The following is a 131,196-nucleotide window of genomic DNA, read 5'->3' on the forward strand; positions in this document are numbered from 1 at the left end:
AGCAGCAAATTTGCAGGCAAATTACAGAAAGATACACGAACTACAGAGTAGTGAAAATGGAGGACTTCAATTATCCTAATATAGTCTGGGATAGCTACAGTCTAAAGGGCAAAGAGGGGGAGGAATTCCTGAAATGCGTACAAGAGAACTTTCTTGAACACTGTTTCCAGCCCAACGAGGAAGGAAGCAGAGCTGGATCTAGTTCTGAGGAATGAAGTGGGGCAAATGGAGCATGTTTCAGTGGGGGAGCATTTGGGGAAGAGTGATCAGAACATCATCAGGTTAAAAATAGTTATGGAAAAGGACAAGTGTAAAAATATTTAACTAGAGGAGGGCTAACTTCAGTGAGTTGAAAAGGGATCTGGCCCAGGTGGATTGGAATCTAAAGTTGGTAGGCAAAACAGTATTTGAACAATGGGAGGGCTTCAAAGAGGCGATGATTTGAGTACAGAGTAGACACATTGCCATGAGGGGGAATTTAAGGTTAATAAGATAGTGGAAAACCAAGCTGAATATAGAAAGTACAGAGGAGACATAAAAGGGGAATAAGAGGGGCAAAGAGAGAGCATGAGACTAGATTGGCGGCTAACATAAAAGGGAGCCCAAAAGTCTTCGATAAACACATAAATAGTAAAAGGGTAGTCAAAGGAAGGCTGGGGCCGATTCGGGACCAATAACATCATCTTGTGGAGGCAGAGGTCAATGGCTGAGGTAATGTGGTAAACCACTGTTTGTATTCCACTGTGTACATGTCTGTACATGCCTCGGCTGACTCCGCCCACGAGTCCAGATATAAAGGTGACTGCTCCACAGTCCCTCTGTATTCTGGACTGGTCGACCACTCGAGGCACACCTTCATTCTCTTGTTAATAAAAGCCTGTTAGTTACTCGCTTAACCTCAGTCTTTTGAGTAATTGATAGCGCATCAATTTTATTAACAAGATTTCTTTATAATGGAGAAGATCCTCACACCAGCATGCCTGGACTTAGACCATCGAGAGGCGGACTCATCCACCAAGTTTACTCACTGGCTTAAGTGCTTTGAAAAATTCCTGATCGCCTCCGCTGCAATGGTCAAATTGGATGAGGACAAACTGGATGTCCTGATCTCCAAAGTGAACCACCGAGCATACTCGGTCATCCAGGATGCGACCTCGTACACGGCTGCTCTCAAGCTCCTCAAGGACCAGTACATGCGCCCAGTGAACGAGGTGTACGCCAGGCACCTCCTGGGGAGTTGTAAACAACAACCTGGGGAATCGACCAAGGAATACCTTCAGGCATTGCCTGTGCTTGGCCGGGCCTGTGGTTGTAAGGATGTAAAGGCCGCCGTGTACACAGAGGAACTTATCCGGGACGCTTTTGTAGTGGGCCACAGGTCCAATTACACCCGACAGCGACTGTTGGAGCAGAGTGACCTCGACCTCAAAAAGGCCTCTGAACTCGCACTATCATTGGACGCAGCCTACCGGGGCATGGATGCCTACTCCTCTGCACCGTGGACGCCGCGGGGAACGACAGCCTGGGACACGGTAGGACCGTCTCATAGCACCGTGCCACCCCAGCCACATCCAGCAACGGCCCAACTACCGCAGCAGTGTCCCAAGACCAGAAATGCTACTTCTGTGGCCAGACCAAACACCCCAGAGCGCGCTGCCCGGCGAAAAATGCGATCTGCTCGGGCTGCGGGAAGAAGGGACACTACGCCAGCATCTGCAGTGCCAAAGCCACCCCGAACCCCAGCAGCACCGCGTGTGGGCCGTGCGGGCCGCCATCTTGGGCCTCCCCAGCCATGTGCGAACCACCGGAACAGCAGCCATTTTGGACGCTTCCAGCCACATGGGGATCATGGACGCCACCATCTTGGATGCCAGCCGCCATCTTGGCCCCCAACACCGCCTCATCTGATACCCGCAACGACACACTGACCCCTACGCTGGCCTCCGTTACGGTCTACCAAGCGAGATCGCACCAACTGGCCCGGTCCACAATGGACATTAAGGTAAATGGTCATGAAACAACCTGCCTTTTTGACTCTGGGAGCACGGAGAGCTTCATCCACCCGGACATGGTGCAGAGTTGCTCTCTCCCAGTCCTGCCTGTGCACCAGCGGATTTCTATGGCCTCCGAGTCCCAGTCGGCGGACATCGGCGGCTACTGCGTGGTGACACTCTTAGTAGACAGGACTGTGTATGATAATTTTAAACTTCTGGTCCTACCCCACCTCTGCGCTGCCGTTCTACTGGGGTTAGATTTTCAGTGCCACCTTAAAAGTGTTACGATGGCGTACGGTGAACCCCTCCCCCCACTCACAGTCCGCAGCCAGCAGCTTCCAAATTGCCCGCTGTGCACCAGGTGCAACCTCTCCACACTCAGAGTCACCCCCCCCCCACTGTTTGCTAACCTCACCCCCGACTGTAAGCCCATCGCCACAAAGAGCAGACGATACAGTGCCGGGGACAGGGTTTTCATTAAAACCGAAGTGGAGCGGCTCCTGAAGGAGGGGATCATTGAGGGCAGCACCAGCCCCTGGCGAGCCCAGGTTGTGGTCATTAAGACCGGCGAGAAGCAGCGCCTGGTCATCGACTACAGCCAGACAATAAATCGCTACACCCTGCTGGACGCTTACCCACTCCCCCGCATAGCTGATATGGTCAACCAGATTGCGCAGTACCGCGTCTTCTCGACCATTGACCTGAAATCAGCGTACCACCAGCTCCCTATCCGCCCTGAGGACCGCCAGTATACTGCCTTTGAGGCAAACGGCTGCCTCTATCACTTCCTTAGGGTTCCCTTTGGCGTCACCAACGGGGTCTCCATCTTCCAAAGGGAGATGGACCGGATGGTCGATCAAAATGCGTTGCAGGTCACTTTCCCATATCTGGACAATGTGACCATCTGCGGCCATGACTTGCAGGACCATGACGCAAACCTCGAAAAATTCCTCTGCACCGCCCAACTCCTGAACCTGACGTATAACAAGGAGAAGTGCATATTCCGCACAACCCGCCTCACCATCCTTGGCTGTGTTGTGGAACACGGAGTCATCGGTCCCGACCCCGACCGGATGCGTCCCCTTATGGAACTCCCACTGCCCCACTGCCTCAAGGCCCTGAAGAGGTGCCTAGGGTTTTTCTCCTACTACGCCCAGTGGGTCCCCTACTATGTGGACAAGGCCCGTCCGCTGATCAAGTCCACCTCTTTTCCCTTGATGGCAGAGGCCCGCTTAGCCTTCCACCGTATCAAGGAAGACATTGCCAAAGCCACCATGCATGCAGTGGACGAATCCATCCCCTTCCAGGTGGAAAGCGACGCGTCCGACTTTGCCCTGGCCGCTACCCTTAATCAGGCGGGGAGACCCGTGGCCTTCTTTTCACGAACCCTCCAGGGCCCGGAGACCAGACACTCCGCTGTCGAGAAGGAGGCCCAGGCTATTGTGGAGGCTGTGCGTCATTGGAGGCACTACCTGGCCGGAAAACGATTTACCCTACTCACTGACCAGCGTTCAGTTGCTTTTATGTTTAACAACAAGCAGAGGGGCAAAATCAAAAACGGCAAGATCTTGAGGTGGAGAATCGAACTTTCCACCTACAATTACAAGATCTTGTACCAGCCCGGGAAGCTCAATGAACCCCCGGATGCTCTATCGCATGGCACCTGCACCAGCGCGCAGATCAATAGACTGCGGGCCCTCCACAATGACCTCTGCCACCCGGGGGCACCAGGTTCTTCCACTTCATCAAGGCCTGCAACCTGCCTTACTCCATTGAGGCGGTCAGGACCATGACCAGGAACTGCCAAGTCTGCGCTGAGTGCAAACCGCACTTTTATAGACCAGACAGGGCTCACCTGATAAAAGCCACTCGCCCCTTCGAGCGCCTGAGCGTTGATTTTAAAGGGCCTCTCCCCTCCTCCGACCGTAATGTGTACTTCCTCAACATTATTGATGAGTACTCCCGTTTCCCGTTCGCCATCCCCTGCCCGGACATGACCAGTGCCACGGTCATTAAATGTCTGAACGACCTCTTCACCCTGTTCGGTTTCCCCAGCTATATCCATAGCGACCGGGGCTCATCGTTTATGAGCGACGAACTCCATCAGTACCTGCTCGCTAGGGGTATTGCCACAAGCAGGACCACCAGTTACAACCCCCGGGGGAACGGACAGGTGGAAAGAGAGAATCCGACAGTTTGGAAGGCCGCCCTGCTAGCCTTACAGTCTAGGGGCGTTCCGACCTCCCGCTGGCAGGATGTGCTCCCCGATGCGCTCCACTCTATTCGGTCACTGCTCTGCACTGCCACTAACGCCACCCCTCATGAGAAAATGTTTGTCTTCCCAAGGAAGTCCACATCGGGGACATCGCTACCCGCCATGGCTGATGTCCCCAGGGCCGGTCCTACTGAGAAGACACATGAGGACCCATAAAACGGACCCCCTGGTCGAGAGGGTCGACCTCCTCCACGCCAACCCCCAGTATGCTTTCATTGCGTACCCGGACGGGCGGGAGGACACAGTCTCCATACGAGACCTCGCACCCTCGGGGGCCCCAGTAACCTACTGCCCACTACCACCCCCCCCCATGATCCAATATCCAACCCCAGCAGACGGCATGCCTGGGCCCCGCGACCCGCTCGACACCCACGAGGACTACACACCAGTGCCCCAGCCTACGCGGGACTCGACGCCGGAAGCTTCACTACCCCTGCCGTCGCCACGTCGATCACAGCGGCAGACAAGACCTCTGGAGAGACTCCAATACACAAACTTTTAATACACTTCACCCCGCCGGACTCATTTTTAAACAAGGGGTGAATGTGGTAAACCACTGTTTGTATTCCACTGTGTACATGTCTGTACATGCCTCGGCTGACTCCTCCCACGAGTCCAGGTATAAAGGTGACTGCTCCACAATCCCTCTGTATTCTGGACCGGTCGACCACTCGAGGCACACCTTCATTCTCTTGTTAATAAAAGCCTGTTAGTTACTCGCTTAACCTCAGTCTTTTGAGTGATTGATAGCGCATCAGGTACTAAATGAGTACTTTACTTCAGTCTTCACTGGAGAAGAGGATGCTGCCAATGTAGCAGTAAAGGAGGAGGCAGGAGCGATATTGCACAGGATAAAAATAGATCAAGAGGATGTACAAGGGTGGCAGGCCTCAAAGTGGAGAAGGTCACCTGCTCTGGATGGGGAGCCTCCTCGGTTACTGGGGGAGGTCAGGGTGGAAACTGAGGAGGCTCTGGCCACAATCTTCCAATCCCGCTTGGATATGGGGGTGGTGCCAGAGAACTGGAGGATTGCAAATGTTACACCCCTGTTTATAACAAGGGGAGAGGAATAAACCCGGCAACTACAGGCCAGTCAGCCTAACGGCAGTGGTGAAGAAAATTTGAGAGACAATAATCCAGGACAAAATTAATTGGCGCTTGGAAAAGTCTGGGTTAATAACTGAACTTATTAAAGGCAAATTGTGTTTGACTAACTTGATCGAGTTCTTTGAACTAACAGGGTTGATGAGGGTAGTACGGTTGATGTGTATATGAACTTTCAAAAAGAGCTTGACAAAGCGCCACATAATAGACTTGTTAGCAAAATTAAAGCCATGTGATTAAAGGGACAGTGGCAGCATGGATACAAAAGTGGGTAAGGGACAGGAAGCAGAGAGCGGTGGTGAATGGTTGTTTCTCAGACTGGAGGGAAGTATACAGTGGTGTTTCCCAGGGGTCATTAGGACCACAGCTATTTTTGATATAAATTATTGGGCTGGACCAGGGCATAATTTCATCGTTTGCAGATGAGAGGAATCTCGGAAATGTAGTAAACAATGAGGAGGGTAGTAACAGACTTCAGGTGGAAATAGACAGACCGGTGAAATGGGCAGATGGAATTTAATGCAGAGAAGTGTGAAGTGATATATTGTGGTAGGAAGAGTGAGGAGAGGCAATATGAATGGAATAGTACAATGTTAAAGGGGATACAGGAACAGAGAGACCTTGTGTTTGATACTCTTGTGACGAGCCTGGGAACGTTTTGCTGTGTTAAAGGAGCTGTATAAATGCAGGTTGTTGTGGCTGTTGACACCAGAGGCGGTAGAGAAGGACCATGCACTCAACATTTCTGGACTGAAGATAGTTGCGAATGCTTCAGCCTTTCTTTTGTACTTAGGTGCTGGGCTCCCCATCATTGAGGATGGGGATGTTCATGGAGCCTCCTCCTTCTGTTAGTTGCTTCATTGTCCACCACCATTCACGACTAGATATGGCAGAACTGCAGAGCTTTGATCTGATCCGTTGGTTGTGGGATGACTTAGCTCTGTCTACAGCATGCTGCCTCCGCTGTTTATCAGGCATGTAGTCTTGTGTTGTAGCTTCACCAGTTTGGCACGTCCTTTTTAGATAGGCCTGGTGCTGCTCCCAGCATGCTGGTTTCCACTCCTCATTGAACCTAGGTTGGTCAGCTTGCTTGATGGTAATGGAGGAGTGAGAATATGCCGGGCCATGAGCTTGCGGATTGTGTTGGAATACAATTCTGCAGCTGCGATGGCCCACAGCACCTCATGGCTGCCCAGTTTTGAGCTGCTCGGTCTACTATTAGTCTATTCCACAGGGCACCATGGTAGTGCCACACAATACGATGGAGGTTGTTCTCAGTGTGAAGGCGGAACTTGGTCTCCACAAGGACCAACTTGGTGTCATCTGCAAATTTTGACATGCCTCCAGTTTCTGAGTCCATATAATGGTGAACACCAGTGGTCCCAGCACAGATCCCTCTGGGACAGCACTTCTCACTTTCTGCCAGTCCGAGAAACTCCCTTTAATTTCCACCCTCTGATTTCTGTTTTGTTGCCATCTTTTCTTCCATTCTGCTGCCTGGCCCTTGACTCCACACGGCCTGACCTTGGTCATCTTGTAGACCGTACATACTGCAGACACAGTGCACCAGTGGTGGAGGGGCTGGATATTGAGTCCTGTGGCAGGGGCGCTGATGAACTGGATTTCTCTGTCACTTGTGTTTTGAGGTGTCGCTGGTGCTGTTTTTCACCTCTTTCCACCTTTAAAAAAAAAACTTGTTGCCAGTTTATTGAAGCCATTAACAGCCTCTCAGATCGGTCACACAAAGAAAATGAGGCCTTGTAAGTTTCCCTCAGAGTGACAGGCCAGAACTCAAGTTCGAAAAATGGTTAGACAATATTTAGCAATTAAATCAGACTGGGCGGGTCCTGAGATGCCAGTTAGTAACAGAGAAGTGTCGGCCAGCGTACTTCACACCCACACGACAGAGAAACCCTGGAAATGTGGGGACTGTGGGAAAGGATTCAGTTCCCCTGCCCAACTGTTACCAACGGTGTGTGTGTGTGTGATAGTGACATAGCCTTGTGGTCACAGTCAGAACAATGACAGATATCCTTGTGGTTATGGTTTGGGCAGGGCCAGGTCAATAATGTAGTAAACAAGTTATGTATAAATATCACCAGTGTAGTCGCAGCTTGTTAGAACAGACCTGGGGAGAAGAGAGCTCTGAATCCACTGTATTATCCCTGTTCTCCGGATCGGGTAACTGTGGTGTATGTAACCTGTTCCACCTTAAGAGAACTTAAGCCTGTTCCACCTTAAGAGATGTACTACTTTCTCTGGCTGCTGTATACGTAATACCGGTGGTGACCACACCGATATATAAGCACTGTGTAGTAATATTGTATTCAATATAGTCCCGACCTCCAACCAGTAAAGACCTGTTGAATTTACTCTCTTAGTCTGTGTAGTAATTATCACTATAACACACAGACTTAACAGTGGCGACGAGTCCGATTCTTACCCTGCGGCAGTTATTTCCATGGCGGCTTCATCCACAGACAGGACGTCAAAGAGAGGTTTCCACCCTCATCACCCTACTGGAAGACACATCGAGCAGCAGGCATCGAGAAACTGGGGTGCAGAAGACATCCTGACCTCAAAGCCTCCATCAGCGACTGTCAGCTTTCTTCTTCTACCTCGGTGGTGGGTAAGCCGGGCAGCGACGCGACAGAAAGTCAACCGCGTTGGCTGTACAGACGGGGCTGGGAAGACGGAGGAATAAGGGCGGTGAGATCGATCGTGACTGGAGATAAGGGCCGCATTTGGGCTAAACGGCGCAGCGTCTGGGGAAACTGAAGGCGCGAGAGCCGCGGTGAAGCAGAGACAGCGTCGGGGGACGGTTGAAGACCGCCAAGCGCGGGAAAACCGCCATTTTGTGGGCGGAGGACGATGACAAGAGCAGGAAGCCGCCATCTTGGATAACATAAAAATACAATAAATTGCAACGATGCCTAAACATGGGAACATTAATACCTTTGATAGTGACATCGAAGATTGGGCCATGTATGTAGAACGCATACAAAATTATTGTAAGGCAAATAAAATTCCTGATGCAGATAAAGCACTAACATTATTAAATTTAATGGGTGCGAAGACATACGGGCAATTGAAACATCTGTTATCACCAGATGAACCGGCGGATAAGACTTTCGATGAGATTGTTACTGTCCTGAAAAATCATCTAAACCCCACGCCGCTGATGCTAGCGGAACGATTTAAATTTTACGACAGAAGGCAGCTGCAGAATGAAAGCAATGCTGAATATTTGATGGAATTACGTAAGCTAGCAAAATATTGTCAGTTTGGAACGGGACTGACAGAGGCACTACGAGATAAATTTGTGTGTGGTTTATTTAAACAGGATACACAAAAGCGACTGCTCGAGGAGAATGAGCTGACACTTGAGAAGGCGGTCACTATGGCAGCAGCACACGAAGCCGCAGCGAGAGGCGCGGCAGTAATGCAGCTACGGTCACCGGAACTTGGTACAAACAAATTGGGTTTGAGTTCTGTCAAATGTTATTGTTGTGGAAAGACAACGCACGATCAGAACCAGTGTTGGTTTAAAAACCAAGAATGCAGAACGTGTGGCAGGCTTGGCCACATAGCTAAAGTATGCTGGTCAGGAAAGAAGACCAGCAACAAAAAGTCACCGTAAGGAAAATACGCAATGGTACACAAGGTGACAAAGAACAGTTTGACCGAACAGAAGTCAGATTCAGACGCTAGCAGTAATGAACTGGATAGCTTAAGAGTACACAACGTTGGTAAGGATGCAGATCTCCAGACAATTTGGGTCACTCTTCAGATAGCAGGAGTCCAAGTAAAAATGGAATTGGACACTGGATCGGCATTGACGGTCATGAATAAGAAAGATTACAGAAGATTATTCCAACATATTCCCCTACAGGATACGGAGATTATATTGAAAACATACACGGGGCAAAGAGTGTACCCCATCGGAAAAATAGAGGTAGAAGTGGTCCACAAGGGTGAAGAAAGCCAAGTAATGGACTTATATGTGCTACCTGAAGGAGGTCCACCACTACTGGGACAGGAGTGGATTAGGAAAATGAATATGGACTGGCACTCCTTGAAGGCACTAACGGTAGATTCCGGGGAAACAGATGTCAAACCTAAACGATTGTCCAGAATATTGGATGATGCTAAAGAGGTGTTCCAGCAGGGACTGGGAACACTGAGAGGAATTACGGCAAACATCAAGATTGATGAACATGCACAACCAAAATTTTTTAAAGCCAGACCGGTACCCTATGCAATACGACCTACTGTTGAAGCGGAACTGGAAGCACTAGAACGTTCAGGTGTACTGTCTAAGGTAGATTGGAGTGAGTGGGCTACGCCCATTGTTCCCATTATGAAACGTCCTGCGAGCAACAAGCCAGGAGATCCAGGGAAGGTTCGCATCTGTGGAGATTTCAAAATCACTGTTAATCCGGTGCTTCACACGGTGCAGTATCCGCTTCCACGGATTGAGGATATTTTTGCTTCATTGTCTGGCGGCAAACACTTCACCAAGATAGACCTGGTGCAGGCGTACTTGCAGATGGAGGTTGAGGAAGAGTCACGCCAATACCTCACGATCAACACGCATCGAGGGTTGTACCGGTACAATAGGCTGGTTTTTGGAGTGGCATCGGCTCCAGCAATTTGGCAGAGGGCCATGGAGCAGGTATTACAGGGAATTCCAGGCACACAATGTTACCTGGACGATATTCTGATTACAGGTGATGGTGATGAAGAACACCTCGCAAACTTGGAACTGGTGCTCAACAGACTGAAAGAGTATGGACTTAGAGTAAATCGGCAGAAATGTGAGTTCTTCCAGAAGTGGATCTCGTACTGTGGCCATGTCATTGACCGGGAGGGGCTTCATAAGTCTCCTGACAAGATTGAGGCAGTTGTAAAGGCTCCCGCTCCGGAGAATGTCTCTCAGTTGAGGTCGTTTCTAGGATTAATTAACTATTACCATAAATTTCTGCCAAATCTATCCACGGTACTGCACCCGTTAAACGCTCTTTTACAGAAAGGGGTACCATGGGAATGGGGCGAAAACTGTAAGAAGGCATTTCGCAAAAGCAAAGAATTGATCACCTCAGAGTAAGTGTTGGCTCACTTCAACCCGACACTGCCTATTCGGTTGGCTTGTGATGCTTCCCCATATGGTATTGGGGCAGTACTCTCACACAAGTTGCCAAATGGCACGGAAAGGCCAGTCGCGTTTGCATCCAGATCATTGACCTCCGCTGAGCGCAACTATGCGCAGATCAATAGGGAGGCTCTTAGCCTTGTATGGGGAGTGAAGAAGTTTAATCATTACCTGCAGGGCCAAAAATTCACACTTCTGACAGACAATCAACCGTTGGTATCCATTTTTAACCCTAAGAAGGGTGTTTCGGTGATGACAGCGCAGCGTCTTCAGAGATGGCCTCTTTTCCTAGGGGCACATCAATATCAAATAGAATTCAAAGGTACGAAACAGCATGGCAATGCTGATGGGCTGTCGTGCCTGCCACTACCTGAAGAAGAAGACACGACGAAAGTTGACCCTGTTGAGTTATTTCATTCGACCATCATCGAGTGTTTACCAGTCACCAATGCAAGTATTGAAAGAGAAACCAGGAATGACCCGACACTGTCCAGAGTCTACGAGGTGACAGTGAAAGGATGGCCAACACGGGGTGATCCTCTGTTAGCGGCATTTTCGGCAAGGCGAGACCAGCTGTCCATCTGCCATGGTACCTTGATGTACGGGACAAGAGTGATTATTCCTCCCAAGTTAAGGGAAAGAGTTTTAAACGAACTGCATGAAGGTCATCTGGGGGGAGTTAAAATGAAAAGTCTTGCTAGGGCTTATGTATGGTGGCTGGGTATTGACCAACAGATAGAGGAGTTAACGAAAAGCTGCGCTGGGTGCCAAAAAGTGCAAAACGCACCTCCGATAGCACCGCTACACCCATGGGAACGGCCTTCAGCCCCATGGCAACGCATACACATTGACTTTGCTGGTCCATTCATGGACTCCATGTTCCTAATCGCGGTGGACGCACATTCCAAATGGCCAGAAGTCATCAAGATGAATACCACTACTTCAGAAAAGACAATTGCGGTGTTAAGAACAATATTCGCAAGGAACGGATTGCCAGAACAGATCTGTTCGGACAACGGACCACAGTTTGTATCGGAAGAATTCCGACAATTCTTAAAGAAGAATGGAGTAAAACATTATACCTCTGCCCCATATCATCCGGCGACAAACGGGTTGGCTGAAAGATTTGTCCAGACATTCAAAAAGGCAATTAAGGCCATGAACGGTGATCAGATTCCGCTGCAACACAAGGTCGACAAGTTCCTGATGTCGTATTGAAACGCCGATCATGCAGTGACTAACCAAAGTCCTGCCATGATGTTTTATAACAGGAGGTTGCGGTCCAAGTTGGACTTGTTAAAACCAAATGTGCGGAGGGAAGTGGAAAACAAACAGTTTCGGCATATTAACAACAAGACCACTCGAACTTTCGACGTAGGACAACCAGTGTTGGCAAGGGGCTATGGAAACGAAAAATGGCAGTCCGGAACAATTCGGGCCAGACAAGGACCTCTGATGTACACAGTAGATATTGGTCATAATGTGATAAGGCGTCATGCGGATCAACTGGTAGAGTCGAGAGCAAGGGTCGAACCCATGGTTGTGACAGAGACAACTGTGGAAGACGTTAATGAACCTGAAGCATCTACCTCGGCAGGGAATGTACTTGATGATGATGACACCCAATACATTGGAAACCAAATAGAGGAGGCACCTCAACAACAAGAATCAGAGACTACTGAGAGGCGTTATCCAAGCCGCATCAGAAAGCCTCCTGAGAGACTGAACCTTTGAACTGTTATACCTGAAGTTATATATGTATATATGTTATTATGTTATGTTAAATGGGGATATGACTGTTAAGCTAAAAAGGGAGGATTGTGGTGTATGTAACCTGTTCCACCTTAAGAGAACTTAAGCCTGTTCCACCTTAAGAGATGTACTACTTTCTCTGGCTGCTGTATACGTAATACCGGTGGTGACCACACCGGTATATAAGCACTGTGTAGTAATATTGTATTCAATATAGTCCCGACCTCCAACCAGTAAAGACCTGTTGAATTTACTCTCTTAGTCTGTGCAGTAATTATCACTATAACACACAGACTTAACAGTAACTATACTCCGTCTGTATTTTTGCAGTGCTGTTAATAAAGTCAGTGAAAGACAATTTGTTGTTGTGAGCTTGATTATCTGGTGTCTGAAACCACAGGACTCAATATATAGAGTCAACAAGATGAACAAGTAAACACATCATGACCCAATACTCCAGCTCTATATTCACTGGAGAAAGTCTGTTATCACACTCCTCGAGTAGACAGAATAAAGAATGATCCCAACTCAAAGAGCGTCTAGAATCATTTGTAAATATCTTTCAAATTCTGGCTGATATCAAATGTCAGTGTGCATTCCATTGAAGTCAATGGAAGACGAGAGAGGGGATGGAGAGCAGGGGCGTGTTATGTATTGTGTGTTCTATTGTGTGTTCTCCTCCCACCTGTGGTGGCGCTGTCACAGGAGATAAATGGTTGGGTGTTCTCTGTTAAGTTTTAGCTCTCTTTGTTCGGAACTTTCCAGAACTTCCTTTCCTTCCAATAAAGCACTTCATGTTTGAATCTCTGAGTTCTGAGTCCTAAATTGTGTCTAGGTAGAAAGGTACCGACACAACAAGTGGCAATGAGGAGCGGATGAATCTGCGTATGTCACGGGTGCAGTGAGTAAACAGAAAATTTAATTTGAAACGTGAGATGGCTACTATATTAGGAAACATTGGTGATTTTGATGAAAATGTGGAGCAATGGAGCACATATATGGAATGTTTTGACTATTTTGTTTTGGCGAATGCGGTGGCAAATGAAAAGGTCGTGCCTACCTTTTTGAGTGTAATCGGGCCGAAGACTTTCAATTTACTTCGCAGCCTCGTGCAACCAGATAAGCCAGGAACTAAAACATATAAGCAACCAGTGGAAATTCTTGGAGCATATTTTTCACCAAAACCTCTGGTTATTGCTGAGAGATTTAAATTTCACAAACGGAATCAAGAGGAGGGGGAATCAGTGATGATGTTTATTGCTGCTTTAAAAAGGTTGTCGGAACACTGCCAGTTCAAGGAAGTGCTGAATGACACCATTAGAGACAGGCTGGTGTGTGGTCTGCAAAATGCAGCCACACAGAAGCGCCTTCTTACTGAGGACAACCTTACTCTTGAAAAGGCCATTGAAGTTAGTGTCTCCATGGAGATGGCGGAAAAGGAGGCTCACCAGCTGAGTTCAACAGGGAGAGTTCACAAGGTGTCGTCTGAGCCTAAAGGTGCGCGGAACGGCACATGTTACCGTTGTGGGAAAACGGGCCATCACGCTAATGACTGCTGGTGTACGGAGCTGGAATGCCGAAATTGTGGCAAAAAGGGTCACATTGAACGCGCCTGTAGAGGTAAAAAAAAGAACAGAGCGAGCTGGGAAGCATGGAAGCAAAATGTCTGTATTTGGACAAGAGAGTAAAAAGAGTGTTCATTCAGTGCAGTATGATGGAACAAGCAAAACAGAGGGGAGCGACACCTCATACTGACGGTTGCAGGTGGTTCAAATGGCTACTGGATGTCACCACTGGTGGAGGGACAATCAGTGCGGATGGAGGTGGACACAGGCATGGCTGTGTCCCTTGTTTAAGACACTGTCTACAACAAAATGCTAAAGCATCTTACCCTTCAGCCAACAAACATTGTGCTAAAGACGTATACCGGCGAACCTGTGGCCATGAGAGGCGTCATTGAGATGACAGTTAAATTGAACGGACAGACTGCAAAACTGCCACTATATGTGGTTAAGGGAAATTACCCATTGCTACTGGGGCGTGCGTGGCTAGAGAAAATCACGCTGGACTGGCCTGCAGTCCGCATGATGTCAAAAGGGGAGTCAGGTCTGACTGCAGTGTTAAACAAACATGCAGAACTCTTCAATGGGGAACCTGGGAGCATGAAAAAGATCAGCGTGAGACTGGACATTAAACCTGACAGCAAGCCGAAGTTTCACAAAGCCCGACCTGTACCCTATGCAATTAGGCCAAAAGTTGAGGCTAACTTGGAGGCCTTAGTCGAGAATGGAGTCCTGGAGCCTGTGAGCATGAGCAAATGGGCCACACCCATTGTTCCTGTCCTGAAAAAGGATGGATCTGTTCGAATCTGCGGGGATTTTAAAGTGACTATTAACCCGGTGCTGTCTGTGGAACAGTACCCTCTTCCCCTCATTGATGATCTTTTTACGGGCCTGGCCGGAGGGCAAAAGTTCAGCAAAATAGACTTATGCCAGGCTTACCTACAAATGCACGTCGATGACAAATCAAAGGAGCTGCTGACAATTGTGACACACAAGGGGCGATACAGGTACTGCCGCCTTCCATTTGGAATTACGTCGGCCCCTGCTCTATTCCAAAGGGTAATGGGTCAGATTTTGAGTGGACTGCCAGGAGTCCAGTGCTACCAGGACGACATCCTTGTCACTGGGACAAATGAGGAGGATCATCTTCTGAACTTGGATGTGACACTACAACGACTGAAAGAGTACGGACTCAGAGTTCGTAAAGACAAATGTGAATTCTTTCAGTCTTCAGTTGAGTACCTGGGGCATGTGATTGACGCTACTGGCCTGCATAAGGCGCCGCCAAAGGTCAAGGCGATCGTGGAGGCCCCAGCACCCCAGAATGTGAGCCAGTTACGTTCATTTCTGGGACTACTTAACTACTATGGGAAGTTTATTCCAGACTTAGCAACATTGCTGAAGCCGTTACATCAGTTGCTATGTCAAGGCAAAACATGGAAATGGACTGAACTGTGAAACAAAGCTTTCGCCCAAGCAAAGAAAGCATTGCTGAATTCGGAGGTCCTGACACACTTCGACCCAAAGCTACCCGTGCAGCTAGCATGTGATGCATCACCATATGGTGTGGGAGCAGTCATATCCCACATTATGCCTTCGGGCGAAGAGAAACATATCGCCTTCGCATCACGCACCTTGAACAAGGCCGAGAGTAACTATGCGCAGATCGAGCGCGAGGCCTTGGGAATCGTTTTTGGAATTCGAAAATTTCATCAGTACCTGTTTGGGAGAAGGTTCACACTCGTGACGGACCACCGTTCATTGACTTCAATCTTCGGGCCCCACACTGGAATTCCATCTCTCGCTGCAAGCAGGATGCAAAGGTGGGCTTTACTGTTGTCAGGACACACACACGACATCAAATATCGCAAATCAGACTTGCATGGCAACGCAGACGGTCTCTCGAGGCTACCCTTGCCTGTTACTCCCCCAGAGCCTCGTCAGATAGACATCTTCTACTTTAAACAAGTGGAGGGAGCACCTGTCACTGCAGTTCAGGTGTGAAGGTACACCCGCAACGATCCAGTCCTGTCTGAGGTAATGGACGATGTCATTCGAGGGAGAGCGATAGGAGATTCTCCTAGTTTGAAACCTTATGTTTCAAAAAGAAATGAGCTCTCCGTCCAGGCAGGTTGTCTGGGGATGCCGTGTCATCATTCCGCCACCTCTGAGGGAACCTATACTGCAACAACTTCATACAGGCCACAGTGGGATGGTTCGGATGAAGGAAATGGCAAGAAGCTACTTCTGGTGGCCAGGTCTCGATGGGAATATTGAGGAGAAAGCCAAAACATGTTCCCCATGTCAAAGGGTCTGGAATGTTCCACAGCTGGCAACCCTACACCCCTGGGATTGGCCTGCAAAAGTGTGGCAGCGAGTACATGTGGACTTCGCCGGTCCTTTCGAAGGGAAGATGTTTATGGTGGTTGTGGACACGCATAGCAAGTGGCCAGAGGTCGCTGTGATGAGGTCTACCACGGCAGAGAAAACAATTGAGAAACTTGGTGAGATGTTCAGCCGTTATGGCTCACCAGAACAACTCGTAAGTGACAACGGTCCACAATTTGTATCACAGGAGTTTGCAACCTTCCTGCATGTGAATGGTGTCCAACACATCAGGTCTGCGCCCTATCATCCCTCTACTAACGGCCAGGCAGAAAGGTTTGTGCAAACTTTGAAGCATGCCTTGAAGGCATCGCAAGGTCAGGGCTCAATCCACCAACGTCTGAACAGCTTCCTGTTGTCCTACAGGAACGAGCCGCATGCCACAACCAAAACTTCCCCCGCTTCGCTCATGATGCAGAGGCAGTTGCGGACAAGTTTTGACTTACTCAAACCTCCAAGGGCAGAACAGGTTGTCCATTGTCAACAACAAGCTTGTTAAGTCTGTGTGTTCCAGTTGTATTAAGATTAATTACTGACACAGACTACAAGAATAAAGTTCAACAGGTCTTTACTAGTTGGAGGTCAGGACTATACTAAATACAATATCACTACACAGTACTTATATACCGGTGGTCACCACCGGTATTACGTATACAGCAGCCAGAGAAAGTAGTACATCTCTTAAGGTGGAACAGGCTTAAGTTCTCTTAAGGTGGAACAGGTTACATATACCACAATCCTCCCTTTTTAGCTTAACAGTCATATCCCCATTTAACATAACATAATAACATATATACATATATAACTTCAGGTATAAACAGTTCAAAGGTTCAGTCTCTCAGGAGGCCTTCTGGTTCGGTTTGGATAACGCCTTTCAGTGGTCTCTGATTCTTGTTGTTGAGGTGCCTCCTCTATTTGGTTTCCAATGTATTGGGTGTCATCATCATCAAGTACATTCCCTGCCGAGGTAGATGCTTCAGGTTCATTAACGTCTTCCACAGTTGTCTCTGTCGCAACCATGGGTTCGACCCTTGCTCTTGATTCTACCAGTTGATCCGCATGACACCTTATCACATTGTTACCAATATCTACTGTGTACATCAGAGGTCCTTGTCTGGCCCGAATTGTTCCGGACTGCCATTTTTCATTTCCATAGCCCCTTGCCAACACTGGTTGTCCTATGTCGAAACTTCGAGTGGACTTGTTATTAGTATGCCGGAACTGTTTGTTTTCCACTTCCCTCCGCACATTTGGTTTTAACAAGTCCAACCTGGACCGCAACCTCCTGTTATAAACATCATGGCAGGACTTTGGTTAGTCACTGCATGAGCGGCGTTTCAATATGCCATTAGGAAATTGTCCACCTTGTGTTGTAACGGAATCTGATCATCGTTCATGGCCTTTATTGCCTTTTTGAATGTTTGGACAAATCTCTCGGCCAACCCGTTTGTCGCCGGATGATATGGGGCAGAGGTATAATGTTTCACCCCATTCTTCTTTAAGAATTTTTGGAATTCTTCCGACACGAACTGTGGTCCATTGTCCGAACATATCTGTTCTGGCAATCCGTTCCTTGCGAATATTGTTCTTAACACCGCAATTGTCTTTTCTGAAGTAGTGGTATTCATCTTGATCACTTCTGGCCATTTGGAATGTGCGTCCACCGCAATTAGGAACATGGAGTCCATGAATGGACCAGCAAAGTCAATATGTACGCGTTGCCATGGGGCTGAAGGCCATTCCCATGGGTGTAGCGGTGCGATCGGAGGTGCATTTTGCACTTTTTGGCACCCAGCGCAGCTTTTTGTCAACTCCTCTATCTGTTGGTCAATGCCCGGCCACCATACATAAGCCCCAGCAAGACTTTTCATCTTAACTCCCCCCAGATGACCTTCATGCAGTTCCTTTAGAACTCTTTCCCGTAACTTGGGAGGAATAATCACTCTTGTCCCGTACATCAAAGTACCATGGCAGATGGGCAGCTGGTCTCGCCTTGCCGAGAATGCCGGTAACAGAGGATCACCATGTGTTGGCCATCCTTTCACTGTCACCTCGTAAAGTCGGGACAGTGTCGGGTCGTTCCTGGTTTCTCTTTCAATACTTGATTTGGTTACTGGTAAACACTCGATGATGGTCGAATGAAATAACTCAACAGGGTCAACTTTCATCATCTCTTCTGCTTCAGGTAGTGGCAGGCGCGACAGCCCATCAGCATTGCCATGCTGCTTTGTACCTTTGAATTCTATTTGATATTGATGTGCCCCTAGGAAAAGGGACCATCTCTGGAGTCGCTGTGCTGTCATCACCGAAACACCCATCTTAGGGTTAAAAATGGATACCAACGGCTGATGGTCTGTCAGAAGTGTGAATTTTTGGCCCTGCAGGTAATGATTAAACTTCTTCACTCCCCATACAAGGCTGAGAGCCTCCCTATCGATCTGCGCATAGTTGCGCTCAGCGGAGGTCAATGATCTGGATGCAAACGCGACTGGCCTTTCCATGCCATTTGGCAACTTGTGTGAGAGTACTGCCCCAATACCATATGGAGAAGCATCACAAGCCAACCGAATAGGCAGTGTCGGGTTGAAGTGAGCCAACACTTCCTCTGAGGTGATCAATTCTTTGCTTTTGTGAAATGCCTTCTTACAGTTTTCGCTCCATTCCCATGGTACCCCCTTCTGTAAAAGAGCATTCAGCGGGTGCAGTACCGTGGATAGATTCGGTAGAAACTTATGGTAATAGTTAATCAATCCCAGAAACGACCTCAACTGAGAGACATTATCCGAAGCGGGAGCCTTTACAACTGCCTCTATCTTGTCAGGAGACTTATGAAGCCCCTCCCGGTCAATGACATGACCACAGTACGAGATCCGCTTCTGAAAGAACTCACATTTCAGCCGATTAACTCTAAGTCCATACTCTTTCAGTCTGTTGAGCACCAGTTCCAAGTTTGCGAGGTGTTCTTCATCACCATCACCTGTAATCAGAATATCGTCCAGGTAACATTGTGTGCCTGGAATTCCCTGTAATAACTGCTCCATGGCCCTCTGCCAAATTGCCGGAGCCAATGCCACTCCAAAAGCTAGCCTATTATACCGGTACAAACCTCTATGCGTGTTGATCGTGAGGTACTGGCGTGACTCTTCTTCAACCTCCATCTGCAAGTACGCCTGCGCCAGGTCTATCTTGGTGAAGTGTTTCCCGCCAGACAACGAAGCAAAAATATCCTCAATCCGCGGAAGCGGATACTGCACCGTGTGAAGCACCGGATTAACGGTGATCTTGAAATCTCCACAGATGCGAACCTTCCCTGGTTCTCCTGGCTTGTTGCTCAAAGGACGTTTCATAACGGGAACAATGGGCGTAGCCCACTCACTCCAATCTACCTTAGACAGTACACCTGAACATTCTAGCGCTTCCAGTTCCACTTCTACAGTAGGTCGTATTGCATAGGGTACCGGTCTGGCTTTGAAAAATTTTGGTTGTGCATGTTCATCAATCTTGATGTTTGCCGTAATTCCTTTCAGTGTTCCCAGTCCTTGCTGGAACACCTCTTTAGCATCATCCAATATTTTGGACAATCGTTTAGGTTTGACATCTGTTTCCCCGGAATCTACCGTTAGTGCTTTTAAGGAGTGCCAGTCCATATTCATTTTCCTAATCCACTCCTGTCCCAGTAGTGGTGGACCTCCTTCAGGTAGCACATATAAGTCCATTACTTGGCTTTCTTCGCCCTTGTGGACCACTTTTACCTCTATCTTTCCGATGGGGTACACTCTTTGCCCCGTGTATGTTTTCAATATAATCTCCGTATCCCGTAGGGGAATATGTTGGAATAACCTTTTGTAATCTTTCTTATTCATGACCGTCAATGCCGATCCAGTGTCCAATTCCATCTTTACTTGGACTCCTGCTATCTGAAGAGTGACCCAAATTGTCTGGAGATCTGCATCCTTACCAATGTTGTGTACTCTTAAGCTATCCAGTTCATTACTGCTAGCGTCTGAATCTGACTTCTGTTCGGTCAAACTGTTCTTTGTCACCTTGTGTACCTTTGCGTATTTTCCTTGCTGTGACTTTTTGTTGCTGGTCTTCTTTCCTGACCGGCATACTTTAGCTATGTGGCCAAGCCTGCCACATGTTCTGCATTCTTGGTTTTTAAACCAACACTGGTTCTGATCATGTGTTGTCTTTCCACAACGATAACATTTTACAGTACTCAAACCCAATTTATTTGTACTGAGTTCCGGTGACTGTAGCTGCATTACTGCCGTGCCTCTCGCTGCGGCTTCGTGTGCTGCTGCCATAGTGACCGCTTTCTCAAGCGTCAGCTCATTCTCCTCGAGCAGTCGCTTTTGTGTATCTTCTTTTAATAATCCACTCACAAATTTATCTCTTAGCGCTTCTGTCAGTCCCGTTCCAAACTGACAGTACTTTGCTAGCTTACGCAATTCCATTAAATATTCAACATTGCTTTCATCCTGCAGCTGCCTTCTGCTGTATAATTTAAATCGTTCCGCTAGCATCAGCGGCGTGGGGTTTAGATGATTTTTCAGGACAGTAACAATCTCCTCGAACATCTTATCCGCTGGTTCATCTGGTGATAAAAGGTGTTTCAATTGCCCGTATGTCTTTGCACCCATTAAGTTCAATAAAGTTAGTGCTTTCTCTGCATCTGGGATTTTATTTGCTTTACAATAATTTTGTATGCGTTCTACATACATGGCCCAATCCTCGATGTTGCTATCAAAGGTATCAATTTTCCCATGTTTAGGCATTGTTGCAATTTATTTTATCCCAAGATGGCGGCTTCCCGCTCTTGTCTTCGTCCTCTGCCTACAAAATGGTGGTTTTCCCGCGCTTGGCGGTCTTCACCCACTGGCTGCAATGGCGTTTGGCGTGCCGCTGCTGCTCCCCTTTCCCAGCGGTTAGTAACTCCCCCGACGCTGTCTCCGCTTCACCGCGGCTCCCTCGGGCATTCGCGCTTCCCCGATGTCGCGCTTCGCAGCCCTTCTTGCTGCCCGGTTATTAGCACCGGCTGCGTTCGCCTTCACCACGGCTCTCGCGCCTTCAGTCGCCCCAGACGCTGCGCCTTTTTGGCCCGAAAGTGGCCCGGCCCTTATCACCAGCCGCGATCGATGTCCCCGCACTGCGCCTTTCGGCCCGAATGTGGCCCGGCCCTTATCTCCGGTTGCGATCGATCTCACCGCCCTTATTCCTCCATCTTCCTCCCCCTGTCTGTACAGCCAACGCGGCTGACTTTCTGCTCATGTCGCTGACCGGCTTACCCACCACCGAGGTAGAAAGAAGATAGCTGACTGCCGCTGATGGAGGCTTCGAGTTCAGGATGTCTTCTGCACTCCGGGTTCTCGATGCCTGCCGCGCGACATGTCTTCCAGCAGGGTGATGAGGGTGGATGCCTCTCTTCGACGCCCGTTCTGTGGACGAAGCCGCCGTGGATATAAACTGCCGCAGGGTAAGAATCGGACTCGTCGCCACTGTTAAGTCTGTGTGTTCCAGTTGTATTAAGATTAATTACTGACACAGACTACAAGAATAAAGTTCAACGGGTCTTTACTAGTTGGAGGTCAGGACTATACTAAATACAATATCACTACACAGTACTTATATACCGGTGGTCACCACCGGTATTATATATACAGCAGCCAGAGAAAGTAGTACATCTCTTAAGGTGGAACAGGCTTAAGTTCTCTTAAGGTGGAACAGGTTACATACACCACAAAGCTCAAGTTGAAAAGAGAGAGAAAAGAGCCAAGGAGAGACAGTTTCATCTGGGAGAGCACGTCCTAGCTCGAAACTACAACACTGGACCGAAATGGGTTCCTGCTACAATGATCGCGCAGATGGGCCCTGTGTCTTACACGGTTGAGACTGCTGAGGACGTCGTCTGGAGAAGACACACAGATCAACTGTTGCTAGGAGCAGAGACAGCCACTGAGGCTCCAACGGCTGGTTGGCCTGAACTGTTTCCGGATGATACCGCAAACCAGCATCCTTTGCCACAGTGCTCTTCTCCAACACAGGAAGTCAAAGAGACTGTTCCACCTGTGCAAACTCCTGACTTTCAACTGACACAGGCACCTTCTCCATCCAGGCCTGTGTCAATGCCTACTGCTGTGGAAGCCAGCGATGACCGCCGGTATCCTGTCAGAGAGCGGCGGCCTCCAAGACGCTTGGATCTGTAGGCTTAGTGACTTACCCACAAGACTGGGGCAGAATAAATCCCAGGGTAAAGTCAGGGTTTGAGGCAGTCTACCTCTACCCTAGGTTCGTTGAGTGCATTGAAAGTAACTTACCTGTTGAGGAATAATGTGAACCATCCATTTAAGAGGGGAGGAAATGTTATGTATTGTGTGTTCTATTGTGTGTTCTCCTCCCACCTGTGGTGGCGCTGTCACAGGAGATAAATGGTTGGGTGTTCTCTGTTAAGTTTCAGCTCTCTTTGTTCGGAACTTTCCAGAACTTGCTTTCCTTGCAATAAAGCACTTCATGTTTGAATCTCTGAGTTCTGAGTCCTAAATTGTGTCTAGGTAGAAAGGTACCAACACAACAGGGCGAAAGAGGAGTTGGGGTGAGGGGAGTTGGAGAGTAGAGGTGAAAGAGGATTGGGGTGAGGGGGGTTGGAGAGTAGGGGTGAAAGAGCAGTTGGGGTGAGGGGGGTTGGAGAGTAGGGGTGAAAGAGGAGTTGGGGTGAGGGGGGTTGGGGTGAGGGGAGTTGGAGAGTAGGGGTGAAAGAGGAGTTGGGGTGAGGGAGGTTGGAGAGTAGGGGTGAAAGAGGAGTTGGGGTGAGGGGTTGGAGAGTAGGGGTGAAAGAGGAGTTGGGGTGAGGGGGGTTGGAGAGTAGGGGTGAAAGAGGAGTTGGGGTGAGGGGGGTTGGAGAGTAGGGGTGAAAGAGGAGTTGGGGTGAGGGGGTTGGAGAGTAGGGGTGAAAGAGGAGTTGGGGTGAGGGGGTTGGAGTGCAGGGGTGAAAGAGGAGTTGGGGTGAGAGGGGTTGGAGAGCAGGGGTGAAAGAGGAGCTGGGGTGAGGGGGATTGGAGAGTAGGGGTGAAAGAAGAGTTGGGGTGAGGGGGGTTGGAGAGTTGGGGTGAGAGGGGTTGGAGAATAGGGGTGAAAGAGGAGTTGGGGTGAGGGGGTTGGAGAGTAGGGGTGAAAGAGGAGTTGGGGTGAGGGGGGTTGGAGAGTAGGGGTGAAAGAGTAGTTGGGGTGAGGGGGGTTGGCGAGTAGGGGTGAAAGGAGTTGGGGTGAGGGGGTTGGAGGGTAGGGGTGAAAGAGGAGTTGGGGTGAGGGGGGTTGGAGAGTAGGGGTGAAAGAGGAGTTGGGATGAGGGGGTTGGAGAGTAGGGGTTAAAGAGGAGTTGGGGTGAGGGGGTTGGAGAGTAGGGGTGAAAGAGGAGTTGGGGTGAGGGGGGTTGGAGAGTAGGGGTGAAATAGGAGTTGGGGTGAGGGGGTTGGAGAGTAGGGGTGAAAGAGGAGTTGGGGTGAGGGGGGTTGGAGAGTAGGGGTGAAAGAGTAGTTGGGGTGAGGGGGGTTGGAGAGTAGGGGTGAAAGAGGAGTTGGCGTGAGGGGTTGGAGAGTAGGGGTGAAAGAGGAGTTGGGGTGTGATGCGCTATCAATTACTCATAAAAGACTGAGAGTTAAGAGAGTAACTAAAGGCTTTTATTAACAAAAGAATGAAGCTCTGCCTCGAGTGGTCGACCGGTCCAGAAATACAAAGGGCTGGGGAGCAGTCACCTTTATACTAGGACTTGTGGGAGGAGTCAGCCGAGGCATGTCCAGGCATGTACACAGTGGAATACAAACAGTGGTTTACCACATTCACCCCTTGTTTAAAATTGAGTCCGGCGGGGTGAAGTGTATTAAAAGTTATTGTATTGGAGTCTCTCCGGAGGTCTTGTCTGCCGCTGTGATCGGCGTGGCGACGGCAGGGGTAGTGGAGCTTCCGGCGTTGAGTCCTGCGTAGGCTGTGGCACAGGCGTGTCTTCCTCGTAGATGTCGAGCGGGTCGTGGGCCCAGGCCTGCCGTCTGCTGGGGCTGGATATCGGGTCGTGGGGGGGGTGGTAGTGAGTAGTGGGTTACTGCGGCCCCCGAGGGTGCAAGGTCTCTTATGGAGACTGTGTCCTCCCGCCCGTCCGGGTATGCAATGTAAGCATACTGGGGGTTGGCGTGGAGGAGGTCGACCCTCTCGACCAGGGGGTCCGTTTTATGGGTCCTCACGTGTCTTCTCAGTCGGACCAGCCCTGAGGACGTCAGCCATGGCGGTAGCGATGTCCCCGATGCGGACTTCCTTGGGAAGACAAACATTTTCTCATGAGGGGTGGCGTTAGTGGCAGTGCAGAGCAGTGACCGAATAGAGTGGAGCGCATTGGGGAGCACATCCTGCCAGCGGGAGGTTGGAAGGCCCCTAGACTTTAAGGCTAGCAGGGCAGCCTTCCAAACTGTCGCATTTTCCCTTTCCACCTGTCCGTTCCCCCGGGGGTTGTAACTGGTGGTCCTGCTTGTGGCAATACCCCTAGTTAGCAGGTACTGACGGAGTTCGTCGCTCATAAACGATGAGCCCCGGTCGCTATGGATATAGCTGGGGAAACCGAACAGGGTGAAGAGGTCGTTCAGACATTTAATGACCGTGGCACTGGTCACGTCCGGGCAGGCGATGGCGAACGGGAAACGGGAGTACTCATCAATAATATTGAGGAAGTACACATTGCGGTCGGAGGAGGGGAGAGGCCCTTTAAAATCAACGCTCAGGCGCTCGAAGGGGCGAGTGGCTTTTATCAGGTGGGCCCTGTCTGGTCTATAAAAGTGCAGTTTGCACTCAGCGCAGACTTGGCAGTTCCTGGTCATGGACCTGACCTCCTCAATAAAGTAAGGCAGGTTGCGGGCCTTGATGAAGTGGAAGAACCTGGTGACCCCCGGGTGGCAGAGGTCATTGTGGAGGGCCCGCAGTCTATCGATCTGCGCGCTGGCGCAGGTGCCACGCGATAGCGCATCCGGGGGTTCATTGAGCTTCCCGGGCCGGTACAAGATCTCGTAATTGTAGGTGGAAAGTTCGATTCTCCACCTCAAGATCTTGTCATTTTTGATTTTGCCCCTCTGCTTGTTGTTAAACATGAAAGCAACTGAACGCTGGTCAGTGAGCAGGGTAAATCGTTTTCCGGCCAGGTAGTGCCTCCAATGACGCACAGCCTCCACAATCGCCTGGGCCTCCTTCTCAACAGCGGAGTGTCTGGTCTCCGGGCCTTGGAGGGTTCGTGAAAAGAAGGCCACGGGTCTCCCCGCCTGATTGAGGGTAGCGGCCAGGGCAAAGTCGGACGCGTCGCTTTCCACCTGGAAGGGGATGGATTCGTCCACTGCGTGCATGGTGGCTTTGGCAATGTCCTCCTTGATACGGTGGAAGGCTAAGCGGGCCTCTGCCGTCAAGGGAAAAGAGGTGGACTTGATCAGCGGACGGGCCTTGTCCGCATAGTAGGGGACCCACTGGGCGTAATAGGAGAAAAACCCTAGGCACCTCTTCAGGGCCTTGAGGCAGTGGGGCAGTGGGAGTTCCATAAGGGGACGCATCCGGTCGGGGTCGGGGCCGATGACTCTGTGTTCCACAACACAGCCAAGGATGGCGAGGCGGTTTGTGCGGAATATGCACTTCTCCTTGTTATATCTCAGGTTCAGGAGTTGGGCGGTGCGGAGGAATTTTTTGAGGTTTGCGTCATGGTCCTGCAAGTCACGGCCGCAGATGGTCACATTGTCCAGATATGGGAAAGTGGCCTGCAACGCATTTTGATCTACCATCCGGTCCATCTCCCTTTGGAAGACGGAGACCCGTTGGTGACACCAAAGGGAACCCTAAGGAAGTGATAGAGGCGGCCGTTTGCCTCAAAGGCAGTATACTGGCGGTCCTCAGGGCGGATAGGGAGCTGGTGGTACGCTGATTTCAGGTCAATAGTCGAGAAGACACGGTACTGCGCGATCTGGTTGACCATATCAGCTATGCGGGGGAGTGGGTAGGCATCCAGCAGGGTGTAGCGATTTATTGTCTGGCTGTAGTCGATGACCAGGCGCTGCTTCTCGCCGGTCTTAACGACCACAACCTGGGCTCGCCAGGGGCTGGTGCTGCCCTCAATAATCCCTTCCTTCAGGAGCCGCTCCACTTCGGTTTTAATGAAAACCCTGTCCCCGGCACTGTATCGCCTGCTCTTTGTGGCGATGGGCTTACAGTCGGGGGTGAGGTTAGCAAACAGTGGGGGGGGGGGGGTGACTCTGAGTGTGGAGAGGTTGCACCTGGTGCGCGGCGGGCAATTTGGAAGCTGCTGGCTGCGGACTGTGAGTGGGGGTAGGGGTCCACCGTACGCCATCGTAACACTTTTAAGGTGGCACTGAAAATCTAACCCCAGCAGGATGGCAGCGCAGAGGTCGGGCAGGACCAGAAGTTTATATGATCGTACACAGTCCCGTCTACTACGAGTGTCACTACGCAGTAGCCGCCGATGTCCGCCGACTGGGACTCGGAGGCCATAGAAATCCGCTGGTGCGCAGGCAGGACTGGGAGAGAGCAACGCCGCACCATGTCAGGGTGGATGAAGCTCTCCATGCTCCCAGAGTCAAAAAGGCAGATTGTATCGTGACCATTTACCTTAATGTCCATTGTGGAACTGGCCAGCTGGTGCGGTCTCGCTTGGTCCAGTGTAACGGATGCCAGCGTAGGGGTCGGTGTGTCGCTGCGGGTATCAGATGAGGCGGTGTTGGGGGCCTGCTGCGTTCCGGCTGTTGTCCAAGATGGCGGTGTCCATGATCCCCATGTGGCTGGAGGCGTCCAAAATGGCTGCTGTACCGGTGGTTCGCACATGGCCGGGGGGGCCCAAGAAGGCGGCCCGCATGGCCCACACGCGGCGCTGCTGGGGTTCGGGGTGGCTTTGGCCCTGCAGACGCTAGCGTAGTGTCCCTTCATCCCGCAGCCCGAGCAGATCGCGTTTTTCGCCGGGCAGCGTGCTCTGGGGTGTTTTGCCTGGCCACAGAAGTAGCATTTCTGGCCTTGGGGCACTGCTGTCTGGCCTTGGGACACTGCTGCGGTAGTTGGGCCGTTGCTGGGGTGTGGCTGGGGTGGCACGGTGCTATGAGGCAGTCCTACCGTGTCCCAGGCTGTCATTCCCCGCGGCGTCCACGGTGCAGAGGAGTAGGCATCCATGCCCCGGTAGGCTGCATCTAATGAAAGTGCGAGTTCAGAGGCCTTATTGAGGTCGAGGTCACTCTGCTCCAACAGTCACTGTCGGGTGTAATTGGATCTGTGGCCCGCTACAAAAGCGTCCCGGATAAGTTCCTCTGTGTACACGGCGGCCTTTACATCCTTACAACCACAGGCCCAGCCAAGCATAGACAGTGCCTGAAGGTATTCCACGGTCGATTCCCCAGGTTGTTGTTTACGACTCCCCAGAAGGTGCCTGGCGTACACTTCGTTCACTGGGCATGTGTACTGGTCCTTGAGGAGCTTCATAGCGTCCACGTACGAGGTCGCGTCTTGGATGACCGAGTACACTCGGTGGTTCACTTTGGACGTCAGGACATCCAGTTTGTCCTCGTCCGATTTGATTGCTGCGGAGGCGGTCAGGAATTTTTCGAAACACTTAAGCCAGTGAGTAAACTTGGTGGATGAGTCCGCCTCCTGATGATCTAAGTCCAGGCATGCTGGTGTGAGGATCTTCTCCATTATAAAAATTTTGTTAATAAAATTGATGCACTATCAATTACTCATAAAAGACTGAGAGTTAAGAGAGTAACTAAAGGCTTTTATTAACAAAAGAATGAAGGTCTGCCTCGAGTGGTCGACCGGTCCAGAAATACAAAGCGCTGGGGAGCAGTCACCTTTATACTAGGACTTGTGGGAGGAGTCAGCCGAGGCATGTCCAGGCATGTACACAGTGGAATACAAACAGTGGTTTACCACAGGGTGACGGGGGTTGGAGAGTAGGGGTGAAAGAGGAGTTGGGGTGAGGGGGCTGGAGAGTAGGGGTGAAAGAGGAGTTGGCGTGAGGGGTTGGAGAGTAGGGGTGAAAGAGGAGTTGGGGTGAGGGGGGTTGGAGAGTAGCGGTGAAAGAGGAGTTGGGGTGAGGGGGTTGGAGAGTAGGGGTGAAAGAGGAGTTGGGGTGAGGGGGTTGGAGAGTAGGGGTGAAAGAGGAGTTGGGGTGAGGGGGTTGGAGAGTAGGGGTGAAAGAGTAGTTGGGGTGAGGGGGGTTGGAGAGTAGGGGTGAAAGAGGAGTTGGGGTGAGGGGGGTTGGAGAGTAGGGGTGAAAGAGGAGTTTGGGTGTGATGCGCTATCAATTACTCATAAAAGACTGAGAGTTAAGAGAGTAACTAAAGGCTTTTATTAACAAAAGAATGAAGCTCTGCCTCGAGTGGTCGACCGGTCCAGAAATACAAAGGGCTGGGGAGCAGTCACCTTTATACTAGGACTTGTGGGAGGAGTCAGACGAGGCATGTCCAGGCATGTACACAGTGGAATACAAACAGTGGTTTACCACATTCACCCCTTGTTTAAAATTGAGTCCGGCGGGGTGAAGTGTATTAAAAGTTAGTGTATTGGAGTCTCTCCGGAGGTCTTGTCTGCCGCTGTGATCGGCGTGGCGACGGCAGGGGTAGTGGAGCTTCCGGCGTTGAGTCCTGCGTAGGCTGTGGCACAGGCGTGTCTTCCTCGTAGATGTCGAGCGGGTCGCGGGGCCCAGGCCTGCCGTCTGCTGGGGCTGGATATCTGGTCGTGGGGGGGGTGGTAGTGAGTAGTGGGTTACTGCGGCCCCCGAGGGTGCAAGGTCTCTTATGGAGACTGTGTCCTCCCGCCCGTCCGGGTATGCAATGTAAGCATACTGGGGGTTGGCGTGGAGGAGGTCGACCCTCTCGACCAGGGGGTCCATTTTATGGGTCCTCACGTGTCTTCTCAGTCGGACCGGCCCTGAGGACGTCAGCCATGGCGGTAGCGATGTCCCCGATACGGACTTCCTTGGGAAGACAAACATTTTCTCATGAGGGGTGGCGTTAGTGGCAGTGCAGAGCAGTGACCGAATAGAGTGGAGCGCATCGGGGAGCACATCCTGCCAGCGGGAGGTTGGAAGGCCCCTAGACTTTAAGGCTAGCAGGGCGGCCTTTCAAACTGTCGCATTTTCTCTTTCCACCTGTCCGTTCCCCCGGGGGTTGTAACTGGTGGTCCTGCTTGTGGCAATACCCCTAGTTAGCAGGTACTGACGGAGTTCGTCGCTCATAAACGATGAGCCCCGGTCGCTATGGATATAGCTGGGGAAACCGAACAGGGTGAAGAGGTCGTTCAGACATTTAATGACCGTGGCACTGGTCACGTCCGGGCAGGGGATGGCGAACGGGAAACGGGAGTACTCATCAATAATATTGAGGAAGTACACATTGCGGTCGGAGGAGGGGAGAGGCCCTTTAAAATCAACGCTCAGGCGCTCGAAGGGGCGAGTGGCTTTTATCAGGTGGGCCCTGTCTGGTCTATAAAAGTGCGGTTTGCACTCAGCGCAGACTTGGCAGTTCCTGGTCATGGACCTGACCTCCTCAATAAAGTAAGGCAGGTTGCGGGCCTTGATGAAGTGGAAGAACCTGGTGACCCCCGGGTGGCAGAGGTCATTGTGGAGGGCCCGCAGTCTATCGATCTGCGCGCTGGTGCAGGTGCCACGCGATAGCGCATCCGGGGGTTCATTGAGCATCCCGGGCCGGTACAAGATCTCGTAATTGTAGGTGGAAAGTTCGATTCTCCACCTCAAGATCTTGTCATTTTTGATTTTGCCCCTCTGCTTGTTGTTAAACATGAAAGCAACTGAACGCTGGTCAGTGAGCAGGGTAAATCGTTTTCCGGCCAGGTAGTGCCTCCAATGACGCACAGCCTCCACAATCGCCTGGGCCTCCTTCTCAACAGCGGAGTGTCTGGTCTCCGGGCCTTGGAGGGTTCGTGAAAAGAAGGCCACGGGTCTCCCCGCCTGATTGAGGGTAGCGGCCAGGGCAAAGTCGGACGCGTCGCTTTCCACCTGGAAGGGGATGGATTCGTCCACTGCGTGCATGGTGGCTTTGGCAATGTCCTCCTTGATACGGTGGAAGGCTAAGCGGGCCTCTGCCGTCAAGGGAAAAGAGGTGGACTTGATCAGCAGACGGGCCTTGTCCGCATAGTAGGGGACCCACTGGGCGTAATAGGAGAAAAACCCTAGGCACCTCTTCAGGGCCTTGAGGCAGTGGGGCAGTGGGAGTTCCATAAGGGGACGCATCCGGTCGGGGTCGGGGCCGATGACTCCGTGTTCCACAACACAGCCAAGGATGGCGAGGCGGTTTGTGCGGAATATGCACTTCTCCTTGTTATATCTCAGGTTCAGGAGTTGGGAGGTGCGGAGGAATTTTTTGAGGTTTGCGTCATGGTCCTGCAAGTCACGGCCGCAGATGGTCACATTGTCCAGATATGGGAAAGTGGCCTGCAACGCATTTTGATCTACCATCCGGTCCATCTCCCTTTGGAAGACGGAGACCCGTTGGTGACGCCAAAGGGAACCCTAAGGAAGTGATAGAGGCGGCCGTTTGCCTCAAAGGCAGTATACTGGCGGTCCTCAGGGCGGATAGGGAGCTGGTGGTACGCTGATTTCAGGTCAATAGTCGAGAAGACGCGGTACTGCGCGATCTGGTTGACCATATCAGCTATGCGGGGGAGTGGGTAGGCGTCCAGCAGGGTGTAGCGATTTATTGTCTGGCTGTAGTCGATGACCAGGCGCTGCTTCTCGCCGGTCTTAACGACCACAACCTGGGCTCGCCAGGGGCTGGTGCTGCCCTCAATAATCCCTTCCTTCAGGAGCCGCTCCACTTCGGTTTTAATGAAAACCCTGTCCCCGGCACTGTATCGCCTGCTCTTTGTGGCGATGGGCTTACAGTCGGGGGTGAGGTTAGCAAACAGTGGGGGGGGGGTGACTCTGAGTGTGGAGAGGTTGCACCTGGTGCGCGGCGGGCAATTTGGAAGCTGCTGGCTGCGGACTGTGAGTGGGGGTAGGGGTCCACCGTATGCCATCGTAACACTTTTAAGGTGGCACTGAAAATCTAACCCCAGCAGGATGGCAGCGCAGAGGTCGGGCAGGACCAGAAGTTTATATGATCGTACACAGTCCCGTCTACTACGAGTGTCACTACGCAGTAGCCGCCGATGTCCGCCGACTGGGACTCGGAGGCCATAGAAATCCGCTGGTGCGCAGGCAGGACTGGGAGAGAGCAACACCGCACCATGTCAGGGTGGATGAAGCTCTCCGTGCTCCCAGAGTCAAAAAGGCAGATTGTATCGTGACCATTTACCTTAATGTCCATTGTGGAACTGGCCAGCTGGTGCGGTCTCGCTTGGTCCAGTGTAACGGATGCCAGCGTAGGGGTCGGTGTGTCGCTGCGGGTATCAGATGAGGCGGTGTTGGGGGCCTGCTGCGTTCCGGCTGTCGTCCAAGATGGCGGTGTCCATGATCCCCATGTGGCTGGAGGCGTCCAAAATGGCTGCTGTACCGGTGGTTCGCACATGGCCGGGGGGGCCCAAGATGGCGGCCCGCATGGCCCACACGTGGCGCTGCTGGGGTTCGGGGTGGCTTTGGCCCTGCAGACGCTAGCGTAGTGTCCCTTCATCCCGCAGCCCGAGCAGATCGCGTTTTTCGCCGGGCAGCGTGCTCTGGGGTGTTTTGCCTGGCCACAGAAGTAGCATTTCTGGCCTTGGGGCACTGCTGTCTGGCCTTGGGACACTGCTGCGGTAGTTGGGCCGTTGCTGGGGTGTGGCTGGGGTGGCACGGTGCTATGAGGCAGTCCTACCGTGTCCCAGGCTGTCATTCCCCGCGGCGTCCACGGTGCAGAGGAGTAGGCATCCATGCCCCGGTAGGCTGCATCTAATGAAAGTGCGAGTTCAGAGGCCTTATTGAGGTCGAGGTCACTCTGCTCCAACAGTCGCTGTCGGGTGTAATTGGATCTGTGGCCCGCTACAAAAGCGTCCCGGATAAGTTCCTCTGTGTACACGGCGGCCTTTACATCCTTACAACCACAGGCCCAGCCAAGCATAGACAGTGCCTGAAGGTATTCCACGGTCGATTCCCCAGGTTGTTGTTTACGACTCCCCAGAAGGTGCCTGGCGTACACTTCGTTCACTGGGCACGTGTACTGGTCCTTGAGGAGCTTCATAGCGTCCACGTACGAGGTCGCGTCTTGGATGACCGAGTACACTCGGTGGTTCACTTTGGAGGTCAGGACATCCAGTTTGTCCTCGTCCGATTTGATTGCTGCGGAGGCGGTCAGGAATTTTTCGAAACACTTAAGCCAGTGAGTAAACTTGGTGGATGAGTCCGCCTCCTGATGATCTAAGTCCAGGCATGCTGGTGTGAGGATCTTCTCCATTATAAAAATTTTGTTAATAAAATTGATGCACTATCAATTACTCATAAAAGACTGAGAGTTAAGAGAGTAACTAAAGGCTTTTATTAACAAAAGAATGAAGGTCTGCCTCGAGTGGTCGACCGGTCCAGAAATACAAAGCGCTGGGGAGCAGTCACCTTTATACTAGGACTTGTGGGAGGAGTCAGCCGAGGCATGTCCAGGCATGTACACAGTGGAATACAAACAGTGGTTTACCACAGGGTGACGGGGGTTGGAGAGTAGGGGTGAAAGAGGAGTTGGGGTGAGGGGGCTGGAGAGTAGGGGTGAAAGAGGAGTTGGCGTGAGGGGTTGGAGAGTAGGGGTGAAAGAGGAGTTGGGGTGAGGGGGGTTGGAGAGTAGCGGTGAAAGAGGAGTTGGGGTGAGGGGGTTGGAGAGTAGGGGTGAAAGAGGAGTTGGGGTGAGGGGGTTGGAGAGTAGGGGTGAAAGAGGAGTTGGGGTGAGGGGGTTGGAGAGTAGGGGTGAAAGAGTAGTTGGGGTGAGGGGGGTTGGAGAGTAGGGGTGAAAGAGGAGTTGGGGTGAGGGGGGTTGGAGAGTAGGGGTGAAAGAGGAGTTGGGGTGAGGGGGGTTGGAGAGTAGGGGTGAAAGAGGAGTTGGGGTAAGGGGGGTTGGAGAGTAGGGGTGAAAGAGGAGTTGGGGTGAGGGGGGTTGGAGAGTAGGGGTGAAAGAGGAGTTGGGGTGAGGGGGGTTGGAGAGTAGGGGTGAAAGAGGAGTTGGGGTGAGGGGGTTGGAGAGTAGGGTTGAAAGAGGAGTTGGGGTGAGGGGGGTTGGAGAGTAGGGGTGAAAGAGGAGTTGGGGTGAGGGGAGTTGGAGAGTAGGGGTGAAAGAGGAGTTGGGGTGAGGGGGGTTGGAGAGTAGGGGTGAAAGAGGAGTTGGGGTGAGGGGGGTTGGAGAGTAGGGGTGAAAGAGGAGTTGGGGTGAGAGGGGTTGGAGAGTAGGGGTGAAAGAGGAGTTTGGGTGAGGGGGTTGGAGAGTAGGGGTGAAAGGAGTTGGGGTGAGGGGGGTTGGAGAGCAGGGGTGAAACAGGAGTTGGGGTGAGGGGGGTTGGAGAGTAGGGGTGAAAGAGGAGTTGGGGTGAGGGGGTTGGAGAGTAGGGGTGAAAGAGGAGTTGGGGTCAGGTGGGGTTGGAGAGTAGGGGTGAAAGAGGAGTTGGGTGTGGGGGTTGGAGAGTAGGGGTGAAAGAGGAGTTGGGGTGAGGGGGGTTGGATAGTAGGGGTGAAAGAGGAGTTGGGGTGAGGGGGGTTGGAGAGTAGAGGTGAAAGTGGGGTTGGGGTGAGGGGGGTTGGAGAGTAGGGGTGAAAGAGGAGTTGGGGTGAGGGGGTTGGAGAGTAGGGGTGAAAGAGGAGTTGGGGTGAGGGGGGTTGGAGAGTAGGGGTGAAAGAGGAGTTGGGGTGAGGGGGTTGGAGAGTAGGGGTGAAAGAGGAGTTGGGGTGAGGGGGGATGGAGAGTAGGGGTGAGTGAGGAGTTGGGGTGAGGGCGGTTGGAGAGTAGGGGTGAAAGAGGAGTTGGGGTGAGGAGGGTTGGAGAGTAGGGGTGAAAGAGGAGTTGGGGTGAGGGGTTGGAGAGTAGGGGTGAAAGAGTAGTTGGGGTGAGGAGGGTTGGAGAGTAGGGGTGAAAGAGGAGTTGGGGTGAGGGGGTTGGAGAGTTGGAGTGAAAGAGGAGTTGGGGTGAGGGGGGTTGGAGAGTAGGGGTGAAAGGAGTTCGGGTGAGGGGGGTTGGAGAGTAGGGGTGAAAGAGGAGTTCGGGTGACGGGGGTTGGAGAGTAGGGGTGAAAGAGGAGTTGGGGTGAGGGGGGGTTGGAGAGTAGAGGTGAAAGAGGAGTTTGAGTGAGGTGGTGGGAGAATAGGGGTGAAAGAGGCGTTGGGGTGAGGGGGGTTGGAGAGTAGAGGTGAAAGAGGAGTTGGGGTGAGGGGGGTTGGAGAGTAGGGGTGAAAGAGGAGTTGGGGCGAGGGGGGTTGGAGAGTAGAGGTGAAAGAGGAGTTGGGGTGAGGGGGTTTGGAGAGTAGGGGTGAAAGAGGAGTTGGGGTGAGGGGTGTTGGAGAGTAGGGGTGAAAGAGGAGTTGGGGTGAGGAGGTTGGAGAGTAGGGGTGAAAGAGTTGGGGTGAGGAGGGTTGGAGAGTAGGGGTGAAAGAGGAGTTGGGGTGAGGAGGTTGGAGAGTAGGGGTGAAAGAGTTGGGGTGAGGAGGTTGGAGAGTAGGGGTGAAAGAGTTGGGGTGAGGAGGGTTGGAGAGTAGGGGTGAAAGAGTTGGGGTGAGGAGGGTTGGAGAGTAGGGGTGAAAGAGGAGTTGGGGTGAGGAGGTTGGAGAGTAGGGGCGAAAGAGTTGGGGTGAGGGGGGTTGGAGAGTAGGGGTGAAAGAGGAGTTGGGGTGAGGGGGGTTGGAGAGTAGGGGTGAAAGAAGAGTTGGGGTGAGGGGGTTGGAGAGTAGGGGTGAAAGAGTTGGGGTGAGGAGGGTTGGAGAGTAGGGGTGAAAGAGGAGTTGGGGTGAGGAGGTTGGAGAGTAGGGGTGAAAGAGTTGGGGTGAGGAGGTTGGAGAGTAGGGGTGAAAGAGTTGGGGTGAGGAGGGTTGGAGAGTAGGGGTGAAAGAGTTGGGGTGAGGAGGGTTGGAGAGTAGAGGTGAAAGAGGAGTTGGGGTGAGGGGGTTGGAGAGTAGGGGTGAAAGAGGAGTTGGGGTGAGGGGGTTGGAGAGTTGGGGTGAAAGAGGAGTTGGGCTGAGGGGGTTGGAGAGTAGGGGTGAAAGAGGAGTTGTGGTGAGGGGGTTGGAGAGTTGGGGTGAAAGAGGAGTTGGGGTGAGGGGGGCTGGAGAGTAGGGGTGAAAGAGGAGTTGGGGTGAGGGGGTTGGAGAGTAGGGGTGAAAGAGGAGTTGGGCTGAGGGGGTTGGAGAGTAGGGGTGAAAGAGGAGTTGGGGTGAGGGGGTTGGAGAGTTGGGGTGAAAGAGGAGTTGGGGTGAGGGGGGCTGGAGAGTAGGGGTGAAAGAGGAGTTGGGGTGAGGGGGTTGGAGAGTCGGGGTGAAAGAGGAGTTGGGGTGAGGGGGTTGGAGAGTAGGGGTGAAAGAGAAGTTGGGGTGAGGGGGGTTTGAGAGTAGGGGTGAAAGAGCAGTTGGGGTGAGGGGTTGGACAGTAGGGGTGAAAGAGGAGTTGAGGTGAGGAGATTTGGAGAGTTGGGGTGAAACTGTACCCTCCTCTTGTCAAAATGCTTAGAACATGGCCTTGTCATAACCAACACCTTGTTCTGTCAGAGAGACAAGTACAAGGCTTCATGGCAGCACCCACGCTCCAAGCACTGGCATCTGCTGGACTATGTCATCGTCCGAGCGAGGAACCGCAAGGACATCCGCATCACCCGTGCCATGACAGGAGCTGACGACTACTGGGCAGACCACCGCCTAATCCGCTCTGTCATCTCCATCAATGTAGCCCCAAAACAGCGGCGGCAACAGAAACAATGCCACAGGAAAATTAACGCTGGAGCACTCAAAGTCCCCGCTAAGAAAGCCCGATTCAGCATGTGCCTCACAAACACCTGACGACTCCCAGTGATGCAGAGACACAGTGTGCCCACAGCGACTGGTCTGCACTCAACGCCTCCATAATCAGCACCTGTGAAGAGACGCTTGGTCACTCGACCAGGAAACACCAAGACTGGTTCGAAGAGATCAACCAGGAGATCCAGGAGCTAATAAGCCGCAAGCGCAAGGCATTCCTGATCTGGAAACAGCAACACAACTCAAGAGCAAGAAAGTAGCTCTACAGACGCCTGAAGGCCGAGGTCCAACAGAAAATTCGCGACCTAAAGAACAGATGGTGGGTGGAGAACGTGCAGGAGATCCAGCAGCTAGCTGACAACCATGACGTGCGTGGATTCTTTAGCGCAGTCAAGACCATCTACAGCCCAAGCACCCAAGGCCCTTCCCCACTGCGGGCCAAGAATGAAGAGGTACTCATCAAGGACAGAGAGGGAGTCAGTGCCCGCTGGAAGGAGCACTTCGAAGATCTCCTTAACCGCGACTTTGTCTTCGACGTGAGTGTCCTCAACTCCATCCCACAGCATGCTACCCGCCACCATCTCAGCACAACCCCAGCCCGGCATGAGGTTGAAAAGGTCATCCGACAACTGACGAACAACAAGGCCTCAGGAGCAGATGGAATCCCCACCGAGGCACTAAAGCATGGCGGAGAAGCACTACTGGTGCGAATTTATGAACACATTTCTCTTATTGGGAAGGAGGAGAGCATGACAAGGGATCTCAGAGATGCCGTAATTGTGACCATCTTCAAGAAAGGTGACAAGTCCGATTGCGGTAACTACAGAGGAGTTTCCCTGCTGTCTGCCACAGGGAAAGTCATCGCAAGAATCCTCCTCAATCGCCTTCTCCCAGTGGCCAAAGAGCTCCTCCCAGAGTCGCAATGCGGATTCCGCCCACTAAGGGGCACAATGGATATGATCTTCACCGCACGTCAATTACAAGGGAAATGCAGGGAACAGCACCAACCACTGTACATGGCCGTCTTTGATCTCACAAAGGCCTTCGACACTGTCAACAATGAGGGATTATGGCGTGTCCTCCTCAAATTCAGCTGCCCTCAAAAATTTGTCACCATCCTCCGCCTGCTTCATTACAACATGCAAGCCGTGATCCTGACCAACGGTTCCACCACAGACCCAATTCACGTACGAACCGGGGTCAAGCAAGGCTGTGTCATTGCACCAACGCTCTTCTCGATCTTCCTTGCTGCAATGCTCACCGTCAATAAGCTCCCCACTGGAGTGGAGCTAATTTACAGAACAAACGGGAAACTTCAACCTCCGTCGCCTCCAGTCCAGATCCAAGGTCGTCCCATCCTCTGTCGTTGAACTACAGTATGCAGACAATGCTTGCGTCTGCGCTCACTCGGAGGTCAAACTCCAAACCATCGTCAACACCTTCACCAAAGCGTACGAGAGCATGGACCTTACACTAAACATCCATAAGACAAAGGTCCTTTACCAACCTGCCCCCACCACACAGTACTGCCCCCCAATTATCAAAATCCACGACAAGGCCTTGGACAATGTGGACCACTTTCCATACCTCAGGAGCCTACTGTCAACAAGGGCAGACGTCGACGACGAAGTCCAACTCCGCCTTCGGTGTGCCACTGCAGCCTTTGGTCGCCTGAGGCAGAGAGTGTTTGAAGACCAGGACCTCAAACCCGGCACTAAGCTCATGGTCTACAGAGCAGCAGTGATACCCGCCCTGCTGTATGCCTCAGCGACATGGACCATGTACAGCAGGCACCTCAAAGCACTGGAGAGGTACCACCAATGCTGCCTCCGCAAGATCCTGCAAATCCATTGGCAGGATGGGCGCACCAACGTCAGTGTTCTCGCTCAGGCCAACATCCCTAGCATCGAAGCTTTGACCACGCTCGATCAGCTCTGATGGATGGGTCACATTGTCCGCATGCCCGATACGAGACTCCCAAAACAAGCGCTCCACTCAGAGCTCCGGCACGGCAAGAGATCCCCAGGTGGGCAGAGGAAATGCTTCAAGGACACCCTCAAAGCCTCCTTGAAAAAGTGTAACATCCCCATCGACAACTGGGAATCCCTGGCCCAAGACAGCACAAAGTGGAGGAGAAGCATCCGGGAAGGTGCCGAACACCTCGAGTCTCTTCGCCAGGAGCAAGCGGAAGCCAAGCGCAGGCACCGGAAGGAGCGCATGTCAACCCAAGCACTCCACCCACCCGCCCCTTCAACCACTGTCTGCCCCACCTGTGACAGAGACTGTAGGTCCCGCACTGGTCTCATCAGTCACCTGAGAACTCATTTTTAATGTGGAAGCAAGTCATCCTCGGTTCCGGGGGGGCTGCCTAAGAAGAAGGAGGAGGAGCAGAGTGGAAACATTGTAGTAAAGGGGATTCTATAATTAGAAGGATAGATAGTAGTCTTTACAGTCAGGACTGAGAGTCCCGAAGGGTGTATTGCCTTTCTGTTGTCAGGGTAAGGGACATCTCAAAATGGCTGGAAATGAATCTGGACACCAAATCCAGGGACCACTTACATTGTGACACCAAATCCAGGGGCCACTTACACTGAGACTATAAATGGAAATCAGAGAGTCTCAGTATGGAGAATGGTCATGGTGGTGAAAAGTGCTCTAGTGAGGGTGAAAGGCGGGTAATAGATGAAGATATGACGGTGGAATCAGATGGTGACAGGTTATTTTCAGAAGCCCTTTTCAGGCAGGCTGATGATTGGATGTAACCAGCCCAACACCTAGATCCGCCTGTTCTTGTCCCCAAATCCCAAAGTCTAATGTCCCTGATGTATTTTTCTGTGAGAAATGTCGAGATGTGAAAGAAGGGAAAAAATCAGGCTCCAGCCAGAAAGAATGTTCCTTGAATGAACAATTCATGAGGCTGTTTTGTGACTCGTCTGTGTGAGGTTAAAAAACATGAAATGAAAAAAGATGCGTCCAGTGACATCTGTGTTGTTAATAGTGGTTTCAAACCTAATCACTAATGCCTAAGTCTAACCTCCAATTGGCTACCCCCAACCACTAACCCCAATCCTAACCAATAACGACTAACCCCAATCCTAACCAATAACCACTAACCCCAATCCTAACCAATAACCACTGGCCCCAACCACTAACCCCAATCCTAACCAATAACCACTAACCTCAATCCTAACTAATAACCACTGGCCCCGACCACTAACCCCAATCCTAACCAGTAACCACTAACCCCAATCCTAACCAATAACCACTAGCCCCAACCACTAACCCCAATCCTAACCAATAACCACTAACCCCAATCCTAACCAATAACCACTAGCCCCAATCACTAACCCCAATCCTAACCAATAACCACTAGCCCCAATCACATACCCCAATCCTAACCAATAACCACTAGCTGCAACCACTAACCCCAATCTTAACCAATAACCACTGGCCCCAACCACTAACCCCAATCCTAACCAATAACCACTAGCCCCAATCCTAACCAATAACCACTAACCCCAACCACTAACCCCAATTCTAACCAATAACCACTAGCCAGAACCACTATCCCCTAAGCCTACACCCTAACCCCAGCCCCTAACAAAGGACCATTGACAGGGATCAATGGAGGAGCTAATGACCTGATAATGGAAGTATTTGAAATAATTATCTCGATGAAGGAAATAGTGCAAGGTATGTTAGGAACAAGAGATTAAATCAACTAGACCATCAAGCTCAGAAATTACTGCTACAAAGATCAGAACCTTTCAAAGGTTATCACATGCAGTCCGTGTGGAGGAGTTTTATTAAATCGTATCCACAAAGGGTTAAGTGATACAGATAATAGATTTCAAAACTTATGCAAGATAGTTCTATAAAGCTATGGTTCAAAGGAATTGCAGCTGAGTGTGCTCTTTTGTGTTAACAAATAAACTGTAGCTGAACTTAAAACATTAAAGGAAACTTAATAATTAAATTAACATTTCATTACCTGTGGTGATAAGCACTCCAGTCCCTGCGGTGTGTAGATGAGTTTACTCTTTTGTAGGGACCATAAACAAATAAACTGTAACTTAAAAAACCATTAATTGAAACTTAACAAATTAAATTAAAATTTTGTTGGCCGGGGTGATGATGCACTCCAGTCCCCACAGCGCCCACCGGTCGCGGAAGGCCTCGAGCCTGCCGGCGGACACCGCGTGCTCCATCTCCAGGGCCACCGGAAGAGAGGCAGGCAGGCAGTCGGGCCGAACGACCCCCTCGACCGCCCGCTGCCTGGACCAGTTGATGGCAGTTGAGTGTAAGTGAGACACTACAGTTCAGTCTATGACACCCACAAGTTGTGTACTCAAACGGAGCAAGCTTGGGGTTTGATGTGGTAGAAGGCGAACGAGATGAGAACGGAAATAATCTAGAGTAAGAAAAGGCCCAAAAATTAAACAGTCTGGAACAGAACATCAATTCGTCTTCTCTTATCATGGAGAAATCAAATATTTGACACACTGTGTGTTTGAAACAAAGTTTATTTATTCACTGAAATAACAACAGAAAATGCTGGAAATACTCAGCAGGCCAGGCAGCATCCGTGGAGAGAGAAACAGAGTTAACGTTTCAGGTCTGGGACCCTTCATCAGAACTGGAAAAAGCTGGAGATGTAACAGATATTACTAAGGTAAGAGGCAGGAAAGTTATCCTGGGTGGATCTGAAACACGAAGGGTGGAAGTTCAGTTGGAATCCACGTAGAATAAGTTGGAACCGGAGACAGTTGCTGAGGAAAGAGATGTGGCTGTGAAACCGAGTCTTGGAAAATGTTGCAAATGGGGATGGCAAAATCATACAGCATGAAAAATGGGAGTAAGGGTTAAAGTGTGAAATTGTTGAACTCAATGTTGAGTCCAGAAGGCGGTAAAGTGCCTAACTGAAAGATGAGGTGCTGTTCCTCGAGCTTTATTTATTCACTATTTAAACAGAATATTAATCTCCAGCGTAGATACAGGAGTTATTAAGATCAGCAGAAACAAACCATGACTACTAGAATGAACATGGTTCAGTCCTCAATCTGATCACAGTAAATCATGTTCCATTCACTGATCTGGTCTTTTACCCAGCACTCCCCACGGTGGACCACGTGCCGCACCCAGACCACAAGAGCCCAGCGCGCAGGCGCGGGAGGGGCCAGAATAGTGAGCATGCGCAGTGCGTTACTGGAGATGGAGAGGAGCTGAAGCCGGGAGGGCGACGGAGGGGAGTAATGGACCGGTAGGTGGGTGGGGAGGCTTCATAAACAACTCATGCAGGAGCCAAGCCCCGAATAATAAGCTGAAGATCCCGTGTTTACAGTTGCGGGGATTTCCTCCCCTTACAGGCCTAGGTTAACGGCAGCCATCTTTGTAAAGGAAGGCGGAAAGTTTCAGTGCGACGTCACCCGATGCCTGAGCCAAAGAGCCATCTTTGTAAAGGAGAGCGGAAAGTTTCAGTGCGGCGTCACCCTGTGCCTGAGCCAAAGAGCCTTGTGTCCAATGCGGGGAATAAAGGCCCACAGCCTCCCCTGAACAAGGGACTGGAGAAACGCGCTGCCCTGCGGATCAGACAATCAGCTGGCGCTAGTCCCGCCCCTCGGGCTCCCCGATTGGTTGGAGGACCCGCCGCCAGCTCGCTCCTCCAGCCCCGCCCACTGGGTGCCGCAAGCCCCGCCCCTCGGGCTCCCCGATTGGTTGGAGGACCCGCCGCCGGCTCGCTCGCTCCCTATTGGTCAGAAGCTCCCGTCAATCAGGCCGCGGGCCCGGGTCACGTGTCCCCGAGGAGCTCACGTACACCGTCCAACTGCCGCCGCTCGGTCCGGGGCCTCGCGGACTTTGAGGTTTTTTCTATTTCTCTTTATTCTCTCCCAATCCACCCCGCGCGATTCTCCACCCAATCGGAGCGGAGAAAACTCACTTTGCGTCACCGATCGCGACTCTGGACCCGACACCAAGGCCTTTCCCCGGAATGGCCCCGCGCCGACTCCGTCCGACAGGATCCGAGTGCGCAGGCGCAGCTCCGAGTGGGGGAGGGGGGCTGGTCGCCTCTGGGCATGCGCGGTTATTACCCTTGGTGACCGGCAGGGGTCGCTGTGTCGGACTCGGCCCAAACCGCCGTCCCGCGTGCGCATGCGCGGACTCTCGGCTGTCAACCAACCGCCAGAAGAGGGCGCTGGTGAGACCAGTGAAGGAAGAAAGACTTGCATTTCTATAGCGCCTTTCACCACCACCGGACGTCCCAAAGTAGTTTACAGCCAATGAAGTACTTTGCAGTGTAGTCACTGTTGTAATGTAGGAAATGTGGCAGTCAAAAAGCACACAGCAAGCTCCCACAAACAGCAATGTGATAATGACCAGATAATCTATCATTTTTTTATGTTGATTGAGGGATAAACATTGGCTCGGACACTGGGGATAATTCCCCTGCTCTTTCCCACATTACAACAGTGACTACTTCATTGTAGTACTTCATTGGCTGTAAAGCACTTTAGGATATCTGGTGGCACTATATAAATGCAAGTCTTTCTTTCCTGAAATAATGCAATGGGATCTTTTACATCCACCTGAGAGAGCAAACAGGGCCTCAATTTAACATCTCATCTGAAAGACGGCTCCTCCGACAGTGCCGCACTCCCTCAGCACTGCACTGGAGTGTCAGCCTGGATTTTTGTGCTCAAGTCTCTGGAGTGGGACTTGAACCCACAACTTTCTGACTCAGAGGCGAGAGTGCTACCCACTGAGCCACTGGCTGACACTAAAGAGCAAGCAGTTCTGACGAATGGTCATCGACCTGAAACGTTAACTCTGTTTCTCTCTCCACAGATGTTGCCTGACCTGCTGAGTATTTCCAGCATTTTCTGTTTTTATTAAAGAAACGAGGGAGTGATTGCTGACAGGAAGAATGTTGGGTCGTCCTGCGCATGCGCACCTCCCTGGCGGCTGAGGTGAAACACCGACTCGCCCCCACCTGAGCCGCGCACGCGTACCGGATGTTGCAGCTCCGCATGCACGGCCGGTGTTCCAACCGCGGGGTTTTGTGCGCTGAGCATGCGTGTTGCGGACCGATCGGGATGGGCGATTGTAGAGCAGGAGGGAGAGCGCGGGGGCCATGAGCACATGCGTGGGACTCAGAGTCAACAGAGTGCTTTCTGGAGCGTGGGGGCTTGTGGGTATTACAGCCGCCATTGCTGCTGATCCTTTCAACCAACCTGTGTAGCAGCTGGGGCCTGAAAATCAGCTTCACTGCCCCTAGGTTCGGAAAGGGGAAAATTAAACAACAGTTTGCCTCTGATCCTTTTCTGATCTCGATTTACAGGGTTATAAAAGTGGAGCAGTTACAGGCGGGAAGCTCAGACCAAACATCACGTCAAGATCTGACAGAGTCGCTGGATTCAGCAGGACCTGAATATCATCGGCCTTTGCACATGGAAGGAGAGAGCAGGGATCGCAACGCAGACAAACCGCACACGTGCTCAGTGTGTGGACGCGGATTCAGCCGATCGCCTGACCTGGTGAGACACATGCACCGTCACACCGGGGAGAAACCGGGTAAAGGTGGGGACGGCGGGAAGGGCTTCAGTTCCCCGTCTGTATTGGAAGTTCAACGGCGCAGTCACACCAGGGACAGTCTGTTTACCTGCTCCGTGTGTGGAAAGGGATTTGTTTGTTCATCCCACCTGCAAACACACCAGGGAGTTCACACTGAGGAGAGACCATTTCAGTGTCCTGACTGTGGGAAGAGCTTTAAAAGCCCCAGGGAACTAAAGCAACACCAACTTGTCCACACTGATGAGAGACCATTTCAATGTTCTGACTGTGGGAAGAGCTTTAAAAGCGCTCGGTATCTGAAGGGACACCAGCTTGTTCACACTGATGAGAGACCATTTCAATGTTCTGACTGTGGGAAGAGCTTTAAAAGCCCCAGGGAACTGAAGGGACACCAGCTTGTTCACACTGACGAGAGACCCTTTAAATGTTCTGACTGTGGGAAGAGCTTTAAAAGCCCCCAGGAGCTGAAGGGACACTGGCTCCTACACACTGGGGAGAGGCCATTCACCTGCTCCGTGTGTGGGAAGGGATTCACTCAGTCATCCAACCTGCTGGGACATCAGCGAGTTCACACTGACGAGAGGCCCTTTAAATGTTCTGACTGTGGGAAGAGCTTTAAAAGCACTGGGGAGCTGAAGGGACACCAGCGAGTTCACACTGGGGAGAGACTCTTTCAATGTTCTGAGTGTGGGAAGAGTTTTAAAAGCTCCGGGGAGCTCAAGAAACACCAACACCTACACACTGGGGAGAGGCCGTTCAGCTGCTGTGTGTGTGGGAAGGGATTCGCTCATTCATCCAACCTGCTGGCACATCAGCGAGTTCACACTGGGGAGAGGCTGTTCACCTGCTCTGTGTGTGGGAAGGGATTCACTCAGTCATCCAACCTGCTGACACATCAGCGAGTTCACACTGACGAGAGGCCCTTTAAATGTTCTGACTGTGGGAAGAGCTTTAAAAGCTCTGGGGATCTGAAGGGACACCAGCGAGTTCACACTGGGGAGAGACTCTTTCAATGTTCTGAGTGTGGGAAGAGTTTTAAAAGCTCCGGGGAGCTCAAGCTACACCAACACCTACACACTGGGGAGAGGCCGTTCAGCTGCTCTGTGTGTGGGAAGGGATTCGCTCATTCATCCAACCTGCTGGCACATCGGCGAGTTCACACTGGGGAGAGACCATTCACCTGCTCCATGTGTGGGAAGGGATTCACTCAGTCATCCAACCTGCTGACACATCAGCGAGTTCACACTGACGAGAGGCCCTTTAAATGTTCTGATTGTGGGAAGAGCTTTAAAAGCTCTAACATCCTTAAGGGACACCAGCGACTTCACACTGATCATAGAATCTAACAGCACAGAAGGAGGTGATTCGGCCCATCGTGTCTGTGCCGGCTCTTTGAAAGAGCTGTCCAATTTAGTCCCAAACCCCAGCTTTATCCCCAGAGCTCTGCAAACTTTTCCTCTTCAAGGACTCGTCCAATTACTGTTTGAAAGTTCCTGTGGAACCTGATTCCAGCATCCTTTCAGATGGTGCGTTCCAGATCTTAACAACCCTCTGTATGAAAACAATTCTCCTCATTTCACCTCTAGTTCTTTTAGTAACTATTTTAAATCTGTGACCTTTGGTTACCGACCCACTTGCCAGAGTGAACAGTTTCTCTCTACTTGCTCGATCAAAACCCCTCATCATTTTGAACACCTCTATTAGGTTTCCTCTTAACCTTCTCTGCTCTAAGGGGAACAATCCCAGCTTCTCCAGTCTCTCCACATAACTGAAGTCCCTCATCCCTGGTACCATCCTGGTCAACCTCCTCTGCACCCTCTCCAAGGCCTTGACATCCTTCCTAAAGTGTGGTGCCCAGAACCGTACACAAGACTCCAGCTGAGGCCAAAACCCTGCAGCTGTACAAAACCCTGGTTAGACCACACCTGGAGCACTGTGAGCAGTTCTGGGCACCACACCTTAGGAAGGATATATTGGCCTTGGAGGGAGTGCAGCGTAGGTTTACCAGAATGATACCTGGACTTCAAGGGTTAAGTTACGAGGAGGGATTACACAAATTAGGGTTGTATTCCCTAGAATTTAGAAAGTTAAGGGGTGATCTGATCGAAGTTTTCAGGATATTAAGGGGAACAGATAGGGAAGATAGAGAGAAACTATTTCCGCTGGTTGGGGATTCTAGGACTGGGGGCATAATCTAAAAATTAGAGCCAGACCTTTCAGGAGTGAAATTAGGAAACACTTCTACACACAAAGGGTGGTAGAAGTTTCGAACTCTCTTCCGCAAACAGCAATTGATGCTCGATCAATTGTTAATTTTAAATCTGAGATTGATAGGTTTTTGTTACCCAAAGGTATTAAGGGATATGGGCCAAAGGCGGGTGTATGGAGTTCGATCGCAGATCAGCCATGATCTCATTGAATGGCGGAACAGGCTCGAGGGGCTGAATGGCTTCCTCCTGTCCTATGTTCCTAACTAGTGATTTGTGAAGGTTTAGTGTAACTTCCTTGTTTTTGTATTCAATGGCACTATTTACAAAGCCAAGTATCCCATACGCTTTCTGAACCGCCTCACCAACTTGCCGTGGCACTTTCAAAGATTTGTGAATATGGACCCCCAGGTCCCTCTGCTCTTGCACCCCCTCAAAATAGTCCCATTTAGATTATACGGCCTCTCCCTGTTGTTTCTCCCAAACTGCATCACTTCACACTTATCCTCATTTAATTTCATCTGCCTTGTGTCTGCTCATTTCACAGTCTGTCTCTGTCCTTCTGAAGTCTGCTACTACTATACTCAAAACTTGGCAACGTAGTAAATACTATCATCCGTAAACTTTGAAATTGTTCACCTATACCCAAGTCCAGGTCATTTATATATAACAAGAAAAGCAATGGTCCTAATTCTGACCCCTGGGGGACCCACTGCATACTTCCCTCCAGTCAGAAAAACATCCCTCAGCACTGCTCACTGTCTCCTCTCCCTTAGCCAATTATATACACAAATTACCATCATCCCTTTAATTCCCTCTGCTTCTATTTTCAGAGTAAGTCTCTTATTGTAAAGTTTGTAGATATTATGGCGAATTAATACACAGACTACAAGAGTAACTTTAACAGGACTTTACTATTCGAAGGTCAGGGCGAATCTGCCCAATAAATCCTGACACAGCACTTATATACTGGTGTGGTCACCGTCGGTATTACAGTATACAGCAGCCAAGATAAAGTAGTGCCACACCTAAAATAGTTCTCTTAAAGGTGGACGGTTACATACAACAGTTCTCTTAAAGGTAGAACAGTTACATACACTACAATCCTCCCTTTTTAGCTTACAACATACTTATTCCCCATTAACATAACATCATCATAACATATATACAACTTATGCAAAACAGTTCACAGATTCAGTCTCTCTGGAGGCTTCCTGACTCTGTCCGGATAACGCCTCGGTGGTGTAGTAGTTTTCGGCGGGGTAGTAGGTTCTTCTGGCAAGGTCGATTCGGCTTGAAGGACAGTGTCAGGTTCATCTGATTCCAGTATTACCAGATCGGAGGTAGGTGCTCTGGGTATCTCTGCTTCAACATTAGCCGTGTAAGGTTGTGGAGTAGGTTGGTCCTTTGTGGATGACCCTATGATCTGGTCAACATGGCGCCTTATTATGCTGTCACCAATGTCCACGGTATACATCAGCGGCCCTAGCCTTTTCCCAATAGTTCCAGGCTGCCATTTCTCGGTACGGTAGTCCTGGGCCAAAACTTGTTGACCTATCTGAAAGGATCTAGTTGGCCTTTCATTCATGCCCTGAAATTGCCTGTTCTCTACGTCCCTTCTGACGTTTGGCTTAATCAAATCCAGCCGGCATCTTAGTCTTCTATTGAAAAACATCATGGCGGGAGTTTGGTTTGTGACCGCATGTGTTGCATTCCTGTACGCCAACAAGAAGTTATCTACCTTATGTTGTAGGTTGATGTCTTCATTACCCATGGCCTTTATGGCCTTCTTGAAGGTCTGGACAAACCTTTCAGCTAATCCATTGGTGGCGGGATGGTATGGGGCGGACGTGTAGTGCTTGACCCCATTCCTTTTTAAGAACTTCCTGAATTCTTCGGACACAAATTGCGGTCCATTATCAGAACAGATCTGTTCCGGCAGCCCATTCCTGGCAAATATGGTCCTTAATACTGTGATGGTTTTTTCCGTGGTGGTGGAGGACATCTTTATTACCTCCGGCCACTTGGAGTGTGCATCCACCGCGATTAGAAACATTGAGTCCATAAATGGACCAGCAAAGTCGACGTGTACCCTTTGCCAAGGAGATGAGGGCCTCTCCCGTGGATGCAGAGGAGCTTGTGGTGGCGCGGTTTGGACCTTCTGGCATCCTAGACAGCTCTTGGTTATTTCTTCGATGTCTCCATCAATACCTGGCCACCACACAAACGCTCTTGCTAGGTTCTTCATTTTCACTCCACCCAGATGCCCCTCGTGAAGCTCCTTTAGCACCTTATGCTGAAGTTTGGGTGGAATCACCACTCTAGATCCACACATCAAGGTTCCTCGGCACACTGACAGCTGTTCTTTTCTTTGCGAAAATGCGGGCAGCGTTGGTTCGCCATGTGCTGGCCATCCCTCCACTGTTAAATCGTAGACTCGTGAGAGAGTCGGATCATTTCTTGTTTCATTTTCGATCATCGAATTTGTTACTGGTAGACATTCCACTATGGATGAGTGGAACATCTCTACCGGGTCCACTGTAGCCGCCTCTTCTACTACTGGCAATGGTAGGCGCGATAACCCATCAGCATTTCCATGCTATTTGGACCTTTTGTATTCGATGTCATATTGGTGTGCCCCAAGTAACACGGACCACCTCTGTAGCCTTTGCGCTGTCATAGTGGAAACGGCCTTGTTAGGGTTGAATATGGACACCAACGGCTGGTGGTCTGTCAGTAATGTGAACTTCTTGCCCTGCAGGTAATGATTGAATTTCTTTACTCCCCACACAAGGCTGAGGGCCTCCCTATCTATCTGAGCATAATTTCGCTCAGCGGAGGTCAATGATCGGGACGCAAATGCGACTGGCCTTTCCGAGCCATTTGGTAACTTGTGTGAAAGTACTGCTCCAATTCCATAAGGGGAAGCATCACAAGCTAGACGAAGAGGTAACGTTGGGTTGAAATGAGCCAACACTTCCTCAGAGGTAATCAACACCTTGCTTCTGCGAAAGGCCTTCTTACAGTCCTCGCTCCACTTCCATGGTACTTCTTTCCGCAACAGAGCATTCAGCGGATGCAGCACCGTGGATAGATTTGGCAGAAACTTGTGGTAATAATTAATCAACCCCAGAAACGATCTCAACTGTGATACATTTTCCGGAGCGGGGGCCTTCACGACAGCTTCTATCTTGTCAGGTGACTTGTGCAGCCCCTCTTGGTCAATGACATGACCGCAGTACGAGATCCGTTTCTGGAAGAACTCACATTTCTGGTGATTAACTCAAAGGCCATATTCCTTCAACCTGGTGAGCACCAGTTTCAAATTTGCGAGGTGTTCCTCCTCGTCCTCTCCTGTAATCAGGATATCGTCCAAGTAACACTGAGTGCTTGGAATACCCTGTAAGACCTGCTCCATGGCCCTCTGCCAAATTGCTGGAGCCGAAGCTACTCCAAAAACCAGTCTATTATAACGATACAAGCCTCTGTGCGTGTTGATTGTGAGATACTGGCGCGACTCTTCCTCGACTTCCATTTGTAAGTATGCTTGTGCCAGGTCTATCTTGGTGAAGTGTTTCCCGCCAGACAATGAAGCAAAGATATCCTCAATCCGCGGAAGCGGGTATTGTACCATGTGAAGCACCGGATTAACTGTGATCTTGAAGTCTCCGCAGATGCGGACCTTTCCCGGTCCCCCTGGCTTGTTACTTGATGAAGACTTCATGACGGGAGCAATGGGCGTGGCCCACTCACTCCAGTCCACCTTAGACAGTACCCCTGAACGTTCAAGCTCTTCCAGTTCTGCCTCCACAGCAGGTCGTATCGCGTAAGGTACCGATCTGGCTTTGAAAAATTTTGGGCTTGCATGTTCTGCAATCTTGATTTTTGCTTTAATTCCTCTCCGTGTTCCCAGTCCTTGCTGGAATACCTCTTTAGCTTCGTCCAATATTCTGGACAACCGTTCAGGTTTGACATCTTCCTTTCCGGAATCTACCGTCATTGTGTTTAGTGAATGCCAGCCTATCTTTATTTTCCTGATCCACTCCCATCCCAGAAGTGGTGGACCTCCCTTGGGCAGCACATACATGTCCATCCCTTGGTGATCTTTGTCCTTGTATCTCACCTTGACTTTTATCTTTCCGATGGGGTATACTTTGTGCCCCGTGTATGTCTGCAATACTATCTCCGTATCCCGTAGGGGAATATGTTTGAATAACTTTTTGTAATCTTGCTTATTCATGACCGTCAACGCCGATCCGGTGTCCACTTCCATCTTCACTTGGACTTTTGCAATCTGTAGTGTGACCCAGATAGTTTGTTGGTCAGCTTCTTTACTCACATTGTGAATCCTCAGACTACCCAGTTCCTTGCTGTTGGAGTCTGAGTCCGAATTCTGTTCATCTGGACTCTTCCCAGTCACCTTATGTACCTTTCTGTACTTCTTCTGCGGTGACTTATTATTGCTGGTCTTCTTTCCTGACCGGCATACCTTAGCTATGTGACCAAGCTTGCCACATTTTCTACATTCCTGGTTTTTAAACCAGCATTGGTTCTGGTCGTGTGTTGTCTTCCCACAACGATAACATTTCGTTGTACCCAAAGTCATTTGATCCACACTGAGTACCGCTGTCTTCCGCTGCATTTCCGCCGTGCCTCTCACTGCGGCTTCGTGCGATGCTGCAATAAGGACAGCCTTATCAAGTGTAAGATCGTTCTCTTCGAGCAGTCGTTTTTGTGTTCCTTCCTTCGACATCCCGCACACGAACTTGTCTCTCAGTGCCTCTGTCAGATTTACCCCAAACTGACAGTATTTTGCTAGCCTACGCAGTTGAACCAGGTACTCCGCGTTGCTTTCCTCTTTTCGTTGCGTTCTCACGTAAAATTTAGATCGTTCCGCTAACATCAGCGGTGCGGGGTTAAAATGATCCTTCAGGACAGCAACAATATTAGCGAAAGACTGATCCGTCGGTTTAGCTGGTGATAGAAGATGCTTCAATAACCCGTACGTCTTCGCACCCATTGAGTTTAGTAAGGTTAGAGCTTTGTCATAATTTGCTATCTTATTGACCTTACAATATATCTCGATGCGTTCTACATACGTGGCCCAATCTTCCACATCGGAATCGAAACCGTTGATGTTACTACGCTTAGGCATCTTCACACTCTTCCTGAGAAACAACAACAAAATATTTCTTTAACTTTTTTTTTTCAAAATGGCGGTTTCCCGCGCTTGTCTTCTTTCCCCGCCCACTTTCAAAATGGCGGTTTCCCGCTTCTGTCTTCTTCCCCGCCTACTGGCGGCTTCCCGCGTTTCTTCCCCTGGCGGGAGGGGTAAGCTTTTCCCTCGGGCGACGACCGCTGGCTTTCGGGGTTCGCAGCCTGCGCGTCGGCTTCAGTGCGTTCCTTGTTCCCTTTTCTCGGCAGGGCAACCGGCGCTGGGTACAACCCGTTGACGGCGAACAGTTTCAGCCGCTGGGCTGGATCTCGCTCAGTCTCCCTCGCTCGGGCTCTGTCTCTCCCGCTCGCTCGGGCTCTGTCTCTCCCTCAGCGGCTTCCAATCGCGCCTCCCAGCCCTCTCGCAGTCCGGTGCTTTCCTCCCCGGCTGCGGCTGAGTTCTCCGTGATTTATTTATTTTTATATCTTCCCGCGCTTTACGATCCCGGTCGCAGCACCTCGTGGCCTCGGTAGCTGCCCGGCCTTTTTCGCCGGTCGCGGTCTAGCTGTCTCACGACGCCGTTGCGTCTCCCAGCCCGCTTGTACCGCGGCTTCCGTGCTCCACGCTGCCCCAGTCTCAGCGCCTCTGGGCCCGACTTCTGTCCGGCTCCTTTCCCCCGACCGTGGTCGAGTTCACCGCCCTTATCCTCTGTTTATTTATTTATTTTTTTATTTTCCCGTTACTCACAGTCACCGTGGCCGACTTGCTTCTCGTGCTGATCGGCTCACTCACCACCGTGGCAGAAGGGACAATCAGTGCCTGTTGCTGATGGAAGGCTTCGTGTCTGAATTCTTCCTTCTTCCTTGCTCTGCAGACTCGAGTTTTCTCTCAGCAGAACGACGAGGGCAGGTGCCTCTTCTCAACGCTCGTTAACTGCTTCGGAAGTATTGTTGCCACAGGGTAAGATCGAACTCGTCGCCACTGTAAAGTCTGTAGGTATTATGGCGAATTAATACACAGACTACAAGAGTAACTTTAACAGGACTTTACTATTCGAAGGTCAGGGCGAATCTGCCCAATAAATCCTGACACAGCACTTATATACCGGTGTGGTCACCGTCGGTATTACAGTATACAGCAGCCAAGATAAAGTAGTGCCACACCTAAAATAGTTCTCTTAAAGGTGGACGGGTACATACAATAGTTCTCTTAAAGGTAGAACAGTTACATACACTACACTTATGTGGTACTTTATCAAATGCCTTTTGAATGTCCATATATACAACATCTGCTGCACTACCTTCATCAACCCTCTGTTACTTCATCAGAGAACTCAATCAGGTTAATCAGACACGATTTACCTTTAGCAAATCCATACTGGCTGCCCCTTATTAACCCATGCTTCTCCAAGTGAGAATTAATTTTGTCCTTGACAATGGTCTCTAGTCGTTCACCCACCACTGACATTAGACTGATTGGCCTGTAGTTACCAGGTTTATCCCTCTCCGCTTTTTTAAACAGGGGTGTAACATTTGCAATCCTCCAGTCCTCTTGTCACCACTCCCATATATCTGAGGGAGTTTGAAAGATTGTGGTCGGAGCTTCTGCTATCTCCACCCTAGCTTCCCTCAGCAACCTAGGATGCATCCACCTGGACCGGGTGACTTGTTAATTTTGAGTGATGACAACCTATTTAGCACCTCCTTTCTATCCATTTTTATCCAATTTCTCTACTCCTCCCTCCTCTACTGCGACATTAACTTCATCCTCTTCTTTTGTGGAGACAAGGGTAGGCGGTGGTGTAGTGGTTATGTCTCGAGACTAGTAAGCCAGAGGCTCAGTCAAATGCTCTGAGGATATGGGTTCAAATCCCACCACGGCAGCTGGTGGAATTTAAATTCAATTCAATTTAATTCTGGAATTAAAAGTTAGTCTTAGTTATGGCGACCATGATACCATTGTCAATTGTTGCAAAAACCCATCTGGTTCACTAATGTCCTTTAGGAAAGGAAATCTGCCGTCCTTACCTGGTCTGGCCTACATGTGACTCCAGACCCACAGCAATGTGGTTGACTCTTAATGGCCTAGCAAGCCACTCAGTTGTAAACAACCGCTACGAATAAGAATAAAACCAGACGGCCTGGAACTCCCATCCTAACAGCATTGTGGGTGTACCTACACCATATGGACTGCAGCGGTTCAAGAAGGCGGCTCACCACCATCTTCTCAAGGGCAATTAGGGATGGGCACTAAATGCAGGCCTAGCCAGCGACGCCCACATCCCATCAATGAATTAAAAAAAAGATGCTAAGTACCCATTCAGTACCTCAGCCACGCCCTCTGCCTCCGTATGATGAGTTCCTAATCGGCCCCACCATTCCTTTAACTATCCTTTTACTTTTCATATGTTTATAAAAGATTTTTTAGTTCCCTTTTACATTACCCACTAATCTTTTCTTGTATTCTCTCCCCTGTGCCAGCTGTGGCTCAGTGGGCAGCACTCTCTAGGTGGGAGGGGCTAGGAGTGAACCAGGTGTTACTGGTTGCCTGATTGCAGCAGGGAGTTGGAGAGAGTTTGTAAAAAGTTGGTGGTGGGGTTTGGGGTTTTGTTTTCAGGTATTAGGGCCTTTTTGGCCCTCAAAAACAGCCAGATGGCTGCTGAGGGGTCCGGAGGGCCGGGCCCCTCAGAGGACAGTGTTCCCAAGAGGAATTTCATTAGGGAAGAAACTGTGGTTGGAAGGCAAAGAAAAAGGCCCAAAGATTTGGGCCGGGACCCCAGGAGGTTTGGTAAAGAAAACACGGTGGTGGTTCAGTGCGAGGATAAGGAGATACGAGCTTGGGATATTATCCAAGCCGTACATGAGGACTGTGGCGAGGGAAGCTGCTTTGCCTGCCGACCAGAGCCGAATGTTGGGTTCAAGGTGACGGTCAGTGGCCAAGAGGAGGTGGAAAGACTTTTACTCAGTTTGAAAGTTGGCGATAAGTTCTTGGAGGTATCTCTGCTATATTCGGAAGAGGTGGTGGTCTCATTCTTAAACTTGCCAGTTTATATTGAGGACGAAGTGCTGATCAAAAAGTTGGAGTCGTGGGACATTAAAATTTGCTCAACAATAAAGAGGAGATACTATCCAGGAACACGGGTAGCAGATGGAACCCGTTACATAAAGGTGCAGTTCCCAGAGGGGGTGAGGTCATTACCGTACAGCATGAAATTCGAGACACTGGAAGGAGTGCAGTACTTTCGAGTGCTGCATGATAACCAAGTGAAGCTTTGCTATTATTGTCTTGGACACACGACCATCTTGTAAGAAACTGTCCAGACTTGTACTGTTATAATTGCGGTGAGTCTGGACACATCACACGGAGCAGCAAGGCAGCGAGCTGTGAGGTGTGTCACAAAGGCCCCACCCGCTGTGAGTGTGAGGCACAAGGAAGCTCTGAGTGATGAGGAGATGGGAGAAGGAGCAGGAGATGTGAGTGGAACGGCTGGAGGAGCGGAGCAGTCGGAGGACACAGCTGGTAAATTGAAGGAGAAAAGAGCACAGGAAGAAGCAGAAAATTGCGGAGCAGAGAACAGGATGGAGATGGTGGAAAACACACCATGTACAGTGGAAAAGAACAAAGACAGCAGCGGGCAGCAAGGGTTGAGTGCAGACTCGAGCCTTAATATGGTTCAGCTCGCCCTAAAGAATCTGGTGTCCGCGGGAGGAGAGGAGGCGGGAGCGGGGTGCGTGGTAAATGTAAGTACTCCAAAGAAAGACGGGGAGTCGGACATCTCAGTGAGCAGGAGGGGGCAAGACAAGGAGAGGGTGCAAGAGGCAGGAGCCTTAAAGGGGCAGCAGGGCGGGATCGGTGAGACAAAGACGCCAGAAGGGAACAATATAGGTGCGCCATTGTCTCATAGAGAGAAGGATCAGGGGGCAAGGGTCAGAGGTGGAGATGAGGTCGAAGGGAGCGGCACAGTGGGAGAAACTGCGATAGCAGGAAGACTATGGGAGATGATGAATCTGACGGGGAGCAGGATTATGTATCTGACTGGGAGCAGGCACAGGGGGTTGCAGAAGAGCTTCAGTGTGAGGAATTAGAGGGGGACAGAGACATGGAAGTCGGGGATGGGGTGGCATCATGTGGAAAGGGAAAGGTTAGTGAGGGGCAGAAGCAGGGAGAAAGGGCAGCTCCTGGGCACAAACTTAATGCAAGGAAGAGGCTGAAACAGCAGGGAAGGTTCAAACAGGAGGTGAAAAGGAGTCGGAGGCTGCAGGAAAAAGCAACAGCTGGCCGAAAAGTTGGGAAGGAGCATGAGAGGAGGGAAGGGCCAGAGACTAAATGATGGGGAGATTATTGGGCATACTTCCCTTCTTCGGAGCCATGATTACATTGGTCTCGATTAATGTGAACGGACTGAGGGGTGAGAAGAAATTGCAGCAGTTGCAGCAGGGTTTTAAAGGCACGGACTTGTTGTGTCTGCAAGAAACCTTTTAGGATGAGGATATTCTAGAAAGAGTTCAGAAGGTTTGGAAAGGAGAGGTATTTGCAAGTTGTGCAAACAATAACCGTAGAGGGGTGGCTGTTTTGGTGAGTCCGTCCATAAAAGAGAACGTTGCCTTGGTGGACAAGGACACTGAGGGGAGATTTTTACGGCTAAGGGTAAAAATGGAGGAATTTAATTGCGATCTCTTTAATATCTATGCACCGAATGACCATTGCAAGTGTCGCGAGTTTTTTCGGGGGTTATTCACTGAAGCGGCAGAGGTGGAAAATCCTTGTATAGTGGGGGATTTTAATGTATTTTTATCTCGGATGGACCTTTAAGGATGATAACTCCAGAGGGATGATTGTAAAAATGATGGCAAATTTAAGTTTGAGAGACTTATGGAGGGACCGGAACCCCATAAAAAGGGAGTTCTCCAGAGCAGGTTGGGTGGGTGATGTTTTAAAACAGAGCCGAATAGATTTTGTGTTAATGCGGGAAGGGTTAAGTTCGGGGGTGATGGAGATTTATTATAAAAAGTATTTTTTAGTGATCACTCGGCTTTGGTTCTTAGAATTAGGAACAGCAGAGTTAAGATCGGTTCAGGGGTGTGGATTTTAAACAATCAACACCAGAAAGAAATTGCTTATAAAGAAGGGATTATAAATATAATAAAGAATGCTCAGAAGGAACCTTTGTTCTTGAAAGAAAGAAGAGTTTGGTGGGATAATTTCAAATATGAGGTAAAAGTTTTTTCGGTGCGTTATGTGAAAAAGAGGGCGGCAGCTAACCAGCGTCGAGAAGAGAATATAAATAAAAGGTTTACGGATGTCTGTAAAGCAGTTGACGGAGGGGATAAGGGAGCAGAGACTAAGTTCTGGGTGCTAAAGGAAGAGTGGGAATTATTGCAAGCTGAAAAATGCAAGGGGGCCATTCTCCGTGCAAAGGCTAGAGATGCATGGGAGGGCGAAAGATGCACTAGATATTTTCTAGAGCAAGAAAAGCTGCGACAGAGATTATCGTTAATTGAGGAGTTGAAGGTTGGGGAGAAGATCATTCATGAAAGTGAGGAGATTTTGGAGACAGCTAGCAGCTTTTATCAAGAGTTATATACTAAAGAAGACATTTCCAATTTGGAGATGGAGAAGGTTACTGCTTTTATTGAAGAGGGTTTAAAGGAGGATGAGAGAAGCACGTGTGATAAAGAAGTAGGATTAGCGGAAATAAAAGTAGCAATACGTGGAATGAAGGGGGGGAAAAGCCCAGGGTCCGATGGACTAAGTGCAGAATTTTATAAAGAATTTTGCGAGATTTTAAGTCCATTGCTCTTAGAAGTTTTTAAGGAAATTAAAATTGAGGGAAGCCTGGCCCCATCTATGAGGAGAGGGATCATAAGCTTAGCTTATAAAAATAAAGGGGATAGACGGGATCTGAAGAATTGGAGGCCCATCACATTATTAAATGTGGATTATAAGATCTTGGTGAGGGTTATGGCAAATTGTTTGAAGGAGGTGTTACCGCAGATAGTTTAGCCCTCTCAGTCCGATGGAGTCATAGGCCGGGACATCGCAGACTCTGTGGTCTCAATTCGAGGTGCGATAGAGCTCATGGAAGAGAGTGGGAGGGAGGCTTATGTATTAAAGGTAGATCAAGAGAAAGCCTTTGATAGGGTCTCTCATGAGTTTCTATTTAAAGGTTTTGGAAGCATTTGGTTTCAAGGAAAATTTCATTCAGTGGATAAGGATTTTTTATTCGAACATATTTAGCTGTGTTAAATGTAATGGGTTTTTTTCAAAGTATTTTCCGATATAGAGATCAGTGAGACAGGGTTGTCCCCTGTCCCCATTGTTGTACACATTGGTAGCAGAACCATTAGGTTACATGATGCGAAAGAAACAAGGTGTAGTTGGGATTGTGGTCCCCAGTTCTGGGCTGGTGTCGGTGATACACCAATATGCAGATGACACAACCTTAACATTGAGAAATGGGGAGTCAGTGAGGAAAGCTATGGAGGTAGTGGAGGAATATTGTAGAGCTTCAGGAGCCAGAGTGAATTATAGTAAGTCCCAATGCCTGGTTGCAGGGAGGGGTGGGGGGAATGGTTGGGGGAATTTCCCTTTAAGGTGGTGGAGGTTTTGGAAGTCTGGGGGTGCATATGGGGTGCAAGAAAGACAGGGATGAAGTAGATCAATTAAATTGGGAACCGAAGGTTATGAAAATTAAAAAGATTTTGGGAAGATGGGAAAGAAGGTGGTTGAAAGTGCAAGGAAGAGCGACAGTGGTGTCTGCTCTCCTGCTATCTAAGCTATGGTACTTATTGACGGTGGAGGATATTCCTGAGTGGGCAGAAAAGTCAATCCGAGAGGCTTGTGTGAGGTTTTTATGGGAAGGGAAACCAGCCTTGGTGGCTTACAATACCATCATTGGACGGAGAAATCAGGGAGGACTCAATTTCTCAGATATTGATATGAAGAAAAAATCCTTCAGAATCAAATGGGTGAAGAGACTTCTTCAGAAGTCAAATACAAGTTTTTGAAAGAGTTGTTTTGAGCATTTTTTAAAACAAAGTGGGATAGGAGGGCAGGGGATATTGTATATGGAATACAATAATATGTTTTGGAAATCGATTAAACTTCTCCCTAGGTTTTATAAGGGGGTTGTAGAGACTTGGGCCCAATTTTTAAAAAGTGTGCAGTTTATGCCCAAGGGGACTGAGGAATTTTTAGAACAGCCCTTATTTTTGAACAGGTGGGTCAACATCGAAGGAGAGGTTTAATTTAATCAAGCTTTTATAAAAGCTGGGATTATATCGGTGAAAGATGTGTTATACGAGGTGATTCCAGGTTGGTTGCCGGAAGCGATAGTGAGGGACATGGTGTGGGAGGAGGATCAGGAGGTAGAGGAAAAAGCAATAGGAATTATGTATGAGAAGATTGTGAGGGCAATGCCACAGGATTGGATGGAAGAAATAAATGCGGAAATCTCCAAAGGAAGTAAAATGCGTCCTGCTTTTCCAAGCTTTATACTGGAGAAAGGGGGAGAGTTGGTCCAATTTGACAACTGTAATACTCAAGATTTGTATGTGGTATTCAGAGAATGGAGATTCAAGACACCTGCTGGTCAGGAGTTTTGGCAGAGTATAAACCCACAGCTGGACTTGAACAGGATTTGGAAGGGAGTGTGGGTGAATTTTAAATGTCCAGAGTGGATTGAACTGGATTTCAAATTGGCACATAAATGGATTTTTACCGTGACGGTCTTGTGCAAGATTGGGCGAGTGGAGGCGGCAACTTGCCCAGTGTGTGGGACACGGGATGAGACTCTGTCCCATTTACTGGTGTTATGTCCGCAGTTAAATGACTTTAAGCACTATGTTCGACAGTTGTGTGAAGCTTTTTTGCTGGGTGGGGACCGAAGAGCGAGAATGGGAATCCCGTGGGACTCAATTTTGAGATGGGGATTGCAGGAGAATCTGCCCGAGTCTAGGGGAGCGGAAATTAATTTAATGTTCAGTTTGGCTAGATTCGTGATTGTGCAAAGAAGGAATGCTCTGTTTTTTAAGGGGAGGAGAATCAATCTAAAAGAGTCTTTTAAATATAAGCTAAAAGATCATTATATGGCTCTGTGGATGTTTTATTCAGAAAGGAATTTAAGGACAGTATTTTACAACCAATTTTTAAAGTACAATCGATTAATATATGTTACAGGAGACAAATTAAACTTCAGGTTTTGATGTTAAAATGTGGTGGCGGAATGGCTGTGCAGAGCGGCGGAATTGATTTGTATCATACAATGAAATGATCAAGATGTTGTAAATGTTCTTAATGTTCAATAAAGTATATTTATAAAAAAAAGTGGGTCTCACTCTCGCCTCTGAGTCAGAAGGTTGTGGGTTCATGGTCCCACTCCAGAGACTTGAGCACCAAAATCCAGGCTGACACTCCAGTCAGTGCTGTGGGAGTGCTGCACTGTCGGAGGTGCCGTCTTTCGGATGAGACATTAAACTGAGGTCCCGTCTGCTCTCTCAGGTGGATGTAAAAGATCCCATGGCACTATTTCAAGAAAGAAACATAGAAACATAGAAGATAGGAACAGGAGTAGGCCATTCGGCCCCTCGAGCCTGCTCCGCCATTCAGTGAGATCATGGCTGATCATCCAAATTCAATACCCTGTCCCTGCCTTCTCCCCATATCCCTTGGTCCCTTTAGCCTTAAGGAATATATCCAACTCCTTCTTGAATATATTTAATGAACTGGCCTCCACCGCCCTCTGTGGCAGAGAATTCCACAGGTTCACCACTCTCTGGGTGAAGAAATTCCTCCTCATCTCAGCCCTAAATGGCTTACCCCTTATCCTTAGACTATGACCCCTGGTTCTGGACTCCCCGGCCATCGGAAACATCCTTCCTGCATCTAGTATGTCTAGTCCTGTTAGAATTTTATAAGTTTCAATGAGATCCCCTCTCATTCTTCTAAACTCCAGTGAGTATAAGCCCAATCGACACAAACTCTCCTCATACGTCATTCCTGCCATCCCAGGTATCAGTCTGGTGAATCTTCGCTGCACTCCTTCCATGGCAAGAACGTCCTTCCTCAGATAAGGCGACCAAAACTGCACACAATACTCAAGGTGCGGTCTCACCAAGGCCCTGTACAACTGCAGCAAGACATCCTTGTACCTGTACTCGAACCCTCTTGCTACGAAGGCCAACATACCATTTGCCTTCTTAACCGCCTGCTGCACCTGCATGCTTACCTTCAGCGACTGGTGCACAAGAACACCCAGGTCTCTTTGCACTTCCCCTTCTCCCAATCTATTGCCATTCAAAAAATAATCTGCCTTCCTGTTTTTGCCACCAAAGTGGATAACCTCACACTTATCCACATTATAGTGCATTTGCCATGTTTCTGCCAAATCACCCAACCTGTCCAAATCGTACTGGAGTTTCACGACATCCTCCTCACAGCATACCCTCCCACCCAGCTTTGTGTCGTCTGCAAATTTGGAGATATTACATCCAAATCCCTTGTCCAGATCATTAATATATATTGTGAACAGCTGGGGTCCTAGGACCGATCCTTGCGGTACCCCACTAGTCACTGCCTGCCACTCGGAAAACAACCCATTTATTCCAACTCTTTGCTTTCTGTCCGCCAACCAGTTCTCTATCCAAGTCAATACCTTGCCCCCAATCCCATGTGCCTTAATTTTGCACGCTAATCTCTTATGCGGGACCTTATCGAAAGCCTTCTGAAAGTCCAAATTCACCACATCCACTGGTTCTCCCTTATCTATTTTACCAGTTACATCCTCAAAAAATTCCAGTAGATTAGTCAAGCATGATTTACCTTTTGTAAATCCATGTTGACTTTGTCCGATCCTGTCACTGTTTTCCAAGTGCTCTGATATTACATCTTTTATAATGGACTCTCGCATTTTCCCCACTACCGATGTCAGGCTTACTGGTCTATAATTCCCCGCTTTTTCTCTACCACCTTTTTTGAATAGTGGGGTAACATTAGCTACCCTCCAATCCATGGGTACTGTTCCAGAGTCTATCGAGTTCTGGAAGATGACCAGCAATGCATCAACTATTTCTAGGGCCACTTCCTTAAGTACCCTAGGATGTAGATTATCAGGCCCTGGGGATTTATCGGCCTTCAGTCCCATCAATTTTCCGAACACCATTTCCCTACAAATACTGATTTCTTCCAGTTCCACCCTTTCATCAGACCCTATATTCCCCGGCATCTCTGAGAGAAAGACTTGCATTTGTATAGTGCTTTCATAACCACCAGATGTCTTGAAGTGCTTTATAGCCAATGAAGTACTACAATGAAGTAGTCACTGTTGTAATGTGGAAAAGAGCAGGGGAATTATCCCCAGTGTCCAAGCCAATGTTTATCCCTCAATCAACATAAAAAGATAGATTATCTGGTCATTATCACATTGCTGTTTGTGGGAGCTTGCTGTGCGCTAATTGACTGCCGTGTTTCTTACATTACAACAGTGACTACACTTCAAAAGTACTTCATTGACTGTAAAACACTTTGGGATGTCCGGTGGTGGTGAAAGGTGCTATATAAATGCAAGTCTTTGTTTCTTCACTGATCTCACCAGCGACCTCTTCTAGCTGATGGTTGATTGACATTACAAGAGGATTTGAGCACAGGACTAAAGAAGTCTTACTCCAATTGTACAAGGCCTTGGTGAGACCACACCTGGAGTACTGGGTACAATTTTGGTCTCCTTACCTAAGGAAGGATAAACTTGCCATAGAGGGAGTGCAACGAAGGTTCACGAGATCGATTCCTGGGATGGTGGGACTGTCGTATGAGAAGAGGTTGAGTAAACTAGGCCTGTATTCTCTTGAATTCAGAAGAATGAGAGGGGATCTTATTGAAGCATACACAATTATTACAGGGCTTGATAGGGTGGATGCTGGGAGAATGTTTCCCTTGGCTGCGGAGTCTAGAACCAGGGGCCACAGCCTCAGGATAAAGGGTCGGCCATTCAGGACTGAGATGAGAAGAAATTTCTTCACACAGAGGGTGGTGAATCTTTGGAATGCTCTACCCCAGAGGACTGTGGAGGCTCAGTCATTGGGTATATTCAAGGCTGAGATCGATTTTTGGACTCTAGGGGAATCAAGGGATGTGGGGATCGGGCCGGTGAATGGAGCTGAGGTGGATGATCAGCCATGATCTCATTGAATGGTGGAGCAGGCTCGAGGGGCCGAATGGCCACTCCTGCTCCGACTGGGGACAGCCAATAGTCCGTGCATGCGCATGTGGGACGGCGGTTTGGGCCGAGTCCGGCACAGCGACCCCTCCCGGTCACCAAGGGTAATAACTGCGCATGCCCAGAGGAGACCAGCCCCCTCCCCCCACTCGGAGCTGCGCCATCGTGGTCGGATCCTGCCGGACGGAGTCGGTGCGGGACATTCCGGGGAAAGGCCTTGGTGTCGGGTCCAGAGTCGCGATCGGTGACGCAAAGTGAGTTTTCTCCGCTCCGATTGGGTGGAGAATCGTGCGGGGTGGGGGAGGAGGGGTGGATCGGGAGAGAATAAAGAGAAATAGAAAAACCTGAGAGTCCACGAGGCCCCGGACCGAGCGGCGTCAGTTGGACGGTGCACGGGACCGAGCGGCGTCAGTTGGACGGTGCACGTGATCTCCTCGGGGACACGTGACCCGGGCCTGCGGGCTGAGTGACAGGAGCTTCTGACCAATAGGGAGCGAGCGGGGCAGGGCTGGAGGAGTGAGCCGGCGGCGGGTCCTCCAACCAATCGGGGAGCCCGAGGGGCGGGACTAGCGCCGGCTGATTGTCTGATCCGCAGGGCAGCGAGTTTCTCCAGTCCCTTGTTCAGGGCCCGGGGCCAGGGGAGGCTGTGGGCCTTTATTCCCCTCATTGGACACAAGGCTCTTTGGCTCACAACACACTGGCTCAGGTTTTAATAGAGACTTTTTATATTCATCAATAAAAGCAGATAAACCCCGTGCTTCTGTGGAACAAACTTTCTAATATTTTATAGAATCAGAGAATGGTTGCAGCACAGAAGGAGGCCATTCAGCCCGTCGAGCCCGTGCCAGCTCTCTGCAAGAGCACTTCAGCTAGTCTCACTCCCCGCCCTTTCCCCGTAACCCTGCAAATTTCTTTACCTCAGGTTTGCGAGGGGGCGAATGGCCAGCTCCTGCTCCTATCTTCTATGTATCTATTATCCGAGATGCAGGTAGGCCCCACAGTGGTGGCGGACCTGTGTGGAGCGAGGCGGCGGTGATATAAAGAGCAAAGTGGAGCAGGTAGGCCCCACAGCGGCGGCGGACCTTTGAGGAGCGAGGCGGTGATATAAAGAGCGAGGCGGCAGAGCAGGTAGGCCCCACAGTGGGGGCGGACGGTGATATAAAGGGGGGAAAACTCTCCATTGGTTGGAATCATACCTAGCACAAAGGAAGTTGGCTGTGGTTGTTGGAGGTTATTCATCTCAATCACATGACATCTGCAGGAGTTCCTCAGGGCAGTGTCCTAGGCCCAACCATCTTCAGATGTTTCATCAATGACCTTCCCTCCATCATAAGGTCAGAATTGGGGATGTTCGCTGATGAGTGCACACTGTTCAGCACCATTCGAGACTCGTCAGATACTGACGCAGTCCGTGTCCATATGCAGCAAGACCTGGACAACATTCAGACAGGCAAGTAACATTCGCACCACACAAGTGCCAGGCAATGACCATCTCCAACAAGCGAGACTCTAACCATCTCCCCTTGACATTAAATGGCATTACCATCGCTGAATCCCCCACTATCAACATCCTGGGGGTTACCATAGATCAGAAACTGAACTGGACCAGCCATATAAATACTGTGGCTACAAGAGCAGGCCAGAGGCTGGGAATTCTGCAGTGAGTGTCTCACCTCCTGACTCCCCAAAGCCTTTCCACCATCTCCAAGGCACAAGTCAGGAGTGTGATGGAATACTCTCCACTTGCCTGGATGAGTGCAGCTCCAACAACACTCAAGAAGCTCGACACCATTCAGGATAAAGCAGCCCACTTGATTGGCACTCCTCCACCACCGGCGCACTGTGGCTGCAGTGTGTACCATCTACAAGATGCACTGCAGCAACTCGCCAAAGCTCCTTCAACAGCACCTTCCAAACCCGCGACCTCCACCACTTAGAAGGACAAGGGCAGCAGACACATGGGAACATCACCACCTACAAGTTCCCCTCCAAGTCACACACCATCCTGAGTTGGACCTGTATCGCTGTTCCTTCACTGTTGCTGGGCCAAAATCCTGGAACTCCCTTCCTAACAGCATTGTGGGTGTACCTACACCATATGGACTGCAGCGGTTCAAGAAGGCGGCTCACCACCATCTTCTCAAGGGCAATTAGGGATGGGCACTAAATGCAGGCCTAGCCAGCGACGCCCACATCCCATCAATGAATAATTTTTTTTTTAAAAAATATAAAGAGCAAGGCGGCAGGCCCCACAGCGGCGGTGGACCTGCGAGGAGCGAGGTGGCGGTGATATAAAGAGCGAGGCGGCGGAGCAGGTAGGCCCCACAGTGGCGGCGGACCTGTGAGGAGCGGCGGCGGTGATATAAAGAGCGAGGTGGCGAAGCAGGTAGGCCCCACAGCGGGGGCAGACCTGTGTGGAGCGAGGTGGCAGTGATATAAAGCGAGGCGGCAGTGATATAAAGCGATGCGGCGGAGCAGGTAGGCCCCACAGCGGGGGCAGACCTGTGTGGAGCGAGGCAGCAGTGATATAAAGCGAGGCGGCAGAGCAGGTAGGCCCCACCAAACTCAGAGCTCTGAGAGCGTGAGAGAGAAGTAAAAAGTAATCGAACTGTAACGTCACCAGAAAGCAGGTACGTGATTGATTGGTGAGTATTTCTCTCTTTCTCCTTTTTTACAAACTTAAATTTTGTGGTTTTTAGTTTATCGGGTGTCTGTGGTGTAGCGGGGACTGCTGGTAAACAAGGGCCCTTGAGTATATCATTTAATTGTTGTGCAATTGGTGGGATTGATTTGATTTAATTTAATTTGAATTAATTAAAGGGTAAGTCATGGCAGGAGAGCTCGACCCCGTGGTATGCTCCTCCTGCACTATGTGGGAAATCTGGGACACTTCCTGTTTCCCTGATGACCATGTGTGCGGGAAGTGTATCCAGCTGCAGCTACTGACAGACCGCAGTGCGGCGCTGGAGCTGCGAGTGGATACATACTGAAGCATTTGAGATGCTGAGGAGGTCGTGGATAACACGTTTAGGGAGTTGGTCACACCGCAGGTAAAGGCTGCACAGGCAGGAAGAGAATGGGTGACCACCAGGCAGAGTAGTAGGCGCAGGCAGGTAGTGCAGGAGTCCCCCGTGGCCATCCCCCTCTCAAACAGATATACCGCTTTGGATATTGGTGAGGGAGATGGCTTATCAGAGCAAGGCAACAGCAGCCAACTTCCTGGCACCAGGGGTGGTTCTGCTGCACAGGACGGGAGGAAAAAGAGGGGTGGAGCTATAGTAATAGGGGATTCTAGTGTAAGGGGAATATATAGGTGTTTCTGCGGCCGCAAACGAGACTCCAGGATGGTATGTTGCCTCCCTGGTGCAAGGGTCAAGGATGCCTCAGAACGGCTGCAGAACATTTTGGAAGGGGAGGGTGAACAGCCAGTTGTCATGGTGCATATAGGTACCAATGATATAGGTAAAAAACGGATGAGGTCCAAAAGCTGAATATAGGGAGTTAGGAGGTAAATTAAACAATAGGACCTCAAAGGTAGTAATTTCAGGATTGCTACCAGTGCCACGTGCTAGTCAGAGTAGAAATAGAAGGATATTTCAGAAGAATATGTGGCTAGAGGAATGGTGCCAGGGGTAGGGATTCAAATTCCTGGAACATTGGAACCGGTTCTGGGGGAGGTGAGACCAGTACAGACTGGACGGTTTGCACCTGGGCAGGACCGGGACCGCTGTCCTAGGGGGAGTGTTTGCTAGTGCTCTGGGGGAGGGTTTAAACTAAAATGGCAGGGGGTTGGGAACCTGAGCACGGAGACAGAGGAAAGGGAAACCAGGATAGAAGCAAAAGAAAGGAAGGAGAAAAACAAAGGTGGCAGTCAGAGAAATCAAGGGTTTAAATCAAACATGGCCACAGTAAATAATAATTCTAAAAGGTGTAAGAGTGTTAAAAAAAACAAGCCTGAAGGCCTTGTGTCTTAATGCGAGGAGCATTTGTAATAAGGTGGATGAATTATCTGCGCAAATAGAGGTAAACGGATATGATATGATTGGGATTACAGAAACATGGCTCCAGGGTGACCAAGGCTGGGAACTCAACATCCAGAGGTATTCAATATTCAGGAAGGATAGGCAAAAAGGAAAAGGAGGTGGGGTAGCATTGCTGGTTAAAGAGGGGATTAACACAATTGAAAGGAAGGATATTAGCTCCAATGATGTGGAATCTGTATGGGTAGAACTGAGAAATACCAAGGGGCAGAAAACGTTAGTGGGAGTGGTATACAGACCTCCAAACAGTAATGCGCAGGTTGGGGATGGCATTAAATGGGAAATTAGAGATGCGTGCAATAAGGGCACAGCAGTTATCACGGGTGACTTTAATCTACATATAGATTGGGCTAAGCAAATTAGTAACAATACTGTGGAGGAGGAATTCCTGGAGTGTATACGGGATGGTTTCCTGGACCAATATGTCGAGGAACCAACTAGAGATCGGGCCATCTTAGACTGGGTATTATGTAATGAGAAAGGATTAATTAGCAATCTTGTAGTGCGAGGCCCCTTGGGTCGGAGCGATCATAATATGATAGAATTCTTCATTAAAATGGAGAGTGAAGTAGTTGACTCAGAGACTAGGGTCCTGTATTTAAATAAAGGAAACTACGATGGTATGAGGCGCGAGTTGGGTAGGATTGATAGGGGAATGTCACTCAAAGGGTTGACAGTGGATAGGCAATGGCAAACATTCAAAGATCGCATGGAGGAACTACAGAATTTGTTCATCCCAGTTTGGCATAAAAATAAAACAAAAAAGGTGACTCAACCGTGGCTAACAAGGGAAATTAGGAATAGCATAAGAACCAAGGAGAGGACATATAAATTGGCCAGAAAAAGCAGTAAACCTGAGGATTGGGAGCAGTTTAGGATTCAACAAAGGAGGATTAAGGGATTAATTAAGAGGGGGAAAATAGAGTATGAGAGTAAGCTTGTAGGGAACATAAAAACTGACTGTAAAAGCTTTTGTAGATATGTGAAGAGAAAAAGATTGCTGAAGTCAAGCGTAGGTCCCTTGCAGTCAGAATCAGGGGAATTTATAATGGGGAACAAAGAAATGGAAGACCAATTAAATACATACTTTGGTTCTGTCTTCACAAAGGAGGACACAAATAACCTCCCAAAGATGTTGGGGAACATAGGGTCTAATGACAGGGAGGAACTGATTGAAATCAGTATTTGTAGGGAAATGGTGTTAGGGAAATTGATGGGATTGAGGGCCGATAAATCCCCAGGGCCTGATAATCTACATCCTAGGGTACTTAAGGAAGTGCCCTAGAAATAGTAGATGCATTGCGGGTCATCTTCCAAAATTCGATAGACTTTGGAACAGTACCCATGGATTGGCGGGTAGCTAATGTTACCCCACTGTTCAAAAAGGGTGGTAGAGAGAAAACGGGGAATTACAGACCGGTAAGCCTGACATCGGTAGTGGGGAAAATGCTAGAGTCCATTATAAAGGATGTAATAGCAGAACACTTGGAAAAAAGTGACCGGATCGGACAAAGTCAACATGGATTTACAAAAGGTAAATCGTGCTTGACTAATCTACTGGAATTTTTTGAGGATGTAACTGGTAAAATAGATAAGGGAGAACCAGAGGATGTGGTGTATTTGGATTTTCAAAAGGCTTTCGATAAGGTCCCGCATAAGAGATTAGCGTGTAAAATTAAGGCACATGGGATTGGGGGCAAGGTATTGACTTGGATAGAGAACTGGTTGGCAGACAGAAAGCAAAGAGTTGGAATAAACGGCTCTTTTTCCGAGTGGCAGGCAGTGACTAGTGGGGTACTGCAGGGATCGGTCCTTGGATCCCAGCTATTCACAATATATATTAATGATCTGGATGAGGGAACTAGATGTAATATCTCCAAGTTTGCAGATGACACAAAGCTCGGTGGGCGTGTGTGCTGTGAGGAGGATACCAAGAAACTCCAGTATGATTTGGTCAGGTTGGGTGATTGGGCAGAAGCATGGAAGATGCAATATAACGTGGATAAATGCGAGGTTATCCACTTTGGTGTCAAAAACAGGAAGGCAGATTATTATCTGAATGGCAATAGATTGGGAGAAGGGGAAGTGCAATGAGACCTGGGTGTCCTTGTGCACCAGTCGCTGGAAGTAAGCATGCAGGTGCAGCAGGCGGTTAAGAAGGCATTTGGTATGTTGGCCTAAGTAGCGAGAGGGTTTGAGTACAGGAACAAGGATGTCTTGCTGCAGTTGTACAGGGCCTTGGTGAGAACACACCTTGAGTATTGTGTGCAGTTTTGGTCGCCTTATCTGAGGAAGGATGTTCTTGCCATGGAAGGAGTGCAGCGAAGATTCACCAGGCTGATACCTGGGATGGCAGGAATGATGTATGAGGAGAGATTGGGTCGATTGGGCTTGTACTCGCTGGAGTTTAGAAGAATGAGAGGGGATCTCATTGAAACGTATAAAATTCTAACAGGACTACACAGACTAGATGCAGGAAGCATGTTCCCGATGGTCATGGATTCCAGAACCAGGGGTCGCATAGAAACATTGAAGATAGGAGCAGGACATAAGAACATAAGAAATAGCAGGAGTAGGCCAATCGGCCCCTCGAGCCTGCTCCGCCATTCAATAAGATCATGGCTGACCTGATCCTAACCGCCAATCCACTATCACAGAACCATCTCCTGAATCTAACAGAATTAGACACACGAAATAGGAGCAGGATCAGGCTACACTGCCCCTGGGCCCACTCCACTACCCACAGGGCCATGACCGATCCAAACCTAGACTCATGTCCGAATCCCTGCCCGCTCCCCGTAACCCTTAATTCCCTTTACTTCTAGGAAACTGTCTATTTCTGTTTTAAATTTATGTAATGATGTAGCTTCTACAGCTTTTTGGGGCAGCATATTCCATGGACCTACCACCCTCTGAGTGAAGTAGTTCCTCCTCATCTCAGTTTTGAAAGAGCAGCCCCTTATTCTAAGACTATGCCCCCTAGTTCTAGTTTCACCCATCATCGGGAACATCCTCCCCGCATCCACCCGATCCAACCCCTTCACAATCTTATATGTTTCAATAAGATCGCCTCTCATTCTTCTGAATTCCAATGAGTAGAGTCCCAATCTACTCAACCTCTCCTCATATGTCCATCCCCTCATCCCCGGGATTAACCGAGTGAACCTTCTTTGTACTGACTCGAGAGCAAGTATGTCCTTTCTTAAGTATGGACACCAAAACTGTACGCAGTATTCCAGGTGCGGTCTCACCAATACCTTGTACAACTGAAGCAATACCTCCCTATGAATGCTCCGCCATTTAATGAGATCATGGCTGATCATCCAAATTCAGTACCCTGTCCCTGTCTTCTCCCCATATCCCTTGATCCCTTTAGCCTTAAGAAATATATCTAACTCCTTCTTGAATACATTTAATGAATTGGCCTCAACTGCCTTGTGTGGTAGAGAATTCCACAGGTTCAACACTCTCTGGGTGAAGAAATTCCTCCTCATCTCTGAGCCTAAGGATAAGGGGTAATCTATTTAGGACAGAGGCCATAGGCCAATTCATTAAATATAGCAGGGACAGAGTAATGAATTTGGATGATCAGCCATGATCTCATTGAATGGCGGAGCAGGCTCGAGGGGCCGAATGGCCGACTCCTCTTCCTATCTTCTATGTTTCTTCTTTGTTTAATCTGAAGAACACATGAGAGAGGGGGAGGGAGTCCCTTTAAATGTAGAGGAGGTGGGTGTCCCTTTAAATGTGGAGGGGTGGGTTTCCCTTTAAATGTGGAGGGGGTGGTTATCCCTTTAAAGTGGAGGGGGTGGGTGTCCCTTTAAATGTGGAGGGGTGGGTGTCCCTTTAAATGTGGAGGGGGTCCCTTTAAATGTGGAGGGGGTGGGTGTCCCTTTAACTGTGGAGGGGGTGCGGGACTGAACCAATGGCGGCGCGGCAAGGGGGTGGGGCCTCCTCTCCAGCTCAGGTGAGCTGGGGCCGACTGTGACGCGCTGTCCCCCGGTGAGAGCAGCTCAGTCAGCACAGAGCTGGGGCTGGAATCTGGGAGAGGGGCCGCAGGCAGCACAGAGCTTGGGCTGGAATCTGGGAGAGGGGCCGCAGGCAGCACAGAGCTGGGGCTGGAATCTGGGAGAGGGGCCGCAGTCAGCACAGAGCTGGGGCTGGAATCTGGGAGAGGGGCCGCAGGCAGCACAGAGCTGGGGCTGGAATCTGGGAGAGGGGCCGCAGGCAGCGGGCCTGGCAAAGGGGCACAAGCTTCACAATACAAGCTTCTTTCAAATGCACAATTGTTTCCTACACACAGCCTTGGTCACTCTGCAAAAAAATCTGTTTAACAATTCATCATAACTTCCCTGCTTTAGGAGAGGCCGAGAGTGCAAAAAGCAAGGAAGTTATGATGAAACTGTGTAAAAGACTGGAGTCAGCTGTGGCTCAGTGGATAGCAGAGTCAGAAGGTTGTGCGTTCAAATCCCGCTCCAGGGACTTGAGCATATAAAGCGAGGCTGACACTCCAGTGCAGTGCTGAGGGAGTGCCGCACTGTCGGAGGGGCAGTGCTGAGGGAGCGCCGCACTGTCGGTGGGGCAGTGCTGAGGGAGCGCTGCACTGTCGGAGGGGCAGTACCGAGGTTGTGCCGCACTGTCGGAGGGGCGGTACTGAGGGAGCACCGCATTGTCGGAGGGGCAGTACCGAGGGAGTGCCGCACTGTCGGAGGTGCAGTACCGAGGGAGTGCTGCACATTCGGAGGGGCAGTACTGAGGGAGCACCGCACTGTCGGAGGGGCAGTACTGAGGGAGTGCCACACTGTTGGAGGGGGAATACTGAGGGAGCGCTGCACTCTCGGAGGGGCAGTGCTGAGGGAGCGCTGCACTGTCGGAGTGGCAGTACTGAGGGAGCACTGCACATTTGGAGGGGCAGTACTGAGGGAGCGCCGCACTGTCAGAGGGGCAGTGCTCGGAGCGCCGCACCATCGGAGGGGCAGTACTGCGGAAGCGCCGCACCGTCGGAGGGGCAGTAATGAATGAGCGCCGCAGTGTCGGAGGTGCAGTACTGAGGGAGCACTGCACTGTCGGAGGGGCAGTACTGAGGGAGCGCCGCACTGTCGGAGGGGCGGTGCTGAGGGAGCGCTGCACTGTCGGAGGGTCAGTACTGAGGGAGCGCCACACTGTCGGAGGGTCAGTACTGCGGGAGAGCCACATTGTCGGAGGGGCAGTAATGAGGGAGCGCTGCAGTGTCGGAGGTGCCGTGCTACGGATGAGACGTTAAACTGAGGCCCCCGTCTGCCCCCTCATGTGGGTGTAAAAGATCCCATGGTGCTATTTCGAAGAAGTTATCCCCGGTGTTTTGAGCCCAATATTTATCCCTCAATCAACATGACGAAAAAACATTATCGGGTCATTATCACATTGCTGTTTGTGGGAGCTTGCTGTGCGCAAATTGGCTGCCGCGTTTCCCACATTACAACAGTGACTACATTTCAAAAGTACTTCATTGGCTGTAAAGTGCTGTTGGACGTCCGGTGGTTGTGAAAGGCAGTTAAGAAGGCAAATGGCCTTCATTACAAGAGGATTTGAGTACAGGAGTAAAGAAGTATTACTCCAATTATATCTTCTTTCTTCTTAGGCAGTCCCTCGAACCGATAATGACTTGCTTCCACGTTAAAAATGAGTTCTCAGGTGTAAGGGTAAACCGGGAGAGCTTCTTCTCCCCGAGACGGACCCTCTGATATAAAGGGTCGACTGGGTCCATGTTTATCTGTAATTTAAACAGAGGTCTGGTCATGTTCCGAGCTCTTTCCCCTAGAGGAGAGGGTAGAATGGGGGTCTTTAGTGTTAAATGGTTTCACCTGGGTCCATTGCTTCCATCGCATACCCATCGGTTCCTGTAGACAAACACACGTATCACTTGTCATTAATACAGTACATGGCCCCATCCAATGGGCCCCATTCCCTTTCTTCCGATAACTTGCGTCATTACTTGTTGACCTATTCTGGGCAACTCATCTGGTTTAAGTCCAGCATTCTGCCTTTCTAGATCTTTAAGCTGTTGTTGGTTACTTACTTCTTTATTTAGTGCTTGTGCCTCCTGATTTACTTGTACTAAGTATCGCCTTAATTTATCTTGTACTGGTCCTGGTTCTCCCACCCCTTCAGCCAAATCCTCTGGTAGTCTCATAGCTCGTCCTGTCATTAATTCATAGGGGGTCAGTCCGGTCATTCGTCCTGGGGTGGCTCACAGCCTCATTAGTATGCTGGGTAATAATTCCAACCATCCCTTCCCTGTTTCTTGGATGGCTTTTGTCAGCGCGTTTTTCAGTGTCCTATTCATTCTTTCTACCATCCCCGAGCTCTGGGGGTGATATGGTATGTGATATTTTTGTGTCACATGTAGCAGCGTACAGATTTCTTTCATTATTTTGCCAGGGAATTGAGTGCCGTTGTCTGAGTCAATTTGCAGAGGCACTCCCCAACGGGGTATAACCTCGGTAGCCAATATTAGTGCAACCGTTTGTGCAGAGCAGTCTCGGGTGGCAAAGGCTTCCACCCACCTGGTAAATTGGTCAATTATTACCAGGCAATATTTCTTCCCCCGGTCCTGCGCTAAGGGGCCGGTAAAGTCAATTTGTAAGTTTTCCCAGGGTCCTTGGGGTCTGGGTTGGTTTGCTATTCTAACTCGACATCTCTGTCCTACATTATTCTTGCGCATATTATACAGCAGTGGCAATATTTCGCTACTTCCCGACCTATCTTTGGCCACCACCAGTACTGTGTCAGTAGGGGCAACATGTTACTTCTGCCAGTATGTGTTACACCATGGTATAGCGACATCAGTTGTTGTCTACAACATTCCGGTGCCACCACCTGGTTACGTGGGCCCCATTTCCAAATTCCATCTTGTAATTGCGCGCCAGCTTGTCTCCATTTCTCCTTTTGCTCTTTACTAGTATTTTCTTGTAGCTCCATTATATTCACTTTCTGTACCCCACTGACTATCATGACCATATACATTTCGTTTTTGAACACATCATCTGGTTGCATTTCTTCCGCAGCTAGTTTTGTGCCTAGATCTGCATACCTATTCCCTATAGGGGCCTGGTCCTGGGGTTCATAGAAACATAGAAGATAGGAGCAGGAGTAGGCCATTCGACCCCTCGAGCCTGGTCCGCCATTCAATGAGATCATGGCTGATTATCCAAACTCAGTACCCGGTCCCTGCTTTCTCCCCATATCCCTGGATCCCTTTAGCTTTAAGAAATATATCTAACTCCTTCTTGAATATATTTAAAGACTTGGCCTCAATCGCCTTCTGTGGTAGAGAATTCGACAGGTTCACCACTCTCTGGGTGAAGAAATTCTTCCTTATCTCTGTCCTAAATGGCTTACCCCTTATCCTTAGACTATGACCCCTGGTTCTGGACTCTCTGACCATCTGGAACATTCTATCTGCATCTAGTCTGTCCAGTCCTGTTAGAATTTTATAAGTTTCGATGAGATCCCCTCTCATTCTTCTAAACTCCAGCGAGTATAAGCCCAATCGACCCAATCTCTCCTCATACATCATTCCTGCCATCCCAGGGATCAGCCTTGTGAATCTTCGCTGAACTCCTTCCATGGCAAGAACATCCTTCCTCAGATAAGGTGACCAAAACTGCACACAGTACTCAAGGTGTGGTCTCATCAATTCCCTGTACAACTGCAGCAGGACATCCTTGCTCCTGTACGCAAACCCTTTTGCTATGAAGGCCAACATACCATTTGCCTTCTTCACCACCTGCTGCACCTGCATGCTTACCTTCAGCGACTGGTGCACAAGGACACCGAGGTCTCGTTGCACTGCCCCTTCTCCCAATCTATTGTCATTCAGATAATAGTCTGCCTTTCTGTTTTTGACACCAAAGTGGATAACCTCGCATTTATCCACGTTATATTGCATCTGCCACGCTTCTGCCCAATCACCCAACCTGTCCAAATCATTCTGGAGTTTCTCAGTATCCTCCTCGCAGCACACACACCCACCCAGCTTTGTGTCATCTGCAAACTTGGAGATATTACATCTAGTTCCCTTTGGGGATATTACATCTAGTTCCCTTATCTAGATCATTAATGTATATTGTGAATAGCTGGGGTCCAAGGACCGATCCCTGCAGTACCCCACTAGTCACTGCCTGCCACTCGGAAAAAGACCCATTAATTCCTACTCTCTGCTTTCTGTCCGCCAACCAGTTCTCTATCCAAGTCAATACCTTGCCCCCAATCCCATGTGCCTTAAATTTACACGCTAATCTCTTATGTGGGACCTTATCGAAAGTCCAAATACACCACATCTACTGGTTCTCCCTTATCTATTTTACCAGTTACATCCTCTCAAAATTCCAGTAGATTAGTCAAGCACGATTTACCTTTTGTAAATCCATGTTGACTTTGTCCGATCCTGTCACTGTTTTCCAAGTGCTCAGCTATTACATCCTTTATAATGGACACTAGCATTTTCCCCACTACCGATGTCAGGCTTACTGGTCTGTAATTCCCCGTTTTCTCTCTACCACCCTTTTTGAATAGTGGGGTAACATTAGCTACCCTCCAATCCATGGGTACAGTTCCAGATTCCAGTGAATTTTGGAAGATGATCAGCAATGCATCTACTATTTCTAGGGCCACTTCCTTAAGTACCCTAGGATGTAGATTATCAGGCCCTGGGGATTTATCGGCCTTCAATCGCATCAATTTCCCCAACACCATTTCCCTACAGATACTGATTTCTTTCAGTTCCTCCCTCTCATCAGACCCTATGCTCTCCAACATCTTTGGGAGGTTATTTGTGTCCTCCTTTGTGAAGACAGAACCAAAGTATGTATTTAATTGGACTGCCATTTCTTTGTTCCCCATTATAATTTCCCCTGCTTCTGACTGCAAGGGACCTACACTTGATTTCACTAATCTTTTTCTCTTCACATATCTATAAAAGCTCTTACAGTCAGTTTTTATGTTCCCTGAAAGCTTACTTTCATAGTCTATTTTCCCCTTCTTAATTAATCCCTTTGTCCTCCTTTGTTGAATCCTAAACTGCTCCCAATCCTCAGGGTTACTGCTTTTTCTGGCCAATTTATATGCCCTCTCCTTGGATCTTATGCTATCCCTAATTTCCCTTATTAGCCACGGTTGAGTCACCCTTTTTGTTTTATTCTTATCCCAAACTGGGATGAACAACTTCTGTAGTTCATCCATGCGGTCTTTGAATGTTTGCCATTGCCTATCCACCATCAACCCTTTGAGTGACATTCCCCAATCAATCCTACCCAACTCGCACCTCATACCATCGTAGTTTCCTTTATTTAAATTCAGGACCCTAGTCTCTGAGTCAACTACTTCATTCTCCATCCTAATGAAGAATTCTATCATATTATGATCGCTCTGACCCAAGGGGCCTCGTACAACAAGATTGCTAACTAATCCTTTCTCATTACATAATACCCAGTCTAAGATGGCCTGACCTCTGGTTGGTTCCTCGACATATTGTTCCAGAAAACCATCCCGTAAACATTCTAGGAATTCCTCCTCCACAGTATTTTTATTAATTTGGTTAGCCTAATCTATATGTAAATTAAAGTCACCCATGGTGACTGCTGTGCCCTTATTGCACGCGTCTCTAATTTCCCGTTTATTGCCATCCCCAACCTCCGTATTACTGTTTGGAGGTCTATATACCACTCCCACTAACGTTTCCTGCCCCTTGATATTTCTCAGTTCTACCCATACAGATTCCGCATCATCAGAGTTAATATCCTTCCTTTCAATTGTGTTAATCCCCTCTTTAACCAGCAATGCTACCCACCTCCCTTTCTTTTTTGCCTATCCTTCCTAAATATTGAATACCCCTGGATGTTGAGTTCCCAGCCTTGGCCATCCTGGAGCCATGTTTCTGTAATCCCAATCAAATCATCTTCGTTTACCTCTATTTGCGCAGCTAATTCATCCACCTTGTTCCGAATGCTCCGTGCATTAAGACACAAAGCCTTCAGGCTTGTATTTTTAACACTCTCAGACCTACATGAATTATTATTTACTGTGACCATGTTTGATTTAAACCGTTGAGTTCTTTGCCTTCTAATTTTGTTTTCCTCCTTCCTGTCTTTTGCTTTTTTCCTTGTTTCCCTTTCCTCTGTCTCCCTGCTCAGGTTCCCAACCCCCTGCCACTTTAGTTTAAACCCTCCCCAACAGCACTAGCAAACACTCCCCCGAGGACATCGGTCCCGGCCCTGCCCAGGTGCAAACCGTCCCGTTTGTACTGGTCCCACCTCTCCCAGAACCGGTTCCAATGTCCAAGGAATTTGAATCCCTCCCCCTTGCACCATTCCTCTAGCCACGTATTCATTTGAAATATCCTCCTATTTCTACTCTGACTAGCACTTGGCACTGGTAGCAATCCTGAGATTACTACCTTTGAGGTCCTATTTTTAAATTTACCTCCTAACTCCCTATATTCTGCTTTTAGGACCTCATCCCGTTTTTTACCTATATTGTTGGTGCCTATAGGCACCACGACAACTGGCTGTTCACCCTCCCCCCTCCAAAATGTTCTGCAGTCGCTCCGAGACATCCTTGACCCTTGCACCAGGGAGGCAACACACCATCCTGGAGTCTCGATTGCGGCCGCAAAAACGCCTATCAATTCCCCTTACAATTGAGTCCCCTATCACTATAGCTCTTCCACTCTTTTTCCTCCCAGACTGTGCAGCAGAGCCACCCATGGTGCCAGGAAGTTGGCTGCTGCTGCCTTCCTCTGGTGAGTCATCCCCCCCAACAGTATTCAAAGTGGTATATCTGTTGGAGAGGGGGATGGCCGCAGGGGATTCCTGCACTACCTGCCTGCGCCTCTTACTCTGCCTGCAGGTCTGCCTTCCTGCCTGTACACCCTTTACCTGCGGTGTGACCAACTCGCTATATGTGATATTCACGACGTCCTCAGCATCGCGAATGCTACAAAATGAATCCATCCGCAGCTCCAGTGCCGCAATGCGGTCTGTCAGTAGCTGCAGCTGGACACACTTCCCGCACACATGGTCATCAGGGACGCAGGAAGCGTCCCTGATTTCCCACATAGAGCAGGAGGAGCACACTACGGGGCTGGGCTGTCCTGCCATGATTTACCCTTTAACTAATTAATGAAAATTAAATGAATCCCACCAATTTCACTACAGTTAAATGATATATTTAAGGGCCCTGGTTTACAAACTGTCCCCGCTGCAACACAGAGACCTTAAAAACTATAAACCACAGACTTAAAGTTTTAAAAGAGAGAGAAATACTCCAACCAATCACCTACCTGTTTTGTGGTGATGTCACACCTCGAATACTTTTTACCTCTCTCCTTCCCTGAGATTGGAGATTGGTGAGGCCTACCTGAGCCTCTGGGGCCTTTTGTAGTCGCTCTGCCGCTTCGCTCCGCCTCCCGCCACTGCTGATGCCGCACTGAGGCCTACCTGAGCCTCTGGGGCCTTTTGTAGTCGCTCTGCCGCTCCGAGATTCCTCTCGCCACTGCCGATGCCGCACTGAGGCCTACCTGAGCCTCTGGGGCCTTTTGTAGTCGCTCTGCCGCTCCGAGATTCCTCCCGCCGCTGCCGATGCTGCACAGGGCAGGAACGGTACTGAATTTGGATGATCAGCCATGATCTCATTAAATGGCGGAACAGGCTCGAGGGGCCGAATGGCATACTCCTGCTCCTATCTTCTATGTTTCTATGTTTCCCTCACTGATTGCAGCTCTTAACCAACACTGACTTTACAAAGAAAGCCTCGCACGGCAGCCTGGAGCTCAGGGGCCCAGCGCGCAGGATGATTGACCAGGCCCCAGGGTGTGCTGAGCATGTGCGGTGCGAGCCGGGTGCCTGTGGAGCAGGAGAGGGCGGGGCCATGGGGCGCATGTGCGGGGTCAGCCACAACTCAGCGCGGCGACCGGAGTGCTTTCTGGAGCGCCGGGGTTTGTGGGGATTGCAGCCGCCATTACTGCTGATCCTTTCAACCAACCTGTGCAGCATCTGGGGCCTGAAAATCAGCTTCACTGCCCCTGGGCTGGGAAAGGGGGACATGAGGCAACATTCTCCCTCTTACCCCTCTCTACATTCCTTTTACAGGGTTTTAGAAGTGGAGCATTTACAGACAGGAAGCTCAGACCATGACCTGACAGAGTCATCCATTCATCGGGACCTGAACATCATCAGCTTCTGCACGTGGAAGGAGAGAGCAGCGATCACAGCACGGCCGGTGTGTGTCCTGTGCAGGCGCAGTGTGGGCCGCCGAATAAATCCCCCTCAGAATCTTCTATGTTTCAATCAGATCACCTCCCATTCTTCTAAACTCCAATGAGTATAGGCCCAACCTGCTCAACCTTTCCTCATACATCAACCCCTTCATCCCAGGAATCAACCTAGTGAACCTTCTCTGAACTGCCTCCAATGCAAGTATATCCTCCCTTAAATATGGAGACCACAACTGTACGCAGTACTCCAGGTGTGGTCTCACCAGTGCCCTGTACAGTTGTAGCAAGACTTCCCTACTGTTATACTCCATCCCCCTTGCAATAAAGGCCAACATTCCATTAGCCTTCCTAATTCCTTGCTGTACCTACATGCTAACTTTTTGTGTTACTGTTGAATCTGCGTTGACTGCCCTATCAGGCAGTGCATTCCAAATCCGAACCATCCGTTGCATAAGAAAAGTTTTTCCTCCCGTCGCCTCTGGTTCTTTGACCAATCACCTTCAATCCATGCCCTCTTGTGATTGGACCTTCCGCCATTGGAAACAGTTTCTCTTTATTTACTATTTAAACCCTTCATGATTTTTACCGCCTATCAAATCTCATCTTGGCCTTCTCTGCTCTCAGGAGAACAACCCCAGCTTCTCCAGTCTATCCACAGAACTGTCATCCCTCATCCCTGGAACCATTCCAGTAAATATCTCTGCACCCTCTCCAAAGCCTTCACATCCTTCCTAAAGTGTGCTGCCCAGAATTGGACACAATATTGCCCTGGGGCTGAACTCGTGTTTTATAAAGGTTTAGCATAACTTCCTGGCTTTTGTACTCTCTGCCTCTATTTATAAAGCCCAGGACCCCATGAGCTTTATTAACTGCTTTGTTAACCTGTCCTGCCACCTTTAAAGAATTGAGCACAAGCTCCCTTGTAGCACCCCCTTTAAAATTGTACCATTTAGCAGGTATTTTCTCTCCTCATCCTAGCAAAATGTATCAGCTCACACTTTTCTGTATTGAATTTTATCTACACTCCTTTTACAGGGTTTTAGAAGTGGAGCATTTACAGACAGGAAGCTCAGACCAAACATCACATCAAGAACAGACAGAGTCGCTCGATTCATCATGACCTGATTCAATCGCTCTTCCAATCTGCTGGCACCCCAGAGAGTTCACACTGATGAGAGACCTTTTAAATGTTCTGAGTGTGGGAAGAGCTTCAAAATCTACAAGTACCCAAAGAGACACCAGTGGCTACACACTGGGGAGAGCCCGTTCACCTGCCCCGTGTGTGGAAGGGATTCACTCAGTCATGCGCTCCAATGATACACCAGCAAATTCACACTAGGGAGAGACCTTTAACCCACTCCGTGTGTGGGAAGGGATTAATTGCACCCTCCGTGCTGCTGAGACACCAGCTTGTCCACACCGATGTGCGACCATTGACCTGCTCTGTGTTTTTGAAGCGATTCTCTCATTCTGCCAACCTCCTGAGACACCAGTTTGTTCAGTGATGAGAGACCGATTGAATGTTCTGACTGTGGAAAGAGATTTAAAAGGTCCCAGGATCTGAAGAGACACCAGCTGGAGAGAGCAGGAGAGATTCTGTTCACCTGCTCCGTGTGTGGGAAGAGATTCACTCAGTCCTCGAATCTGCTGGCACACAAGCGAGTTCACACTAGGGAGAGGCCGGTGAAACAGTCCGACTGTGGGAAAAGCTTTCAAATGTCCCAGGAGCTGAAGGGACAGCAGCTGGAGAGAACAGGAGAGAGGCCGTTCACCTGCTCCGTGTGTGGGAAAGGATTCACTCGGCCATCCCACCTACTGAGACACCAGCGAGTTCACACTGGGGAGAGACCATTTAACTGTTCTGTCTGTGGGAAGAGCTTTAAAACCTCTGAAGATCTGAAGCAACACCAGCGAGTTCACTCCGATCAGAGACCATTTACATGTTCTGTTTGTGGGAAGAGCTTTAAAAGCTCCAGGAATCTGAATGGACACCAGCGAGTTCACACTGGGGAGAGACCGTTTACATGTTCTGTCTGTGGGGAGGGATTCAATCAGTCATCCGACCTGTTGAGACACCAGCGAGTTCACACTGATGAGAGACCATTTAACTGTTCTGCCTGTGGGATGAGCTTTAAAACCTCTAGGGATCTGAGGCAACACCAGCGAGTTCACTCCAATCAGAGACCATTTACATGTTCTGTCTGTGGGAAGAGCTTTAAAAGCTCCAGGAATCTGAGTGGACACCAGCGAGTTCACACTGATGAGAGACCGTTTACATGTTCTGTCTGTGGGATGAGCTTTAAAAGGTCCTGGAATCTGAGTGGACACCAGCGAGTTCACACTGGGGAGAGGCCATTCACCTGCTCCGTGTGTGGGAAGGGATTCACTTGGTCATCCCACCTACTGACACACCAGCGAGTTCACATTGTTCTGTAGCGCAGGGCCCTGGAGACAGCTGAGGTGACATGAACATGGAATGGATGAATGTTTTATAAATTCTTGTACTGCTGTTTAATCTTTAAGATTGTTGTGCTGATGATTCCCTTTGTACTGGCTGCGCTAGACGTGCTCCTATCTAGTTATCCAGCAAGTTAAACACTTATTCAAAATAATTCTTCGTGAAGCCGTTTGCTGTTTGAAGCCTTTACTTGAACAAATTTGTGAAACTGTAAACAAAGATAAAGTATGTTTTGTACATAAACTGAGTACTATACATTCGCTATTACATAAGATATAAACATATTTACAACAGTAGAATAGACTAATTGTATAACTAACTAACATTTGGACTAACTTCTGTAACTATCAAATATTAACCTTTTATAAACATATTATTGTCAAAATACTACTCTGACAACATTGCTGTTATGCTAACAAACAAAGATACTCACAGATATTGCGCTTCACCGAACATATGAAATCAGATTACATTGGATTGTGAAACCCTTATGGAATCCTCCATTACTGCCAGGTTCTTCCTGGAATTCTACTTCTTGGGATTCTACTTCCTGGGTTACACAGGAAGAAAGGTACGAAGGTCAAATGACCTCACACAGGAAGAAAGGAACAAAGGTCAAATGACCTCTGTTTCATGCAAACACACTGCTAACACATAACCACCACCAGAGGGTGCTATCTGCACAGAAAATAGTCCATAATGTCCAGAACACTTCCCATCTGGGGTCATTAATGACTCCACATAGTCCGAACTCTACTTGTCACTGGAGTCCTCTGGCGACAAAAGAAGAACCACCTCGGAGACGGTCCGTCGGTGTCGATGATAGGATGCAGCTTCCGTAGACTGCTGTGAGGAGGTAGGTTGCGTTCTGCTGCGCACAGTTCCAATCTGGGTATGGTGAGGTCTGGCTGGGGTGCCAACTTGCCTCTATCAAAGACGAAGCTGATTTTGCTTTGTCCTTCTTGAGTGGTGACCTTCAGATAAGCCATGCTTGCAATGGCCTTAGCGGATGCATCTGCAAAGATGCAAAGCTCTTTGAATTGGGCATTTAAGGGAGAGAAAGACTAATAGCAGTGAGGTATTCGGATCTCCTGTAAGTCTTGGAGTGAGTCTCTCCATCTGTCCCACTCTGCTTCCATCTCTTCAGGGAGAGGTGAATCCCACTCTTCAGCGCGTGTGGAGAGTTCCCTGAGGAGCAGCCTGCCTTGTATGGTGACAGGGGCTAAGAAGCCGAGAGAGTCGTATAGGCTGTTGACTGTAGAGAGCACTCCTCTACGTGTGAAGGGTTTCTTGACGTCTAAGACTTGGAACGTGAACGTGTCTGTTGCTATGTTCCACGACACCCCTAGGCTACGCTGTAAGGGGAGGTCATCAGTGAAGAGGTCTAGGTCTTTGACGTCCTTAGCACGATCTTCAGGGGGGAATGCCTCCATCACTGCTGGTCTGTTAGAGGCTATCTTGTGTAGCCTGAGGTTGGATAGTGCAAGTAGTTCCTGGGCTCGTCCGAGGGTACTGATGGCCTCTGCATTGGTCGGGAATGACTTCAGTGCGTCGTTGACATAGAACTCTCGTTCGATGAACCCTCTCACATCACTGCCAAAGTCGTCGTCTTCTTCCTTGGCAGCCCTCCTTAGTCCGTATATGGCGACAGCAGGGGATGGGCTATTGCCAAAGACATGGACACACATTCTGTAGTCCACAATGTCTCTATTGGGGTCGTTGTCCCGATACCACAGGAAGCGGAGGAAGTCTCTGTGGTCTTCTCTCACCACGAAGCAATGAAACATGTGCTGGATATCGGCAGTGATGGCGACGGGCTCGTTCCTGAATCTCATGAGCACTCCCAAGAGGCTGTTGTTAAGATCGGGCCCTGTGAGGAGTACGTCGTTGAGAGAGACTCCCTGATATGGTGCACTGGAGTCAAACACCACGCGGATCTGTTCCGGCTTTTTGGGGTGATAGACTCCGAAGGAAGGGAGGTACCAACACTCTTGGCCTTCCTGGAGTGGAGGAGCTATCTCTGCATGATCGTTGACAAGCATTTTCTTGACAAATTCTAGGAAGTGTGCTTTCATCTTTTCAGATTCCTGACGACGTCCTACAGGGTACACATTAACGAGGCATATCTTGGAGCATGCTCTCGCACTCACTCCTTCCCCACACACCTCGGTGCACCTGGATGTAATCTCCGGACTGGCAGCTCCCTCTCTCTCCCTGCCGTGCTCTGAAGCGGGAGGAGGCGACTCTGACTTCCAAGGAGCTGGGCCTGGGTGTAGTGCTGAAACGGGCCGATCACTTTCGCCTTCTGTGCATTTTGCATCTACCTTGCAGTTCTTGGCGAGATGGCTCGTGGAAGAGCAGCACTTGAAACATACTGGCCTAGAAATTCAGTTGCGTTCGCCAGCCATTAGCACCATAAGAGGGGTAGATTTCGAGCGCTAGGCACTTAGCGCCTGGGCGCAAACCGATCTGCGTCTACGCCCAACTTCAGTTGACATTTAGCGCCGGCGCAAAGTGTTTGCGCGTGCTCAGCTGTGCGCGCAGCTTATGACATCATTTCATCGTGCAACGCCATTTGTGCGCCCCAAACCGGAACTTCAGTGGCGCCCGCCCAATGTGGGCGTGGCGCTGTTAAGAACTGTGAAGTGGAATGCAGCAGAGGCCCTGCGGGCCTCGGGGAGCGCTAATTAAAGGGCACTTAGACTGAACTATAAAGGGCAGCCATTTTGCTGCAATGACTTTAGTGCTACGGATTTCTGGACAGAGACCAAGGAAGAGACCTTACTGAATTGGGCCAACATAGGAGAGGTATTTTTGGCTTCTGGCCAGAGCTTGCAAATTTGTCTCATTGTGATTTCACTGTTTGCAAGTATATTATGGGGGCTGCATGGGGTTCCAACCCTCAGTTCCAGCATTATGTGCGAAGGGCTCGCAGACGCTGTGTGAGAGGGGCAGCCATGCCTAGACGCAGAGGGGCCATCAGGCGTCGGCAACGTAGGCCTTACCCACTCAGGGAATACCGCCAGCAGGTGTCCTATCTCACCATGACTGCCGCGCATTGTGTTAAGAGGCTGCGCTTCAGAAGGGAGGTGGTTGCAGAGATCTGCCAGCTGCTTCACAGAGATCTGCATCCACAGCTGATGTGCAGGACGTCTCTGTCAGTGGAAGTGAAGGTCACGGTGGCTCTGAACTTTTATGCAAGCGGCTCCTTCCAAGCCGCTGCTGGGGACATAGCGAACATCTCCCAGTTCGCCGTGCATCGCTGCATCCGGCAGGTCACCGATGCCCTTTTCGCAAGGAGACACCAATTCATCTCCTTCCCCATGACCCTAGAGAGGCAGGAGCAGCGTGCAGTCGGATTTGCGAGGATCGCCGACTTCCCCATGGTGCAGGGCGCCATTGACTGCACGCATGTGGCTATGCGGGCACCTATCGACAATGCCGAGGATTACCGCAACCGGAAGGGCTACCATTCCCTCAATGTACAGCTGGTGTGTGACCACAGGCAGTGTATCCTAGCTGTCAATGCCCGCTTTCCAGGAAGCAGCCACGATGCATTTATCCTGCGCCAGACTACTGTGGCCGACATGTTCCAGGCACAGCCTCCCCCAAGAGTATGGCTTATCGGGGACAAAGGCTATCCTTTGTGTACATGGCTCATGACCCCGCTCCGTGCGCCCAGGACCCCTGCTGAGGAGGCATACAACGAAAGCCATCAAGCCACAAGGAACATCATAGAGCAAACGATTGGTGTCCTCAAGCAACGGTTCCGCTGCCTGGATCGTTCCGGCGGATCTCTACAGTATTCGCCGGATAGAGTCTCCCAATTCATCGTCGTTTGCTGCATGCTGCACAACCTGGCTATCCACAGGACTCAGGCACTGCCACCTCACATTGGACCACCACCTCAGGAGGATGAGCAGGAGGACCATGAGGAGGAGGAGGAGGAGGAGGAGTACCAGCCCAGGAGGGAGCCACAAGGTCCAAGGGCCGTCCGTCGGCGGCTTATTGAACGACACTTCTAGGCCCCCTGTCAGGGAATGGCTTGTGGCAATGAACGCACCTGAATGCAGCCGCTCCGCAAGCCCTCAGCCGGTTAACGCAACAACCACTTGAAACATGACACCTGGACAAGCTGAATAAATAAAAAGCTTTATTTAACAAACTCAGGGCCCTTCCCACATGAAACCCAAAAACAGACAAGACCCCCAAAAAACAGTCAAAAACATATCTCACTCCCACAACCTGGGGAGGAATAACAAAACTTGTCCATCCAAATGGCCTTCATCCTCGGCCTTACCAAGACAAACCCCCCCCATATAGAACACAAACACCCCCATATAAAAAAACATTTGGCAACACACTCTACTTTGTGTGCCGAGAGGGCGAGTCCTTGTCCAGGCTTTTCCGGCCCCTGGCCGACCTGCTGCTCCGCCTCAACCTGGGCCCTGTGGGTGTTGCAAGGCTGGGGGAAGGCTCCTGAGGGGCACAATGCGTGACGGCAGATGCCCTTGGGGGTCGGCCTAGACGAGCTCCGGCCCTGGAGGGGCCGGCTGCTGACTGCTGCAGCTGTGGCTGGGCAGCATCAGTCTCTCCAGCAGCTCGTCGCAGCTTTGCTGGGGGAGTGGCAGTGGCGGCTGCAGCAATGGGGGCAAGCTGGCTGATGCCAGGCGCTCGCTGGTCGCCAGAGACACTGGCAGTCGGCCAGGCTGGCACTGCAGCAAGCGCAGCAATCTGGTGAAGCCCAGACCGCTGTGCTGCAGCAGCGCGGCGGGTGCCCTGGCGATGCGTGCGTGACACAGCGAGTGTGGCAGCAGTGAGTGCCCGTACTGCCCTGGTCTGTGCCCGCATCAGACCAGCCAGTGACTGCATGGCACCACTCATCAACTCTGCACTCGCTGCCTGTGCTGCCCTGAAATCGGCCCGACTCGCGTCCTGTGATGCCCTGAATTCTTCGTGACCCCTGGCCTGTGCTGCCCGGAATTGTTCGTAACCCCTGGCCTGTGAGGCCCCGAAATCGGCCACACTATGAGCCAGGGACTCAATGGCCTCAGGCAACCATCCCACAACCCCCATGAACTCGGTGTGCTGACGATCCGAGTCCGCGGACATTTGATCAAGGAGGCGCACCTCCTGGGCAAGGACCGTCTCCGGACTGGAGGCCGGACTCTCCCTCTGGGGAGAAGGCAGCCGTGCTGCCCGACCCTTCCCGCGTGGCTGGACGCCACTGGGCACAGGAGCTACACCCCCCGCAACACTTCCCCCTGGCTCTCCTCCAGGCAAGACGTGTCCCCTCCATTGCCATCCCCTGGCGCAGATGAGGGTTCCCCCGATGTGCCGCCTTCCTCTTGCTCCTCATCGTCCTCCTCTTCCGAGGGACTGACACTCGCAGCCTCAGGGACCTCCTCCTCACCAGCTGAAAGCAGGAAGGCACAAGAGTAGCTTTAGAGTGAGGACAGGGCGTCAGCGAGGGAGGCATGAGTGGTGGCATTATGCACATTGGTCAGACAGTGGCAAAGGATGTAGATCTGAAGCGCAAGGGGAACGAGAGAGGTCCAAACGCTCATGTCCTTACCATTGGGGCCCAGCACAGGGTCGGCATCTCCAATTGCAATGGGGCCAATCACCCGGGCACCCATGAGTCGACCCACGCGCTCCTCCAGGTCACTGAGCTCCTGGAACTGGGCACGGCCTCCCCCGGTGACAGTCCGGCTCTTCAGATTCTGGGCCAGCTTGGCCTGCAAGAGAAAGGACGGCCTCTAAGTACAGTGTGGTGCCCTGTTGTTGTGTGCACTGCCTCCCATGGTGGAATAGCTTGGCCAGTGTGGTGCCCTGTTGTTGTGTGCACTGCCTCCCATGGTCGAATAGCTTGGCCAGTGTGTAAAGTGCAGAAAGTGCTATTGATGTTCATGCCAGTGCCATAGCTGCTGGAGGAGGGCTGGCCATTAGGCCTTTGAGGTCCCTTTGCCCATAATGTGAGGTGCACATGCAAGGATGAGGAGGACACTGGAAAGGGTACTCACCCTGACCAACCGAGTGAGGTCATTAAGCTATTTTCGGCATTGGTCACCAGTCCTGGGGACATCACTGTTGGATGTGACCCTCTGGGCGATTTCCCTCCAGGCTCTCCTGTACAGCCTCTTGGGAGCCTTCTTGCCACTGTCCGGGCACAAGATATCTCTTCTCTTCTCCAAACCCCTAAGCAGCACCTTCAAATCATGGGCAGAGAAGCGCTGCGCTCGCTCACGGGCCCTCTGCATCATTGCTGGCGCTATTTCTCTCCAGCAGCAGTGTTTAGGCCTAACTGGAGGGCTGCAGTATCCAGGGCGTGGCAGCAGACCAATTCGACCCTTCCCCCTTTAAGAGCTGGCCGGCGCCAGGGTGTCTGCTGTCAATCAAAACATGACCACACCTGCGCTGCGCCCGGCCTCGGCGGTATCAGTCTGCACCGTCGGCTTAGCGCCTAAAGATAGGGGTGCAACGCCAGTTTTAGCGCTCGAGCAAACTCCTTGGCCAAAGCTACTGAATATCGGCGAAGTGGCCTCCACTTTCCGGCGGGTGCAAACTTTAGCGCCCGCCCGACTTTACCGCCCCAAAAGTGGCTATACTGAATTTCTAGGCCATAGAGTTCTCTAAGATATTGTTTCTGATCTTCCAGGGACATCTCCCTGAAGCCTCTGCACTTCTTTAAAGGATGGGGCTTGTTGTGGATAGGGCATTGTTTGCTCATATCCTCAGGTTTCTTCTGAATCTTTGTGTGCTCAGTTGAGGACACTTGCATTTTGTGGACAGATATTGGTGTCTTTCCATGTCTGTCGAACTTGTCTCTTCTGGCAAGTGCTGGGTGGGAGGAGAAGAAGTTGAAGCTGGGGTCGTTCCTGGCTTTGGCTTCTTTACGGATGAATTTAACGAACGCAGAGAATGATGGGAACGCCACGTTGTGCTTTAGCTTGAACTTTGATCCAAACGTTATCCACTTCTCCTGCAGGTTAAATGGAAGCTTCTCAATGATGGGACTTACCCCTCTGGAAGTGTCTAAGTACGATAGACAGGGTAGGTAGCCGTCCTGCTTTGCAGCTTCGAGTTCCGACAGCAGATCTCCAAGGTCGCGGAGCTTCTGGGGTTCCTTACTCGTCAACCTCGGAAAGTTCTCCAACCTGTCAAAGAGAGCCCTTTCAATGGCTTCAGGTGAGCCGTAGCTTTCTTCCAGCCTCGCCCAAGCCATCTTCAACCCCGCTGGCAGCTGTCCCACATTGGCCACTTTTATCCTGCAGGCCTGTCCGGCGGACTCTGGGCCGAGCCATTTGATAAGGAGGCCGAGCTCTTCTCCTGCCGACAGGTCTAAGCTCGATATGGCATCGTGGAAGCAGGATTTCCAAGCCCGATAATTCTCCGGCCTGTCATCAAACTTAATTAACCCCGAAGTCACCAGCTGGGTGCGTGCAAGGTATTTGGCGAGGTCGTAGGTGCTGGGACCTGGGCCAGGGTTGCCTTGGCTAGGGGCTCTGTTGGGGGTCTCAAGGGACCGAGAGGGGATTTGTCTCCGACTTTCTCTATTCGGCATCCTATTCCTCTGCACCGTGTCTTCAGTCTGCTGGCGGAGACTCTGCGGCTTGAGGCACGCCGCCTGCTTTGACCTTGATTGGCAACTTGTGGCATGTTATACGAAGTGCTTGCGTCTGTAGAGATGTGCGGGCCTCCATCCCTTTCTCCTGTAAACTGTATGTCGGCATGGTCGGTCACGTAATCTATAGTGCGCTGTCGTGGACTCTGCCACAGAACGGGAATTAAAGGTTTGTAAGCTGTCTCGGGATCAGCTCCCTCCAAAATTGCCTCGAATACTTGTGTCTCGGCTAATGCAGCATCTATCTCTTTTTGTTGCTGCAGAGCGTCTAATGTGGCTTGGAGATGGGCCTGTTCAGCCTGGCGTTCAACTTGGTGATGGGCCTGTTCAGCCTGGCGTTCAACTTGGAGACGGGCCTGTTCAGCCTGGCGTTCAACTTGGTGACGGGCCTGTTCAGCTTGGCGTTCAACTTGGTGACTGGCCTGTTCAGCCTGGCGTTCAACTTGGAGACAGGCCTGTTCAGCTTGGCGTTCAACTTGGTGAAGGGCCTGTTCAGCCTGGCGTTCAACTTGGAGACGGGCCTGTTCAGCCTGGCGTTCAACTTGGTGACGGGCCTGTTCAGCCTGGCGTTCAACTTGGTGACTGGCCTGTTCAGCTTGGCGTTCAACTTGGTGACTGGCCTGTTCAGCCTGGCGTTCAACTTGGTGACGGGCCTGTTCAGCCTGGCGTTCAACTTGGTGACTGGCCTGTTCAGCTTGGCGTTCAACTTGGTGACGGGCCTGTTCAGCCTGGCGTTCAACTTGGTGACTGGCCTGTTCAGCCTGGCGTTCAACTTGGTGACGGGCCTGTTCAGCCTGGCATTCAACTTGGTGACTGGCCTGTTCAGCCTGGCGTTCCACTTGATGACGGGCCTGTTCAGCCTGGCGTTCAACTTGGAGACGGGCCTGTTCAGCCTGGCGTTCCACTTGGTGATGGGCCTGTTCAGCCTGGCGTTCAACTTGGTGACGGGCCTGTTCAGCCTGGCATTCAACTTGGTGACTGGCCTGTTCAGCCTGGCGTTCAACTTGGTGACGGGCCTGTTCAGCCTGGCGTTCAACTTGGTGACGGGCCTGTTCAGCCTGGCGTTCAACTTGGTGACTGGCCTGTTCAGCCTGGCGTTCAACTTGGTGACGGGCCTGTTCAGCCTGGCATTCAACTTGGTGACGGGCCTGTTCAGCCTGGCGTTCAACTTGGTGACGGGCCTGTTCAGCCTGGCGTTCAACTTGGAGACGGGCCTGTTCAGCCTGGCGTTCAACTTGGTGACTGGCCTGTTCAGCCTGGCGTTCAACTTGGTGACGGGCCTGTTCAGCCTGGCGTTCAACTTGGAGACGGGCCTGTTCAGCCTGGCGTTCAACTTGGTGACTGGCCTGTTCAGCCTGGCGTTCAACTTGGTGACGGGCCTGTTCAGCCTGGCGTTCAACTTGGAGACGGGCCTGTTCAGCCTGGCGTTCAACTTGGAGACGGGCCTGTTCAGCCTGGCGTTCAACTTGGTGACTGGCCTGTTCAGCCTGGCGTTCAACTTGGTGACTGGCCTGTTCAGCCTGACGTTCAACTTGGTGACGGGCCTGTTCAGCCTGGCGTTCAACTTGGAGACGGGCCTGTTCAGCCTGGCGTTCAACTTGGTGACGGGCCTGTTCAGCCTGGCGTTCAACTTGGTGACGGGCCTGTTCAGCCTGGCATTCAACTTGGAGACGGGCCTGTTCAGCCTGGCGTTCAACTTGGTGACGGGCCTGTTCAGCCTGGCGTTCAACTTGGAGACGGGCCTGTTCAGCCTGGCGTTCAACTTGGTGACGGGCCTGTTCAGCCTGGCATTCAACTTGGTGACTGGCCTGTTCAGCTTGGAATCGGGCCTGTTCAGCCTGGCGTTCAACTTGGAGACGGGCCTGTTCAGCCTGGCGTTCAACTTGGTGACGGGCCTGTTCAGCTTGGAATCGGGCCTGTTCAGCCTGGCGTTCAACTTGGAGACGGGCCTGTTCAGCCTAGCGTTCAACTTGGAGACGGGCCTGTTCAGCCTGGCGTTCAACTTGGTGACTGGCCTGTTCAGCCTGGCGTTCAACTTGGAGACGGGCCTGTTCAGCCTGGCGTTCAACTTGGTGACTGGCCTGTTCAGCCTGGCGTTCAACTTGGTGACGGGCCTGTTCAGCCTGGCGTTCAACTTGGAGACCGGCCTGTTCAGCCTGGCGTTCAACTTGGTGACTGGCCTGTTCAGCCTGACGTTCAACTTGGTGACGGGCCTGTTCAGCCTGGCGTTCAACTTGGAGACGGGCCTGTTCAGCCTGGCGTTCAACTTGGTGACGGGCCTGTTCAGCCTGGCATTCAACTTGGTGACGGGCCTGTTCAGCCTGGCATTCAACTTGGAGACGGGCCTGTTCAGCCTGGCGTTCAACTTGGTGACGGGCCTGTTCAGCCTGGCGTTCAACTTGGAGACGGGCCTGTTCAGCCTGGCGTTCAACTTGGTGACGGGCCTGTTCAGCCTGGCGTTCAACTTGGTGACTGGCCTGTTCAGCTTGGAATCGGGCCTGTTCAGCCTGGCGTTCAACTTGGAGACGGGCCTGTTCAGCCTGGCGGTCAACTTGGTGACGGGCCTGTTCAGCTTGGAATCGGGCCTGTTCAGCCTGGCGTTCAACTTGGAGACGGGCCTGTTCAGCCTAGCGTTCAACTTGGAGACGGGCCTGTTCAGCCTGGCGTTCAACTTGGTGACTGGCCTGTTCAGCCTGGCGTTCAACTTGGAGACGGGCCTGTTCAGCCTGGCGTTCAACTTGGTGACTGGCCTGTTCAGCCTGGCGTTCAACTTGGTGACGGGCCTGTTCAGCCTGGCGTTCAACTTGGAGACGGGCCTGTTCAGCCTGGCGTTCAACTTGGTGACGGGCCTGTTCAGCCTGGCGTTCAACTTGGAGACGGGCCTGTTCAGCCTGGCGTTCAACTTGGTGACGGGCCTGTTCAGCCTGGCGTTCAACTTGGTGACTGGCCTGTTCAGCTTGGAATCGGGCCTGTTCAGCCTGGCGTTCAACTTGGAGACGGGCCTGTTCAGCCTGGCGTTCAACTTGGTGACGGGCCTGTTCAGCTTGGAGTCGGGCCTGTTCGGCTTGTGATTCAGCTTGGAGTCGGGCCTGTTCGGCTTGTGATTCAACTTGGAGACGGGCCTGTCTTACTTTTATTTCTATTTCACTGTTCACATGCGCAGCTCTGGCTTGAGCTGCCACTAGCTTAGCTCATGCTCTGGCGATAGTCACGCTTATTCTAGAACCACCTGATGACCGTGAACCAGCTTGCGATCTGACGTAACCGGCGCTTATAGACCGATTGTCACCTTCTACAGTTTCATCTGCCTGTTTAAGGTCTTCTCCTCACTGCAAAGCATTTTCGTTATTATCTTCTGACATGTTGATGTGAGGTAGATGTGCTCTACGAGGTTAAGGCTTAAACTGGGTTCCTCCTGCTCCACTCTTCACAGCTAGCCGTATTGCTATCTTTTCACTGATATCTTTTCACTGTACTGGCCGCGCTAGACGTGCTCCTATCTAGTTATCCAGCAAGTTAAACACTTATTCAAAATAATTCTTTGTGAAGCCGTTTGCTGTTTGAAGCCTTTACTTGAACAAATTTGTGAAACTGTAAACAAAGATAAAGTATGTTTTGTACATAAACTGAGTACTATACATTCGATATTACATAAGATATAAACATATTTACAACAGTAGAATAGGCTAATTGTATAACTAACTAACATTTGGACTAACTTCTGTAACTATCAAATATTAACCTTTTATAAACATATTATTGTCAAAATACTACTCTGACAACGTTGCTATTATGCTAACAAACAAAGATACTCACAGATATTGCGCTTGGCCTAACATATGAAATCAGATTACATTGGATTGTGAAACCCTTATGGAATCCTCCATTACTGCCAGGTTCTTCCTGGAATTCTACTTCCTGGGATTCTACTTCCTGGGTTACACAGGAAGAAAGGTACGAAGGTCAAATGACCTCTCACAGGAAGAAAGGAACAAAGGTCAAATGACCTCACACAGGAAGAAAGGAACAAATGTCAAATGACCTCTGTTTCATACAAACACACTGATAACACATAACCACCACCAGAGGGTGCAATCTGCACATAAAATAGTCCATAATGTCCACATAATGTCCAGAACACCCTTTGTTTCACTGTTCATAGAAACATAGAAGATAGGAGCAGGAGTAGGCCATTTGGCCCCTTGAGACTGCTCCGCCATTCAATGAGATCATGGCTGATCATCCAAATTCAGTACCCTGTCCCTGCTTTCTCCCCATATCCCTTGATCCATTTAGCCTTAAGAAATATATCTAACTCCTTCTTGAATATATTTAATGAATTGGCCTCCACTGCCTTCTGTGGTAGAGAATTCCACAGGTTCACCACTCTCTGGGTGAAGAAATTCCTCCTCATCTCTGTCCTAAATGGCTTACCCCTTATCCTTAGATGGTGTTCCATAGAATGTACAGCACAGAAACAGGCCATTCGGCCCAACTGGTCCATGCCAGTGTTTATGCTACACACCCACCCAACTTCAATTAACCCGATCAACATATCCTCCCATTCCTTTCTCCCTCATGTGGCTTCCCCATAAATCCATCTGTGCTGTTCACCTCAATCACTTCCTGTGGTAGCGAGTTCCCCATTCTCACCATTCTCTGGGTAAAACATTTTCTTCTGAATTCCCTCCTGGATTTATTAGTGACTTTTATATTTATAGCCACATAAATATGATGAGATTCTGTTAAGCTGACCGGTATGTTGTTGTACTTTGTCTTTTTCTGATGAATGAAACATTACTGAGTCCCTGTACCCGTGCTATGGGATGAAGTGCCAGACAAGTAAAGGCACAACGTCTGGGTGTGAATCTAATAATAACCTCACGGACCGTGTAGGTGTGATAACCAGACGGGCTTGTGGTTATAGTCTGGTCACAGGTGGACTAAATTCCCTGAATTAGCAGGAGTTCAGGAGGCGGTCAACAGATGGGTCCAAACAATCCCATTTCCTGAGCGGTAACCAAGCTTGTGTATAAGAACAGGCCACTTAAGCCGTTGTCAGTTGGAGCAGACTCGAGAAGATCATGCGCGAATCCAGTGTACTTCTATTCTCCAGATTGAGGGAATTATCACCCGATCTGTGTTATGCAGCGCTCTTAATAAAGCCTGGAGAGACAATTTGTGTTCTTGTGAGCTTGATTATCTGGTATCCAAAACCCTGGGACTTCCGATCATTAGAGTCAACCTCAGTGTGTGGAAAGGGATTCCCTGGTGTATCCCACCCGCTGACAAACCAGAGTGTCCACATTGTGACTGTGGTTGGTCGATTCCACTGTTTTCGTTGCCTTTAATCACATCCAGGACTGAACCATGTTAATTCAGGCAACTGGGGCTTGTTAATGTTAAGTGCCCCCAATTACTGGGCTGGATTTAAAGATCATTCCCTGTTCTCTCAGTACTAGTGAGCAGAGAGAAGCTGAGGTTATAGAATCATGGAGCACAGTAGGATGCCTTTCGGCCCATCGTGCTGGTGCCAGCTCTCTGAAAGACCGATGCAATTAGTCCCACTGCCCTGCTCTTTCCCCACAGCCCTGCAAATTTCTGCCTTTAGTATATATCCAATTCCCTTTTGAAAGTTACTATTGAATCTGCTTCCACCTCCTGTAGTGTATGTGCCTTTAAGGGGAGAACTACTTTTTACAGCTCCTGTATACTGTAGTACCGGCAGTGACCACACCAGTATATAACCCTGAGTAGGGATCTGTACTGTTTAGTTTTTAGAGCAACCCTCATCCAGTAAACACCTGTTGATTGTTCCTCTGCAGTCTCTGTCGATTATTTGAAGGACACACTACCTAAAGATTCACAGATTCAACATTGGCGACAAGGCGATACGAACCTACCTGCAACTCTGCAGAAGAAGGCCGATTCCATCAGTACGGGCGTCGACCATCCTGAGAGGACTTGAGCAGGCAGAGGAGGCTGCGGAGAGCTGGGCTTGGTTCTCCAGCCGCGACGATCCAGGGCAGCGGGCTGGCAGCAGGTACGGCGCAGACCCTTCCCGGGCAGCAGCGGCGGGAGCCGACCGACAGCACAGAAGAAGGCCGAGCAGTGTCGACGGATAAGAGAGAGGCTAAAGCGCACAGGGCGCAGCCGGGGTTGAAGACCGAGTGGCGTCAACGAGAGAAGCGCGCAGAAAAACGCACAGAGCGTGGCCGGTGTTCAAGGGCTGAGCAGCGTCCATGGGGGAAGAAAAGAAAGCGCAGGAGACGCCATTTTGAGCCAGCGGAGAAGATGGGAGAGCGCGGGAGACGCCATTTTTAGCCAGTCTAACCACACCCAGGGATGCAGAAGAGTGGCAGGGTCACAGCGTTCGACAATGAAGTCGAAGATTGGGCGACATATGTAGAACGCATTGAGGTGTACTGCAAAGCGAATGAAGTGCCAGATGCCAGGAAAGCACTGGTATTGTTGAATTCCATGGGTGCAAAAATGTACGGCTTACTGCGAAACCTAGTCACCCCAGAGAAGCCAGTGAAAAAGGATTTTGAAAGCATAGTGGCAATCCTACAGGACCACTTAAACCCCACACCGCTGCTGATAGCAGAAAGATTTATGTTTCACAAAAGGAACCAGCATAAAGACGAAAGTAATGCTGAGTATTTAACGGAACTGCGCAAGCTATCGAACCACTGCCAGTTTGGAACGGGACTAGCAGATACTTTAAGGGACAAGTTTGTGTGTGGGCTTCAAAGTGAAGGAACCCAGAAACGGCTTCTATCAGAAAAGGATCTTACGCTGGACAAGGCTTTCAACATGGCAGTATCACACGAAGCAGCCGCACGGGGCGCTGCAGAGATACAACGGAGACCACAAGAATATGGCACAAATGAAATGTCATATGGAGCAGTGAAGTGTTATCGCTGCGGCAGAACAACACACGACCATAAGGATTGTTGGTTCAAGGACCAAGTGTGCAGACAGTGTGGAAAAGTAGGACACATAAGAGTCTGCAGGTCGGGAAGGAAAACCAGCAGCAAGAAACCTCCACAGGAGAAGTACAAAAAGGTACATAAGGTGACGGAGAGTAGTTCAGATGAACAGAAAAGTGATACAGACACCGGAAGCAAGGAGCTGGGTTGTCTGAAGCTACATAATGTAACCAAAATGGAGGATCACCAAACTATCTGGGCCATGCTCAAGATAGACGGAGTCCAAGTGAAAATGGAATTGGACACAGGATCAGCCCTAACAGTCATAAACCAAAGGGACTACAAGCGGCTATTCTCACATATACCCTTGAGAGATACAGAGATTATCTTGAAGACATACACGGGGCAAAAAGTCTACCCCAAAGGAAAAACAAGGGTGAACGTGATATACAACGGCAAGGAAACACCAAAAATGGACTTATATGTATTGCCAGATGGAGGACCACCACTACTAGGACGTGAATGGATCCGGAAGATACAGTTAGATTGGCATGCCATACAAGCACTGACGGTAGATGCCAAAAAGGATGACGACGTCACACCTGGACGACTGTCAAGAATGCTAACTGATGCACAAGAAGTGTTCCAGGAGGGACTCGGAACACTAAAAGGCATAACAGCGACGATCAAAATAGAGGAAAATGCAAGCCCAAAGTTTTTTAAGGCCAGACCGGTGCCTTATGCGATCCACCCAGCTGTCGAAGCAGAGCTGGAAGGTTTGGAATGTTCTGGAGTACTGTCCAAAGTGGACTGGAGCGAGTGGGCTACACCCATCATTCCTGTAATGAAGAGGTCATTGAGTAATACGCCTTGGGAACCAAAGAAGATTCGCATCTGTAGGGACTTTAAGGTGACAGTGAACCCAGTCCTTCACACAGTACAATATCCGCTTCTGAGGATTGAAGATATTTTCGCCTCGCTATCTGGAGGAAAACGCTGCACTAAGATTGATCTGGCCCAGGCGTACCTGCAAATGGAGGTAGAAGAAGCCTCGAAACAGTACCTCATGATCAACACTCACAAAGGTCTCTACCAATACAACCGGCTGGTGTTCGGGGTAGCATCAGCTCCGGCTATTTGGCAAAGGGCAATGGATCAAGTCCTGCAAGGGATTCCAGGGACCCAGTGTTATTTGGATGACATCCTGGTCACGGGCGAAAATGACAGTGATCACCTCACCAACCTGGAGCAGGTGCTCACTAGATTGAAGGAATATGGGCTCCGAGCTAATCGCCACAAATGCGAGTTTTTCCAGAAGCAGATCTCGTATTGTGGCCACGTTATTGATGAAGAGGGGTTACATAAGTCCCCTGAAAAGATTGAGGCAGTAGTCAAGGCTCCAGCACTGGAAAATGTGTCACAACTGAGGTCGTTCCTCGGGCTGGTGAACTACTACCATAAGTTCTTGCCGAATTTGTCTACGTTACTACACCCACCGAAAACCCTACTGCAAACGGGGGTACCTTGGAAGTGGAATGACGAATGTAAACGAGCTTTCCAGAAGTGCAAAGAATTGATCACATCAAAAGAGGTGTTGGCTCATTTCAACCCAGCACTACCAATTCGGTTGGCGTGTGATGCATCACCCTATGTTATTGGAGCTGTCGCACAAATTCCCGGACGGCTTGGAGAGGCCAGTAGCCTTTGCGTCTCGGTCACTAACCTCAGCCGAGCGTAACTATGCCCAGATTGACAGGGAGGCCTTCAGCCTAGTGTGGGGAGTGAAAAAGTTCAACCACTATCTGCACGGGCAGAAGTTCACCTTGCTGACTGACCAACCACTTGTCTCCATCTTTAATCCAAAGAAGGGCGTTCCGGTGATGACTGCGCAACGGCTACAAAGATGGTCCCTTTTTCTAGGGGCGAACCAATATGAAATAGAGTATAAGGGCACGAAACAGCATGGAAATGCTGATGGGCTATCACGCCTGCCACTGCCTACTGCGGAGGAAGCACCAGCAGTGGACCCTGTCGAAATATTTTATTCGACTATAATTGAACGCTTGCCAGTAACTAACGCGGATATAGAGAAGGAGACCCGAAATGACTCAACACTGTCTCGGGTATATGATTTGACGGTGAAGGGATGGCCAACACATGGCGACTCACTGTTGCCAGCATTCTCATCCAGAAGAGAACAGCTGTCAGTATGCCAGGGGACCTTGATGTGTGGATCCCGAGTGGTAATTCCACCCAAGTTAAGGGCGAGAGTGCTCGATGAGCTTCATGAAGGCCATCTGGGAGGGGTGAAAATGAAAAGCCTTGCTAGGGCTTATGTGTGGTGGCCAGGGATCGATCAGCAAATTGAGGACCTGATAAAGAGCTGCTCAGGATGCCAGAAGGTCCAAAATTCACCACCACATGCCCCTCTACACCCATGGGAGTGGCCCTCCTCTCCATGGCAATGGGTGCACATTGATTTTGCTGGTCCATTCATGGACTCAATGTTCTTAATAGCCGTGGATGCGCACTCAAAATGGCCTGAGGTCATCAAAATGCCCTCCACCACCACGGAGAAAACAATTGCAGTCCTACGGACCATATTTGCCAGGAACGGCTTGCCAGAGCAGATTTGCTCTGATAACGGACCACAGTTTGTGTCCGAAGTGTTTCAGAAATTTATGAAAAGGAATGGGGTAAGGCATTACACATCCGCCCCGTATCATCCAGCCACAAATGGATTGGCTGAGAGGTTCGTACAAACCTTTAAAAAGGCCGTAAGGGCCATGTGCGATGACGACATTCCACTGCAGCATAAGGTGGACAATTTCCTGTTAGCCTACAGAAATGCGACACATGCAGTTACCAACCAGACCCCGGCCATGATGTTCTTTAACCGAAGGTTGAGATCTCATCTGGATTTGCTCAGACCAAATGTACGAAGAAATGTTGAGAATAAGCAATTCCAGCACATCAATGAGAAGCCGACAAGGAGCTTCAATGTCGGGCAACCAGTCTTGGCCCACGACTACCGAACAGAGAAATGGCAACCAGGAATGATATGCACACGGCAGGGGCCACTAATGTACACAGTGAATGTTGGGGAAAACATTATGAGACGCCATGTCGACCAGATCCTAGCGTCACCGGAATGAGTCAACCCCATGTCTCGCGTACCTGGTAATGAACCCGACATACAGGTAGCATCTACCCCGGAAACAGTAGTATCAGAAGCTGATGAACCAACCGACGACAGGGGGCCAGAATCGCCTCCGCACCAAGAGCAAGACACTCAGGAAAGGCACTATCCAGAAAGGATCAGGAAGCCGCCCCAAAGACTGAATTTATAAATGGACTATTTTCAGTTAATGTTGCATGTTAAAAGTGTTAATTGTTAAATGAATGTTATGGTACTGTTAATCTAAAAGGGGAGAAATTGTAGTGTATGTGCCTTTAAGGGGAGAACTACTTTTTACAGCTCCTGTATACTGTAGTACCGGCAGTGACCACACCAGTATATAACCCTGAGTAGGGATCTGTACTGTTTAGTTTTTAGAGCAACCCTCATCCAGTAAACACCTGTTGATTGTTCCTCTGCAGTCTCTGTCGATTATTTGAAGGGCACACTACCTAAAGATTCACAGATTCAACACCTCCCATTCAGGCAGTGCATTCCAGATCATCACAATTCGCTGTGTAAAAAAAGTCTCCTCATTTCCTCTCCTGATTCTTTTGCCAATGATCTGAAATCTGTGTCCTCTCGTTACCGACCCTCCTGCCAGTGACAACAGTTTCTCTTTGTTTGCGCAATCAAAACCCCTCATAATTTTAGGCACCTCGATCACAGCTTCACTTAACCGTCTCTGCTCCAAGTTATATTGCCATTGTTTTGTGAATTGTTGCTGTGATCGAGGTGCTGGATGTCCGTGCCTGGGGAATGGGACATTCTATCCTCGTGAGCACCAAGTGTCAGCATCCAGCAATCTCTGGTCAGGGACTGTCTTTTTAAACTGCCTCACCTCAGCTTTTTGACTCCCTGATTTCATCATTAAACATTTCAGAGTTTTTGCAGAGTGACCAAGGCTGAACAGATAAATGTGAGGTATTACATTTTGGTAGGAAGAATGGGGAGGTCACTTATCACTTGGAGGGTGCGAGTCTAGGTGGGGTAGAGGAACAAAGGGATCTCGGAGTACAAATACACAAATCACTAAAAGTTGTGACACAGGTTAGCAAGGCCATAAAAAAAGCAAACCAAGCACTAGGGTTTATTTCTAGAGGGATAGAATTGAAAAGTAGTGAAGTTATGCTAAACCTGTATCGAACCTTGGTTAGACCACACTTAGAGTACTGCGTACAGTTCTGGTCGCCATATTATAAAAAGGATATAGAGGCACTGGAGAGGGTGCAGAGAAGATTTACAAGGATGATACCAGAAATGCGAGGCTATACATATCAGGAAAGGATGAACAGGCTGGGTCTCTTTTCTCTTGAAAAAAGAAGGCTGAGGGGTGACCTAATAGAGGTCTTTAAAATTATGAAAAATGTCGATAGAGTGGATACAGAGAGAATGTTTCCACTTGTGGGGAAGAGCATAACTAGAGGCCATCAATATAAGATAGTCACCAAGAAATCCAATAGGGAATTCAGAAGAAACTTCTTTACCCAGAGAGTGGTGAGAATGTGGAACTCGCTGCCACAGGGAGTGGTTGAAGCGAATAGTATCGATGCATTTAAGGGGAGGCTAGACAAGCATATGAGGGAGAAGGGAATCGAGGGTTATGCTGATAGATTTAGGTGAGGAAAGACGGGAGGAGGCTCGAGTGGAGCATAAACACCGGCATGGACTGGTTGGGCCGAATGGCCTGTTTCTGTGCCGTATATCCGATGTAATCCTATGTCAAGTATCCCAGCTGGCTTAGCTCCAGGCACTTTAGCTCAGTGGGCAGCACTCTCACCTCTGAGTCAGAAGGTCGTGGGTTCAAGTCCCAGTCCAGAGACTTGAGCATAAAAATCTAGGCTGACACTCCAGTACTGAGAGAGTGCTGCACTGTCAGAGGTGCCGTCTTTCAGATGAGATGTTAAACTGAGGCCCCCGTCTGCTCTTTCAGGTGGACATAAAAGATCCCATGGCACTACATTGAAGAAGAGCAGGGGAGTTCTCCCTGGTGTCCTGGGGCCAATATATATCCCTCAATCAACATCACTGAAATAGATTATCTGGTCATTGTCACATTGCTGTTTGTGGGAGCTTGCTGTGCACCAATTGGCTGTCGCATTTCCTACATTACAACAGTGACTACACTTCAGAAGTTCTTCATTGGCTGTAAAGCGCTCTGGAACGTCCTGAGGTTGAGGCGCTATATAAATGCAAGTCTTCCTTTCTCAGCAAGAGGGCGAGTGTCAGTGGTTGGAGGGAGGAGCTCAGTGTTGTCACTGGGTGGACACAGACAGATTGAAGCTAAAAGACAGAGAATGCTGATGTTTGGAATGATAACACCCAAAGTCAGGAGTTGGGCCCTTTGCCTAGATATGGGAGCTGGTTGCTAAGAGACCCACAGACCTAATAACACTGCAAACTGCTCAGGCAGCAGACTTGTTGCAACATGTGAGGTCACGAGTGAGTTGGTGCCCAGACAATGGAGGCTTGCGCATTCCTCAGAGAGACAAACTGGTTCTGTAACCGGGAGAATAGTTTGAGGGGCCATGATAGGGTTCCCCTTGTCCTCACCTTTCACCCCACCAGCCTCCACATTCAACGGATCATCCTCCGCCATTTCTGCTACCTCCAAAGTGATCCCACCACCAAACGCATCTTACCCTCCCCTTTCAGCATTCCGTAGGGACCGCTCCCTCCGAGACACCCTAGTCCACTCCTCTATCACCCCCATCACCCCTTCCCCTTTGCCTGGCACCTTCCCGTGTAAGCGCAGGAGATGTAACACCTGCCCCTATACCTCCCCCCTTCCCACTGTCCAGGGCCCCAAACACCCCTTCCAGGTGAAGCAGCAATTTACTTGTACTTCTTGCAATCTAGTATACTGTATTCGCTGCTCACGATGCGGTCTCCTCTACATTGGGGAGACCAAATGCAGATTGGGTGACCGCTTTGCGGAACACCTCCATTCAGTCCGTAAGGGTGACCCCGAGCTTCCGGTCGCCTGTCATTTTAATTCACCGCTCCATTCCCACTCGGACCTCACCGTCCTTGGCCTCTTGCATTGTTCCACAGAAACTCAACGTAAACTCGAGGAACAGCACCTCATCTTCCGATTAGGCACTTTGCAGCCTTCCGGACTCAATATCGAGTTCAACAATTTCAGATCATAACCTCGGCCCCTATTACATTTTACTTATATTTTTTATCCACCCCTTTGCGGTTTCTCCCTTCCCCCCACCTTTCCTTTTTTTTCTCTCTCCCACATGGCAGCTGTCTCTCATTCTGCCAGAACATTTCACACCTAATCTGAGCCGTCTGTTGTCTCCACCATCACCATCTCGTCTCGTTTTGAATACCTCTTAATGTCTCTTCACTTCTTTTGTTCTGTCTCAGCCCTGCCTTTCCATCTATTTCATCTCCTTTCCAGTTTTGAAAAAGGGTTTCGACCCGAAACATCAACTCTAATTTCTCTCCACGGATGTTGCCTGGCCTGCTGAGTTTTTCCAGCATTTTCTGTTGTTATTTCGGATTTCCAGCATCTGCAGTATTTTGCTATCGAACAGGTTGAGGGAGTCACCCTGTGGGACGGCTCGTCCGAGGTGTTAACAGAGAGTCAGCTTGGGAATGGGATGATCAATGAATCATAGAATCATAGAAATTTACAGCACAGAAGGAGGCCATTCGGCCCATCTTGTCCGTGCCGGCCGACAAAGAGCTATCCACCCTAATCCCACTTTCCAGCACTTGGTCCGTAGCCTTGTAGGTTACGGCACTTCAAGTGCATATCCAAGTGCTTTTTAATGTGATGCGGGTCTCTCCCTCTACCACCCTGTCAGGCAGTGAGTTCCAGACACCCATCACCCTCAGGGTGAAAAAAATTCTCCTCAAATCCCCTCTAAACTTCCGAACAATTACTTTAAATCTGTGCCCCCTGGTTATTGACCTCCCTGCTAAGGGAAATAGGTCCTTCCTATCCACTCGATCTAGGCCCCTCATAATTTTATACACCTCAGTTAAGTCTCCCCTCAGCCTCCTCTGTTCCAAAGAAAACAACCCCAGCCTATCCAATCTTTCCTCATAGCTAAAATTCCCCAGACCAGGCCACATCCTCGTAAATCTCCTCTGCACTCCCTCTCGTGCAATCGCATCCTTCCTGTAATGTGGTGACCAGAACTGTACACAGTGTTCTAGCTGTGGCCTAACTAGTGTTTTATACAGTTCAAGCATAACCCCCCTGTGTTAAGTATGTGTATTGTATTGAACAATTAACACAAAGACTTAAACGTATAACTCAAACAGGTCTTTACTGGTTGGAGGTAGGGACTACACATAGGTCTTTACTTCATGCCCACAGGCGGGAACTGAGGGGGATCAGTACCCACAGTACTATTTATACCCCTATGGCCAGGAGTGGTACTGCGTATCACTACGCCCAACAAGTAGTGCAGTCCTGTCCATAGGTTCAAAGTAGCACACATATTACATACACAACATTCCTCCCTTCCTAGCTTTACAGTCATCTCCCCATTTAACATAACGTAATAACATATATACATATATAACTTCAGGTTTACATAACAGAATAACATAGATACATAGATAACTTCATGTCAAAACAGATCACAGATTCAGTCTCTGCGGAAAACAGTTCACAGATTCAATCTCTGTGGTGTAGTCGGTTCACGTTGCTGGAGTGACTCATTCAATAGTCCTTCCATGGATTTAACAGTTTGAACTTCCGAACTGAATTGGCTCCGTTCGGAGGGACCACGTGTGTGATCTGGTAGAGGTGATAATGGTTCAGATGGGTCATCTTCTGTTTTTACTTTTCCTTTTCTGCTTCTTGGAGACTCTCTGGGCTCCATTGTCAGCTGCCACAGCTGCCAGCTGCATGCGCAGTTCCTCCTTCTCTTCCTCCTGTTTCCGTCGTAGAGCCAGCTTCTCCCGATGTTCCGTAGACTTTGGTGCTCCTCCATGATTTCTGCACTTTGGGAGTCGAAGTTACAAGCTGGGCAGGACAGGACATCGTAATATTCGGTGTCGTCCTGAGCTAGACCAGTGAGAGGGTCGTCTATTTCCTCCATACCCAGCTCGACGTTAGCCAGCTCTTGTTCCAAATCCAGACATCTTTCCTGAAGAGACTTCTTCATGTGTACCTCTGCATCCAGCTTTTTCTGGGCTTTCAGCAAGTCGTTTACTAGTGACCTCATTTGTGATTTTAATACTTCAACTTCCTTTGGAGATTGATTGATCGGACTATGCAATCCCTCTACCGGAGCAGCTGTTTCAGCGGTCTGTTGTTCTACGTTGACGTGAGTCAGCGTACTTTTGGCATCCAAGGGCTGCTCTGTTGCAGTCATCTCAGTCTGTGTTGCCACCTCAGCTCTTCCAATAACCTTTGAGAGCTCCGAACCCCTTTCGTTTGAATATTGAAGTTCATGTTCAAGTTTTTCCCATTTCAGAGTCCTGTCCTTCAGCATATGCAGGAGTTGGCTGACCGTTAACTCCTCTGACATCAGACGTTTTGTGTGCTCCTGCTCCATTTTCTCCATCAGCTGCTTCTGTTGTCTTTCCAGATTCTCCAACTCTATATCAAAGAACTCTTTCGTTGCATTCAACTCTTGCTCAAAACGGCGAAGCATTTGTTCTAATTGCTGTTGTAGTTTGAAATGGAGTTGAGTTCGAGCCCGGTGTCCCTCAGAAATGGGCACATCAGTAGACTTGCCAGACTCAGAATCCACAGTTAAACTATGTTGTTGTTGCTCAGTGGAATTCTGTGCTGAAACTTTGTCTTTTGCACCTGAGTTGGGCTTACCATCATCCGTTCCAGAGTCTGGGCCGACTATCTTCACCGAGTTCTCACTCGTTATTGTTTGTAGGAAATGCCAGTCCATATTCATTTTCCTAATCCACTCCCGTCCTAGTAGTGGAGGACCTCCTTCAGATATCACATATAAGTCCATTATTTGACTGTCTTCGCCCTTGTGGACCACTGCAACCTCTATTTTCCCGATGGGGTACACTCTTTGCCCCGTGTATGTTTTCAATATAATCCCCGTATCCTGTAGGGGAATATGTTGGAATAACTTTCCGTAATCTTTCTTATTTATGACCGTCAATGCCGATCCAGTGTCCAATTCCAGTTTTACTTGGACTCCTTCTATCTGAAGAGTGACCCAAATTGTCTGGAGGTCTGCACCCTTACCAGCGTTGAGTACTCTTAAGCTAGCCAGTTCATTACAGCTTAAGCTAGCCAGTTCATTACTGCTAGCGTCTGAATCGGACTCCTGTTCGGTCACCTTGTGTACCTTTGCGTATTTTCCTTGCGGTGACTTCTTGTTGCTGGTCTTCTTCCCTGACCTGCATACTCTAGCTATATGTCCAAGCCTACCACAAGTTCTACATTCTTGGTTTTTAAACCAACACTGGTTCTGATCATGCGTTGTCTTTCCACAACGATAACATTTGCCAGAACTCACACCCAATTTGTGTGCACTGAGCTCCGGTGACCGTAGCTGCATTACTGCCGTGCCTCTCGCTGCGGCTTCGTGTGCTGCTGCCATAGTGACCGCCTTCTCAAGCGTCAGCTCATTCTCCTCGAGCAGTCGCTTTTGTGTATCCTGTTTAAATAAACCACACACAAATTTGTCTCGAAGTGCCTCTGTCAGTCCCGTTCCAAACTGGCAATACTTCGCTAATTTACGCAATTCCAGCAAATAATCAGCATTGCTTTCATGCTGTAGCTGCCTTCTGTCGTAAAATTTAAATCGTTCCGCTAGCATCAGCGGCGTGGGGTTTAGATGATCTTTCAGGACAGTAACAATCTCATCGAACGTCTTATCCGCCGGTTCATCTGGTGATAACAGGTGTTTCAATTGCCCGTATGTCTTCGCACCCATTAAATTTAATAATGTTAGTGCTTTATCAGCCTCACGAATTTTATTGGCCTTACAATAATTTTTAACTCGTTCAACATATATGGCCCAATCTTCGATGTCACTATCAAAGTTGCTAATATTCCCGTGTTTAGGCATTGTAGTACTTTATCAGATTTGCAATTTCTCAGATTTTTTTTTTTTACTGTTATCCAAGATGGCGGCTTCCCGCTCTTGCCGTCATCCTCCGCCCACAAAATGGCGGTTTTCCCGCTTCTGCCTTCTTCCCCAGCGGTTTTCCCGCAAAAAATGGCGGCTTTCCCGCGCTTCTCGCTCTCCCCGCCCACTTCAATGGCGGTTTTCCCGCGCTTCTCATCGCTGACTTTCAGCCCGACTGCGGCTCTTATCTCCTGTGCGATCGCTGGTGCGCCGCCCGCCCGAAACGGTTCTCAGCCCTTATCACCGGTGCGATCGCTGGCCCACTAAGCGCCTCCCGCTTGAAGCGGCTCCCGGCCTCTGGCTCACCCGCTCGGCGGCTCTTGCTCGCTCCCTCCCGGGCTCTGGCTTACCCGCTCGCGCCCTCCCGGGCTCTGGCTTACCCACGAGGTTATGGAGGCTTCAGGGTCCTAATGCCTGTCGCTTCCAGTCGCTGGAAGCTGTCAGGATTTCTGCTGCCCTTCAGTTTTCAGTGGGGTGTTGAGGATTGGAACCTCTCTTCAACGTCCTGTCTTTGGACGAAGCCGCTGTGGAATAACTGCCGCAGGGTTCGAACCGACTCGTCGCCAGTGTTAAGTATGTGTATTGTATTGAACAATTAACACAAAGACTTAAACGTATAACTCAAACAGGTCTTTACTGGTTGGAGGTAGGGACTACACATAGGTCTTTACTTCATGCCCACAGGCGGGAACTGAGGGGGATCAGTACCCACAGTACTATTTATACCCCTATGGCCAGGAGTGGTACTGCGTATCACTACGCCCAACAAGTAGTGCAGTCCTGTCCATAGGTTCAAAGTAGCACACATATTACATACACAACACCCTGCTCTTATATTCTATGCCTCGGCTAATAAAGGCAAGTATCCCGTGTGCTGTCTTAACCACCTTATCTACCTGTCCTGCTACCTTTAGGGATCTGTGGACATGCACTCCAAGGTCCCTCTGATCCTCTGCACTTCTCAGTATCCTACCATTTATAGTGTATTCCCTTTCCTTGTTAGCCCTCTCCAAATGCATTACCTCACACTTCTCCAGATTGAATTCCATTTGCCACTGTTCTGCCCACCTGACCAGTCCATTGATATCTTCCTGCAGTCTGCAGCTTTCTTCTTCATCATGAGCAATGACACGGCCAACTTTTGCATCATCTGCAAACTTCTTAATCATACTTCCTACATTCAAGTCCAAATCATTGATTTATACCACAAAAAGCAAAGGACCCAGTACTGAGCCCTGCAGAACCCCACTGGAAACAGCCTTCCAGTCACAGAAACACCCTTCGACCATTACCCTTTGTTTCCTGCCTCTGAGCCAATTTTGGATCCAACTTGCCACTTTGCCTTGGATTCCATGGGCTTTTACTTTCTTGACCAGTCTGCCATGTGGGACCTTATCAAAAGCCTTGCTAAAATCCATATAGACTACATCAAATGCACTACCCTCATCGACCCTCCTTACCTCCTCAAAAAATGCAATCAGGTTAATCATACTTCCTACATTCAAGTCCAAATCATTGATTTATACCACAAAAAGCAAAGGACCTTGGAGTGCATGTCCACAGATCTCTGAGGATAGCAGGCCAGGCACATAAAGTGGTTAAGAAGGCTTACGGAATGCTTGCCTTTATTAGCCATGGCATAGAATACAAGAGCAGGGGGTGGGGGTATGCTTCAACTGTATAAAACACTGGTTAGGCCTCAGCTAGAGAACAGCTTGCAGTTCTGGTCACCACATTACAGGAAGGATGTGATTGCACTAGAGAGGGTACAGAGGAGATTTACAAGGATGTTGCCTGGAGTGGAGAATCTTAGCTCTGAGGAAAGACTGGATATGCTGGGTTTGTTTTACTTGGAACAGAAAAGGCTGAGGGGAGACCTTATTGAGATGTATAAAATTATGAGGGGCATAGATAAAGTGGATAGAAAGGACCTATTTCCTTTAGCAGAGGGGTCAAAAACCAGGGGGCACAGATTTAAAGTAATTGGGGGAAGGTTTAGAGGGGATTTGAGGGGAAATGTCTTCACCCAGAGGGTTGTGAGGGTCTGGAACTCACTGCCTGAAAGGGTGGTAGAGGCAGGAACCCTAACCACATTTAAAAAGTACTTGGATGTGCACTTGGGATGCTGTGCACTTGGGATGCTGTACCCTGCAGGGCTACGGACCAAGAGCTGGGAAGTGGGAATAGGATGGATAGCTCTTTGTTGGCCGGCGCGGACACGATGGGCTGAAGTGGCCTCCTTCCGTGCTGTAACTTTCTATGATTCTATGAAACGGCCCTCGACAAAAGTCACGAATTCCATCCTCCGTGGCTGTAACCGGTGGACTATCTCTCTTCATCCTTCTCGACCTGTCTGCAAGCTTCACCACGGTTGATCACACAATCCTCCTCCAACGCCTCTCCTCCATTGTTCAGCCCAGTGGGACTTGTTGGTGTGATTACAGGATAGTCGCTGAGCCAGACCCCCGAAACAAGCTCGTGGAACAGGAAACATTGAGACGTCTGATTGATAGACTTTATTTCACAAATCAATGGTAAAAGGTAGCTGGTGGCAGAAGGTGGGTGGTGGTGTTCCACAAGGATCAGTGCTGGGTCCACTGTTGTTCACAACTTATATTAACGATTTAGACTTTGGAATCAAAAACACCATTTCTAAATTTGCGAATGACACCAACTTTGGGGAATAGTCAACACTGATGAGGACTGCTACAAATTACAGGAGGACATTAATAAACTTGCAGAATGGGCATATAATTGGCAAATGAAGTTCAACACAGATAAATGTGAGGTATTACATTTTGGTAGGAAGAATGGGGAGGTCACTTATCACTTGGAGGGTGCGAGTCGAGGTGGGGTAGAGGAACAAAGGGATCTCGGACTACAAATACACAAATCACTAAAAGTTGCGCCACAGGTTAGCAAGGCCATAAAAAAAGCAAACCAAACACTAGGGTTTATTTCTAGAGGGATAGAATTGAAAAGTAGCGAAGTTATGCTAAACCTGTATCGAACCTTGGTTGGACCACACTTAGAGTACTGCGTACAGTTCTGGTCGCCATATTATAAAAAGGATATAGAGGCACTGGAGAGGGTGCAGAGAATATTTACAAGGATGAGACCAGAAATTCGAGGGTATACATATCAGGAAAGGATGAACAGGCTGGGTCTCTTTCCTCTTGAAAATAGAAGGCTGTGGGGTGACCTAATAGAGGTGGATAACGAGAGAATGTTCCCACTTGTGGGGAAGAGTATAACTAGAGGCCATCAATATAAGATAGTCACCAAGAAATCCAATAGGGAATTCAGAAGGAACTTCTTTACCCAGAGAGTGGTGAGAATGTGGAACTCGCTGTCACAGGGAGTGGTTGAAGCGAATAGTATCGATGAATTTAAGGGGATTACAACAGAAAATGCTGGAAATACTCAGCAGGCCAGGCAGCATCCGTGGAGAGAAACAGAGTTAACGTTTCAGGTCTGGGACCCTTGATCAGTTCTGATGAAGGGTCCCAGACCTGAAACGTTAACTCTGTTTCTCTCTCCACGGATGCTGCCTGGCCTGCTGAGTATTTCCAACATTTTCTGTTGTTATTTCAGATTTCCAGCATCCGCAGTATTTTGTTATTGAATTTAAGGGGAGGCTGGACAAGCATATGAGGGAGAATGGAATAGAGGGTTATGCTGATAGATTTAGATGAGGAAAGACGGGAGGAGGCTCGAGTGGAGCTTGGACTGGTTGGGTCGAATGGCCTGTTTCTGTGCCGTATGTCCTATGTAATCCAATGTAACATAATAAAAACATCCCAATCAGTTCACAGGAGCACCATCAGACCAAATTTAACACTGACTCTTATAAGGAGATATTAGGACAGGTGACCAAAAGCTTGGTGAAAGAGGTAGGGGGTTGGGAACCTGTGCAGGGAGACAGAGGAAAGGGAAGCAAGGATAGAAGCAAAACACAGGAAGGAGAAAAGCTAAAGTGGAAGTTAGAGAAATCAAGGGTGTAAATCAAACAGGGCCACAGTAAATAATAATTCTAAAAGGACTAAGAGTGTTAAAAGATCAAGCCTGAAGGCTTTGTGTCTTAATGCGAGGAGCATTCATAATAAGGTGGGTGAATTAGCTGCGCAAATAGATGTAAACGGATGTGATATAATTGGGATTACGGAGACATGGCTCCAGGATGACCAAGTCTGGGAATTCAACATCCAGGGGTATTCAATAATCAGGAAGGACAGGAAAAAGGGAAAAGGAGGTAGGGTAGCGTTGCTGGTTAAAGAGGAGATTAACACAACAGTAAGGAAGTATATTAGCTCTGATGATGTGGAATCTGTATGGGCAGAGCTGAGAAATACCAAGGGGCAGAAAACGTTAGTGGGAGTTGCATACAGACCCCCAAACAGTAATGCTGAGGCTTGGGATGGTATTAAACGGGAAATTAGAGATGCGTGCAATAAGGGCACTGCAGTTATCATGGGTGACTTTAATCTACATATAGATTGGGCTAACCAAATTAGTAACAATACTGTGGAGGAGGAATTCCTGGAGTGTTTACGAGATGGTTTCCTGGACCAATATGTCGAGGAACCAACCAGAGATCAGGCCATCTTAGATTGGGTATTATGTAATGAGAAAGGATTAATTAGCAATCTTGTTGTGCGAGGCCCTTGGGGAGGAGCGATCATAATATGATAGAATTCTTTATTAAAATGGAGCGTGAAGTAGTTGACTCAAAGACTAGGGTCCTGAATTTAAATAAAGGAAACTATGATGGTATGAGGCGCGAGTTGGGTAGGATTGATTGGGGAATGTTACTCAAAGGGTTGACGGTGGATAGGCAATGTCAAACATTTAAAGACCGCATGGATGAACTACAGAATTTGTTCATCCCTGTTTGGCATAAAAATAAAACAAAAAAGCTGACTCAACTGTGGCTAACAAGGGAAATTACGGATAGCATAAGATCAAAGGAGAGGACATATAATTTGGCCAGAAAAAGCAGCAAACCTGAGGATTGGGCGCAGTTTAGGATTCAGCAAAGGAGGACAAAGGGATTAATTAAGAGGGGGGAAAATAGATTATGAGAGTAAGCTTTCAGGGAACATAAAAACTGACTGTAAAAGCTTTTATAGATATGTGAAGAGAAAAAGGTTGGTGAAGTAAAGCGTAGGTCCCTTGCAGTCAGAATCAGGGGAATTTAATATGGGGAGCAAAGAAATGGCAGTACAAATACATACTTTGGTTCTGTCTTAAAAAGGACGACACAGATAACCTCCCAGAGGTGTTGGGGAACATAGGGTCTAATGAAAGGGAGGAATTGAATGAAATCAGTATTTGTAGGGAAATAGTGATAGGGAAATTGATGGGATTGAAGGCCGATAAATCCCCAGGGCCTGCTAATCTACATCTTAGGGTACTTGCGGAAGTGGCCCTAGAAATAGTAGATGCATTGCTGATCATCTTCCAAAATTCAGTAGACTCTGGAACAGTACCCATGGATTGGAGGGTAGCTAATGTTACCCCACTCTTTAAAAAAGGTGGTAGAGAGAAAACAGGGAATTATAGACCGGTAAGCCTGACATCGGTAGTGGGGAAAATGCTAGAGTCCATTATAAAAGATGTAATAGCAGAGCACTTGGAAAACAGTGACAGGATCGGACAAAGTCAACATGGATTTACAAAAGGTAAGTCATGCTTGAATAATCTACTGGAATTTTTTGAGGATGTAACTGATAGAATAGATCAGGGAGAACCAGTGGATGTGGTGTATTTGTACTTTCAGAAGGCTTTCGATAAGGTCCCACATAAGAGATTAGCGTGCAAAGTAAAAGCCCATGGGATTGGGGGTAAGGTACTGTCTTGGATAGAGAACTGGCTGGCAGACAGGAAGCAAAGAGTTGGAATAAACGGGTCTTTTTCCGAGTGGCAGGCAGTGACTAGTGGTGTAACGCAGGGATCGGTGCTAGGACCCCAGCTATTCACAATATATATAAATGATCTAGACGAGGGAACTAGGTGTAATATTTCCAATTTTGCAGATGACACAAAGCTGGGTGGGCGTGTGTGCTGTGAGGAGGATGCCGAGAAATACCAGTATAATTTGGACAGGTTGGGTGATTGGACAGATGCATGGCAGATGCAGTATAATGTGGAAAAATGCGAGGTTATCCACTTTGGTGGCAAAAACAGGAAGGCAGATTATTATCTGAACAGCAATAGATTGGGAGATGGGGAAATGCAACGAGACCTGGGCATCCTTGTGCACCAGTCGCGGAAGGTAAGCATGCAGGTGCAGCAGGCGGTTAAGAAGGCAAATGGTATGGCACCTCTGACAGAGCAGCTGTCCCTCAGTATTGCCCTGGAATGTCAGCCTAGATTACGTGCTCAAGTCTCCAGAGTGGGACCCAAACCCATGACCTTCTGAGTCTAGAGGTGAGAGAGTCACCCACTGAGCCGAGGCTGACCCCTCTTAAACTCCAGCCTAGTTACTGGGGTTATTATCAGCATCTTCAAACCGTGCCCCACCTCCCCCCAACCCCGTAATTGCCATTATTAACACAGAACAGTCCTTCATGTGATTAACAGCAGAATGGGACCAGTGCGCTCAGGTGTGAACTCGCTGGTGTCTCAGCAGGTGAGATGAACTGGTGAATCCCTTTTCACACACTGAGCAGGGGAAAGGCCTCTTCCCGGTGTGGGTGAACTGATGTTTCTGAAGAGAATATGAGTGCTTAAACCTCTTCCCACAGTGAGAGCAGCTGAACGGGCTCTCCCCGGTGTGGATGCGTCGATGCTTCGTCAGGCCCTTGGAGCATTTGAAACTCTTGTTGCAGTCAGAACATTTAAACGGCCTCTCGTCAGTGTGAAACAGTTGGTGTTCCCGCAGAGAGGTGAGACGAGTGAATCCTTTTCCGCACTCGGAGCAGGAGAACAGCCTCTCGTCAGTGTGAATCAGCTGGTGTTCCCGCAGAAAGGAGGGATGAGTGAATCCTTTCCCGCACTCGGAGCAGGAGAATGGCCTCTCGTCAGTGTGCCCACGTTCGTGTACCAGCCAAGTGTGGGACTGGACAAATCCCTTCCCGCACACGGGGCAGGTGAACGGCCTCTCCCCGGTGTGATGTCGCTGGTGTATCACCAGGTTCGATGACTTAGCAAACCTCTTTCCGCAGTGAGAGCAGGTGAACGGCCTCTCCCCGGTGTGAATGCGTTGATGCCTCGACACATCCTCAACGTTTTTAAAGCTCTTCTCACAGTCAGGGCACTTACAGGGTCTCTCATCAGTGTGAACTCGCTGGTGCACCCACAGAGAGTAAAAATGGCTGAATCCCTTCTCGCACACGGAGGAGGTGAACGGGCTCTCCCCAGTGTGGGCTCGCTGGTGTATCAGCAGGGCGGATTGTTTAGTGAATCCCTTCCCACACACGGAGCAGGTGAACGACCTCTCCCCGGTGTGAACTCGCTGGTGTGTCAGCAGGTTGGAGGAGAGAGTGAATCCCTTCCCGCACATGGAGCAGGTGAACGGCCTCTCCCCGGTGTGAACTCGCTGGTACGCTATCAGGTTGCTGGATCTTCTGAAGCCCTTCTTGCAGTCGGAGCACTGAAAAGGTCTCTCATCAGTGTGAACACGCTCGTGTATCAACAGGTTGCAAGACTGGTTAAACCTCTTCTCACAGTGAGAGCAGGCAAATGGCTTCTCATTGGTGTGAACTCGCTGGTGCCTCAGCAGGGCAGATTGTTGAGTGAATCCCTTCCCGCACACGGAGCAGGTGAATGGCCTCTCCCCGGTGTGAACTCGCTGGTGCTCTATCAGGTTGCTGGATCTTCTGAAGCCCTTCTTGCAGTCGGAGCACTGAAAAGGTCTCTCATCAGTGTGAACACGCTCGTGTATCAACAGGTTGCAAGACTGGTTAAACCTCTTCTCACAGTGAGAGCAGGCACATGGCTTCTCGTTGGTGTGAACTCGCTGGTGCTTCAGCAGGGCCGATTGTTCAGTGAATCCCTTCCCGCACACGGAGCAGGTGAACAGCCATTTCACAGAGTGACTGCGTTGATGAGTCTCCAGCTCGGAAAGGCAACTGAATCCCTTCCCGCATTCCCGACATTTGCACGGACTCTCCTCGCTTTGGTTACACTTGTGCCTCCCCAGGCTGCACCTTCGGTTGAATCCACGTCCACACACAAGACATGTGTGCAGTTTGCCCGCACTCTGATTGCTGCTTTCCGCTTCCATATGTCAATGATATTCAGGTCCTGATGAATCAAGTGACTCTGTCAGATCTTCGTGTGAAGTTTGCGTTAAGCTGCCCATCTGCAATTCCTCCCCTTGCAAGAGACAGTAAAAGAGGTTTATATAAGTAATTAATGTAAATACAGGAGAGAAAATAATGAAAGACTGGCCTTTATACAGCGCCTTTCACGACCAATGGTTTTACAGCCAATGAAGTACTTTTTGAAGTGTAGTCACTGTTGTAATGTGGGAAACACTGCAGCCAAGTTGCATGATAAATAATGGCCAGGACACCAGGGATAACTTTCCTGCCCTTCTTCGAAATAATGGGATCTTTTATGTCCACGTGAACGTCTCATCCGAAAAACAGCCCTCCGACAATGCGGCACTCCCTCAGTACCTACCCTCCGACAGTGCGGCGCTCCCTCAGTACTGCCCCTCCGACAGTGCAGCATTCCCTCAGTACTGCCCCGCCCACAGTGCGGTGCTCCCTCAGTACAGCCCCTCTGATAGTGCAGCACTCCCTCAGTACTGCCCCTCCGACTGTGCAGCACTCCCTCAGTACTGCCCCTCCGACAGTATGGCGCTCCCTCAGTACTGCCCCTCCGACAGTGCGGCGCTCCCTCAGTACTGCCCCTCCGACAGTGCGGCGCTCCCTCAGTACTGCCCCTTCGACAGTGCGGCGCTCTCTCAGTATTGCCCATCCGACAGCACAGCACTCCCTCAGTACTGTCCCTCTGACAGTGCGGCGCTCCCTCAGTACTGCCCCTCCGACAGTACAGTGCTCCCTCAGTACTGTCCCTCGACAGTGCAGCGCTCCCTCAGTACTGCCCCTCCGACAGTGCAGCGCTCCCTCAGTACTGCCCCTCCGACAGTGCAGCGCTCCCTCAGTACTGCCCATCCCATAGTGCAGCACTGCCTCAGTACAGCCCCTCCAAAAGTGCAGCGCTCCCTCAGTACTGCCCCTCCGACAGGACAACGCCCCTCCGACAGTGCGGTGCTCCTTTGGCACTGCCCCGGAGCGTCAGCCTAAGTTTATGTGCTCGAGTCTCTGGAGTGGGGACTTTGAACCCACAACTTTCTGACTGAGAGACGAGGGTGCTCCCAACTGAGCCACTGGTTGGCTCTCAAGGTCTTTCACATCCTTGCTAAAGTGCGGTGGCTGGGGGAATTGTCACAGTCCCTTTAATCAGAAGAACACACGAGAGGGGGGAGGGAGTCCCTTTAAATGTTGAGGGGGAGGGTGTCCCTTTAAATGTGGAGGGGGTGGGTGTCCCTTTAAATGTGGAGGTGTTGGCGTCTCTTTAAATGTGCAGGGGTGGGTGTCCGTTTAAATGTGGAGAGGGTGGGTGTCCCTTTAAATGTGGAGGGGGTGGGTGTCCCTTTAAATGTGGTGGGGGTGTGTGTCCCTTTAAATGTGGAGGGGGCGGGTGTCCCTTTAAATGTGGAGAGGGTGGGTGTCCCTTTAAATGTGGAGAGGCGGGACCGCGCATGCTCATTCGGCCTCACCACAACACGAGGCTGCCAGTGCGCCTGCGCGGTGCCTCCAGGGAGCAGACGGAAGGCTGGGCCCGGGGAAGAGGCGGAATCAGCGGCCGGGGTAAAGTCAAGTGTTGGGGAATCGATTTACATCGAGGTGAGGGTGGGGGAGCGGACCGCGAGATTATAAAGTAAAATACAAGTCAAACCAAACCTGAGAGTAGGGCGGGCGGGACCCCCGCGGACGCCGAACGAAGCGGATTGAACCGCGCAGGGTGGCGGAGTGAGCCGGAGCAATGTGATTCTGACTGACGGGAGCGCTGACCAATAGGAAGAGGGCTGAGCTGGGAGGACTGAACTGGGCGGCCTGATCCTCCAACCAATGGCGGCGCGGCTAGGGGGCGGGGCCTCCTCTCCAGCTCCAGTGCGCTGGGGCCGATTGTGACGCGCTGTCCCCAGGTGAGAGCAGCTCAGTCAGCACAGAGCTGGTGCTGGAATCTGGGAGAGGGGCCGCAGGCAGCACAGAGCTGGGGCTGGAATCTGGGAGAGGGGCCGCAGGCAGCACAGAGCTGGGGCTGGAATCTGGGAGAGGGGCCGCAGGCAGCACAGAGCTGGGGCTGGAATCTGGGAGAGGGGCCGCAGTCAGCACAGAGCTGGGGCTGGAATCTGGGAGAGGGGCCACAGTCAGCACAGAGCTGGGGCTGGAATATGGGAGAGGGGCTGCAGGCAGCACAGAGCTGGGGCTGGAATATGGGAGAGGGGCTGCAGGCAGCGGGCCTGGCAAAGGGGCACAAGCTTCACAATACAAGCTTCTTTAAATATATTCAAGAAGGAGTTAGATATATTTCTTGAGGCTAAAAGGATCAAGGGCTATGGGGAGAAGGCAGGGACCGGGTACTGAATTTGGATGATCAGCCATGACCTCATTGAATGGCGGAGCAGGCTCGAGGGGCCGAATGGCCTACTCCTGCTCCTATCTTCTATGTTTCTCTGTTGCATTTTATCTTCCCGACTATTACGGAAACCCAGTTGTCATCGCCAACATCCTTCAGAGAAGGGAACCTACCACACCTTTAACGGGGTACAGTAGCATAGTGGTGATGTTACTGGATTAGTCACCTATTGTTGCAGACGGCAACTGTTGATGATTCTGCCATTCCCATTTACATCTCCTCCACAACCATATCTTGTTCCTTTACCTGTCCCATTACCATCGCCTTTCGCCTTACACCATCGTCCCTTTTTGTCATTTAATCTCTCCTGCCGTCCACCCTATCACAGACCCTCCCTTTTGTTCTTTCCTCCCCTCCTCCCCTTTCCCTGCCCCTGCACTTGCTTAAAATCTGTTACATAGAAACATAGAAGATAGGAGCAGGAGTAGGCCATTCGGCCCCTCGAGCCTGCTCCGCCATTCAATGAGATCGTGGCTGATCATCCAAATTCAGTACCCTGTCCCAGCCTTCTCCCCATATCCCTTGATCCCTTTAGCCTTAAGAAACATATCCAACTCTTTCTTGAATATATTTAATGAATTGGCCTCAACTGCCTTCTGTGGTAGAGAATGCCACAGGTTCACCACTCTCTGGGTGAAGAAATTCCTCCTCATCTCTGTCCTAAATGGCTTACCCCTTATCCTTAGACTTTGACCCCTGGTTCTGGACTCCCCGACCATCGGGAACATCCTTCCTGCATCTAGTCTGTCTAGTCCTGTTAGAATTTTATAAGTTTCAATGAGATCCCCTCTCATTCTTCTAAACTCCAGCGAGTATAAGCCCAATCGACCCAATCAAAGTGTGAGGTGATGCATTTTGGCAGAAGGGACAGGGAGAGGTAATATACACTTAATGGCACAGTTTTAAAGAGTGTGCAGGGACAGAGGGATCTGGGCGTTAATGTGCATAGGTCACATACGAACTAGCAGCAGGAGTCGGCCACTCGGCCCCTCGAGCCTGCTCCGCCATTCAATAAGGTCATGGCTGATCTGATTACTCCACATTCCCGCCTACCCCCGATAACCTTTCACCCCCTTGCTTATCAAGAATCTATCTACCTCTGCCTTAAAAATATTCAAAGACTCTGCTTCCACCGCCCTCTGAGGAAGAGAGTTCCAAAGACTCACGACCCTCTGAGAAAAGATTTCTTCTAATCTCTGTCTTAAATGGGCGACCCCTTATTTTTAAACAGTGACCCCTAGTTCTAGATTCTCCCACAAGAGGAAACATCCTCTCCACATCCACCCTGTCCAGACCCCTCAGGATCTTATATGTTTCAATCAAGTCACCTCTTACTCTTCTAAACTCCAGCGGATACAAGCCCTGCCTGTCCAACCTTTCCTCATAAGACAACCCGCCCATTCCAGGTATTAGTCTAGTAAACCTTCTCTGAACTGCTTCCAACGCATTTACATCCTTCCTTAAATAAGGAGACCAATACTGTACACAGTGCTCCAGATGTGGTCTCACCAATGCCCTGTATAACTGAAGCATAACCTCCCTACCTTTGTATTCAATTCCCCTCGCAATAAACAATAACATTCTATTAGCTTATATTAGATTAAATGTTGCCTGAGTGTTTCCATCATTTTCTGTTATTACAAGTTTATCAATGCCTCTTTGCTCCGCACACTATGCCCTATTTATAAATCCAAGCTTTACAATACAAGCTTCTTTGAAATGCAAAATTGTTTCCTACAGACAGCCTTGGTCACTCTGCAAAAAAATTGTTTAACAATTCATCATAACTCCCCTTGCTTTAGGAGAGGGGTGGAGTGCAAAAGCAAGGAAGTTATATTGAAACTGTATCAAAGACTGGAGTCAGCTGTGGCTCAGTGGATAGCAGAGTCAGAAGGTTGTGGGTTCAAGTCCCGCTCCAGGGACTTGAGCACATAAAGCGAGGCTGACACTCCAGTGCGGTGCTGAGGGAGCGCTGCACTGTCGGAGGAGCAGTGCTGAGGGAGCGCCGCACTGTCAGAGGGGCAGTGCTGAGGGAGCGCCGCACTGTCGGAGGGGCAGTACTGAGGGAGCTCCACACTGTCGGAGAGGCAGTGCTGAGGGAGCGCCGCACTGTCAGAGGGGCAGTACTGAGGGAGCTCCACACTGTTGCAGGGGCAGTGCTGAGGGAGCGCTGCACTGTCGGAGGGTCAGTACTGAGGGAGAGCCGCACTGTCGGAGGGGCAGTACTGAGGGAGCGCCGCACTGTTGGAGGGGCAGTGCTGAGGGAGTGCCGCACTGTCGGAGGGGCAGTACTGAGGGAGCGCCGCACTGTCGGAGGGGCAGTACTGAGGGAGCACCCCACTGTCGGAGGGGCAGTGCTGAGTGAGCGCCGCACTGTCGGAGGGGCAGTACTGAGGGAGCACCGCACTGTCGGAGGGGCAGTGCTGAGGGGGCGCCGCACTGTCGGAGGGACAGTACTGAGCCAGCGCCGCACCGTCAGAGGGGCAGTACTGAGGGAGCGCCGCACTGTCGGAGGGGCAGTACTGAGGGAGCGCCGCACTGTCAGAGGGGCAGTGCTGAGGGAGCGCCGCACTGTCGGAGGGGCAGTGCTGAGGGAGCGCCGCACTGTCGGAGGGACAGTGCTGAGGGAGGGCCGCACTGTCAGAGGGGGCAGTGCTTAGGGAGTGCCGCACTGTCGGAGGGGCAGTGCTGAGGGAGTGCCACACTGTCAGAGGGGCAGTACTGAGGGAGCGCCGCACTGTCGGGGGGGGGGCAGTACCGAGGGAGCGCCGCACTGTCGGGGGAAGCAATGCCGCGGGAGCGCCGTATTGTCGGAGGGGCAGTAATGAAGGAGCGCTGCACTGTCGGAGCTGCCATCTTACAGGTGAGACACTAAACCGAGGCCCCCGTCTGCCCCCTCAGGTGGACGTAAAAGTTCCCATGGTGCTATTTTGAAGAAGTTATCCCCGGTGTTTTGAGCCCAATATTTATCCCTCAATCAACATGACGAAAAAACAGATTATCTGGTCATTATCACATTGCTGTTTGTGGGAGCTTGCTGTGCGCAATTTGGCTGCCGTGTTTCCCACATTACAACAGTGATTACACTTCAAAAGTACTTCATTGGCTGTAAAGTGCTTTGGGACGTCCGGTGGTCGTGAAAGGCGGTTAAGAATGCAAATGGTATGCTGGCCTTCATTACAAGAGGAATTGAGTACAGGAGTAAAGAAGTCTTACTCCAATTATATCTTCTTCTTTCTTCTTAGGCAGTCCCTCGGAACCGCGGATGACTTGCTTCCACATTAAAATGAGTTCTCAGGTGACTGATGAGTCCAATGCGGGTCCTACAGTCTCTGTCACAGGTGGGGCAGATGGTGGTTGAAGGGGCGGGTGGGTGGGGTGCTTGGGTTGACGGGCGCTCCTTGCGCTGCCTGTGCTTGGCTTCCACTTGCTCCCAGAGACTCGAGGTGTTCGGCGCCTTCTCGGATGCTTCTCCTCCACTTTGTGCGGTCTTGGGCCAGGGATTCCCAGGTGTCAGTGGGGATGTTACACTTTTTCAAGGAGGCTTTTAGGGTGTCCTCGAAGCATTTCCTCTGCCCACCTGGGGCTCTCTTGCCGTGCCGGAGCTCCGAGTAGAGCGCTTGTTTCGGGAGTCTCGTATTGGGCATGCGGACGATGTGACTCATCCATCGGAGCTGATTGAGCGTGGTCAAAGCTTCAATGCTGGAGATGATGGCCTGAGCGAGAACACTGACGTTGGTGCGTCTATCCTGCCAATGAATTTGCAGGATCTTGCAGAGGCAGCGTTGGTGGTACCTCTTCAGTGCAACTCAAATCACTGGAGAGGTACCACCAACGCTGGCTCCAATTATATAGGGCCTTGGTGAGACCACACCTGGAGTACTGTGTACAATTTTTGTCTCCTTACCTAAGGAAGGATATACTTGCCATAGAGGGAGTGCAACGAAGGTTCACGAGATTGATTCCTGGGATGGCGGGACTGTTGTATGAGAAGAGATTGAGTAAACTAGAAATAACAACAGAAAATGCTGGAAACACTCAGCAGGCCAGGCAGCATCCGTGGAGAGAGAAACAGAGTTAACGTTTCAGGTCTGGGACCCTTCATCAGAACTGGAAAAGGCTGGAGATGTAACAGATATTAAGCAGGTGCAGAGACGGGGCGGGGTGGGGGGATTAGGAGGGGAGGAAGGAATAGAAAGAACATCCTGTACTTTTGTAAGAGGCAGGAAAGATAACATGTTGCAAATGGGAATGGCAAAAGTTATACTGCATCAAAAATGGGGGCAGGGATTATTATCTGAAATTGTTGAACTCAATGTTGAGTCCGGCAGACTGCAAAGTTACATCTCCAGCTTTTTCCAGTTCTGATGAAGGGTCCCAGACCTGAAACGTTAACTCTGTTTCTCTCTCCACGGATGCTGCCTGGCCTGCTGAGTGTTTCCAGCATTTTCTGTTGTTATTTCAGATTTCCAGTGTAGTGTCCGTGTGTAGATAAAGACACTGAAGACAGGAGTTGGTTCATAGGTATTTACTAAGCAAGTCTGGGGGGGGGGGTTCTAAAGGATATACACAATACACAGGCTTATATAGCCCAAGTGGCAATTACCGGCATTACGCACACCTGGGGCTCTTAAAGGCACATACACCACAATTGCTCTTAAAGGCAGATACACCACAATTCCTCCCCTTCTAGCTAACTAGTACATCATATTTTAAGTAATTATTAATTACATGTTGTGATTATTCCTTGATTAGTAAAAGTATTATGATTCGTTGTTTGTTAACTGCCTTGGGATATTTGTTGTAATCTCATTGGTAGTTGATGATCACATGATGTGTTGTGGCTACCTTAAATTCAGTCCTTTTCTAGCCTTAGTTGAGACTGGATGTAGAAAGATATGCTGCTAATTTTAAAGTTAATAAAGCCTAACTTTGGAAGGCAAATCTATTCTTTATTTCAATTTATTAACTTTTTGTTAGAATGGAGCGATATCTTCAACCAGAACGATTCAAGGCTGACCCCAATTCTGCTGGAGTGGATGATAAATGGAAACATTGGTATTGTACATTTAAAAACTTTTTGGGCGTGTTGGATCAAGAGGCTCTAAATAAGCTGAATATGCTGATCAACTACATTGACCCGGATGTATATAAATATATTTTGCACTGTAAAACTTATGAAGAGGCTATTTCTACATTGGAAAAGATTTTTGTTAAACCAAAGAATGAGGTATTCGCACGTCATCTTTTATCTGCCCGTAGGCAGCAGGTGGGAGAATCTTTGGATACTTATTTACAAGCACTTCGGTGCCTTAGTGTTGACTGCAATTATAAGGCTGTGACGGCTGAAGAACATAAGGACGAATCGGTACGGGATGCTTTTATTAATGGATTACTGTCTAGATCAGTTCGTCAGCGGTTGTTAGAAAATAAGACTCTGGATCTTAAAAGTGCTTTTGAGCAAGCTTCTACATTGGATGTGGGTCAGAGAAGTTCGGATTCTTATGCTCTTTTTAATCGGCCTGCGACTATGGTTTCGGCAGTTTCGGATGAAAAGGAATTATGTGGACTTAATGGGAGTGGTTTACTAGATTTTGAAACAGTTTCTACTTCGGCGGCCATTGCCTCTAGGATTCAGAAGTGTTATTTTTGTGGGAATATCCGGCACCCTCGTCTGAAGTGTCCTGCTCGGGAGGCTGTGTGTAGTAAATGCGGCAAGAGAGGTCATTATGCACGTGTGTGCAAATCATCAGGTTCAATTACCTTCCCTCCTTCTGGTGTGGGAGGGTCTTCCTCCACTACCTCTTCTGTGACTATTCAGCCTTTAGATAGGGCGTTTATTGCATCAATTTCTGCTGCATTTGCTCATGGCCTAAACAAAGCTATAGTTACGGCTCAAGTTAATGGGTTGGAAGTGAAGGCCCTTATAGATACGGGCAGTACTGAGAGTTTTATAAGTCTTCAGTTTGCGAAGGAGAAGCATTTGAAAATTTCGCCTGTTACGTATCAGGTGTGTATGGCTCAGACGACCCTTATTTCACAAATAGCTGGTTGTTGCTTTGTGAAAATGGTTCTTCTGGGTAATACGTATACTGATATACGCCTATCTGTTTTGCCTAATCTCTGTGCGGATATTTTGATTGGACATGATGTTCTTCAGTTACACGAGTCTCTTAGTCTTTCATTTGGAGGGACTAAGCCACCTTTATCTATTTGTGGATTAACCTCTTTATCTATTCCTCCATTATCACTTTTTTCTAATTTGATGTCGGATTGTAAGCCAATTGCTACCAAGTCAAGAAGATATAGTAGTCAGGATAGAGAATTTATTAATTCTGAAGTTCAACGTCTCTTATTGGAAGGAATCATTGAACCTAGTTGTTCGCCTTGGTGAGCACAGGTAGTTGTCACGACTAATGAGAGACACAAGAAACGAATGGTGATAGACTATTCCCAAACTATTAATAGGTATACTCAATTAGACGCGTACCCTTTGCCTAAGATTGATGAGCTTATCAATAAAGTATCTCAGTATAAAGTTTTTAGCACTATTGATTTAAAGAGTGCTTATCATCAGATTCCTATTGTTAAGAAGGATCAACCATATACGGCCTTTGAGGCTGGTGGAAAGCTGTATCAGTTTTGCCGAATACCATTTGGTGTTACTTGTTTTCAACGGGCAATGGATGCTTTTATAAGTGATAACTCCCTCTCTGACACCTTTTCATACTTAGATGACATCACAGTGTGCGGCAAATCAAGGGTGGAGCATGATTCTAATTTAAAAAGATTCCTTCAAGCTGCGGAAAAAGTTGGTTTAACTTTTAACAAAGAGAAATGTGTCTTTTCGACTACTGAGGTAAATCTATTGGGGTATATTATTTCGGGAAATAAGATTAAACCAGATCCAGAACGTCTGCGACCATTGATCGATTTACCTTGTCCTACTAATTCTAAGGCTTTGCAACGAGTTGTTGGACTGTTTTCTTATTATTCTAATTGGATTGCAAATTATTCACGGAAGATCCGGCCTCTTATTCGGGTTACGACATATCCTCTATCATGGGAGGCCAGGACATGTTTTGAGAATTTTAAAAAGGATATTTTAGGAGCAGTTGTGCATTCCATTGATGAGCAGGTTCCCTTTGTGATTGAGACGGATGCTTCGGATTTTGCAACTGGGGCTACTTTGAACCAAAATGGAAGACCTGTGGCCTTTTTCTCACGTACTTTGAATAATAGTGAAAAAAGACATTCCTCAATAGAAAAAGAGGCATACGCAATAGTAGAAGCATTGCGTAAATGGAGACATTATTTATCGGGCGGCATTTCACGCTGGTAACTGACCAAAATTCTGTGTCCTTTATGTTTGATGTTAAACATTTTGGAAAGATTAAAAATGATAAAATAATGAGATGGAGGATTGAGTTGGCATGTTACCATTTTGACATAGTTTATCGTCCGGGGAAGGATAATGTTGCTGCTGATGCACTGTCGAGGGCTTATTGTTCGGTGATTCACGGAGATACGCTTATTAATCTTCACAATGCCTTATGTCATCCTGGGGTTACGAGGATGATACACTTTGTACGCAGTAAGAACTTGCCTTTTTCAGTTGAAGACGTCAAGCGGATGACTTCATCATGTTCTATCTGTGCTTGGTGTAAACCGAATTTCTTTAAGCCTCAACGAGCTCATCTTATAAAGGCTACTTCTCCTTTTGAACGTTTGAGTGTTGATTTTAAGGGACCTCTTCCTTCAACTACTCAAAACCGATATATATTTACTGTTGTGGATGAGTTTTCAAGGTTCCCTTTTGCTTTTCCTTGTGCAGATGTATCAGCTGCTACAGTTATTAAATGTTTGACTCAACTTTTTGTCATCTTTGGGATGCCTGCGTATATCCATTCGGATCAGGGAAGTTCTTTTATGTCTTCCCAGTTGAAGGAATACCTTCAGAGTCGGGGAATTTCTACTAGTAGAACTACCCCGTATAATCCCCAGGGTAATGGACAGTGCGAACGATACAATGGGGTGATCTGGAAGGCAGTTATGTTGGCGTTGACATCCCGGAACCTTAAGAATACACAGTGGGAAATGGTGCTGCCTGATGCCCTGCATTCCATTAGATCACTGCTTTCAACGGCTACTAATGTGACCCCCCATGAAAGGCTCTTTAACTATCCGCGGAGATCTACTACGGGATATTCGGTACCTTCATGGCTTACTATGCAGGGACCTGTGTTGCTTCGACGCCATGTTAGATTGTCAAAATATGACCCCTTGGTGGAGGAGGTGGAGCTGTTGGAGGCAAATTCCCAATATGCTCATATTCGATTCCAAGATGGGAAAGAAAGTACTGTTTCAATTAAAGACTTGGCTCCTTGTGGGGGCCAGCCCTCTTCTGAGGATATTAATAATGGTCATGATTCGGATAAGGTGGATGCTGTTACAGATACTACGAATATTTCCAATCCGATTGCAGATAATCATACTTCTATTAGTCAGCCTTTGGTAGATGTTTATGACCGTCCCAGTTCATCTTCTGATGGGATTTCTAATCCGGAAACCGTTGAGAATCGGGATATGGATAGCCTTCCTGTTGAAGATACTTCTGTGCCTTCTGGCGTGGGAGGGCAAGGAATTTCACCAAGGTTAAGAAGGTCGACACGAACAAGATATCCGGTCGACCGATTGAAAATGGACTTTTAAATTGATAATGTTTTAAAAATTGTTGAAATATTATAGTATATTGTTTTAGTTGAGAGATACTTAATACTTATGCGTAATGTTATTATTTGTTGTTCATTTAGTATTGTGTTATGTAAATAGTTTTACTCTCGTGCATAGTTTAGTTGTAAATAATTAATTGTAAATTGTAAAAGTTATTAGGTTGGAGTATATTTTAAAAGGAGGGGTGAATGTGGTGATTATTCCTTGATTAGTAAAAGTATTATGATTCGTTGTTTGTTAACTGCCTTAGGATATGTGTTGTAATCTCATTGGTAGTTGATGATCACATGATGTGTTGTGGCTACCTTAAATTCAGTCCTTTTCTAGCCTTAGTTGGGACTGGATGTAGAAAGATATGCTGCTAATTTTAAAGTTAATAAAGCCTAACTTTGGAAGGCAAATCTATTCTTTATTTCACATGTTATATGCAAAATAATATACATTGCTGTATTAATTAATTATAAGTTAGTCTCTCAGGAGGCTTCCTGACTCGGTCCGGATAACGCCTCGGGGGTGTAGTAGTTTCTGGTGGTGTAGTAGGTTCTTCTGGCAAGGCTGATTCGGCTTGAAGGCCAGTGTCGGGTTCATTGGGTTCCAGTATCACCGGATCGGAGGTAGATATGGGTATCTCTACTTCATCGTTAGATGTATAGCGTGGTGGTGTAGGTTGTCCCTTTTCGGATGACTTGATGATTTGGTCAGCATGGCGCCTTATTATGCTTTCTCCGATGTCCACGGTATACATCAGCGGTCCTAGTCGTGTGCAGATAGTTCCAGGCTGCCATTTCTCGGTACGGTAGTCCCGGGCCAAAACCGGTTGGCCTATCTGGAAGGCCCTAGTTGGCCTTTCATTCATGCCCTGAAACTGCCGGTTCTCCACGTCCCTTCGGATGTTGGGCTTGACCAAATCCAGCCTGCATCTTAGGTTTCTATTGTAGAACATCATGGCGGGAGTTTGGTTTGTAACCATATGTGTTGCATTCCTATATGCAAATAAGAAGTTATCCACCTTGTGCTGAAGTTTTATGTCTTCATTACCCATGGCCTTTATGGCCTTCTTGAAGGTCTGGACAAACCTTTCAGCCAATCCATTGGTGGCGGGATGGTATGGGGCGGACGTGTAGTGCTTTACCCCATTGTTCTTTAAGAACTTTCTGAATTCTTCGGACACAAATTGCGGTCCATTATCAGAACATATCTGTTCCGGCAGCCCATTCCTGGCAAATATGGTCCTTAATACTGTGATGGTTTTTTCCGTGGTGGTGGAGGACATCTTTATTACCTCCGGCCACTTGGAGTGTGCATCAACTGTGATTAAGAACATTGAGTCCATAAATGGACCAGCAAAGTCGATGTGCACCCTTCGCCAGGGAGATGAGGGCCACTCCCATGGATGTAGAGGGGCCTGTGGCGGAGCATTTTGGACCTTCTGGCATCCTAGGCAGCTCTTGGTCATGTCTTCGATGTCTCCATCAATACCTGGCCACCATACAAACGCCCTAGCTAGGTTCTTCATTTTCACTCCACCCAGATGCCCCTCGTGAAGCTCCTTTAGCACTTTATCCTGGAGTTTGGGTGGAATCACCACTCTGGATCCACACATCAAGGTTCCTCGGCACACTGACAGCTGTTCTCTTCTTTGCGAGAATGCTGGCAACAGTGGTTCGCCATGTGCTGGCCATCCCTTCATTGTTAAATCGTAGACCCGTGAGAGAGTAGGGTCATTTCTGGTCTCCCTTTCAATGGCAGAATTTGTCACCGGTAGACATTCCACTATGGTAGAGTGGAATATCTCTACTGGGTCTACTGTAGGTGCCTCTTCTATCGTTGGCAACGGCAGGCGCGATAAACCGTCAGCATTCCCATGCTGTTTTGACCCTTTGTATTCAATGTTGTATTGGTGTGCCCCTAGAAAAAGGGACCACCTCTATAGTCTTTGTGCCGTCATAATGGAGACACCTTTCTTAGGGTTGAATATGGAGATGAGGGGTTGATGGTCAGTCAGCAAGGTAAATTTTTGTCCGTGTAGGTAATGGTTGAATTTCTTCACTCCCCATACCAGGCTGAGTGCTTCCCTGTCTATCTGGGAATAGTTACGCTCAGCTGAGTTCAATGAGCGTGACGCAAAAGCTATCGGCCGTTCCGAGCCATCAGGGAATCTATGGGACAATGCCGCTCCTATGCCGTAAGGGGATGCATCGCACGCCAGTCTGATTGGTAGTGATGGGTTGTAATGAGCCAAAACTTTCTCGGATGTGATTAAGTCTTTACATTTATGGAAGGCACGTTTACAGTCTTCGTTCCATTTCTAAATCACTCCTGTGTGCAGAAGATCATTAAGAGGGTGTAGAATAGTTGATAAGTTCGGTAAAAATTTATGATAGTAATTTATTAATCCCAGGAATGACCTCAATTGTGAAACATTTTCAGGTGCTGGGGCTTTTATAACTGCTTCAATTTTTTCAGGTGACTTATGCAACCCTTCCTTATTAACTATGTGGCCACAATATGATATCTGATTTTGGAAAAATTCGCACTTGGGGCGATTTGCTCGTAGGCCCCGTTCTTTCAGCCTAGTGAGCACCTGCTCCAAATTGGCAAGGTGCTCGTTGTCGTTTTCTCCTGTTATAAGGATGTCGTCTAGGTAGCATTGAGTCCCCGGAATCCCTTGCAGGACTTGCTCCATAGCTCTTTGCCAGATAGCTGGAGCTGATGCTACTCCAAAAACCAGTCGATTGTACTGGTACAGGCCTTTGTGTGTGTTTATTGTGAGATACTTTTTAGAGGTCTCCTCAACCTCCATCTGTAGATATGCCTGTGCCAAGTCAATTTTTGTGAAACGTTTTCCTCCGGATAGTGAGGCGAAAATATCTTCTATCCTCGGAAGAGGATACTGTACCGTGTGAAGGACCGGGTTTACAGTCACCTTAAAGTCCCCACAGATGCAAATTTTTCTCTGTTCCTCAGAGTTATTTTTCAATGCTTTTTTCATGACTGGAACGATGGGTGTTGCCCATTCGCTCCAATCTATTTTGGATAATACACCTGCCTTTTCCAAATTCTCCAGCTCTGCCTCGACTGCCGGACGTATTGCGTATGGCACCGGTCTTGCCTTAAAATTTTTTGGAATTGCTGCATCTTCCACTTTTATTGAGGCGGTGATGCCTTTCAAGGTTCCTAGTTTCTCTTGAAACACTTCTTTGGCGTTGGCCAAGATGTCTTTTAATCGTTCAGGTATGATGTCATCCTTGTTTTTTTCCTTACTGGTCACCGTCAGTGCCTGAATGGAGTGCCAGTCTAACCGTATCTTCCTTATCCATTCACGTCCCAACAACGGTGGACCACCATCTTGTAGAATGTATAAATACAACTTTTGTATTTCTTTGCCGTTGTATACCACAGGCACCTTTATTTTTCCTTTGGGGTATACTTTCTGCCCCGTATGTTTTTAAGATAATGGATGTGTCTTTTAGAGGTATATGCGAAAATAGCCTCTCGTAATCTCATCGATTTATTACGGTTAGAGCTGATCCTGTATCTAGCTCCATTTTAACTGGGGACCCTGCTATTATGAGGGTAACCCAAATGGTCTGGTAATCTTCATTGGCAATTACATTATGTAATTTGAGAGAGCTTAGTCTCTTGTTCCCGGAGTCGCTATCGCTCTTCTGGTCTTTGGAGCTACTGTCCGTCATCATTTGTACCTTTCTGTGCTTTTCCTTATTGATTCTTTTCCCGTTAGTGGATTTTTTATTTTCAGATCGGCATACACGTGGAATGTGTCCCATCTTTCCGCATCGCCTGCATGCTTTTTCTTTGAACCAGCAATCCCTCTGGTCATGGTTGGATCTGCCGCAGCGATAACATCTCTTGAAACCCCGTGTCATTTCATGGGTGCCGAAGTCCTGTGGCCTTTGCTGTATCTTTGCCGCTCCTATTGCACTGAAAGCCTTGTCCAGTGTTAAATCTTTTCCAGAAGATACCTTTTTTTGTGTTTCTACACTTAGGGGATCGCAGATGAATTTGTCTTGCAGAGAATCTGCCTCGAATTGGCAGTGTAGGGTATCAACAATCTCCTCAAAATTCTTGTCCATCGGTTCGGCTGGAGTGATTAAGTTGCGTAACAGCTTGTATGTTTCTGCGCCCATTAGATCCAGAAGCACTGAAGCTTTTTTTTCATCTTCTATTCCATTTGCGGTGCAAAACACCTCCACTCTTTCTACATATGTGGTCCAATTCTCTATCTTGTTATCAAAAACATCAATATTGCCAAAGTTAGGCTCTGTTTCGTTATCAAAAGCATCCATATTGCCAGACTTAGGCATTTCAAAAAAAAGATATGGCGCTTCCCACGCTTTTTTTTCTCTCTGTAGCAACGATATGGCGCTTCCTGCGCTTTCCCGCCGCTGCTACTGATAACAACGCTGTTTTACTGTGGTTTCCGTTTATTCACTGTTGGAGACTCGTTCCCGACGGAGGTCTAAACGCTGACCTGCTTGCCGCGCCGGCCATCTCCCGAGTGCACCCTCCCAGTCCGTTATTGCTTGCCTCCGATTTCGCTGCCTGTCTCAGCTGTAGAGCCCGACGCTGGAGCCCCAGCCTGATGCCCAGGAAGGATTAGCGCAGTACCTGCCACCAGCTTGGACAGCTGGTGAAACCACAGTTTCTATAACTTCCTTGAGTCTTCTGGACGCTGGAGGAATCGATGTCCTTGAGGTGCTGCCGAATTGCAGGTAAGTCCGTTTCCACTTCGTCGCCACTGTAGTGTCTGTGTGTAGATAAAGACACTGAAGACAGGAGTTGGTTCATAGGTATTTACTAAGCAAGTCTGGGGGGGGGGTTCTAAAGGATATACACAATACACAGGCTTATATAGCCCAAGTGGCAATTACCGGCATTACGCACACCTGGGGCTCTTAAAGGCACATACACCATAGGCAGTATTTTGCTATTATATTTGAGTAAACTAGACCTGTACTCTCTTGAATTCAGAAGAATGAGAGGGGATCTCATTGAAGCATACACAATTATTACAGGGCTTAATAGGGTAGATGCTGTGAGAATGTTTCCCTTGGCTGGGGAGTCTAGAACCAGGGGCCACAGCCTCAGGATAAAGGGTCGCCCATTCAGGACTGAGGTGAGAAGAAATTTCTTCACACCGAGGGTGGTGAATCTTTGGAATTCTCTACCCCAGAGGGCTGTGGAGGCTGTCATTGGGTGTATTCAAAACCGAAGTCGATAGATTTCTGACCAGTAAGGGCGTCAAGGGATATGGCGATAGGGCCGGTGAATGGAGTTGAGGCAGAAGATCAGCCATGATCTCATTGAATGGTGGAGCAGGCTCGAAGGGCCGAATGCTGCTCCTATTTCTTATGTTCTTATAAATGCAAGTCTATCTTTCTTTCTTATTGTGTCGAATTCTGGGCACTGCATTTTAGGAAGGATGTGAAGGCCTTAGAGAGGCTGCAGAAAAGATTTACCAGAATGGTTCCAGGAATGAGGGACTTCAGTTATGTGGAGAGACTGGAGAAGCTGGAATTGTTCTCCTTAGAGCAGAGAAGGTTAAGAGGAGATTGACCAGAATGGTACCAGGGATGAAGGACTTCAGTTATCTCATTGAATGGCGGAGCAGGCTCGAGGGGACAAATGGCCTACTCCTGCTCCTATCTTCTATGTTATGTGGAGAGACTGGAGAAGCTGGGGTTGTTCTCCTTAGAGCAGAGAAGGTTGAGGAGATTTGATGGAGGTGTTCAAAATCGTGAGGTGCTCTGGACAGAGTAGAGAGGGAAACTGTTCCCATTGGTGGAAGGCTCGAGAACCAGAGGACACAGGATTAAGGTGATTGGCAGAAGGTCCAAAGGCTCCTCACAGCTTACTGTCCCACCTAGCTTTGTATCATCAGCAAACTTGGATACATTACACTCGGTCCCTTCATCCAGGTCATTAATATAGATT

General features: G+C 49.4%; 1 protein-coding gene and 1 pseudogene across 1 annotated transcript; one reads left to right on the top strand and one right to left on the bottom strand.

Moving 5' to 3' along the window:
* The first annotated feature begins 7,225 nt into the window (after positions 1-7,225).
* Positions 7,226-81,396, top strand: LOC147093372 (uncharacterized). The gene is made up of 3 exons (XM_085974197.1): positions 7,226-7,347; positions 43,782-45,001; positions 80,377-81,396. The coding sequence occupies exons 1-3, from the start codon at positions 7,226-7,228 to the stop codon at positions 81,018-81,020; spliced, it is 1,986 nt and encodes a 661-aa protein (XP_085830323.1). The 3' UTR covers positions 81,021-81,396.
* A 31,080-nt stretch (positions 81,397-112,476) lies between these two features.
* LOC147093373 (uncharacterized) lies at positions 112,477-116,712 on the bottom strand (annotated as a pseudogene).
* Positions 116,713-131,196: the final 14,484 nt, after the last annotated feature.

The sequence above is a fragment of the Somniosus microcephalus genome, unplaced genomic scaffold (genome assembly GCF_052327205.1).
Source record: "Somniosus microcephalus isolate GS21.2 unplaced genomic scaffold, FLI_Smic_1.0 unresolved_chr1, whole genome shotgun sequence".
Taxonomy (NCBI): Eukaryota; Metazoa; Chordata; class Chondrichthyes; order Squaliformes; family Somniosidae; genus Somniosus; species Somniosus microcephalus.

Excerpts from the sequence above, each read along its gene's own strand:
- LOC147093372 (XM_085974197.1), top strand. The coding sequence starts at position 7,226 with ATGCCAGTTAGTAACAGAGAAGTGTCGGCCAGCGTACTTCACACCCAC. Across the intron at positions 7,348-43,781 it reads GCCCAACTGTTACCAACGGT|TCACACCAGGGACAGTCTGT; the intron begins GTGTGTGTGTGT and ends TCAACGGCGCAG. Across the intron at positions 45,002-80,376 it reads ATGTTCTGATTGTGGGAAGA|GATTCACTCGGCCATCCCAC; the intron begins GCTTTAAAAGCT and ends TGTGTGGGAAAG.